This window comes from Anolis sagrei, chromosome 6, assembly GCF_037176765.1.
Source record: "Anolis sagrei isolate rAnoSag1 chromosome 6, rAnoSag1.mat, whole genome shotgun sequence".
Lineage (NCBI taxonomy): Eukaryota > Metazoa > Chordata > Lepidosauria > Squamata > Dactyloidae > Anolis > Anolis sagrei.
Window position 1 is genome coordinate 5,247,702 of NC_090026.1, and position 134,192 is coordinate 5,381,893.

At 45.8% G+C, this 134,192-nt stretch overlaps 2 protein-coding genes across 2 annotated transcripts; one reads left to right on the plus strand and one right to left on the minus strand.

Moving 5' to 3' along the window:
- Nucleotides 1-1,608: 1,608 nt before the first annotated feature.
- On the minus strand, nucleotides 1,609-82,432 carry ZBTB4 (zinc finger and BTB domain containing 4). The gene is made up of 3 exons (XM_060779852.2): nucleotides 82,111-82,432; nucleotides 29,255-29,337; nucleotides 1,609-16,630 (listed from the first exon to the last, which is right to left on the minus strand). The coding sequence occupies exon 3, from the start codon at nucleotides 16,613-16,615 to the stop codon at nucleotides 12,845-12,847; it is 3,771 nt and encodes a 1,256-aa protein (XP_060635835.2). The 5' UTR covers nucleotides 16,616-16,630; nucleotides 29,255-29,337; nucleotides 82,111-82,432; the 3' UTR covers nucleotides 1,609-12,844.
- Nucleotides 82,433-105,847: 23,415 nt separating this feature from the next.
- On the plus strand, nucleotides 105,848-107,002 carry LOC132779292 (solute carrier family 35 member G3-like). The gene has a single exon (XM_060782979.2). The coding sequence runs from the start codon at nucleotides 105,935-105,937 to the stop codon at nucleotides 107,000-107,002; it is 1,068 nt and encodes a 355-aa protein (XP_060638962.2). The 5' UTR covers nucleotides 105,848-105,934.
- Nucleotides 107,003-134,192: the final 27,190 nt, after the last annotated feature.

Genomic DNA, 134,192 nt, shown 5'->3' on the forward strand with positions numbered 1-134,192 from the left:
CACACCTGAGGATTCTTTGCTGAAGAAAACTTGTGGAAGTTGCAGAAAGAAAACAAGAGTCAGAAGGAACCCCAAAGGTAATCTAGTCCACCCACTCACTCCCTGTCCTAGGGCTCGACTTCTAGATTACCCAATCCCATGTTTTAAGAAATCAAACCCCTCACTTCTAATAGAAACCACTTCTGACTTCACAGTATCCTAAAGGCACCTGGACCTTGTGTGAATTATGATGCTAAGCAGGGTCAGCCCTGGCTAGGACTTGGATGGGAGACCGCTACAGAATCAGTTTTGAGTACAGTTTGTCTAAGAAAACTGTAAAAATTCCAATGGCACCTGGACCTTGTGTGAACTGTGATGCTAAGCAGGGTCAGTCCTGGCTAGGACTTGGATGGGAGACCGCTACAGAATCAGTTTTGAGTACTCCTTGTCTAAGAAAACTGTAAAAACTCCAATGGCACCTGGACCTTGTGTGAGCTGTGATGCTAAGCAGGGTCAGCCCTGGCTAGGACTTGGATGGGAGACCGCTACAGAATCAGTTTTGAGTATTCCTTGTCTAAGAAAACTGTAAAAACCCCAATTGCACCTGGACCTTGTGTGAGCTTTGATGCTAAGCAGGGTCAGCCCTGGCTAGGACTTGGATGGGAGACCACCAAAAACCAGTCAGCGCTGTAGGCTCTATTTGAGAGGAAGGAATGACAAAAACCGCACCTGAGGATTCTTTACTTAAGAAAACTTAAGTTGCAGAATTAAAGAGTCAGAAGGGACCCCAAAGGTCATCTAGTCCACCCACTCACTCCCTGTCCCAGGGTTCGACTTCTAGTGCCGCGAACATATCCAAGAGCCCTGCAAATGTCCTCCACAAACACCACACTGCCCACCAGCCAAGTGAAGGCTTTTGGATGGGGACAATTTCATTCTAGGTTTTATGTGTTTCCTCCACCACAGACATCCCAGTGTTTCTGACGCTCTCCATTGCTGTGGAATTTGCACGACCCCACCCACTGCCTCTCCTTGAGGCTCTACTTGAGAGGAAGGAACTAGGAAAACCACAACCTGAGGATTCTTCGCTTAATTAAGAGTCAGAGGGGACCCCAAAGGTCATCTAGTCCACCCACTCACTCCATGTCCCAGGGTTCGACTTCTAGTGCCGTGAACATGTCCAAGAGGCCTGCTAATGTCCTCCACAAACACCACACTGCCCACCAGCCAAGTGAAGGCTTTTGGATGGGGACAATTTCATTCTAGGTTTTATGTGTTTCCTCCACCACAGACATCCCAGTGTTTCTGACGCTCTCCATTGCTGTGGAATTTGCACGACTCCACCCACTGCCACTCCTTGAAGCTCTACTTGAGAGGAAGGAATTAGGAAAACCACAACTGAGGATTCTTCGCTTAATTAAGAGTCAGAGGGGACCCCAAAGGCCATCTAGTCCACCCACTCACTCCGTGTCCTAGGCCTCGACTTCTAGACCATCTAAATCCCACGTCTGAAGTAACAAAACACTGTGCTTCTAATACAAACCACCTCCAAACGTCACAAAGACAGCCGTGTATGTATGTATATATTTGTTTGTTTGTTTTGTTTTCCACTGCTTTTCGAGTTGAGCGTATATTTGCCTTTTTTTTTATTCTGAAGTAGTTACTCGAGTTACACACAAAGATGCAGAAAGATAAATACGGCATTATTATTATTATTGTTTTTCTCGTCTAAACGGACTCTTCACACTGTCACACTTGGAACAAGAGACCGGGAAAAAGCGGCAAACAAATTATTATTATTATTATTATTATTCCTCCTCAGTATTATTATTATTATTATTATTATGAACAGTTTTGTCGATTATTTTGTTTTAAACCCTTGGTATTGTTTTGTATTTTTCTCTCTCCTTTCTCTCTTTCCTCCTTAAAACAGGTTTAAATCTCTAAAGTGCCATAAAAACTAGCTAGAGGTGCTTCTAAAAAAATAATAATAACAACAGAAGAAGAAGACAAAGAGTTACATTCAGTAGCAAACGGTCAACAATCACCGAGAGCGTTGCCCCCAACCCGTCCCCCAAAATCCCCACCCCACCCCACCCGTGACAAAGTGCAAAAGATCGGAGAGATGGACAGCTATGTACAAAGTCAGTGGTGGCCCCTCGGACCCCGAAACCCTCCCTTGGTGACCCCCCAAACCCCCAAGACCTTTGGTGCTCCTTCTCCAACCCTACTCCCTTGGGCTCACCCCACTCCTCACATTCGCACAAACACACAGAGACTCAAGACGCGACACAAGGAAACAGGGGTTCGGTTTTGGGGGAGACAACGTAAGAATGTGGATCTCCTCCTATAACTCTTCTGGACCCCCCCCCCCACTTTGGTCCTCCAGGTGTTTTGGACTTCAACTCCCACAATTCCTAACAGCCGGTAGGCTGTTAGGAATTGTGGGAGTTGGAGTCCAAAATAACTGGAGGGAGGATGCACATTTCCCATGCGCGCCCTAGTATTTCCCATAGGGTTGAACTTGGGAGTATTTGGAATCGTGGCCCCCGTTTACACTGCCTTATAATGAAGTTTCACAATCCAGGTTGGACCTACACTGCCATATATATCATTTCCAAATGAGCTGGATAAACAAGGCCCCATCTACACTGCCATATAGTCCAGTTCAAAGCAGATGATATGGATTCAGAAACTGGATTACACTATGTAACATGGTCGATGATAATAGATAATGGAGTTGGAAGAGACCCCAAAGGTCATCCGGTCCAACCCCATAGATAGATAGATGGAGAGATAGATAGAGAGATGGGGGGGGGGGAGATAGACAGGAATAGATAGATAGATAGATAGATAGATAGATAGATAGATAGATAGATAGATAGATGAATCATGGAGTTGTAAGAGATCCCAAAGGACATCCAGTCCAACCACTAAGATAGTAGGTAGGTCAGTAGGTCAAGAGATAAAGAGAGAGGGAGGGGGGCAGACAGAAATATATGATTGATAGATAGATAGATAGATAGATAGATAGATAGATAGATAGACAGATAGATGAATAATGGAGTTGGAAGAAACCCCAAAGGACATCCAGTCCAACCACTAAGATAGGTAGGTAGCTAGGTAGAGAGATGGGGGGGGGGGGGGAGACAGACAGAAGTAGATAAGAAAGATAGATAGATAGATAGATAGATAGATAGATAGATAGATAGATAGATAGACAGACAGATAGATCATGGAGTTGGAAGAGACCTGATGGCATCCAGACCAATCACTAACATAGGTAGGTAAGTAGGCAGAGAGGTAAGGGGGAGAGACAGACAGACAGAAGTAGATAGATGGATGGATGGATGGATGGATGGATGGATAGATAGATAGATAGATAGATAGATAGATAGATAGATAGATAGATCATGGAGTTGGAAGAGACCCCAAAGGACATCCAGTCCAACCGCTAAGATAGGTAGGTAGGTGGGTAGAGAGATGGGGGACAGACAGACAGAAATAGATAGATAGATAGATAGATAGATAGATAGATAGATAGATAGATAGATAAATCATGGAGTTGGAAGAGACCCAAAATGACATCCAGTTCAACCGCTAAGATAGGTGAGTAGGTAGGTAGAGAGATAAGAGGAGAGACAGACAGACAGAAGTAGATAGATAGATAGATAGATAGATAGATAGATAGATAGCAGAATCATAGAGTTGGAAGAGACCCCAAAGGATATCTAGTCCAACCCCTAAGAGAGAGTCAGTCAGTCAGACAGACATACAGACAGACACAGATAGAAAGATAAGGAGATGGATAGAGAGAGAAAGAGATGGTGGAATCATGATGTTGGAAGGGACCCCAAAGGACATCCAGTCCAACCCCTAAGATAGATAGATAGATAGATAGATAGATAGATAGATAGATAGAGATAGATAGATAGATCATAGTTGGAAGAGGCCCCAAAGGACATCCAGTCCAACCCCTAAGTTAGATGGATGGATAGACTGAAATATCGTAGTTGGAAGAGAATGCAAAGGACATCTGGTCCAACCCCTAAGACAGCTAGATAGATGAATCATGGAGTTGCAAGAGACCCTAAAGAGCATCAGGTCCAACCCCTGAGATAGATAGACAGATAGAGGAATCATGACGTTTGAAAAGACCCCAAAGGACATCCAGCCCAACCCCAAAAGAGACATAGATAGATAGATAGATAGATAGATAGATAGATAGATAGATAGAGGCATCATGAAGCTGGAAGAGACCCCAAAGGATATAAAGTCCAACCCCTAACATAGATATAGATAGATAGATAGATAGATAGATAGATAGATAGAGATAGACAGACAGACAGACAGACAGACAAACAGACACACACAGACAGAAACATGGATTTGGAAGAGACCTCAAAGGGTATCCAGTCGAACCCCTAAGGTAGATAGACAGATGATAGATCAGGCGTGGGCAAACTTCAGCCCTTCCAATGTTTTGGACTTCAAAGAAGTCCAAAACACTTAGAGGGCTGAAGTTTACCCATGCCTGTGATAGATAGATAGATAGACAGACAGACAGGTGATAGATAGATATGCAACACAATGTTTTGTTCCAGAGTTATAAATGTAATTATTTCCTAATTGGTTCCTATCATGCTAACATGGGAAAAGTTTATTAAAGTGCAAAAAACTTTTGTTTTTGCAGGAGGGACATCATGCTACAGCACATTCGGCTTTAGTTTTCATTAGAGTCACTTATTCAACATAGTTTGTGGCCACAAAAGCGAAGTTTTTGGAGTAGAGCAGCTACTTTCAAAGTACAGACCGCACAATTAAACAGGAAACAATACTTTCAAACCAGGAACATGGTGCTAACCAGGAACTTTGCTACATAGTGCTATATGGCAGCGTAGATGGGACCCCAGTTTAACTGCATTGCATGAGTCTGCACTGCCATATAATCCAGCTCAAAGAAGATAATCTGGATTCAGAAACTGGATTATATGGCAATGAAGGATGAGACCCAAGTGCATTGAGCTGCATTATACGAGGCTACAGAGAAATACGAGGGTTGAATGTAAAGTAATGCCTCTACCTTCGTAACTCCTCAACAGATGTCAGTATGCAGCAGGTACTGGCTTGTTCAGTAGACTCTCCTCTACAGTTCCATTTTCGCAGGAAGCCTTAGCATTGAACGGTTGTGTTGTTAAAGTGCGAAGTATGGAATCCTGCACAGACGGTCGGTCAATGCGAGGGCAGAAGGTGTCACCTCAACATTTTTAAACTTATTCACCCAATGACACACAGTACTCACATCAACACAATCACTATAAACAGTTTGCATTCTCTGATGAATCTCTTTTGGGGTGACACCTTCTGCTGTTAAGAATTCAATGACTGCATGTTGCTTAAGTCGCACTGACTGACCGTCCACACAGGGTTCAATACTTCTCACTTTAACAACACAACCGTTCAATGCTAAGTCTTCCCAGAAAAATAGAACTGTAGAGGAGAGTCTACTGAACAAGCCAGTACCTGCTGCATACCAGTGAGGAGTTACAAAGGTGGAGGCATTACGTTTTATTCAACTTTCATATTTCTGTAGTTCAATGCTAAAGCTTCCTACCAAAATGGAAATGTAGAGGAGAGTCTACTGAACAAGCCAGTACCTGCCGCATACCAGTACTTCCATCTGTTGAGGAGCTACGAAGGTGGAGGCATTACTTTTCATTCAACCCTCGTATAATGCAGTTCAATGCATTATATGGCAGTGTAGATGGAGCCATAGCTTTCCACTTTCTGGACATTCCAGGAGTTTTGGACTGCATCTCCCAGAATTCCTAGTCATTGGCCCACACAGCGGAGGCTTCTGGGAGTTGAAGTCCAAACTGCAGGATTGAAAGTCCAACCTAAACATTAGGCAAGGCTTCCTCATAGTTAAGAGCTGTTTGGCAGTGGAATAGGTTTCCTTGGGGGGAGGTATTAAGCAGAAGCTGGATGGCCATCTGTCGGGAGGGCTTGAATTGCGTCTTCCTGTCTAGCAGAAGCGGGTTGGACTGGATGACCCCTTGAACTCTCTCCTCACTATAGGATTCTATTCTCCTGCAAGGCTAGAGTTTGGGAATCATTGATTTGTATGCAGAGTTTTTCCGGGCCCATAACCTATAGGGCTTCAAGACAATGGAATCACTCAATATCCTATTACCGGCTGTTGGAATTGTGGGAGTTGTAGTCCAAAACACCTGGAGGGCCCAAGTTTGCCCATGCCTGATTTAAAGGGTTAATCTAGCCTCCTCCTCAACTCAGGCTCTTCCCACTGACTTGGACCACAAGACCCATAATCCACTATCAATCTGACTGGGGATTATGGGGAGTGTAGTTCGAAGTGGTCGACTCCTTCAGGCACGAGGAACAGACTATCCATATTTTTTAAAAGGGTTGATCTAGCCCCCTTCTCAACCCATGCTCTTCTCATTGACTCCAACTACAAGACCCATAATCCCCCATGACTGGGGATTATGGGGAGTGTAGTTCGAAATGGTCGACTCCTTCAGGCATAAGAAACAGAATATCCATTTTTTTTTAAAAAAGGGTTGATCTAGCTCCCTCCTCAACCCAGGCTTTTCTCATTGACTTGGACTACAAGACCCATAATCCCCCATGACTGGGGATTATGGGGAGTGTAGTTCAAAATGGTCGACTCCTTCAGGCACGAGGAACAGAATATCCATATTTTAGAAAAAGGGTTGATTTAGCCCCCTCCTCAACCCAAGCTCTTCCCATTGACTTGGACTACAAGACCCATAATCCCCATGAATCTGGCTGGGGATTATGGGGAGTGTAGTTCAAAACGGTTGATGCCTTCAGGCATGAGGAACAGAATATCCATATTTTTGAAGGGTTGATCTAGCCCCCTCCTCAACCCAGGCTCTTCACATTGACTTGGACTACAAGACCCATAACCCCCCATGACTGGGGATTATGGGGAGTGTAGTTCAAAACGGTCAACTCCTTCAAGCATAAGGAACAGAATATCCGTACTTTTAAAAAAGGATTGATCTAGCCCCCTCCTCAACCCAAGCTCTTTTCACTGACTCAGACTACAAGACCCATAATCCCCATGAATCTGAATGGGGATTATGGAGAGTGTAGTTCAAAACGGTTGACACCTTCAAGCATAAGGAACAGAATATCCATATTTTGGGTTGATCTAGCCCCCTCCTCAACCCAAGCTCTTCCCATTGACTCGGACTACAAGACCCATAATCCCCATGAATCTGGCTGGAGATTATGAGGAGTGTAGTTCGAAACGGTTGACTCCTTCAAGCATGAGGAATGGAATATCCATATCTTAAAAACTGGAAGAAAATTCCTTAAATTGGGCATTTCCTGGCAGAAAAATGGAAGAATGCCTATTCTATATGGTCTCAAAATATGCATTTGCATAACGAAAGCGAACGCCACTTCTCTTTCCCGTGGAGGCCTCCAAAGACCATTCGAAATGCAAGCAAGGCTTTACACTGAGCATCCCTTCCCTCCCTTTATTTCCAACTTAAGGACTGAGTTCCTACAACACAGAATATATCTATATCTATATATATACTAAAACTTTAGCAAAGTGGCTAATGTGGTCCTTGAACTTTGGAATAATTCATCCAAATGGTCCTTATCCTGAATGCGCTTCACTCTAGGGAAGGGGCTTTTCCATAAGATCCTAGAAATCTGGTTTCAAACCTTTTCTTGGGAAGGGATAGAAGGGGACGAGCATTGCAAAAACTTAAAAACACAGTGGATCCCCGGTCTTGTTTGGCTCAATCCCCACGACCCGAAACCCATAGGATACAACAGGATGGTAGTAGCAAAAATAGGCTCTTCCTTGTATTGTCGAAGGCTTTCGTGGCTGTTGTGAGTTTCCCGGGCTGTATGGTCATGTTCCGGCAGCATTCTCTCCTGACGTTTCGCCTGCATCTATGGCAGGTATCCTCAGAGGTTGTGAGATCTGTTGGAAACTAGGAAAATTGGGTTTATATATCGGTGGAATGATGTCCAGGGTGGGAGAAAGAACTCTTTGTCTGTATGTTGCAATTGGCCACCTTGATTAGTATTTAATGGCCTTGCAGCTTCAAAGCCTGGCTGCTACCTGCATGGAGGTTACAGACAGACATTGCAGTTGCTGTTGCCCATTTTTGGTCAACAGATATTTAGCTACTTGTGCTCCTTCTATTTTTATCAGTTTGATACTAATTTATGAGGAGACCCCGGTGGCGCAGTGCGTTAAACCGCTGAGCTGCTAAACTTGTTGACCGAAAGGTCGCAGGTTCGAATCCAGGGAGCGGCGTGAGCTTCCGCTGTCAGCCCCAGCTTCGGTTAACCTAGCAACCTGAAAACATGACAATGTGAGTAGTTCAATAGGTACTGCTCCGGCGGGAAGGTAAGGGTGCTCCATGCGGTCATGCTGGCCACATGACCTTGGAGGTTTTTGAGCTATGTTAATCCAACAAACGAACATTACTGTTTTATTTATATAGATATTTCGATACTAATATCAAGTCAATACAGAGCTTATGGTATAGTATAGGATGGCGTAGGAGCCCTTGGTGGTGCAGTGGGTTGAAGTGCTAAGCCGCTGATCTTGTTGACCTAAAGGTCACAGGTTCGAATCCAGGGAGCGGCATGAGCTTCCGCTGTCAGCCCCAGCTTCTGCCAACCTAGCAGTTCGAAAACATGCAAATGTGAGTAGATCAATAGGTACCGCTCTGGTGGGAAGGTAAGGGTCATGCTGGCCATATGACCTTGGAGGTGTCTACGGACAACGCTGTCTCTCTGGCTTAGAAATGGAGATGAGCACCAACCCCCAGAGTCGGACACGACTGGTCTTAGTGTCAGGGGGAAACCTTTGCCTTTACCTACTGATTTATGCAATGCTTTTGATAGGAAATAAATAAATAACCTGCCTGGGGGAATCCTTTGTTGGGAGGTGTTCGCTGGCCCTGATTGTTTCTTAACTGGAATTCTCGTTTTTGAGTGTTATTCTTTACTAGCTGTGTCCTGCCACGCGTTGCTGTGGCCCAGTCTGTGTATATGTGTTTTGTGTATGTATATATGTGTGTATATATTTGTGTATATGGGTATTTATGTGGTTATGCGCATGCGTTGTAATGTATTATTTTATTTTTACTTTTTAAGTCTCTTCTGCTGTGTTTTTCAGTGTTTTTATGAGTGATGGTTACTCATTGGCCTGAGAGGTGTCTTGTGTCCAAATTTGGTGTCAATTCGCCCAGTGGTTTTTGAGTTACGTTAATCCCACAAACGAACAGAACATTTTTGTTTATATAGATTTACGGTAATGAGGTTTTTTTAAATACTGGTAGCCAGATTTTCGTGGTTTCATCCTTTTTGTTGAAATGGTCCACATGCCACAGAATTGGGCGAAACTCCACTTGCCTCGTTTCCAACAGACCTCACAACCTCTGAGGGTTTCTGCCATAGATGTGGGCGAAACGTCAGGAGAGAATGCTTCTGGAACTTGGAAAGCTCACAACATCCCAGGCTCTTCCTTCTTTCCAGTCTCCCTTTGTGTGCATCAACTCCACTTGCCTAGTTTCCAACAGACCTCACAACCTCTGAGGGTCCCTGCCATAGATGTGGGCGAAATGTCAGGAGAGAATGCTTCTGGATCGTAGAAAGCTCACAACATCCCAGGCCCTTCCTTCTTTCCATTCTCCCTTTGTGTGCATCAACTCCACTTGCCTAGTTTCCAACAGACCTCACAACCTCTGAGGGTCCCTGCCATAGATGTGGGTGAAACGTCAGGAGAGAATGCTTCTGGAACGTGGAAAGCTCACAACATCCCCAGGCTCTTCCTTCTTTCCATTCTCCCTTTGTGTGCATCAACTCCACTTGCCTAGTTTCCAACAGACCTCACAACCTCTGAGGGTCCCTGCCATAGATGTGGGTGAAACGTCAGGAGAGAATGCTTCTGGAACGTGGAAAGCTCACAACATCCCCAGGCTCTTCCTTCTTTCCATTCTCCCTTTGTGTGCATCAATGGGCTAAGATTCCTGCATCCTGTTTGCTTGTGGATGATGGGATTTGCAATTCTGCACAACTCATCATCGGGGAAAGGACAGAGTAGGTGCATGATGTGCATTCAGGTTTCGGCAGCTTTCAGGGAGGGAGAGGCTGCGCTGCTGCCTTCACGCAACACTGCCCTCTTCTCCTCCTCCTCTCCTCCGCCTGCTTCGCTCTCTCCTTCCCTTCTTCCTCTCCTGCCAAAAGGAAAATGTGATTCATCTCATGGAGGCTGCAAAACAAAACAAGGCCAGAGAGAGGGAAAGAGCAAAGGGAGGAAGGGAGGGAAGCGCTCCAAAGCTCCAAAACTTCTGCCGCAGCAGCTGCTCGGAGCAAAGAAAACAAACAGGAAGGCCGGAAGCTATGGGAACTATAAATCCCTCCTTTGCTAGGGACAGAGTTGGGGGGACTTCCAAAGCCAAGGAAGTCTGTGAGAGCCGTTCAGCAGTGGAACTCTCTGCCCCAGAGTGCGGTGGAGGCTCCTTCTTTGGAAGCTTTTAAACAGAGGCTGGATGGCCATCTGTCAGGGGTGATTTGAATGCAATATTCCTGCTTCTTGGCAGAATGGGGTTGGACTGGATGGCCCATGAGGTCTCTTCCAACTCTAGGATTCTATGATTCTATGATTCTAATAGTTGTGTCAGCAACAATTTCAAGGTGCATCTGCGCCAGGCACAGGCCAACTCTGCCCTTCAGGTGTTTTGGACTTCAACTCCCACCATTCCCAACAGCCTCAGGCCCGTTTCTTTTCAACAAGGGTTATGGGCCCAGTTGTGGACTTCAACTCCCACAATTCCTGACAGCCTCAGGCCTGTTCCTTTTCAACAAGGGTTATGCGCCCAGTTGTGGACTTCAACTCCCACAATTCCTAACAGCCTCAGGTTCTTTTCTTTTCAATAAAGGTTATGGGCCCAGTTGTGGACTTCAACTCCCACAATTCCTAACAGCCTCAGGTTCTTTTCTTTTCAACAAGAGTTATGGGCCCAGTTGTGGACTTCAACTCCCACAATTCCTAACAGCCTCAGGTTCTTTTCTTTTCAACAAGGGTTATGGGCCCAGTTGTGGACTTCAACTCCCACAATTCCTAACAGCGTCAGGTTCTTTTCTTTTCAACAAAGGTAATGGGCCCAGTTGTGGACTTCAACTCCCACAATTCCTAACAGCCTCAGGTTCTTTTCTTTTCAACAAGGGTTATGGGGCCAGTTGTGGACTTCAACTCCCACAATTCCTAACAGCCTCAGGCCTGAGGTTGTTAGGATTTTTGGGAGTTGAAGTCCAAAACACCCAGAAGGCCAAAGTTGGTCCATGCCTTTGTCTTCTTGGAGCCTCCATCAAGGGATCATCTGAATATCCATGTTATGGGACCCCAGTCCAAAACATCTGGAGGGCTGAAGTTGGTCCATGCCTTTGTACTCTTGGAAGCTCCATCAAAGGATCATCTGAATACCCATGTTGTGGGAGCCCAAGTCCAAAACACCTGGAGGGCCAAAGTTGGCCCGTGCCTTTGTACTTTTGGAGCCTTCATCAAGGGATCACCTGCATACCCACGTTGTGGGAGCCCAAGTCCAAGACACTTGGAGAGCCAAAGTTAGTTCATGCCTTTGTCCTCTTGGTACCTCCACCAAGGGATCATCTGCATACCCACATTGTGGGAGCTGAAATCCAAAATACTTGGAGGGCCAAAGTTGACCCATGCCGTTGTACTCTTGGAACCTCCATCAAAGGATCATCCGCATACCCACATTGTGGGAGCTGAAATCCAAAACACTTGGAAGGCCAAAGTTGGCCCGTGCCTTTGTACTCTTGGAGCCTCCATCAAGGGATCATCTGCATACCCACGTTGTGGGAGCCAAAGTTCAAAACACTTGGAGGGCCAAAGTTGGCCCGTGCCTTTGTACTCTTGGAGCCTCCACCAAGGGATCATCTGCATACCCACGTTGTGGGAGCCAAAGTTCAAAACACTTGGAGGGCCAAAGTTGGCCCGTGCCTTTGTACTCTTGGAGCCTCCATCCAAGGATCATCTGCATATCTACGTTGTGGGAGATGAAATCCAAAACATTTGGAGGGCCAAAGTTGGCCCATGCCTTTGTACTTTTGGAGCCTTCACCAAGGGGTCATCTGCATACCCACATTGTGGGAGCTGAAATTCAAAACACTTGGAGGGACAAAGTTGGCCCGTGCTTTTGTACTCTTGGAGCCTTCACCAAGGTATCACCTGCATACCCACGTTGTGGGAGCCCAAATCAAAAATACCCAGTGGACCGAAGTTGGTCCGTGCCTGGCGTAGATGCACCCTCACTACAACTCCCCTTTGTGTACTACGTTTCGAGGCTGGCGGGTGAAAGGAAAGGGCTGCAACGACACCACAGGACAGCGAAGACGTGGCGGGACAACGGGGTTTACGGAGAGAGCAGGGCGGGTTGTGCAAATTCACTAACAGTGTCTACTGAGCAAGAAGACATTCATCTGGAGGGAATGGGGGATTTGGGGGTTCTGGGGAGAAGAGGGGTTACCCTGTACCTATTTTTTGCTATTTATCTATTTTCTTTTTACAGTCTTGTCTATGAGGTGCCCCACTCAAGACACAACGGATGTGAAGCATGGTCAGGTTCAGAGACGCCCACGGATCGGACACACACATCGGAAACAACACGATCCTCTTCCAAATCTGCACGCACACACTCCCAGGCACGCCTCTTTTGCAGAACGGAGGGGATTTACCGTCCTCGCACCTGACCCTCCTTTTCCCCCTTCCCCAAAATATCCCCGGTGCCCCTCTCCCCACAAAGAAACCCTTTTCTGTCTCTCAAAGAAGGGCTCCTTTCTTCAGCCGCTCGGAAGCGCTGGCCGGTTCTCCTCTGCCCTCGCGGAGCACGCCAGCAGCGGTCCCCATTGCCACGGCTGCCCCATTGGTTCCGGCGCCAGCCTCGTGGACCTCACTGCGGCACGGGTTCATGGAGTAGCTGAAGACGCTAGGCAGGAAGGGCAGGGGTTGACCCTTGTCATCGGGGACCACCATGTTCAATGCCACTGGCAACGTGAAATTGTACGGGTAGGCCGCCGCCAAGAGCTGGTGCCCGTACATTAACGGGTAGGGGTCCGGGTAGAAGCCCATCTTGCCGTCCCCATCGCTGCCGCCCGCCTTGTTGAACTGGATGGCGCTAGGGTAGGTCAGGAACGAAGCCTTGTCCTCTAAGTCCTTCCGGGTACGGCAGCTTCCCGGAACCAGTAGCGGCAATGGGTACTCCTGGACTGGGTATCGCTCCTCTTCCAGATCCGGTGGCTGTGGCGCTGGCGGCACTAACACCTCCTTCTGGACCAAGCCGGTGTGTGAGATGACGGGGTCTTGGAGGGAGTGCGGCAAACTCGGGGGCACTTCCACAAGGCCAGGGACAGCCTCCAGAATGGGTGGTTGGGAGGGGATGTGTTCAGAGAAAGGGGAACCGCCTTCCTCTGGCAGAGGGGAGTTTTCCACCGGCAGCATCGGCGCCAGAGTCCGGACGTCATATGGTGTCAGGTCCATGGGCGGAGGATCGTCTTCCGGCGCTTCCTGTTGGATGACAGGGGCTTCTCCGCTGGAGGACGACACCTGCATCTCTTGAGTGGTCTCTTCTTTGACGATGGGCGAGAGGGGGGGTGCCAGGGGCAAGTCGGGGGTCTTCTTGGAATAGGCGATGACGGTGGTGGGAGTCGGCAAGGGAAGAGGTGGCGATGGCGGGGGTTCTGGCTCCTTGTTTTCGTGCCGCTTCATGTGGCGGCTGAGCGCCGCGGCGGTCTTGCAGACCTTTGTGCAGTCGGTGCAGGTGAACCTCGCCAAAGGCTTGCGGCCCACCCGGTGGGGACCGCCTGCGATGGACACCAAGGAATGTTCCTCCTTCCCGAAGCGCCCATGCACCCGCTCATGTTTCCTCAGTTTCTTGAGGGCGGAGAAGAGTTTGCCGCAAATGCTGCACTCGTGCTTCCACTCCGAGCCCCGTCCATTCCCGGTTCTGGGTGCTTGATCTGTTCCTTCACCGTCCGAAGTGCCCCCAGGTGCCTCAGTGGACATTGGCTCACTGGTCCCCATGCTGGCATCGTCTTTGGCCTCCTCTTCTTCCTCCTCCTCTTCCTCCTCCTCCTCAGCCTCCTTACTCTTCTCGGTACGTTTCATCCAGCGCAAAGAGCGCAACTTGCGACGCCACCGTGACTTCTTCACCTTTGGCATGGCGTTGCTGGTACCACCACTGCTGCATGTCTTTCGTTTGGGCTTGTAGCTGTAGTACGGGCGCCAGAGCTGGTCTTCGGCATCTCCCCGGTCACTCTCCTCCTCGCCACTCTCATTAGGGTATGGGCAGTCGCCATGTTTGCCCTGTGGTCCCAGCAGTGGTGGCGGCTGCTTGTCACCGTTCTGGTCCCAACCGAAATCAAAGCGCCTGCCTCCAACACGGCTGCCTTTGTCCAGCATGAGATCCGTCTCCGAAATCCGTCGCTTGACGATTGCTTCTTCACCGATACGCACCGTGATCTGGCAGAGTGGTGCAGCGCGGCTTTCAGAGGCAGTCCCGACATATGCCGGCTTTGCCATGTAAGTCATTGTACGCCCGGCCCGCGGACCCTTCGCTTTGTGCCCGTGTTCGGTCCCATTGTCTTCTGAGCTCTGCTCGTCTGCCTTCTGGGACTGGATGTATTCCTTGAGTACTTGTTTCTTGATGGGTTTGGTCACATCTGTGGAAGGCATAGTCTGTGGCAGGAGAGGAGGAGGTCCTGGATCTAATGATGGATCCGAAGACTTGCTGTTATATGTGATCACCGAAGAGGCCTGTGACTTCACCGAAGTACTGTGGACTATCACAGAAGAAGTTGGCCTCCCAAAGGCGATGACCGTGGGGGCCTCCACCGCAGCCCCCGGCGGCTCGTCTGGTTGGGCTGTGTCATCGATTGGTGGGAGCACAGGCATCTCCCGGATGGTCTCTTGCTGCTGAAAGCTTTCTTCCTCTGGCAGATCCAAGGCGCTGCCATTGGTTGTGAAGACATCGCTGGGACCCAATGAGGAGACCAAGTTCCCATCTAAAGAGTCATTGTCCCCCAACGTCATAGGAATGGGCTGAGTTGGGAGCAAGAGGTTATCTGGGACCAGCCCTTGGCTGTAAGTTTTATAGGGCCTCTTTTGGGAACGCATGGGCAAGAGCCGGTAGAGTTTCAGAGCATTGAGCTTAGGCTTATAGCCACCGTTGGGGGTCTTTTCTGAAGAGATGAGACCAGGATTGATTCCGTGGAAGGCTTTCTGGTGGGTCTTCAGGTTGTAGTAGGTGACAAAGGTCTCCCAGCAGAAGATGCACTGGTACCGCCGTTCCCCCGTGTGCCAGACCTCGTGTTTGGTGCGGTACTCAGCCAGGGCAAAGACCTTGTCGCAGTAACGGCACGGGTATTTCCGCCGCCACGAGTGGACGTTGGAGTGGCGCTTGAGGCTTGAAAGCGTCATGTAGGATCGCTCGCAGACAGTGCAGAAATAGATGATGTGGCCATCCACCACTTTGACAAAGTGGTCTTGGTCGGAGATATAGTCCATGCGCGGCAGGCTACGGTGGCGGAACATCATGCCTTTCTTAGTAGAGGCTGGTGCTGCCGCCGGCTTGGGAGGTAGGGCGGGATCTGATGGTGTGTCGCTGCCTTCCAACGTGTTTTCCTTGGGCTCCTCCACTTCCTTGCATATGACTTCGTGCGTCTGCAGGCGTTTGATGTGAATGAAGCTCTTCCCACAGTGGCGGCAGGACAAGGAACGGCGTGTCCGGTGCAGCTTCATGTGGAGGCTGAGCGCCGAAGACGTGGTGAAGCTGCGGCCACAGGTTCCGCAGCAGAAAGTGCTACTGGCCGGATACGGAGCTCCTGGCGGGGATGAAGGCTCCTGGACCGTGTTGTCATCGTTGGTGACAGAAGCAGAGGGAGAAGTGTCCTGGTCCCAAGCATTACTTCCTTTCAGCGCAAAAGCCAGGTCAGGGGGCGGTGGTGACATTGCGGCGACCGAGCTGAGGTTGTACAGGATCTTGGCCGTTTCTTGTTCAGCGTCAGGCCGGGCGTCTTCCACTGGGTTGAGTGCTTTGGTCGATTCCTCAGAGCAGAAAGGGCTGGAAGGCTCGGCTGAGCGGGGAGCACAGGTGAGGTCGATTGGTGACCCGCATGGCCTGGAGGGGGTGGCCGCGCCGGAGTCGTCCATCTTGGCACCTGCTGAGGAGTCATCCAAGTCCTCCAAGCGCGAGATGCCCAGGCGCCGGCCGACGGCTCCAATTTCCTTCGCGGCTGCCGGGGTGGGCACTGAGAGGTGGGAGTTGTAGATGAAGTTGAGGATGTCGGAGAAGACTTCGGCTTGGATGTCGGGAAGCTCCAGGATCTGGCCTACCTCACGGCACACTGAGTCCTCGGAAAGCACTTCCTTGAAGTAGGGGCTGGAGGCGGCGAGGACGTTCTTATGGGCTTTGAACTTGGTGTCTTCTGCAATGATGGTGATGTCGCAAAACTGGCCGCGCAGGCGCTGCTCGTTCAGCTGGACCAGGAGGGAGCTGGAATGGCTGACATCTGTGACCTCCACAACCGGAGCCATTGTGCTGACTCTGACCTGCGGGAAGAAAGAAAAAACGAGTCAGCAAAAGGATTCCCAACAGTTCTCTACATAAAGCAGGAGTCACTGAAGCTTAGATCTGGAAATTTTTGAAGACCGGGATATCCGTACGGAGACCAAGGTGCTTGTTTATAAAGCTATTGTTCTCCGTACCCTATTATACGCCTGCAAAACGTGGACTGTCTATAGACGTCACACTCAACTCGTGGAACGATTCCATCAGCACTGCCTCTGAAAAATCCTGCAAATCTCTTGAAAAGACAGGCAGACAAATGTCAGTGTGCTGGAATCATAGAATCAGAGAATCAAAGAGTTGGAAGAGACCTTATGGGCAATCCAGTCCAACCCGCTGCCAAGAAGCAGGAATATTGCATTCAAATCACCCCTGACAGATGGCCATCCAGCCTCTGTTTAAAAGCTTCCAGAGAAGGAGTCTCCACCACACTCCGGGGCAGAGAGTTCCACTGCTGAACGGCTCAGAAGAAGCTGTTCAGCAGTGGTGGTCTTTGGAAGAAGAAGCAAAGACCACCAGCACTGAAATGATGCTTCTATGTCACCAACTCTGCTGGACCGGCCACGTGTTGCTTGTTACAGCCTGGGAGAATCCTTTGTTGAGAGGTGACTAGGTGTTCCTGATTGAAACATTCACACCTACCTCCAACAGACAAGAGTTCTTTCTTACTCACTGGACTTTCCACAGATATATAAACCCAATTTTCCTAGCTTCCAACTGACCTCACACCCCATGAGGATGCCTGCCAAAAGTGCAGGTGAAATATCAGGAGAGAATGCTTCGGGAACATGGCCAGACAGCCCGGAAAACTCACAACAACCCAGTGATTCCAGCCATGAAAGTCTTCGACAATAAAGGGGAAGACCTTTGTAAAACTACAACTCCCATATTTCGATAGCATTGAGCCAAGGCAGTCAAGTGTTACCATAGTGTCTCCTCTCTTTTGCACTACACGTATTGTGACCCATCTGCCCCACTTTAGCAATTTCACAGAGATTTTATTTATTTGTTTGTTTGTTTGTTTATTTATCGTGTCAGGAGCAACCAGACAGTTGTATTACATTTTTAACAAAACAAACAAACAGACAGACAAAACACAGAATTTGCAAGCTTGGTAGTTTATTAAATGTCCTTTGACCAGTATCTGGCCACTTGGAGTGCCTCTGGTGTTGCCGCAAGGAGGTCCTCCACTGTGCATGTGGCAGGGCTCAGGTTGCATTGCAGCAAGTGGTCAGTGGTTTGCTCTTCTCCACACTCGCATGTCGTGGATTCCACTTTGTAGCCCCATTTCTGAAGGTTGGCTCTGCATCTCGTGGTGCCAGAGCGCAGGCTGTTCAGCGCGTTCCAAGTCGCCCAGTCTTCTGCGTGCCCAGGAGGGAGTTCCTCATTGGGTATCAGCCATGGATTGAGGTTCTGGGTTTGAGCCTGCCACTTCTGGACTCTTGCTTGCTGGGGCGGTTCCAGCGAGTGTCTCTGTAGATCTTAGAAAACCATTTCTTGATTTAAGTCGTTGACATGCTGGCTGATACCCAAACAAGGGATGAGCTGGAGATGTCACTGCCTTGAGATATAAACCCCATTTTCCTAGTTTCCAACAGACCACACAACCTCTGAGTATGCTTGCCATAGATGCAGGCAAAACTTCAGGAGAGAATGCTTCTAGAACATGGCTATACTGCCCGAAAAACCTACAACAACCTTTACTAGGTGGGTAACCTGGCATGGTATTCCCTGTAGTAACCTACGGATGTGAGAGTTGGACCTTAGGGAAAGCTGAGCAAAGGAAGTTAGATGCTTTTGAACTGTGGTGCTGGAGGAAAGTTCTGAGAGTGCCAGCTGGTAAAATGACTGGGATTTCTGGTAGTTGTAGACCAAAACCATCTGGGGATCCCAGGTTGAGAACCACTAAACTCTTGCTCCTTGCCACTGCCACAAGTCCATCCCGATCGGGACCACAAACTGTGAGTGAGGGAAATATATCCCAACGTGCCTTCTCTTTGGATAGCTCTGTTCCTTTCCCTGTTCTTCCCCCTATTGCACCCCCTTTTTACACATGCCTTCCTCCCCTCTTTTGGGAGCCATTTTGCTCAAGGAGTTCCCCCAGCTGGCAGCCTAAAATGGCTGAAGGAAACGGAGCCGGGTGCCAGCTCGGATTAGCGACAGCAGCCAACGTTGAGCTAGCCCAGCCCACTTGGACTCGGTGCAGGGCTCCAAGGCTGGCCGGTTCGAGGAGCAGATTGCCCCGTTTTGCCTCCGACGCCGCGCGGCCCGCCGGCTCCTTCCTTCGGCTTGGCATCCATCTGCAGCCAGGGCTGGCACCGTGCCCGGAGCGTGGCCCCGCAAGGCATGCTCCCGGGGCCCCTGGGATGAGAGATATGTGAAGTGGGGTGTGTGCATATATAGGCAACAGTGGTTTCCATGGATCCTCTTTGATCTGTTTTCCCAGTCCCGTAAACACACAAAAGCACGTTTCCCATCTCGCTCTCCGAACCAGGTACGGGGACGTCAAGCTAAGGTCAAACCGAAGGACTGGGAGGATGTGGGTTGTGTTGTGCAAATGTCCCTTTGCCAAGTGTGCAAGGGTGAGCGAGAAAGAGAGGGGTGTGTGCGCACAAGGCAATGACAACAATACCTTGAGGGGATCGTTGCGCACGCTCTCTCTTTCTCCCTCTCACGCACACAAGTGTATATACAGATGCATGCATGCTAACACATACACACACACACTCGCATACACAATCCCTTCCTGGCGGTGACGACGGGAGTATCCAAACGGAAAGGGAGTTTCTATGGAAACGGGTCCGGATGACGAAGAAATAATAAAGGGTTCGTGGGGGAAGGGGAAGGGGAAGGAGAGGCGGCGGGCCCGGCTTGTTGCTGGGATTTGGCACAAATGGGGATGATGGGATATAGAATCGTGGAGTTGGGAGGGGCACCCAAAGGTCATGCATTCCAACCCTTTAAAGCAATTGTTCTCAAACTTCTTAATGCCGCGACCCCTTAATACAGTTCCTGATGTTGTGGTGGACCCAAACGTAAAATTATTTTCGTTGCTGTAATTTTGCTACTGTTATGGATCGCAAAAATATCTGATATGCACTTCCCTAATGCCGCGACCCCTTAACATAGTTCCTCATGTTGTGGTGACCCCCAACCATAACATTACTTTCGTTGCTACTTCGTAACTGTAATTTTGCTACTGTTATGGATCGCAAAAATATCTGATATGCAGTGACCCCTTAATACCATTCCCCATGTTGTGGTGACCCCCAACCATAACATTACTTTCGTTGCTACTTCGTAACTGCAATTTTGCTACTGTAATGAATTGCAAAACTATCTGATATGCCGTGACCCCTTAATACAGTCCCTCATGTTGTGGTGACCCCCAACCATAATATTATTTTCGTTGCTACTTCGTAACTGTAACTTTGCTACTGTTATGAATCGCAAAAATATCCGATATGCCGCTGTGACCCCTGAATACCATTCCTCATGTTGTGGTGACCCCCAACCATAACATTATTTTCGTTGCTACTACGTAACTGTAATTTTGCTACTGTAATGAATTGCAAAACTATCTGATATGCCGCCGTGACCCCTTAATACCATTCCTCGTGTTGGGGTGACCCCTAACCATAACATTATTTTTGTTGCTACTTCAAAACTGTAACTTTGCTACTGTTATGAATTGCAAAACTATCTGATATGCCGCGACCCCTTAATACAGTCCCTCATGTTGTGGTGACCCCCAACCATAACATTATTTTCGTTGCTACTTCGTAACTGAAATTTTGCTACTGTAATGAATTGCAAAAAATATCTGATATGCCGCCGTGACCCCTGAATACCATTCCCCATATTCTGGTGACCCCCAACCATAACATGATATGCACCTCCCTAATGCCGCGACCTCTTAACATAATTCCTCATGTTGTGGTGACCCCCAACCATAACATTATTTACGTTGCTACTTCGTAACTGTAATTTTGCTACTGTTATGGATCGCAAAAATATCTGATATGCCGCCGTGACCCCTAAATACCATTCCTCATGTTGTGGTGACCCCCAACCATAACATGTTATGCACTTCCCTAATGCCACGACCTCTTAACATAGTTCCTCATGTTGTGGTGACCCCCAGCCATAACATTATTTTTGTTGCTACTTCACAACTGTAATTTTGCTACTGTTATGAATCGTAACGTAAATATCTGATTTGCAGGATGTGTTTTCATTCACTGGACCAAATTTGGCACAAATACCCAATACGCCAAATCTGAATACCCGTGGGGTTGGGAGGGGATTGATTTTGTCATTTGGGAGTTGTAGTTGCTGGGATTTATAGTTCACCTACAATCAAAGAGCATTCTGAACTCCACCAATGATGGAAAGGAACCAAACTTGGCACACAGAACTCCCATGACGAACAGAAAATACTGGAAGGGTTTGGTGGGCATTGGCCTTGAGTTTGGGAGTTGTAGTTCACCTATATCCAAAGAGCACTGTGGACTCAAACAATGATGGATCTGGACCAAACTTGGCACGAATACTCAATATGCCCAAATGTGAACACTAGTGGAGTTTGGGGAAAATAGACGACCTTTGAGAGTTGTAGTTGCTGGGATTTATAGCTCACCTACAATCAAATAGCGTTCTGAGAACTCCCATAACCAACAGAAAACGCTGGAAGGGTTTGGTGGGCATTTACCTTGAGTTTGGGAGTTGTAATTCACCTACATCCAGAGAGCACTGTGTACTCAAACAATTATGGATCTGGACCAAACTTGGCACATATACTCGATATGTCCAAATGTGAACACTGGTGGAGTTTGGGGAAAATAGACCTTGACAATTGGGAAAAGTAGTTGCTGGGATTTATAGTTCACCTACAATCAAAGAGCATTCCGATCCCCACCAACGATAGAATTGGGCCAAACTTCCCACACAGAACCCCTATGACCAACAGAAAATACTGTGTTTTGTGATGATCTTTGGTGACCCCTCTGACACCCCCTCGTGACCCCCCCACCAGGTTTTTCCAACCCCCAAGGATGAGAAACGCTGTTCTAAAAAAAGGGGTGCAAAGTGAAGGGAGAGGTGTTAGGGTGGCTTGTTGCTGGGATTTGGCAAAAATGGGGATGATTGGATATTGCATTATTTGCTCTAACAACAACAATAATAGAGACTAGGACAGAATGGCTGGATGGCCATCTGTCAGGGGTGATTTGAATGCAATATTCCTGCTTCTTGGCAGGGGGTTGGACTGGATGGCCCATGAGGTCTCTTCCAACTCTTTAATTCTATGATTCTATGATATAGAATCATGGAGTTGAAAGGGAAACCCAAAGATATTCAGTCCAACCTCCCAAAGAGAAAGAGAGAGAATGAATCATGGTTTTGGAAGAGACCCTTAAATGCCATCTAGTCCAACCCCATTCTGCCATGCAGGGCACAATCAAAACCCTCCTAACAGATGGCCATCCAGCTTGGCTTAATGGAGTCTCCATTGAAGGAGACTAAAAGGCACCTTCTTCCCAGCTTTGGACAATCAGGAGCTTCTTCCTAACACTTAGGTGGAATCTCCTCCTGTGCAATTTCGATCCATGGCACCATTCTGTCCTAGTCTCTATTATTGTTGTTGTTAGAGCAAATAGTATTTCACAATCCCACCCCGCACTAGGCACGCTTTACCCAATCTTCATTTTAAATGCAGGCATGCAAAAAAGAAACAATCCGGGAATTAGGAAAATGGATTTTTCCTCCTTTTTGGTGGCAAGGAATAAACACAAGGAGAGGGACATTTGGATTCTGGTGGCTTTCTCTCTCTGCATATATTTTTCTCCTGCAGTTTCAAAAAGAGCAGAACTGGGCTCTGGGTGTTTTTTCGAGCAGGGCTGGGCGAGGGAGACATGGAAGCCGGGCGTAAACAAGGGGAGGCGAAGGATGGATTTCTGCGGCCTCTCGATGGGTGCGTGCGTGAGTCACGGAGGCTGAGGTCAGCAGATTGGCTCGGGAGCGGCAGAGCGGCACGACCGGGTCCCAGCAGCAGAACAAACAGGGAGGCGGAGGGAGAAGGAGAGGGAGAGAGGCGTACCTGGCCAGGCAGGAAGGCCCCATTGGCCTCCATACGGAGTCATGTTCCGTAGAAGCATAGAAGAATTGGAAGGGACCCCCAAGGGCCATCTACTCTGACCCTAATCTGCCATCATCGCCATCACCATAATAGGATCCAAAAGTTAGAAGGGAACCCTGAGGGTCATCTAGTCTGACCCCAATCTGCCATCATCGCCATCACCATTATAGAATACTAGTTAGAAGGACCCCAAAGGGACATCTAGTCTGACTCCAATCTGCCATCATCATCACTATAATAGAATCCTACAGTTAGAAGGGAACCCTAAGGGCCATCTAGTCTGACCCCAATCTGCCATCATCGCCATCCCCATCATAGAATACTAGTTGGAAGGACCCCAAAGGGCCATCTAGTCTGACCTCAATCTGCCATCATCACCACCACAGAATCCTAGAGTTGGAAGGGACCCCAAAGGTTATCTAGTCTGACCCCAATCTGCCATCATCATCATCATCATCACCATCATCACTGTCATAAAATAATAGACTTAGAGTTGGGACCACCAAGGGCCACATAATCTGCCATCATCACCATGGAATCCTAGAGTTGGAAGGGACCCCCAAAGGACATCTAGTCTGACCCCAATCTGCCATCATCACCACCACAGAATCCTAGAGTTGGAAGGGACCCCAAAGGTTCATCTAGTCTGACCCCAATCTGCCATCATCATCATCACCACCATCATCACTGTCATAGAATAATAGACTTAGAGTTGGGACCACCAAGGGCCACATAGTCTGCCATCATCACCATGGAATCCTAGAGTTGGAAGGGACCCCCAAAGGACATCTAGTCTGACCCCAATCTGCCATCATCATCATCACCACCACCACCACCACCACCATCATAAAGTCCTAGAGTTGAAAGGGATCACCAAGGGTCATCTAGTCTGACCCCAAACTGCTGTCATCATCATCATCACCATAGAATCCTAGAGTTGGAAGGGATCCCTAAGGGCCATGTTGTCTGATCCCAATCTGCCATCATCATCATCATCATCATCATCATCATCATCATCATCATCACTATCATAGAATACTAGTTAGAAGGACCCCAAAGGGCCTTCTAGTCTGACCACAATCTGCCATCACCATCACCATCATAGAATCCTAGAGTTGAAAGGGATCACCAAGGGTCATCTAGTCTGACCCCAATCTGCCATCCTCATCACCACCATAAAATCCTACAGTTGGAAGGGACCTCCAAGGGCCATCTAGTCTGACCCCAATCTATCATCATCATCATCATCATCATAGAATAATAGACTCTTATAGTTGGGACCACCAAAGGCCACATAGTCTGACCCCAATCTGCCATCATCACCATCATGGAATATTAAGAGTTGGAAGGGACCCCCAAAGGACATCTAGTCTGACCCCAATCTGCCATCATCATCATCATCATCATCATCATCATCATCAAATCCTAGAGTTGGAAGGGATCACCAAGGGTCATCTAGTCTGACACCAAACTGCTGTCATCACCACCATCATAGAATCCTAGAGTTGGAAGGGACCCCCATGGGCCATCTAGTCTGACCCCAATCTGCCATCCTCATAATCACCATCATACTGGAGGTCTTTGGAGGGATTTATGGGAGTTGTAGTTCACCTACATCCAGAGCACACTATGAACCCAAGTAACAATGGATATGGACCAAACTTGGCATGCATACCTGATATGCCTAAATTTGAATACTGGTGTGTTTTGAGGGGAATAGGCCTAGCAGACATTTTGAAGTTGTAGGTGCTGGGATTTATAGTTCACCTGAAATCCATAAGCACTCTGAACTCCACCAAAGATAGAATTGGACCAAACTTGGCACACAGAGCCCCAATGACCTGCAAAAGATATTGGAGGTCCTTGGGTGAAATTCACCTTGATTTGAGGAAGTTGTAGTTCACCTACATCCAGAGACCACTGTGAATCCAAACAGTGATGGATCTGGACCAAACTTGGCACGCATACCTGATATGCTGAAAATTGATTACTGGAGGAGTTTGGGGAGAACTGACCTTCCATTCTGGGAGTTGTAGTTCACCCACAACCAAGGAAACTGTGCCCTCCAACAATGATGGACCTGGACCAAATTTGGCACACACAACCCCCATGACTAACTCAACCTACTGGAGGGCTTTGAGGGGACTGACTCACCATAGTGGAAGTTGTAGTTTGCCCTGCAGCCAGAGAGGACACTGAACCCCACCAAAGATGCATCTGGAGTAAACTTGGCGAACATCACAAACTTTAAGTACGGATGGAGTTTCTCAGGGTTAGCCTGGCATGATGGGAGTTGTAGTTCACCCACAACCATATGCATTTTGTACAATTAAAGAACTGACCTTTACTAATGGGGTACTCAAGGTAGTATATAATGAAGCACACTCTGCATGATGGCATCGCTAGGGAAAATTGTATGTTTTGATGATTTCAATGCAGTTGTGAGTCCCAAACAAACAGTTAACCCCTCCTGATGGCATTACGCAGAGTGTGTTGAATTTAAAAGCCTGCAAGACGGCAGAGATTTCCACCACCGAAGAGCTCTTCTTACAGCCAGGAAGTTCTTCCTAATCTTCAGGTGGCATCTCCTTTCCTTCCTGTAATGTGAACCCTCGGCTCCATTGAGTCCCAGTCTCCGGGGCAGCAGAAAACAAGCCTCTTCCTTTCAAAACAAACAAAGCCAAAGAGGCTGTTACGAGGCAGGCAGGCGGGTGACCCATAATAGTCCACGTGAAAGGGATCAAGGAGTCTGAGCAGAACACAAGGCTCAACGTGAGCCGAGAGGCGGCTGCGGCTGCGGAAAAAGCCAATGTGATTCTAGGCCGCGTCAAGATCGAGGGGAGGAATAGTCAGGTTTTGTTCTGCTTGGGTCAGACCTCACCTGGAATATTATTACAATGTCCAGGCAAAGAAATTCAAGAAGGAGATGGACACGACGGAAAGTGACCAAAATGGTCCAAGGTCTGGAAACTATGAATCCCTTTGAGAAAGGGCTTAGGGCGCAAAGTATGTTTAACTTTCAGGCTTTCATGGGGGATAATTTGAGGACCATTTCATCCTAAATTTCATGCGTTTCCTCCACCACAGGCATCCCAGTGTTCCTTACTCTCTCCGTTGGTGTGGAATTTGCATGACCCCCACCCACTGCTTCTCCCTTAACCCTTTCCTATTTTTTTCCATGGTGTACAGCCACACACACACACACACACAATAAAAGTCAAAATATGTGTGTGTGTGGAGTGTCGACTTACTGATAAGCTCATACCTCCACAAACAGGTATAGGTCCCACTACTTAGGAGACACCAATGGCCCTCCAATGACATTACCGGTTATGGTGAGTGCCATGAACATATACAAAAGCCCTGCCAATGTCCTCCACAAACACCATACTGCCCATCACCCAAGTGCAGGCTTTCATAGGGGACGATTTCATCCTAGGTTTCATGTGTTTCCTCCACCACAGATATCCCAGTGTTCCTTACTCTCTCCATTGGTGTAGAATTTGCATTACCCCCGCCCCACCCAAATTAAGGCTTTCATTTGAGGACCATTTCATCCTAGATTTCATGTGTTTCCTCCACCACAGGCATCCCAGTGTTCCTTACTCTCTCCATTGGTGTAGAATTTGCATTTCCCCCCCCCCCCCCGCCCCACACAAATTAAGGCTTTTATTTGAGGACCATTTCATCCTAGATTTCATGTGTTTCCTTCACTACAGATATCCCAGTGTTCCTTAATCTCTCCATTGGTGTAGAATTTGCATGACCCTCTACCCCCACCCCACTCAAATTATGGCTTCACAAACACCATACTGCCCACCACCCAAGTGAAGGCTTTCACAGGGGACGATTTCATCCTAGGTTTCATGTGCTTCTTGCACCACAGACATCCCAGTGTTCCTTAATGTCTTCATTGGTGTAGAATTTGCATGACCCACCCCACCCAAATTAAGGCTTTCATGTGAGGACCATTTCATCCTAGATTTCATGTGCTTCCTCCACATAGACATCCCAGTGTTCCTTACTCTCTCCATTGGTGTAGAATTTGCATGACCTCCCACCCCACCCAAATTATGGCTTTCATTTGAGGACCATTTCATCCTAAATTTCATGTGTTTCCTCCACCACAGGCATCCCAGTGTTCCTTACTCTCTCCGTTGGTGTGGAATTTGCATGACCCCCACCCACTGCTTCTCCCTTAACCCTTTCCTATTTTTTTCCATGGTGTACAGCCACACACACACACACAATAAAAGTCAAAATATGTGTGTGTGTGGAGTGTCGACTTACTGATAAGCTCATACCTCCACAAACAGCTATAGGTCCCACTACTTAGGAGACACCAATGGCCCTCCAATGACATTACCGGTTATGGTGAGTGCCATGAACATATACAAAAGCCCTGGCAATGTCCTCCACAAACACCATACTACCCATCACCCAAGTGCAGGCTTTCATAGGGGACGATTTCATCCTAGGTTTCATGTGTTCCCTCCACCACAGACATCCCAGTGTTCCTTATTCTCTCCATTGGTGTAGAATTTGCATGACCCCCCAACTCACCCAAATTATGGCTTTCAATTTTAGGACCATTTCATCCTAGATTTCATGTGTTTCCTCCACCATAGACATCCCAGTGTTCCTTACTCTCTCCATTGGTGTAGAATTTACATTACCCCCGCCCCACCCAAATTAAGGCTTTCATTTGAGGACCATTTTATCCTAGGTTTCATGTGTTTCCTCCACCACAGGCATCCCAGTGTTCCTTACTCTCTCCGTTGGTGTAGAATTTGCATGCCCCCCCCGCCCCACCCAAATTAAGGCATTCATTAGAGGACCATTTCATCCTAGATTTCATGTGTTTCCTCCACCACGGACACCCCAGTGTCCCTTATTCTCTCCATTGGTTTAGAATTTGCATGACCCCCAACTCACCCAAATTATGGCTTTCATTTGAGGACCATTTCATCCTAGATTTCATGTGTTTCCTCCACCACAGACATCCCAGTGTCTCTTAATCTCTCCATTGGTGCGGAATTTGCATCCCCCCCCCCCACACTCCAACTCTACTCCAACTCTAGGTTTCAGATTGCAGCAACATCTCCTTCTATGGAGGTCTAAGAGAGACTGGATGGCCATCTGTTGGGAGGGCTTTGATGGTGCCTCCCCACCTGGCAGAAGCGGATTGGACTGGACGGCTCTTGGGGTCACTTCCGACTATGAGTCTATGATTCCCCCCCCCCCACTCCAACTCTACTCCAACTCTAGGTTTCAGATTGCACCAACGTCTCCTTCTATGGAGGTCTAAGAGAGACAGGATGGCCATCTGTTGGGAGGGCTTTGATGGTGCCTCCGCACCTGGCAGAAGCGGATTGGACTGGACGGCCCTTGGGGTCATTTCCGACTCTATGAGTTTATGATTCCACACCCACCCACTCCAACTCTACTCCAACTCTAGGTTTCAGATTGCAGCAACCTCTCCTTCTATGGAGGTCTAAGAGAAACTGGATGGACATCTGTTGGGAGGGCTTTGATGGTGCCTCCCCACCTGGCAGAAGCGGATTGGATTGGATAGCCCTTGGGGTCACTTCTGACTCTATGAGTCTATGATTCCACACCCACCCACTCCAACTCTACTCCAACTCTAGGTTTCAGATTGCACCAACCTCTCCTTCTATGGAGGTCTAAGAGAGACAGGATGGCCATCTGTTGGGAGGGCTTTGATGGTGCCTCCGCACCTGGCAGAAGCGGATTGGACTGGACGGCCCTTGGGGTCATTTCCGACTCTATGAGTCTATGATTCCACACCCACCCACTCCAACTCTACTCCAACTCTAGGTTTCAGATTGCAGCAACCTCTCCTTCTATGGAGGTCTAAGAGAGACTGGATGGCCATCTGTTGGGAGAGTTTTGATGGTGCCTTCCCACTTGGAAGAAGCGGATTGGACTGGACGGCCCTTGGGGTCACTTCCGACTCTATGAGTCTATGATTCCACACCCACCCACTCCAACTCTACTCCAACTCTAGGTTTCAGATTCGGCAACATCTCCTTCTATGGAGGGCTAAGAGAGACTGGATGGACATCTGTTGGGAGAGCTTTGATGGTGCCTTCCCACTTGGCAGAAGCAGATTGGACTGGACGGCCCTTGGGGTCACTTCCGACTCTATGATTCCAGGCGCGGCCATATAGCCAAATGGGGTTTTGACCAGAAATAGGGAGCCAGCCTCGATCCCGGCACCGTCGTCGTTGTTGTCGCTGCTGCGGAGACATAGCGACTGGCCTAGATACAGCCACAGTTGCTATGGAGACTGGAACAGGATAACCTGGCGGGTCCGGATGCAGGCGGCATTTCCATAGAGACCCATTGAGGGGGGACCGGACCCTTGAGAGAGCCCCCCCCCTCTTTTGCAACCGAGAAAAGTTCAGGTGCCATTCAAAGGAGACGGAGACGGAGACGTGGAGCGCCTTACCTGGGCAAGGTGACCACATCTACTGGGCGTCTGGGCGGCTCTCCTTCAAGCTGCTGCCTCCAAATTCGCCGGAGCAAGAACCGCTGAGGATGGAAAAGGAAAAATATATATTGTTGTTGTTGTTGTTTACTTTAACACAGTGTTTCCCAACATTCCTGACGCCATGACACTTAATACAATTCCTTATGTTGTGGTGACCCCCCAAACACAACATTATTTTCGTTGCTACTTCACAACTGTAATTTTGCTACTGATATGAATCGTAATGTAAATATCTGATATGCAGGAGGTATTTTCATTGACTGGACTAAATTTGGCATAAATACTCATACTGATTAGGTCTTGTCATTTGGGAGTTGTAGTTGCTGGGATTTATAGTTCACCTGCAATCAAAGAGCCTTTTGAACTCCACCTGTGTTGGAAATGAACCAAACTTGGCACAAAGAAGAGTTTGGAGAAAAAACACCTTGACATTTGGGAGTTGTAGTTGCTGGGATTTATAGTTCACCTGCAATCAAAGAGCATTGTGAACTCCACCTGTGTTGGAATTGAACCAAACTTGGCACAAAGAAGAGTTTGGAGAAAAAACACCTCGACATTTGGGAGTTGTAGTTGCTGGGATTTATAGTTCACCTACAATCAAAGAGCATTTTGAACTCCACCTGTGTTGGAATTGAACCAAACTTGCCACAAAGAAGAGTTTGGAGAAAAAACACCTCGACATTTGGGAGTTGTAGTTGCTGGGATTTATAGTTCACCTACAATCAAAGAGCATTTTGAACTCCACCTGTGTTGGAATTGAACCAAACTTGCCACAAAGAAGAGTTTGGAGAAAAAACACCTCGACATTTGGGAATTGTAGTTGCTGGGATTAATAGTTCACCTACAATCAAAGAGTATTGTGAGCACCATCAACAACGGAATTGAACCAAACTTGGCACACAGAACTCCCAGGACCAACAAAAAATACTGGAAGGGTTTGCTGGGCACCGACCTTGAGTTTGGGAGTTGTAGTTCACCTACATCCAGAGAGCACTGTGGATGCAAACAATGATGGATCTGGATCAAACTTGGCACGAATACTCAATAGGCCCAAATGTGAACACTGGTGGAGTTTGGGGAAAATAGACCTTGACATATGGGAGTTGTAGTTGCTGGGATTTATAGTTCACCTACAATCAAAGAGCATTCTGAACCCCACCAAGGAGAGAATTGGGCCAAACTTCCCACATAGAACCCCCATGACTAACAGAAAATACTGTGTTGTCTGATGCTCTTTGGCGACCCCTCTGACACCCCTTCATGACCCCCCAGGGGTCCTGACCCCCAGGCTGAGAAACAGGTAACACAAATTTTTCGGAACACTTACGCAAATAGCAAAAAATATCAAATAAATAATAATAATAATTGTTAGCTGCCATTTAACTCAAAGTACCCTTCCTCTTCCCTTCTTTCCTTCCTTCCTCCTTCCCTTACTCCCTCTTCCCTTCCCTTCCTTTACTTCTTCCTTCCCTCCTTACCCTCCTCCCTTTCCTTCCTGCCTTCCTTCCCTCTTTCCCTTCCTCCCTACCTTTCTTTTCTTTCCTTCCCATCCTTCTCCTTCCTTTTCTTCTTCCCTTCCCTCCTTCCCTGCCCACCTTCCCTCCTTCCACTTCCCTCTTTTTTCTTCCTTCCTTCCTCCTTCCCTCCCTCCCTCTTTCCTTCCCTTCTTTGAACTTCTTCCTTTCCCCCCTACCCTCCTTCCTTTCCCTTCCCTTCCTGTCTTTCTTCCTCCCTTTCTTTCCTTTCCTTCCCGTCCTTCTCCTTCCTTTACTTCTTCTCTTCTCTTCCCTTCCCTCATTCCCTGCCCGCCTTCCTTTTTTTCCTTCCTCCTTCCTTCCTCCTTCCCTTCTTCCCTCTTTCTTTCCCTTCTTTGACTTCTTCCTTTCCCCCACTACCCTCCTTCCTTTCCCTTCCCTTCCTGTCTTCCTTCCTCCCTCTTTCCCTTTTTTCCTCCCTTTCTTTCCTTTCCTTCCTTCTCTTTCCTTTACTTCCCCTCTTTCCCTGCCCACCTTCCCTCCCTCTCCTTCCCTCTTTTTTCCTTCCTTCCTTCCTTCCTTCCTTCCTTCCTTCCTTCCTTCCTTCCTTCCTCCCTCCCTCCCTCCCTCCCTCCCTCCCTCCCTCCTCATTCCCTTCCTCCCTTTCTTTCCCTTCTTTGACTTCTTCCTTTCCCCTGTACCCTCCTTCCTTTCCCTTCCCTTCCTGCCTTCCTTCCCTCTTTCCCTTCTTTCCTCCCTTTCTTTCCTTTCCTTCCCTTCCTTCTCCTTCGTTTACTTCTTCCCTTCCCTTCCCTCCTTCCCCTTCCTCTCTTTTTCCTTCCTTCCTTCCTTCCTTCCTTCCTTCCTTCCTTCCTTCCTCCTTCCCTCCCTCCCTCTTTCTTTCCCTTCTTTGACTTCTTCCTTTCCCCTGTACCCTCCTTCCTTTCTCTTCCCTTCTTGTCTTCCTACCCTCTTTCCCTTCCTTCCTTCCTCCCTTTCTTTCCTGTCCTTCCCTTCCTTCTCCTTCATTTACTTCTTCCCTTCCCTACCCTCCTTCCCCTTCCCTCTCTTTTTTCCTTCCATCCATCCATCCTTCCTTCCTTTCCTTCCTTCCCGGTTTCATGTCTGGAATTCCTCTGTTTTCTGAAGGCCACAGCAGCGCATGGCCGGGTACACCTAGTTTAATATAAACTACAAAGACGGATTCAAATGAGGACTAGAAACATGTTTTTATAAAATTAATTTAAAAATAAAGATTTCCAGGAATTCAAATAGCTTATGTTCAGTTTCCAGGCAACGGATTTCCTCCATGAAAAGCTTTTCAGAAGGTTGCGACTCTGCGACTCGCAGTTTTCCGGTCGTCAGAAAATGCATTAACTAGGAGATATATATATATATATATATATATATATATATATATACACACACACACACACACACACACACACACACATACATATGCACATACATATATATCCATGCCATTATTCCTTTGCTAAGGGTGGGCGAGGAAGAAGAACGAAAGCCATTCCCCTTGCGCTCTTTTGTAAACAGACCAAAACAATGGTGATATCCTTCTTTGGCGGCACTCAATCCGAGGCGGGGAAAGCATTGCTTTCAAGATCTGTCCCTGAAAACGTCCTGCCGAAATGCCATTTCGAGAACAGAAAGAAGACGCTGCGCCCAGGAAAGTCACGAACCATCCGCACGGTGATTTCTTCTCGATCATGAGTGCTGAAAATAGCCAGCTTCGGATGCATTCAGATTAGAATTGCAAGGTTATTTATTTGTCGTGTCAGGGCAACCAGGCAATTGTATTACATTTCGAACAGAACAAAACAAACAAACAAACAAAACACAAAATTTGCAAGTTTGGTAGTTGATTAAATGTCCTTTGACCAGTATCTGGCCACTTGGAGTGCCTCTGGTGTTGCCGCAAGAAGGTCCTCCATTGTGCATGTGGCAGGGCTCAGGGTGCATTGCAGCAGGTGGTTTGTGGTTTGCTCTTCTCCACACTCGCATGTCATGGAGTCCACTTTGTAGCCCCATTTCTGAAGGTTGGATCTGCATCTCGTGGTGCCAGAGTGCAGTCTGCTTAGTGCCTTCCAAGTTTGTGTGCCCAGGGGGGGAGTCTCTCATTTGGTATCAGCCATTGGTTGAGGTTCTGGGTTTGAGCCTGCCACTTTTGGACTCTCGCTTGCTGAGGTGTTCCAGCAAGTGTCTCTGTAGATCTTAGAAAACTATTTATTGATTTAAGTTGTTGACGTGCTGGCTGATACCCAAACAGGGGATGAGCTGGAGACGTCACTGCCTTGGTCCTTTCACTATTGGCTGCTACTTCCCGGCGGATGTCAGGTGGTGCAATACCGGCTAGACAGTGTAGTTCCTCCAGTGGTGTAGGGCGCAGACACCCCGTGATAATGCGGCATGTCTCATTAAGAGCCACATCCACTGTTTTAGCGTGGTGAGATGTGTTCCACACTGGGCATGCGTACTCAGCAGCAGAGTAGCATAGCGCAAGGGCAGATGTCTTCACTGTGTCTGGTTGTGATCCCCAGGTTGTGCCAGTCAGCTTTCGTATGATATTGTTTCTAGCGCCCACTTTTTGCTTGATGTTCAGGCAGTGCTTCTTGTAGGTCAGAGCACGGTCCAGGGTGACTCCCAGGTATTTGGGTGCGTTGCAGTGCTCCAGTGGGATTCCTTCCCAGGTGATCCTCAGAGCTCAAGATGCTTGTGTGTTCTTGAGATGGAAAGCACATGTCTGTGTTTTAGATAGATTGGGGATCAGCTGGTTTTCCCTGTAATAGGCAGTAAGAGCACCTAGATCTTCGGAGAGCTTCTGCTCTACCACCTCAATTGCAAGGTGCTTTTGCACAACTAAATGGGTCCAAATCCAGCTTCCTTGTCTAGGCCTTCCGATTAAGTCCAGACGCAACAAAGCCTCCGTCTGTAACTGCTAGACATTATTCCCTGATACTGCAATATCTTCATAGAGTCATACCATTGGAAGAGAAAATTCCAAATGCCATCCAGCCCAACTCCATTCATTCAGACACCATCAAAGCCCTCCCGACAGATGGCCATCAAACCTCTGCTTAAAAACCTGATCCATAAAACTATAAAATAATAGAGTTAAAACCTGATCCACAGAAGGACAGAGTTGTAAAAGACCTCTGAAGGCCATCACGTCCAACTTCATTCTGACAAGGGGAAATAGACCACCGAAGCCCTCCCAACAGATGGCCATCCACCCTCTGCTTAAAAACCTGACGCACTGAAACATAAAATCACAGGAATTAAAACCCAATCCATAGAATTATAGCGTTGGAAGAGACCTCCAAGGGCCACCCAGTCCAACCCCATTCTGCCATGCAAAAATGCACAATCAAAGCCCTTCTGGAAGATGGCCATCTAGCTTCTGCTTAAAACCCTGATTCATATAATTATGAAATATAGAGATAAAACCTGATCCATAGACATATGGAGTTGGAAGAGACCCCCAAGGGCTACCCGGTCCAACCCAATTCTGCCATACAAAAATGCACAATCAAAGCCCTCTTGGCAGATGGCCATCTAGCTTCTGCTTACAAACCTGATCCATAGAATTATAAAATATGGAGTTAAAACCTGATCCACAGAAGTATGGAGTTGGAAGAGACCTCCAAAGGTTATCTAATCCAACCTCATTCTGACAAGGAGAAAGAGACAATCAAAGCCCTCCCAACAGATGGCCATCAAGACTCTGCTTTAAAGCCTGATCCATAGAATCATAAAATCATATGAATTAAAACCAGATTCATAGAATTATAGAGTTGGAAGAGACCTCCAAAGACCATCTAGTCCAACCTTATTCTGACAAGGCGAAAGAGACCATCAAAGCCCTCCCAACAGATGGCCATCAAGACTCTGCTTAAAAGCCTGATCCAAAGAACCATAAAATCATAAGAATTAAAACCGGATTCATAGAATTATAGAGTTGGAAGAGACCTCTAAGGGTCATCCAATCCATCCCCATTCTGACAAGGGGAAAGAGACCATCAAAGCCCTCCCAACAGATGGCCATCAAGACTCTGCTTAAAAGCCTGATCCAAAGAACCATAAAATCATAAGAATTAAAACCAGATCCATGGAATTATAGAGTTGGAAGAGACCTCTAAGGGTCATCCAATCCATCCCCATTCTGACAAGGGGAAAGAGACCATCAAAGCCCTCCCAACAGATGATCTTCCAGACTCTGCTTAAAAACCTGATCCATAGAATTATACAATATAGAGTTAAAATCTGATCCACAGAAGTATGGAGTTAGAAGAGCCCTCCAAAGGCTATCTAATCCAACGTCATTCTGACAAGGAGAAAGAGACAATCAAAGCCCTCCCAACAGATGGCCATCAAGACTCTGCTTTAAAGCCTGATCATAAAATCATATGAATTAAAACCAGATTCATAGAATTATAGAGTTGGAAGAGACCTCCAAAGACCATCTAGTCCAACCTCATTCTGACAAGGGGAAAGAGACCATCAAAGCCCTCCCGACAGATGGCCTACTGGACTTTGCCTTAAAACCTGATCCATAGAATTATAAAATAAGAGAGTTAAAACCTGATCCACAGAAGTACAGAGTTGGAAGAGACTTCCAAAAGCCATCTAGTCCAACCTTATTCTGACAAGAGGAAAGAGACCATCAAAGCCCTCCCGATAGATGACCATCCAGACTCTTCTTAAAAGCCTGATTCACAGATCATAAGAATTAAAACCAGATCCATACGTAGAATTATAGAGTTGGAAGAGACCTCCGAGGGCCATCCACTCCAACCCCATTCTGCCATGCAATAGGGCACAATCAAAGCTCTCTTGACAGATGTCCATCCATTCCCTATTTAACTGGATTCAAAGGCAGCATTTTCCACCATCAAACAGCTTTTACGCTCAGTACGTCCTTCCTAATGTTTCAGGGGAATCTCTTTCCCGCAAATTGGGAGCCAAAGAGCCAGATCTGGCTCCCGTCCTGCAAAAACATCTCCGCCGTTACTTAAACGAGAACCCGGACGTCTGGCCTTGGGATGGTCACCTACCCTGCCTTTCATAATAATAGACTTATGAGGGGCTAAGCCCTCCACCAAAGACGCAATCGCTGGCCCTGTGGGCTTTGGCTGATGCTGTCGTACGGCAAACCCAATCTCCTTCCATTTCCGGACAGCCTGGGATCTCAGCAAAAGCCGGCGCAGTTGCGTTCGCATCCGCCTCCCCGAGGCTTAGCTCTGGAAGAATGCAGCAAGGCAGAAAAGAAAAGGAGAAAGAAAGGGGAGAGGCTTTTGAGCTGCCAACGGAAAAGAGGCCACAATGGCCTTCGAGAGTCACCGCCGGCCCTTTCCTGCAGCAGACATTCCCTGCAGGATGGAAGAACCCTGTGTCCAGTCGTCAGTAGTAGCCTGTGTCCAGTAGTATAATAATGTTTAGTAGTAATAGTAATAATAATACTCCTGACCTCATGATTGTGGAAAAAAACAAAGTATGGTTCGTCGATGTTGCAATCCCAGGCGACAGCAGAATTGACGAGAAACAACTGGAAAAGTGGACACAATACGAGGATTTAGAGACCGAACTCTTTGTGGTGTGCTAATCTTGATGTGTTTATAATAATAATAATAATAATAATAATAATTAGAAGAAAAAGAAGAAGAAGAACAACAACAACAACAACAACAACAAGCAACTGCAAAGACTCCGGCACAAGACAGTCAAGGTGGTCCCAGCGGTGATCGGCACACTGGGTGCAGTGCCTCAGGACCTTGGCCTGCACTTAAAAACAATCAGCACTGACAAAATTACCACCTGTCAGCTGCAAAAGGCCACCCTACTTGGATTTGTGTTAATAATAATAATAATAATAATAAGAAGAAGAAGAAGAAGAAGAAGAAGAAGAAGGAGAAGGAGAAGAAGAAGGAGAAGAAGAACAACAACAACAACGACATCAATCAGCACTGACAAAATTACCACCTGTCACCTGCAAAAGGCCACCCTACTTGGATTTGTGTTTAGAAGAAGAAGAAGAAGAAGAAGAACAACAACAACAACAACAACAAGTGTCCTAGACACTTGGGAAAGGTCAGACATGTGATCCAATACAAAAGTAAGCAGAGTGATCTTATTTGCTGTGTACTAATCTTGTTGTGTATCAAACAACAACAACAAGCAACTGCAAAGACTCCGGCAAAAGACTGTCAAGGTGGTTCCAGTGGTGATCGGCACACTGGGTGCAGTGCCTCAGGACCTTGGCCTGCACTTAAAAACAATCAGCACTGACAAAATTACCACCTGTCAGCTGCAAAAGGCCACCCTACTTGGATTTGTGTTTAGAAGAAGAAGAAGAAGAAGAAGAAGAAGAACAACAACAACAACAACAACAACAACAACATCAATCAGCACTGACAAAATTACCACCTGTCAGCTGCAAAAGGCCACCCTACTTGGATTTGTGTTTATAAGAAAATGAAGAAAAAGAAGAAGAAGAAGAACAACAACAACAACAACAAGTGTCCTAGACACTTGGGAAAGATCAGACATGTGATCCAATACAAAAGTCAGCAGAGTGATCTTATTTGCTGTGTACTAATCGTGTTGTGTATCAAACAACAACAACAAGCAACTGCAAAGACTCCGGCACAAGACTGTCAAGGTGGTCCCAGTGGTGATCGGCACACTGGGTGCAGTGCCTCAGGACCTTGGCCTGCACTTAAAAACAATCAGCGCTGACAAAATTACCACCTGTCAGCTGCAAAAGGCCACCCTACTTGGATTTGTGTTTATAATAATAATAATAAGAAGAAGAAGAAGAAGAAGAACAACAACAACAACAACAACATCAATCAGCGCTGACATAATTACCATCTCTCAGCTGCAAAAGGCCACCCTACTTGTTTCTGCATGCATTATTCGCCGATACCTCACACAGTCCTAGACACTTGGGAAAAACCGACATACACAATCTTGTTGTGTATCAAACAACAATAACAACAAGCAACTGCAAAGACTCCGGCACAAGGCAGTCAAGGTGGCCCCAGTGGTAATTGGCACACAGGGTGCAGTGCCTAAAGACCTTGGCCTGCACTTAAAAACAATCAGCGCTGACATAATTACCATCTCTCAGCTGCAAAAGGCCACCCTACTTGTTTCTGCACGCATTATTCGCTGATACATCACACAGTCCTAGACACTTGGGGAAAACCGACATACACAATCTTGTTGTGTATCAACAACAACAATAACAACAAGCAACTGCAAAGACTCCGGCACAAGGCAGTCAAGGTGGTTCCAATGGTGATTGGCACACTGGGTGCAGTACCTAAAGACCTTGGCCTGCACTTAAAAACACTGGGTTTTTTTCTTTGTGGTGTGCTAATCTTGTTGTGTTTATAATAATAATAATAGTAATAATAATAATAATAATAATAATAATTAGAAGAAGAAGAAGAAGAAGAAGAAGAAGAAGAGCAACTGCAAAGACTATGGCACAAGGTAGTCAAGGTGGCCCCTGTGGTCATTGGCACACAGGGTGCAGTGCCTAAAGGCCTTGGCCTGCACTTAATAACAATCAGCGCTGACAAAATTACCATCTGCCAGGTGCAAAAGGCCACCCTACTCAGATCTGCACGCATTATTCACCGATACATCACACAGTCCTAGACACTTGGGAAAGGTCCGACATATGATCCAATACAAAAGTCAGCAGAGTGACTCTGCTTGCTGTGTACTAATCTTGTTGTGTATCAAACAACAACAAGCAACTGCAAAGACTCTGGCACAAGACAGTCAAGGTGGTCCCAGTGGTGATTGGCACACTGTGTGCAGCGCCTAAAGACCTTGACCTGCACTTGAAAATAATCAACGCTGCCAAAATTACCACCTGTCAGCTGCAAAAGGCCACTCTACTCAGATCTGCACACATTATTTGCTGATACACCACACAGTTCTAGACACTTTTGAAGTGTCCGAAGTGTGATCCAATACAACAGCAAGCATAGGGATCTTGTTTGTGGTGTGCTAATCTTGTTGTGTTGAAGAAGAACAACAACAACAACAACAAGCAACTGCAAAGACTCTGGCACAAGACAAACAAGATGGCCCCAGTGGTGATCGGCACACTGGGTGCAGTGCCTAAAGACCTTGGCCTGCACTTAAGAACAATCAGCGCTGACAAAATTACCACCTACTGGGAACTGCACACATTATTTGCCGATACATCACACGGTCCTAGACACTTGGGAAAGGTCCGACATGTGATCCAATACAACAGCCAGCAGAGTGATCTTGCTTGCTGTGTACTAATCTTGTTGTGTATCAAATAACAACAACAGCAACATGCAACTGCAAAGACTCTGGCACAAGACAGTCAAGGTGATCCCAGTGGTGATCGGCACACTGGGTGCAGTGCCTAAAGACCTTGGCCGGCACTTAAAAACAATCAACGCTGACAAAATTACCATCTGTCAGCTGCAAAAGGTCACTCTAGTCTGACCTGCACACATTATTTGCCGATGCATCGCAGTCCTGGACACTTGGGAAGGGTCCCCCATGTGATCCAATACAACAGCCATAATAGTGATCTCCTTTGTGGTGTGCTAATCTTGTTGTGTTTATAATAATAATAATAATAAGAAGAAGAAGAAGAAGAAGAAGAAGAAGGGGAAGAAGAAGAAGAAGAAGAACAACAACAACAACAACAACAAGCAACTGCAAAGACTTTGACACAAGACAGTCAAGGTGGTTCCCAGTGGTGATCGGCACACTGGGTGCAGTGCCTAAAGACCTTGGCCTGCACTTAAAAACAATTGGCGCTGACAAAATTTCTACCCGTGAGCTGCAAAAGGCCACTCTACTTGGATTTGCATGCATTATTTGCTGATACATCGCACAGTTCTAGACACTTGTGAAGTGTCCGACGTGTGATCCAATACAACAGCAAGCATAGGGATCTTGTTGTGGTGTGTTAATCTTGTTGTGTTTATAATAATGATAATAACAACAACTACAAATTACCACCCATCAGCTGCAAAAGGCCACCCTATTCAGATCTGCATGCATTATCGCCAATACATCACACAGTCCTAGACACTTGGGAAGGATCCAATGTGTGATCCAATACAACAGCCAACAGGGTGATCTTTCTTGCTGTGTGCTAATCTTGTTGTGTATCAAATAACGACAACATGCAACTGCAAAGACTCTGGCACAAGCAGTCAAGGTGGTCCCAATGGTGATCGGCACACTTTTAAAAGCCTGTCTGAATAAAAAGGTTGAAGAGGTTGGATGGCCATCTGTTGGGAGGGATTGAATTGTGTCTTCTGGCACGGTCCTTGGAGTGTGTTCCAGTTCTAGGATTTGGATTGTGGAGAAGAGAAGTCTTCTTCTACGAGGGACTAAGAAAGGCTGGATGGCCACCTGTTAGGAGGGTTTGGATTGTGTCTTCCTGCCTGGCAGAAGGTTGGACTAGATGGCCTTTGGGTGCCCCTTCCAACTCTATAGATCAGGTCACAAGGCTCGTAGTTGTTTGTTAGACACTGGCAATTTGGTTAGACCACACCTGGAATATTGTGTCCAATTCTGGGCACCACAATTCAAGAGAGATATTGACAAGCTGGAATGTGTCCAGAGGAGGGCGACTAAAATGATCAAGGGTCTGGAGAACAAGCCCTATGAGGAGCGGCTTAAGGAGCTGGGCATGTTTAGCCTGAAGAAGAGAAGGCTGAGAGGAGATATGATAGCCATGTATCAATATGTGAGAGGAAGCCACGGGGAGGAGGGAGCAAGCTTGTTTTCTGCTTCCCTGGAGACTAGGACGCGAAACTACAAGAAAGGAGATTCCATCTGAACATGAGGAAGAACTTCCTGACTGTGAGAGCCGTTCAGCAGTGGAACTCTCTGCCCCGGAGTGTGGTAGAGGCTCCTTCTTTGGAAAGCCATCTGTCAGGGGTGATTTGAATGCAATATTCCTGCTTCTTGGCAGAATGGGGTTGGACTGGATGGCCCAGGAGGTCTCTTCCAACTTTTTGATTCTATGATTCTAATTTCTTTGCACTGCTTGGATGGCCATCTGTTGGGAGGGATTGAATTGTGTCTTCCGGCACGGTCCTTGGAGTGTGTTCCAGTTCTAGGATTCGGATTGTGGAGAAGTCTTCTTCTATGGGAGACTAAGAGAGCCTGGATGGCCACCTGCTAGGAGGGTTTGGATTGTGTCTTCCTGACTGGCAGAAGGTTGGACTAGATGGCCTTTGGGTGCCCCTTCCAACTCTATAGATCAGGTCACAAGGCTCGTAGTTGTTTTGTTAGACACCAGCAATTTCTTTGCACTGCTTGGATGGCCATCTGTTGGGAGGGATTGGATTGTGTCTTCCTTCCTGGCAGAAGGTTGGACTAGATGGCCTTTGGGTGCCCCTTCCAACTCTATAGATCAGGTCACAAGGCTCATAGTTGTTTGTTAGACACCAGCAATTTCTTTGCACTGCTTGGATGGCCATCTGTTGGGAGGGATTGGATTGTGTCTTCCGGCACGGTCCTTGGAGTGTGTTCCAGTTCTGGGATTCTGGTTGTGGAGAAGTCTACTTCTATGGGAGACTAAGAGAGTCTGGATGGCCACCTGTTAGGAGGGTTTGGATTGTGTCTTCCTTCCTGGCAGAAGGTTGGACTAGATGGCCTTTGGGTGCCCCTTCCAACTCTATAGATCAGGTCACAAGGCTCATAGTTGTTTGTTAGACACCAGCAATTTCTTTGCACTGCTTGGATGGCCATCTGTTGGGAGGGATTGGATTGTGTCTTCCGGCACGGTCCTTGGAGTGTGTTCCAGTTCTGGGATTCTGGTTGTGGAGAAGTCTTCTTCTATGGGAGACTAAGAGAGTCTGGATGGCCACCTGTTAGGAGGGTTTGGATTGTGTCTTCCTTCCTGGCAGAAGGTTGGACTAGATGGCCTTTGGGTGCCCCTTCCAACTCTATAGATCAGGTCATAAGGGCGGCGATTTCTTTGCACTGCTTCGAGTAGCTGAAAACAACCCTCATTCGTCATGCTAGCAATTGGGATTTTCTAATTTTTGCACAACCTGAAAAAAATCCCAAATACCTTCCCCTTCCGGGCAGAAAAATAGACGAGGGTTGCACACAGCTGTAGGAAACAGTCCAATGCAGTTTGAGGATGTGAGTCAGATCTCAGCTCGCAACCTTCGACAATAATGTGTCTCCCCATGCATGCGCATGAGACAATAATGGGATGAGCAATGCGGCCGAGAAATGGAATAACGGGAGGTGCAACGAGGCACGACGGGCCCCGATCGGTCAGGGTTCGTCCCTGCGTTTCCTTTGCCGGAAAGGCGAATGCAATTGCGTTAAGTGCATCGGTAGATCCGGATGTAACCAGACCGTTCCAACGCCTCTTTGGCAGCGTATTTCCATGCAGCCGAAAGAGACCGGAGATCACACAAGGTGCTTTTCCTTTTGGACAAAAAACTGGGAGCTGTTGGAATGCAAACATACTACTTTAAATAAAAATTAAAATCAATTTTAATTGTTGTTTAACTAAAATTGCACAATACATTCACAAAGCTGGTTTTATAATGCAGTCAAACTGTGTTGCATAAAGTTAAGTTTGTCTTTCTCGGTCTTAATCGGCTTCTAATCTTCTTTTCTAAGATCTACGGAGACACTCGCAGGAACACCTCAGCAAGCAAGAGTCCAAAAGTGGCAGGCTCAAACCCAGAACCTCAATTAATGGCTGATACCAAATGAGAAGGAGCCCCCGGTGGCACAGTGGGTTAAAGCACTGAGCTGCTGAGCTTGTTGATCGAAAGGTCGCAGGTTCGATTCCGGGGAGCGGCGTGAGCTTCCGCTGTCAGCCCTAGCTTCTGCCAACCTAGCAGTTCGAAAGCATGCAAATGTGAGTAGATCAATAGGTACCGCTCCAGCGGGAAGGTAACGGCGCTCCATGCAGTCATGATGGCCACATGACCTTGGAGGTGTCTACGGACAACGCCGGCTCTTCGGCTTAGAAATGGAGAGTCAGACATGACTGGACTTAATGTCAGGGGACTACCTTTACCAAATGAGAGACTCCTCACTGGGGACACAGAAGACTGGGCGACTTGGAAGGCGCTGAACAGACTGCGCTCTGGCACCACGAGACATTAAGTCCAGTCATGTCCGACTCTGGGGTGTGGTGCTCATCTCCATTTCTAAGCCGAAGAGCAGGCGTTGTCCTTAGACACCTCCAAGGTCATGTGGCCAGCATAACTGCATGGAGTGCCGTTGCCTTCCCGCCAGAGCGGTACCTATTGATCTACTCACATTTGCATGTTTTCGAACTGCAAGATTGGCGGAAGCTGGGGCTGACAGTGGAAGCTCACACCGCCCCCCGGATTTGAACCTGCAGCCTTTCGGTCTACAGGTTTAGCAGCTCAGCGGTCTAACCCACTGCACCGCCGGGGGCTCCTCATAACTTAGTATCAAACTGATAAAAATAGAAGGAGCACAAGCGGCTAAATATCTTTTGACCAAAAACGGGCAACAGCAACCGCATTGTCTGTAACCTCCAGGCAGGTAGGAGCCAGGTTTTGAAGCTGCAAGGCCATTAAATGCCAATCAAGGCATGTTTTCGAACTGCAAGGTTGGCAGAAGCTGGGGCTGACAGTGGAAGCTCATGCCACTCCCCAGATTTGAACCTGTGACCTTTCAGTCAACAAGCTCAGCAGCTCAGCACCTTAACCCACTGCGCCACTGTATAGTGAAGTCTATTTCAAATGGCAACTCTCAAGCAACCAGAAATGACATTGATCCAGCATCTATAGTTGCTGGTTAACTGAGAGTCTTACTATAAACTGGTTCCATCAATTTTGCAAGGACATTCCCAATTAATCCTCTGTCATCCCACTTTTTCTGCTGCGTTGAAAACGTCCCGGTTTCTCGCTCCTCCTCCTGCCTTTCCCCACTTTACCATTTGCTTATTTCTATTGCTGCAAACTGAGTTCAAAGCGCAAATGTTGTTTGCACTCAGGCCCCTTCTACGCTTCGATATAAAATCCAGATTGCCTGCTTTGAACTGGATTATATGAGTCTACACTGCCATATAATCCAGTTCATGTCAGTTAAAGAGGAATCACAATGCATTAATTCTGCACAGCAAGTTGGATCAGGAATGCAAAAGCGCATCAATGGTTTGTGCTGTCACCATCCGGGCCTCAAACAGTTTCCAGGATTTCCTTTCAAACCACAAGGGTTGAATGAAAAGTAATGCCTCCACCTTCGTAACTCCTCAACAGATGGCAGTACTGGTATGTGGCAGGTACTGGCTTGTTCAGTAGACTCTCCTCTACAGTTCCATTTTGGTGGGAAGCTTTAGCATTGAACAGTTGTGTTGTTAAAGTGTGAAGTATGGAACCCTGCGCAGACGGTCGGTAAATGCGACTTAAGCAACATGCAGACATTGAATTCTTGACAGCAGAAAGTGTCACCCCAAAGGAGATTCCTCAGAGAATGCAAGCTGTTTATGGTGGATGTGTGGATGTGAGTACTGTGCGTTGTAGGTGAGTAAATTTAAAGATGTTGAGGTGGGAATATCTGATTTGCGTGACAAACAAAGAGTTGGACAAACAAAGAGTTGGACGTCTTGTGACAGCAACCACCAAGTTTCACAAGCAAACGGTTGACAGATTGATTCAGGACGATCGTCGTATCACTCAGAGAGAAATCTCAAGCATAATTGGCATTTCATAAGAACATGTGGGTCACATTATTGCTTTGCTTGGCTTCGGAAGATCTGTGCACGATGGGTACCCAGGATGCTGATGCCTGAAATGAAAGCGCACAGACTTGAAACTTCAGAGACTGGATCTCACCACTGTATGACATCCTCTACCGTCTGACTTCCACCTGTTCCCAATAATGAAAGAAGATCTCCGGGGACATCATTATGCTCCAGATGAAGATGTTCCGAGAACTGTGAGACGCTGGTTGCGGAAACAGAGTGTTGACTTCTTCCGTGACGGCTTCAGAAAACTTGTTCATGTCAAGTTGGCAGAAATGTATCCAATTATCTGGTGGTTATGTGTGGATCACATTATTGCTTTGCTTCGCATTATTGCTTTGCTTTGCATTATTGCTTTGCTTCGGAAGATCTGTGCACGATGGGTACCTAGGATGCTGACGCCTGAGATGAAAGCGCACAGACTTGAAACTTCAGAGACTGGATCTCACCACCGTATGGTATCCTCCATACTGTCCAGATTTAGCACCGTCTGACTTCCATCTGTTCCCGATAATGAAAGAAGATCTGCGAGGACATCATTATGCTTCTGATGAAGACGTTGAGAGAACTGTGAGACGCTGGTGGCGGAAACAGAGTGTCGACTTCTTCCATGACGGCTTCAGAAAACTTGTTCATCGTTGGCAAAAATGTATCCAATTGTCTGGTGATTGTGTGGGAAATAGTGGTAGTTAAAGAGCACATTCTACATTAAAATATTCCCATCCAAACCCAAGTAACGAAGCTGGAGGCATTACTTTTCATTCAAGCCTTGTACTTTCTTCTGTATCAGTTTGAAACTGCATTAAATGGGCAATGTAGATGGCTTCCAGATGAACGAGAGACGGAGAACAACATGCAGGCAACAGGTCAGAGGAATGAGTCATTTGCTGCACGGGATAGGAACTGACGTAACTTGCGAGTCAGGTGATGTCATCCCGAAAGCTAATAAATAACCCCAATTAATTATATATATTTTTTCTCTCCCTTTCAAGACAGGCAAGAAAATTCCTTTGAAGCCGAGAGAAGTAGCCAAGCGCTCACAAATAATTAACCAGGAGAAAGAAAAATAAAAGCCACCCAAACCGCCAAACGGATCCTGGTTGTCACCATAGAAACACCAAAATACTTGACCTTTTTTTAATGCTCTCCTTTCTTTTTCTTCCCTGCAAAAACAAAAGCGTAAGCAGCAAAGGGAGTCTCTCCCTAACAGCTGGAATATCCTGTTGCCCAAGAGGCATCTTGCGTCTCAAGGCTAGGAAAGGAAAGAAAGGTTCGGGGTTGGGATGGAAGGTTCAAGGTTTTTATCCTCGGAAGGGCTCAAAGGCACCAAGGAGATGAGAAGGACGATTGGACCCATCGCCTACGATGACATACAGGCAGCCGGCCTTCTCCGGTGACTAAAAAAAGCCAAGGGAAAGAATAAACACATTCGGCGCTCTCCGTACATAGACACGCCAGCAAGAGGCACGTTTGGTTCGCAAGCGCACCTTCGCAGACAACCGCACATCTCCAGGACATGAACATCTCCACCCATTCCCAAGCACTAGCCATCCAGAGGTTTGGGATTTCAACTCCCAGCATCCCCAGATGCCTTGAGACGATCCAGGATGCTGGGATCCAAAGTGTCCAGTTCATAAGCTGACACACAATGTGAAAACAGACCCCTGTCATCCAACTCTACGATTCTAGGTATATGATAGGTATATTGTCTGGGAGGGCTTTCGCATAACTGAGACTCATGCGCCAACTACGACCGTACCTCGCGAAGGCGGATCTGGCCGGAGTGGTCCATGCCTTCGTCACCTCCAGATTGGACTACTGCAATGCGCTCTACGTGGGGCTGCCCTTGAAGACGGCTCGGAAGCTCCAACTGGTCCAACGATCAGCAGCCAGGATGCTAACTGGGGCCCCTTACAGAGAGAGGTCAACCCTCCTGTTCAAGGAGCTCCACTGGCTGCTGTTTATTTTCCGAGCCCAATTTAAGGTGCAGGTGCTCACCTACAAAGCCCTAAACGATTTGGGACCTGCCTACCTGTGTGACCACATTTCCATCTACGAACCCACACGTTCACTTCGGTCATCTGGAGAGGCCCTGCTCGTGATCCCACCAGCGTCGCAAGCGTGCTTGGTGGGGACGCGGGACAGGGCCTTTTCCGTGGTGGTCCCCTGACTCTGGAACACCCTCCCCAAAGACCTTAGACAAGCCCCTACATTGGCTGTCTTCAGAAAGAACTGGAAGACCTGGCTTTTCCGATGTGCCTTCCCAGATTAGGAAATCTCCACTACCAAGTCCCATAAGCACTTTATCAGAACCAATGATTGCTGCACATCGCACATCGCACTTGCCCTAGAAGCCCTATATACACCTCCTGTCACATCAGCACTTTTAATCTTGTACCCATTGCTCTGGCCCGGCCCAGTTTTATTGTGTTTAGTGTATTGTGCCTGTTGTTTATTTTGCTTTATTCTGTTTTTAATTGTTTGGTTTGCTTAGATTGTATTGTTGTGTTGTGTTGTTGAGGCCTCGGCCTGTGTAAGCCACATCGAATCCTTCGGGAGATGCTAGCAGGGTACAAATAAAGTTTAATAATAATAATAATAATAATAATAATAATAATAATATATTATAGAAGATCCCTATATCCGCACCAAAAGAAGAGCAAGTTCAGTGAATTTCAGCATGCTTTTATGTTAAGCCACTTCAAGTCTCCTTTGGGAGAGATAAAGCGAGGTATAATAAATAATAATAATAATAATAATAATAATAATAATTGAAACAAACAGTAGAAGAAGAGAAACTGGCAGATCATGTGAAACAGTCAAGAACCAACATTGAGGGTAGTCAATAGTAGAAAACTACTTAAAGTGCAAAAGGCAAGCTGGAATGTGTCCAGAGGAGGGCGACTAAAATGATCAAGGGTCTGGAGAACAAGCCCTATGAGGAGCGGCTTAGGGAACTGGGCATGTTTAGCCTGAAGAAGAAGAGAAGGCTGAGAGGAGATATGATAGCCATGTATAAATATGTGAGAGGAAGCCACAGGGAGGAGGGAGCAAGCTTGTTTTCTGCTTCCATGGAGACTAGGACGCGGAACAATGGCTTCAAACTACAAGAGAGGAGATTCCATCTGAACATGAGGAAGAACTTCCTGACTGTGAGAGCCGTTCAGCAGTGGAACTCTCTGCCCCGGAGTGTGGTGGAGGCTCCTTCTTTGGAAGCTTTTAAGCAGAGGCTGGATGGCCATTTGTCAGGGGTGATTTGAATGCAATATTCCTGCTTCTTGGCAGAATGGGGTTGGACTGGATGGCCCAGGAGGTCTCTTCCAACTCTTTGATTCTATGATTCTATGAGTGAATACCCTAAAAATACAATGCAGAGCAGAAGAGAAAACGGGCAAAAGAAGGCTCTCCATGGACAGTTCCTGGGAAAACTGAGAGCCAAATGGACAAGGAAAAAAGCGTGGATGTGGCTCACAAATAGAACTTTGAAAAAGGAGACAAAGGAGGGCCGATTCTGGCAGCCCAAGAACAACCCATTCGTACCAATGCCATCAAAGCCAGAATTGAAAAGTTGATGACAGATCCCAAGTGTAGACTCTGCAAAGAAGCAGATGAAAAAATAGATCCCATCCTCAGCTGCTGTAAGAAGATCGCGCAGACAAACTACAAGCAGAGGCACAACACCGTTGCTTAGATGATTCTTTGGAACTTGTGCCACAAACACCATCTCCCTGTGACAAAGAACTGGTGGGATCACAAGCCAGAAAAAGTTACAGAGAATGAACATGTCAAGCTACTCTGGGACTTTCGGATTCAGACTGACAGAGTTTTGGAGCACAATACTCCTGACTTCACGATCGTGTTAAAAAACAAAGTATGGATTGTCAATGTCGCAATCCCAGGTGGTAGCAGGATTGAAGAGAATCAACTGGAAAAGCTAACACGATATGAGGATTCAAAGATCGAATTGCAAAGACTGTGGAACAAGCCAGTAAAGGTGGTCCCGGTGTGGATTGGCACACTGGGTGCAGCGCCTCAACATCTTGGCCTACACTTAAATACAATCGGCGCTGACAAGATTACCATCTGCCAGCTGCAAAAGGCCATCTTACTGGGATCTGCACACATTATTCGCTGATACATCACACAGTCCTAGACACTTGGGAAGTGTCTGATGTGTGATCCAATTCAATAGCCAGCAGAGTGTCTGCTGTGGACTCATCTTGTGGTGTTTCTAATAATAATAATAATAATAATAATAATAATAATAACAACAGCAACAACAACAACAATATGCAGCAGCAATTACTCTGGTACAAGCTAGTCAAGGGTGGTCCCAGGGGTGATCGGTACAGTGGGTACAGTGCCTAAAGACCTTGGTCTGCACTTAAAAACAATCAGCGCTGACAAAATTACCACCTGTCAACTGCAAAAGGCCACCTGATTCGGATCTGCATGCATTATTTGCCGATATATCGCACAGTCCTAGACACTTGGGAAGTGTCTGACGTGGGATCAAATACAACAGCCAGCCTAGTGATCTTGTTTACTGTGTACTAATCTTGTTGTGTATCGAATAACAACAACAACAACAACATTTGGGAAGTGCCCAATGTGTGAATCTAAAATCCAAAATAATGATCTTGTTTGCTGTGTACTAATTTTATTATGTATCAAATAACAACAACAGCAACAACAACACCACTTGGGAAGTGTCCAATAATCTTGTTATGTATCAAACAACAACAGCAGCAGCAACAACAACAACACTTGGGAAGTTCCCAATGTGTGAATCTAAAATCCAAAATAATGATCTTGTTTGCTATGTATGTACTAATCTTGTTCTGTATAAAATAATAATAATAAAAACAACAACAACACTTGGGAAGTGTCCGATAACCTTGTTATGTATCAAACAACAACAGCAGCAGCAACAGCAACAGCAACAGCAACAACACTTGGGAAGTGCCCAATGTGTGAATCTAAAATCCAAAATAATGATCTTGTTTGCTATGTACTAATCTTGTTATGTATCAAATAACAATAACAAAAACAACACCACTTGGGAAGTGTCCGATAATCTTGTTATGTATCAAACAACAACAGCCGCAGCAGCAACAACAACAACACCAACAACAACACTTGGGAAGTGCCCAATGTGTGAATCTAAAATCCAAAATAATAATCTTGTTTGCCATGTACTAATCTTGTTATGTATCAAATAGCAACAACAACCACAGCAACAACAACCCCACTTGGGAAGTGTCCGATAATCTTGTTATGTATCAAACAACAACAACAGCCGCAGCAGCAACAACAACAACACCAACACCAACACTTGGGAAGTGCCCAATGTGTGAATCTAAAATCCAAAATAATGATCTTGTTTGCTGTGTACTAATCTTGTTATGTATCAAACAACAACAACAACCACAGCAGCAACAACCCCACTTGGGAATTGTCCGATAACTTGTTATGTGTCAAACAACAGCAGCAGCAGCAGCAACAACAACAGCAACAACAACAACAACAACACTTGGGAAGTGCCCAATGTGTGAATCTAAAATCCAAAATAATGATCTTGTTTGCTATGTACTAATCTTGTTGTGTATCAAACAAGAACAACAACAGCAACACTTGGGAAGTGTCCGAAGTGCGAATACAAAAGCCTGCATAGTGATCTTGTTTATTGTGTACTAATGTGGCTGTGTATCAAATAATAATAATAATAATAATAATAATAATAATAATAATAATGATGATGTTCCTAACTTGGGAAGTGTCTGAAATTCGAATACCAAAGCCAGCATAGTGATCTTGTTTATTGTGTACTAATGTGGCTGTGTATCAAATAATAATAATAATAATAATAATAATAATAATAATAATGATGATGTTCCTAACTTGGGAAGTGTCTGAAATTCGAATACCAAAGCCAGCATAGTGATCTTGTTTAGACCGACAGGTCGCAGGTTCAAATCCGGGGAGAGGCGGATGAGCTCCCTCTATCAGCTCCAGCTCCTCATGCAGGGATATGTGAGAAGCCTCCCACAAGGATGATAAAATATCAAATCATCCAGGCGTCCCCCGGGCAACGTCCTTGCAGACGGCCAATTCTCTCACACCAGAAGCGACTTGCAGTTCTCAGGTCACTCCTGACACGACCAAAAGGGGGTTGGACTGGATGGCCCTTGGGGTCTCTTCCAACTCTTGGATTTGATGAGTCTATTACAGTGTTTCTAATCTTGGTGTGTATCAAATAATAATAATAACAACAATAATGTTCCTATCCATTGCAGTTGGGAGTAATATAAGTATCTTGAAAGCAATTGCAAAGCAAGAGAGATGGAAGCGTCTCTGCCTACATCCAGTTCTCATCCTGTGCAAACTTCAGGGGGATTTTGGCAATGCAACGCAAAGGTTAACGCGCTGAACGGCCCCTGTGAAAAAAGCACGCAGAGCCTCCTCTTTCTTTGCAAAAAGCCTGTTTTGACGTTCCGCTGGGACGCTTTCCATGGAAGGATGACCTTTTCCATCCAGCACGCAGGCAGCTCGGTCCTGTTAGCAGCAAATAATAATATATTTTTGTTTCTAAAAGGCATCCTGGCTGACGGGGGAGCGAAGGGATAAAAAACAGAAAGGCAGGGAAGACAACGAGAGAGAGAAGCCAAGGCAAACAACGGTTAGTTCGAGGGACTCCAGGGAAAACTCAACCCCAATCTGGAGACTGACCATCCCTTGGAAAAGCCCTGAGCCGGGATTGGCATCGGAACGAGATGGCCGCTGGCCGGGCACAAGAGCGACGTCAGCGGGCACTCGGGTGGACATGTGCTCCGGCCAGCGACACGGACACCATGCTGGGAGATTATTTGTACATGCAAAATAAGAAAGGCTATTACATAGAAAGAGAAAGAGAGAGAGAGAAACATGGAGAAAGGAGTCAAATTCTCTGTCGCATTTGGGGATCTGTACCCGTCTTGCGCACCAAAGTAAATAATGCAAGAATATGGCGCTACTCTCTCTCAGCCTCGCTGACTCCGGCCATTGCGATGCGTTGAGGAAAGTAAAAATGGTGCTTTATCTCCAAGTCTGGGGAAAATATTACCGTGAAGTAACTAAGTTCTTGTGGGTTTTTTTGGCCCTGTTCTAGAGGCATTCTCTCCTGACATTTCGCCTGCATCTATGGCAGTGTTTCTCAACCTGGGGGTTGGAACCCCTAAGGGGGTCGCGAGGGGATGTCAGAGGAGTCGCAAAAAACCACCAGAAAACACAGTATTTTCTGATGGTCATGGGGATTCCATGTGGGAGGTTTGAGCCAATTCTATCATTGGTGGAGTTCGGAATGTTCTTTGATTGTAGTGAACTATAAATCCCAGCAACTACAACTCCCAAAAGTCAAGGTCTATTTTCCCCAGGCTCCACCAGTGTTCACATTTGCACATATTGAGTATCCATGCCAAGTTTGGTCCAGATCAATCATTGTTTGAGTCCACAGTGCTATCTGGATCCAGATGAACTACAACTCCAAAATTCAAGGTCAATGCCTACCAAATACTTTCAGTATTTTCTCTTGGTCATGGGAGTTCTGGGCGCCAAGTTTCGTTCAGTTCCATCGTTGGTGGGGTTCAGAATGCTCATTGATTGTAGGTGAACTATAAATCCCAGGAACTACAACTCCCAAATGACAAAATCAATTCTCCCTCCAACCCCACCAGTATTGAAATTTGGCATATAGGGTAAAGTAAAGTAAAAGTTTCCCTCTGACATTAAGTCCAGTCGTGTCCAAGTCTGGGGGTTGGTGCTCAATTTCTAGGCCAAAGAGCTGGTGTTGTCCACAGACACCTCCAAGGCCAACATGACTGCATGGAGCTCCGTTATTGGGTATTTGTGCCAAATTTGGTCCAGTGAATGAAAATACAACCTGCATTTCAGATATTTTCATTATGATTCATAACAGTAACACAATTACCATTAGGAAGTAGCAATGATAATAATTTTATGGTTGGGGGTCACCACAACATGAGGCGCTGTATTAAGGGGTCGCGGCACTAGGAAGGTTGAGAAACACTGTTCTAGAGGCATTTCTCCTGACGTTTCGCCTGCATCTATGGCAAGCATCATCAGAGATGAGAGATGCTTGCCATAGATGCAGGCGAAACGTCAGGAGAAATGCCTCTAGAACATGGCCATATAGCCCGGAAAAAACCCACAAGAACTTAGTGATTCCAGCCATGAAAGCCTTCGACATTACCGTGAAGTACTGCAGACAGAACGCAGACCTTTTGTTGTTGTGGCTTTGGAGAACGGGAAGGTTGAGAAGGGACACAATAGCCACGTTTAAATATTTGATAGGATGCCCTATGCAAGATGGAGCCAGCTGTTTTCCTCCTGCTCGGAAGACTCGTAATGGATTCAAGTTGCAGGAAAAGTGATCCCATTAGGAAGAACTTCCTGATAGCAAGAGCCGATTTGCTTCCCAGGAGTCCAGCAGACTCTCCTTCTCTGGAGGTTTTGAAGCAAAGGCTGGGTGGCCATCTGTCGGGAGTGCTTTGGTGGTATATTCCTACATGGCAGAGGGTTAAACCCCTGTGCCGGCAGGACTGAAGACCGACAGGTCGCAGGTTCAAATCCGGGGAGAGGCGGATGAGCTCCCTCTATCAGCTCCAGCTCCTCATGCAGGGATATGTGAGAAGCCTCGCACAAGGATGATAAAATATCAAATCATCCAGGCGTCCCCCGGGCAACGTCATTGCAGACGGCCAATTCTCTCACACCAGAAGCGACTTGCAGTTCTCAGGTCACTCCTGACACGACCAAAAGGGGGTTGGACTGGATGGCCCTTGGGGTCTCTTCCAACTCTTGGATTTGATGAGTCTATTACAGTGTTTCTCAACCTGGGGGTCGGGACCCCTGAGGGGGTCGTGAGGGGGTGTCAAAGGGGTCACCAAAGACCATCAGAATGCATAGTATTTCCTGGTGGTCATTGGGATTCTGTGTGGGAAGTTTGACCCAATTCTATTGTTGGTCGAGTTCAGAATGCTCTTTGATTGTAGGTGAACTATGAATCCCAGCAACTACAAGTCCCAAATGTCAAGGTCTATTTTCCCCAGACTCTACCAGTGTTCACATTTGGGCATACTGAGTATTTGTGCCAAGTTTGGTCCAGATCCATCCTTGTTTGAGTCCACAGTGCTCCTCTGGATATAGGTGAACTACAACTCCCAAACTCAAGGTCAATGCCCACAAAACCCTTCCAGTGTTTTCTGTTGGTCATGGGAGTTCTTTGTGCCAAGTTCGGTTTAAATCCATCGCTGGTGGAGTTCAGAATGCTTTTTGATTATAGGTGAACTATAAATCCCAGCAACTACAACTCCCAAATTACAAAATCAATCCTTCCCCCCTCCCCCCAACCCCACTAGCATTCACATTTGGGCATATTGGGTATTTGTGCTCAATTTAGTCCAGTGAATGAAAATATATCCTGCATATCGGATATTTACATTACGATTTATAACCGTACTAAAATGGCAGGTATCAAGTAGCAACGAAAACAATATTATGGTTGAGGGTCACCACAACCTATGGAACGGCATTAAGGGGTCACGGCATTAGCAAGGTTGAGAACCACTGGTCTATTATCTATCTATCTAAGACTCTCTATCTAAGTCTCTCTATCTATCTATCTATCTATCTTGGGGGGTTGGACCGGATGGCCTTTGGGGTGTCTTCAAATACTAAGATTCAATGTGCACCTGGCTAAGAATATCCTAAATCCTGGATTTTGGGGGATGTTTGGGGATGTAGTAGCCAGCATAGCATTATTATTATTATTATTATTATTATTAGAAACACAACAAGATGAGTTCACAGCAGACACTCTGCTGGCTGTTGTATTGGATCACACGTCATATTATTATTATTATTATTATTATTATTATTATTATTATTTTACTGACACAAAAACACAGTATGTCACAGCAAACGAGATATATATGCTGGATTTCGAATCACAAAATCACAAGTTGAACGCTTCCCAAGCATCTAGGACCTATTATTATTATTATTATTATTATTATTATTATTATTATTATTATTATCTGATACACAACAATATTGGTACATAGCAAACAAGGTCACTCTGCTGGCTTTTGTATTGGATCACACAATGGACCTTTCCCAAGTGTCTAGGACTGTGTGCAGCTGACAGATGGTAATTTTGTCAGCGCTGATTGTTTTTAAGTGCAGTCCAAGGTCTTTAGGTACTGCACCCAGTGTGCCGATCACCACTGGGACCACCTTGACTGGCTTGAGCCAGAATTTTTGCAGTTCGATCGTTAAATCCCCCTATTATTATTATTATTAATATTATTTGATAAACAACAATATTGGTACACAGCAAACAAGATCACCATGCTGACTTTTGTATTGGATCATATGTCGGACCTTTCCCAAATGTCTAGGACTGTGTGATGTATTGGTGAATAATGCACGCAGATCCAAGTAGGGTGGCCCTTTGCAGCTGACAGGTGGTCATTTTGCCAGCGCCGATTGTTTTTAAGTGCAGGCCAAGGGCTTTAGGTACTGCACCCAGTATGCCGATCACCACTGGGACCACCTTGACAGGCTTGTGCCAAAATCTTTGCAGTTTGATCGTTAAATCCTCCTCCTATTGTTGGTATTATTATTATTACTACTATTCATCTTTGCAGCTCAATTGTTAAATCCTCCTCCTATTATTATTATTGTTGTTGTTGTTTTAATGATTGTTTTATTGCTTATGAATGCACTGTTTTTAGCTTGATTTATGTCTAATTGTAGTGTATAATTGCAATTGTACTGGCATTGAATTTTTGTTGTTGTTGTTTTAATGATTGTTTTATTGCTTATGGATGCACTGTTTTTAACTTATTTATGTCTAATTGTAGTGTATAATTGTAATTATTTGTACTGGCATTGAATTTTGCCATTACTTATGTGTAAACCGCTTTGAGTCCCCCTCAGGGTGAGAAAAGCAGTATACAAATACTGTAAATAAATACATACATACATACATACATTGTTCCGCTTTCTCTCTCCCGAAGGAGAATCCAAGCGGCTCAACATAAAATCATTAGCACACATTTTTAAATATATGTACATATGCAAACATACAAACGTATTAGCATACAATTGAAAATATATGCAAATATGCAAACATATAAACATATTAGCATACAATTTAAAATATATGCAAATATGCAAACATATAAACATATTAGCATACAATTTAAAGCATACGCAAATATGCAAACATATAAACATATTAGCATACTATTTGAAATATATGCAAATATGCAAACATATAAACATATTAGCATACAATTTAAAATATATGCAAATATGCAAACATATAAACATGTTAGCATACAATTTAAAGCATACGCAAATATGCAAACATATAAACATATTAGCATACAATTTAAAATATATGCAAATATGCAAACATATAAACATGTTAGCATACAATTTAAAGCATACGCAAATATGCAAACATATAAACATATTAGCATACTATTTGAAATATATGCAAATATGCAAACATATAAACATATTGGCATACAGTTTAAAATATATGCAAATATGCAAACATATAAACATATTAGCATACAATTTAAAGCATACGCAAATATGCAAACATATAAACATATTAGCATACAATTTAAAGTATATGCAAATATGCATATACATATATGTTTGACACTGAATTATGACTTTGTAGACTAGGGTTTAAATCCCCACTTGGTCATGGAAACCCTTGGCCAAGTTGCAGGAGATTCCCCTGACATGAGGAAGAACTTCCTGACTGTGAGAGCCGTTCAGCAGTGGAACTCTCTGCCCCGGAGTGTGGTGGAGGCTCCTTCTTTGGAAGCTTTTAAGCAGGGGCTGGATGGCCATTTGTCAGGAGTGATTTGAAAGCAATATTCTTGCTTCTTGGCAGGATGGGGTTGGACTGGATGGCGCATGAGGTCTCTTCCAACTCTTTGATTCTATGATTCTATGATTCTCAGTCTCAACTGGATTAAATTGTGCAAACTACTTTTGAACTCCACTTGCAGCAAGGACAAAAAGTAAATGGAGGAGGAAAGAGAAACTGGGACATTTTAAGAGGAGCGTGGAAGAGTGGGAAGGTAGAATCCCGCAAGAAAGCTTTGGAAAGAATTCCAAACGAGAGCCTTGCCCCGAATAAGAATTTTCTCTCCCCAAATTCCCAGCGTTGCCGAGAAATGCTAAAATCACAATGCAAACCCTTCTTATCTGCTGTGTCTGCATTCCCTTGACCACTGGGCCTGCCTTTCTTTTTTTACTCTGAATGCCCAAAACATGTCTAAACACTAGTTTTAAGTTACTGCAACGGTAGGGATTTGGGGACGGGAGAAAAAGGAAATTTATTAATATTATTATTGGGAACGGCAATGTCCTGATTTTGCCCCGCTCCACCCCTGCGGACGTTGCGAGAAAAGGCTGCAATTACAAAACGGACAGAGCGGATCAACAAGAGACGAGGGTTCAGGGCAGAAGCGAAGGGACTGGACATCGTTCAACGAGTCCTTAATTCAAACCTCGTGTCTGCAAACATAAAACTCACAAAGTCTTTTCGGCACAGCGGACTCCCGATCCATCCCAGTCATTGCTATGGGGCGTATTTTCCCTTCTGTTCCCACACAAGACAACTTATTTATTTATTTATGTATTTATTTGTCGTGTCAGAGCAACCAGTTCATTATATTACATTTCTAACAGAACAAAGCAAACAAACAGAAAAATACAAAACTTGTGAGTTTGGTAGTTGGTTAAATGTCCTTTGACCAGTATCTGGCCACTTGGAGTGCCTGTGGTGTTGCCGCAAGGAGATCCTCCATGGTGCATGTAGCAGGGCTCAGGTTGCATTGCAGCAGGTGGTCAGTGGTTTGCTCTTCTCCGCACTCGCATGTCGAGGATTCCACTTTGTGGCCCCATTTCTGAAGGTTGGCTCTGCATCTCATGGTGCCAGAGCGCAGTCTGTTCAGTGCCTTTCAAGTCGCCCAGCCTTCTGTGTGCCCAGGAGGGAGTTTCTCATTTGGTATCAGCCATTGGTTGAGGTGCTGGGTTTGAGCCTGCCACTTTTGGACTCTCGCTTGCTGAGGTGTTCCAGTGAGTGTCTTAGAAAACTATGTCTAGATTTAAGTCGTTGACGTGCTGGCTGATACCCAAACAAGGGATGAGCTGGAGATGTCACTGCCTTGGTCCTTTCACTATTGAGTCGCCTGTCAAGGGCTGAAATATGCGGTATAAAAGTGAAGCAAATAAATAAATAAATAAATATTGGTTGCTACTTCCCAGCGGATGTCAGGTGGTGCAATACCGGCTAAGCAGTGTAATTTCTCCAGTGGTGTCGGGCGCAGACACCCCGTGATAATGCGGCATGTCTCATTAAGAGCCACATCCACTGTTTTAGTGTGGTGAGATGTGTTCCACACTGGGCATGCATACTCAGCAGCAGAGTAGCACAGCGCAAGGGCAGATGTCTTCACTGTATCTGGTTGTGATCCCCAGGTTGTGCCAGTCAGCTTTCGTCTGATATTGTTTCTAGCACCCACTTTTTGCTTGATGTTCAGGCAGTGCTAAAAATATAATTATTTTTGAAGGCTTTCGTGGCTGGAATCACTTCGTTGTTGTGAGATTTCCAGGTTGTATGGCCATGTTCCAGAAGCATTCTCTCCTGACGTTTTGCCTGCATCTATGGCAGGCATCCCCAGAGGTTGTGAGGTCTCTGGAAACGGAAAATGGGGTTTGTATATCTGTGGAATAATGTCCAGGATGGAAGGAAAAACTCTTGTCTGTTGGAGCTAGATGTGAATATTGCCATTGTCTACCTTGATTAGCATTTAATGGCCTAGCAGTTTCAAAGTCTGGCTTCTTAATGCCTGGGGGAATCCTTTGTTGGGAGGAACAATCAGGACCAGAAACAATCAGGAACAAGTAATCACTTCCCAACAAAGGAGTTAGCATTTAATGGCCTAGCAGTTTCAAGGTCTGGCTTCTTAATGCCTGGGGGAATCCTTTGTTGGGAGGAACAATCAGGGCCAGAAACAACCAGGAACAACTAATAACTTCCCAACAAAGGAGTTAGCATTTAATAGCCTAGCAGTTTCAACGTCTGGCTTCTTAATGCCTGGGGGAATCCTTTGTTGGGAGGAACAATCAGGGCCAGAAACAACCAGGTACAACTAATCACCTCCCAACAAAGGAGTTAGCATTTAATGGCCGAGCAGTTTAAAGGTCTGGCTTCTTAATGCCTGGGGGAATCCTTTGTTGGGAGGAACAATCAGGGCCAGAAACAATTTCAACGGAAAGGAGGAAACCATGAAAATGAACAAAATCTGGCTACCAGTATTAAAAAACTCTAAAATTACAACAGAAAAACAGCAGAGAGGAAACAACCAGGCACATCTTAACACCTCTCAACAAAAGATTGCTCCAGGCACTGCCGGGCAATCAAATGCTAATCAAGGTGGTCAGTTGAAACATTCACACCTAGCTCCAGCAGACAAGAGTCCTTTGTCCCACCCTGGTCATTCCACAGATATATAAACCCCTTTTTCCTAGTTCCAACAGACCTCACTACCTCTGAGGATGCTTGCCATAGATGCAGGTGAAACGTCAGGAGAAATGCCTCTAGAACATGGCCATATAGCCAGAAAAAAAGCTACAACAACCCAATCAGGAACAACTAATCACCTCCCAACAAAGGATTCCACCCAGACAGGAAGCAGCCAGGCTTTGAAGATGCAAGGCCATTCAATGCTAATTGAGTTGGCTAATTGCAACATTCAAACTTGCCTCAAACAGAGAAAGGTTTGTTCTCCCACCCTGGACATTATTCCTCAGGCATATAAACAGGCAGTAAGCAGCCAGACCTTGAAGCTACAAGGTCATTCAATGCTAACCAAGTCGCTTCTTAATGTCTGAGGGAATCCTTTGTTGGGAGGAACAATCAGACCAGAAACAACCAGGAACAACTAATCACCTCCCAACAAAGGATTCCCCCCCCCAGGCAGGAAGCAGCCAGGCTTTGAAGATGCAAGGCCATTCAATGCTAATTGAGTTGGCGAACTGCAACATTTACACTTGCCTCAAACAAAGAAGGGTTTGTTCTCTCACCCTGGACATTATTCCTCAGGCATATAAACAGGCAGTAAGCAGCCAGACCTTGAAGCTACAAGGTCATTCAATGCTAACCAAGTCGCTTCTAAATGTCTAGGGGAATCCTTTGTTGGGAGGAACAATCAGGGCCAGAAACAATCAGGAACAACTAATCACCTCCCAACAAAGGATTCCCCCCAGGCAGGAAGCAGCCAGACTTTGAAGGTGCAAGGCCATTCAATGCTAATGAAGTTGGCTAATTGCAACATTCACACTTGCCTCAAACAGAGAAGGGTTCGTTCTCCCACCCTGGACATTATTCCTCAGGCATATAAACAGGCAGTAAGCAGCCAGACCTTGAAGCTGCAAGGCCATTCAATGCTAATCAAGTGGCTTCTTAATGCCCGGGGGAATCCTTTGTTGGGAGGAACAATCAGGGCCAGGAACAACTAATCACCTCCCAACAAAGGATTCCCCCCCAGACAGGAAGCAGCCAGGCTTTGAAGATGCAAGGCCATTAAATGCTAATCGAGTTGGCTAATTGCAACATTCACACTTGCCTCAGAGAAGGGTTTGTTCTTCCACCCTGGACATTATTCCTCAGGCATATAAACAGGCAGTAAGCAGCCAGACCTTGAAGCTACAAGGTCATTCAATGCTAACCAAGTCGCTTCTTAATGCCTGGGGGAATCCTTTGTTGGGAGGTGATTAGCTAGCCCTGACGGTTTCTTGTCTGGAATTCCCTTGTTTTTGAGTGTTGTTCTTTATTTACTGTTAACTTCCACAATGCCAATCGAGACTGCCATATAAGTCTGAACATACAACCGAAAATGCAAATGTATTCAAAGCAGAGTAAAACAAAACAAAAACTCCCCAGCATACCCCATTACAAAATCCATCTGCCCCAACAAGTTGCCTATTTAAATAGTTTTTCTTGCTGGCAGAAAGGGATTGCAATGCAGACGACTGAGGATGCATCTACACTGTGGAATTAATGCAGTTTTGATACCACTTGAACTGCCATGGCTGAATGTTACAGAATCTTGGGAGTTGCAGTTTTGCAAAGTGCAAGCCTTCCCCAGGATTCCACATCACTGAGCAACAAAGTTGAAGTGGTATCAAACTGCATTAATTCTACAATGCAGATCAGATATGGGCAAACTTGGGCCTTCCAGGTGTTTGGACTCCCAGCCTCAGGCCTTTTCCTTTGGGAGTTGTAGTTCACCTCCATCAAGAGAGCACTGTGGATTCAAACAATGATGGATCTGGACCAAACTTGGAATGAATACCCAATATGCACATATGTGAACTTTGGTGGAGTATGGGGGAAATGGACCTTGGTATTTAGGAGTTGTAGTTGCTGGGATTTATAGTTCACCTACACTCAAAGAGCATTCTGATCCCCACCAATGATAGAACTGGGACAAACTTTCCATACAGAACTCCCATGACCAACAGAAAATACTGGAAGGGTTTGGTGGGCACTGGCCTTGAGTTTTGGAGTTATAGTTCACCTCCATCCAGAGAGCACTGTGGACTCAAACAATGATGGATCTGGACCAAACTTGGCATGGATAGCCAATATGCCCAAATGTGAACTCTGGTTGAGTATGGGGGAAATGGACCTTGGCATTTGGGAGTTGTAGTTGCTGGGATTTATAGTTCACCTACGCAACCCCACGCTCCATCACTCCCCCCACCGCCGCACACACACACACAACCTCACACTCCATCACTCCCCCCGCCGCCGCCGCACACACACACACACACTAAGGACGACGTTTACCTTTATATATATATATAGATGTTGCATGTAATATAAAACATATAATTATAAGAGTAGTAGTAGTAGTATATTGTATTACATTATTGTTCTATTCTCTCTCTCTCTCTCTCTCTATATATATATATATATAAATGCTCGGTGCATAATGACTTCCTTTAAAAACAACAACCAATGAACAACATCACACCAAATTTGGCAACAAAACGTTGCTGGGATTTATAGTTCGCCTATAATCAAAGAGCATTCTGAACTCCACCAACGATGGAATTGAACCAAACTTGGCACACAGGACTCCCATAACCAACAGAAAAACTCTAGAAGGGTTTAGTGGGCATTGACCTTGAGTTTTGGAGTTGTAGTTCACCTACATCCAGAGAGCACTGTGGACTCAAACAATGATGGATCTGGACCAAGCTTAACACAAATACTCGATATGCCCAAATATGAACACGTATGGAGTATGGTGGAAATGGACCTTGGCATTTGGGAATTGTAATTACTGGGATTTATAGTTCACCTACAATCAAGGAGCATTCTGTACCCCACCAACGATGGAATTGGGCCAAACATCCCACACAGAACCCCCATGACCAACAGAAAATACAGTGTTTTCCGGTGGTCTTTGGTGACCCTTCTGACACCCCCCTGGTGACCCCCCCCCTCCCGGGTCTTGACTTCTCATGTTGAGAAATGCTGTCTTAAGTCCATCCAGTCCAACGCCCTTCACCAGAGCAAGAAAACATAATCAAAGCTCTCCTGACAAAGGGCCGTAAGCCATTCACACGCGCGCACAAACACACACACATATGTATATGGCAGATGCAGTATCACACATTTGAAAGGAACCCCTAAAGAAGGACAATGATATGTTGCATATTCCAGAGTAGGCAAACCAGACACTCTCCACATCAACACTGACAAAGAAACAGCAAGAAATACTGTTTAACCACAAGCAGAAAGACATTACATATATTAGAAACCAACACTTTCTCATTACTTTATTTTCCAGATCACCAGACTGGGCCACAGCAACACCTGGCAGAGGATGGCTAGTGTAATATGGATGCTTATTTCTGATCCCATATCTCTATCTATCTGTCTGTCTATCTATCTATCTAATCTATACACGTAATAAAAGTACCGAACAAGAGTGAAAATGTGTATCGTAGAATCATAGAATCAAAGAGTTGGAAGAGACTTCATGGGCCATCCAGTCCAACCCCATTCTGTCAAGAAGCAGGAAAATTGCATTCAAAGCACCCCCAACAGACGGCCATCCAGACTCTGTTTAAAAGCTTCCAAAGAAGGAGCCTCCACCACACTCCGGGGCAGAGAGTTCCCCTGCTGAACAGCTCTCACAGTCAGGAAGTTCTTCCTCATGTTCAAATGGAATCTCCTTTCCTGTAGTTTGAAGCCATTGTTCCATTGCGTCCTAGTCTCCAGGGAAGAAGAAAACAAGCTTGCTCCCTCCTCCCTGTGGCTTTCTCTCACATATTTATACATGGCTATCATATATCCTCTCAGCCTTCTCTTCTTCAGGCTAAACATGCCCAGCTCTTTAAGGCGCTCCTCATAGGGCTTGTTCTCCAGACCCTTGATCATTTTAGTCGCCCTCCTCTGGACACATTCCAGCTTAGAGTCAACATCTCCCTTCAATTGTGGTGCCCAGAATTGGACACAATATAACAGGTGTATTTGTCTATGTGGCTGGGGTGCCCACTTTCACAGACAAGCTCCCACTTCCACAAACAGCTATAGCTTCCACTAGGCAAGTTATGGCGAGCACCGTGGACATGTCCAAGAGTCCTGCCAATGTCCTCCACAAACACCATAATGCCCACCACACAAGGGAAGGCTTTCATTTGGGGACCATTTCATCCTAGATTTCATGTGTTTCTTCTACTACAGACATCCCTGTGTTCCTTTCTCTCTCCATTGGTGTGGAATTTGCATGACCCCCCACCCACTGCCTCTCCCTTAACCCTTTCCTATGGCGCACAGCAAACAGAGAGGAATTGATCAGAAATTGGATGTACTGGAGGGGTTTTGGGGGACTGACTCAATAGGATGGAAGTTGCAGTTCACCTACATTCGGCAACATCATGACCACCACTGACAACAGACCAGGACCAAACTTGGCACACAGAGCCTCCATGACCAACTGAACATATTGGAGGGGTTTGGGGGGAACTGACCTTCATTTCTGGGAGTTGTAGTTCACCCACATCTGGAGACATTGTGACCACCATCGACAATAGACAGGGACTAAACTTGGGTTGGGGGGGAATGACCTGAAGCAGTGGATACTGAATCCATGGATAATGGATCTGTACTGCACACTGAATATAATTAGAAATAGAGGGCGGACAGGCAGATAATAATAATAATAAGAAGAAGAAGAAGAAGAAGAAGAAATTGAAAAGTCAACGACAGATCCCAAGTATAGACTCTGCAAGGAAGCAGGAAAAATGATGGATCCCATCCTCAGCTGCTGCAAGAAGATGGCGCAGACAGACTACAAGCAGAGGCACAACACCGTTGCTCAGATGATTCATTGGAACTTGTGCCACAAAGACTATCTGCCTGCGACAAAAAACTGGTGGGATCACATGCCGGAAAAAGTTACACGAAATGAACATGTCAAACTACTCTGGGACTTCTGAATTCAGACAGACAGAGTTTTGGAGCACAAGACTCCAGAACTTACAATCATGTTAAAAAACAAAGTATGGATTGTCGATGTTGCAATCCCAAGCGACAGCAGGAAAAGCTGACACAATATGAGGATTTAAAGATTGAACTGCAAAGACTTTGGCACAAACCAGTAAAGGGGGTCCCAGTGGTGATCGACACACTGGGTTTTGTATATTTTGTCATGTCAGGAGTTGCTCCTGTAGTGAGAGAATTGGCCATCTGTAAGGACGTTGCCCAGGGGACGCCCGGATGATTTGATGTTTTATCATCCTTGTGGGAGGCTTCTCTCATGTCCCCGCATTAGGAGCTGGAGCTGATAGAGGGAGCTCATCCGCCTCTCCCCGGATTCGAACCTGCGACCTGTTGGTCTTCAATCCTGCCGGCACAGGGCTTTAACCCACTGCGCCACCGGGGGCTCCGGCACACTGGTGGCCTTCTGCAGCGCCAATTGTGTTTAAGTGCAGGCCAAGGTACTTAGGCACTGCATCCAGGCATGGCACACTGGGTGCAGTGTCTAAAGACCTTGGCCTGCACTTAAACACAACTGGCGTTGCAGAAGGCCACCTTACAGGGATCTGCACGCATTATTCACCAATACATCACACAGTCCTAGACACTTGGGAAGTGTCCGACATGTGATCCGATACAACAGCCAGCAGAGTGTCTGCTGTAGACTCATCTTGTTGTGTTTCTAATAATAATAATAATAATAATAATAATAATAATAATAATAATTCCTTATTTATATCCTGCTTTTCTCCCTTACGGAACTCAAAACGGCTTACAACATATTAACGCCACACAAACAAGAACATCCTAGCTGACGGGTGCATGGATATATCTTTTTTGAGATCCAAAATACGAGGAAAGAATGCATGGATAAGAACGGTTGTTGTCTCAGTACAGAAGCCTGCCTTGAAAACACGTTGTTGTCATTTCGCAACGTTGGGACGTTGTTTCTCTCTACCTTTACCGCATTGCCCAACACTGGCCATTCATCTAGTCTGCAAACTGGACGACGCGAAGATTGCAAGGTCTATTAGGTGTGTATTACGTCAGAGCTGTGCATCTACACGCCTAGTATCTATCTATCTGTATCTAACTATTGTCTCCTTCTGTGCCACAAGCCTTAGAGCGAATGGAAGGCTTGCGTTCAGCAATATTCCAGAAGTTAATGCATTTTTTTAATACGTAGGGAAAGAACTGGGTTTTTCTTCGGCACAGGAAAACCTTGGTTCGCAAAGCCGTTTCCCTTTTCTTTCTTAACCAAGTCTTTTTATGTCTCTGCCGCTTCCCTGGATTAATGGGTTTTTTAATTCCGTTGGGAGAAGAGCGAAGGAGAGATGGAGAAACGCAGACTTTCGGTGCGGAACTGGAGCAACGTGTCTGCAATAAACAGCGCAATAAGTAAAAGAATGGGACTCGGCTCCAACCGATGCTTTTGCCGCCGTGTCTCATTGCCTACAATCCACAAAGTAAAGCGCAGTTGCCTCCAGAATCATTTATAGCTGACAAAAGGACAGTACCAATAAGACTTAGTATTGATTAATATTAATATTATTATATTGGTTGTCAAAGCCTGGAATCAATATACTTTATTTATATTAATTAATATAATAAAGATAAAGTAAAGGTTTCCCCTGAAATTAAGTCTAATCGTGTCCGACTCTGGGGGTTGGTGCTCATCTCCATTTCTAAGCCAAAGAGCCGGCGTTGTCCATAGACACCTCCAAGGTCATGTGGCCAGCATGACTGCATAGAGCGCTGTTACCTTCCCACCGGAGTGGTACCTATTGATCTACTCATATTTGGTTGTTTTCAAACTGCTAGGTTGGCAGAAGCTGGGGCTAACAGCAGGAGCTCATGAATACGGTTGACCACGAATACGGTCAACAAGTTTAGCAACTCAGCAGTTTAACTTATTGCGCCACCGGGGGCTCCCCCACTAACAGCAGTACCTATTTATCTACTCACATTACTGTTTTCAATCTGTAGGGGGGCAGAAGCTGGGCTGGCGGTGGGAGCTCACCCCAACCCGGGCTTGTACTGCCAACTTTTTGATTGGCAGGATTTTGTACAGCTGGTGGTTTAACCCGCTGTGCAAAAGCCCATCCCAAACTGGGTCGCTGTGAGTTTTCCAGGCTGTATGGCCATGTTCCAGAAGCATTCTGGAGATAATGTTTCTGGAGTGTGGCCATATAGCCCGGAAAACTCACAGCAACCCATTATTACATTTATGTGCACCGAACTTTCCTCTCCTAAATGAGACTCAAAGTGGGAAACTCACCAATATGTTAAAAAAGATCATAGAACTACATTTATATGTTTGGAGAAATAAAATCCTCCCTGGATGCATTTCGGAAGACTTCCAAGTCGTCTCCGAAATGTTTTTTTTCTCAACTTATGCAAAGCTTTGCCGACCTGGTTGTTTCATTTCATGTGTGCTATTGTTAGTTCTGAATAAACAGTTGGCGGAGACATGTCCAACGGCTCTCCTTTCTTTGTTGATGTAGGAACTTAGCCCTTGTCTTTTCGTGTTATTTCTGCCTCTGGTGCACACATCGTGCCCTGGAACGCATCGACTTTGCAAAGTGAGCTATACCTGCTCAATCACAGGTTAAAATAAATGAATAATAATGATAACGCCCGGTCTTTAAGACCTTTGAGAAAGAGCTGTCCCTCCATCCCATAATGGTTACACATGCGTTTGATGGAGACGTAAAACAGGGACTTCTTTGTGACTGCTCCCAAATGGTTTGATTCCTAACAGCCTCAGGCCCTTTCCTTTCCCCCCTCAGTTGCTTAAGTGGTTATGGGCACAGTTTTGGACTTCAACAAGGGTTACGGGCCCAGTTTTGGTCTTCAACAAGGGTTATGGGCCCAGTTTTGGTCTTCAACAAGGGTTATGGGCCCAGTTTTGGTCTTCAACAAGGGTTATGGGCCCAGTTTTGGTCTTCAACAAGGGTTATGAGCCTGGTTTTGGACTTCAACAAGAGTTATAGGCCCAGTTTTAGACTTCAACAAGGGTTATGGGCCTGGTTTTGGACTTCAACAAGGATTATGGGCCCAGTTTTGGACTTCAACAAGGGTTATGGGCCCGGTTTTGGACTTCAACAAGGATTATGGGCCCAGTTTTGGACTTCAACAAGAATTATAGGCCCTGTTTTAGACTTCAACAAGGGTTATGGGCCCGGTTTTGGACTTCAACAAGGGTTATGATCCCAGTTTTGGTCCTCAACAAGGGTTATAGGCCCAGTTTTGGTCTTCAACAAGGGTTATGGGCCCAGTTTTGGTCTTAAACAAGGATTATGGGCCCAGTTTTGGACTTCAACAAGGGTTATGGACCCAGTTTTGGACTTTAACAAGGGTTATGGGCCCAGTTTTGGTCTTCAACAAGGGTTATGGGCCCGGTTTTGGACTTCAACAAGGGTTATAGGTCTGGTTTTGGACTTCAACAAGGGTTATGGGTCCAGTTTTGGTCTTCAACAAGGGTTATGGGCCCAGTTTTGGTCTTCAACAAGGGTTATGGGCCCAGTTTTGGTCTTAAACAAGGGTTACGGGCCCAGTTTTGGTCTTAAACAAGGGTTATGGGCCCAGTTTTGGTCTTCAAGAAGGGTTATGGGCCTGGTTTTGGACTTCAACAAGGGTTATGGGCCCGGTTTTGGACTTCAACAAGGGTTATGGGCCCGGTTTTGGATTTCAACAAGGGTTATGGGCCCAGTTTTGGTCTTTTGGTCATGGGAGTTCTGTGTGGGAATTTTGGCCCAATTCTATTGTTGGTGGGGTTCAGAATGCTCTTTGATTATAGGTGAACTATAAATCCCTGCAACTACAACTCCCAAATGTCAAGGTCTATTTTTCCCAAACTACACCAGTGTTCACATTTGGGCATACTGAGGATTCATGCCAAGTTTGGTCCAGATCCATCATTGTTTCCTATAGTGCTCTCTGGATATAGGTGAACTACAACTCCTAAACTCAAGGTCAATGCCCACCAAACCCTTCCAGTTTTTTCTGTTGGTCCTAGTAGTTTTGGGTGCCAAGTTTGGTTCAATTCCATTGTTGGTGGAGTTCGGAATGCTCTTTGATTGTAGGTGAACTATAAATCCCAGCAACTACAACTCCCAAATGACAAAATCAGTCCGTCCCTGAACCCCACCAGTGTTCAAATTTGGGCTTGTCAGGTATTAGTGCCAAATTTGGTCCGCTGAATGAAAATCCATCCTGCATATCAGATAGTTACACAACGATTCCTAACTGTAGCAAAATGACAGTTATGAAGTAGCAACGAAAATATTGTTATGGTTGGGGGTCACCACAACGTGAGGAACTGGATTGAGGGGTCGCGGCATTTGGAAGATGGAGAAACACTGACTTAGACTCTTAAATATTCCAGGAAAAGAGGCAGATGTTTATCCAACTTTGTGTACACATCACCTGTTGAATCTGTTGACTAGGGACATGTCTACACTGCAGAATTAATGCAGTTTGGCATCACTTTTAACTGCTGCAGCTGGGTGTGATAGACTCCAAGGAGTCATATTTTGATGAGGGACTGACTAAAGTGATTTGGAGAGAAGGATAAAGATCCTAAAAAAATTCCAGGATTCTATAGCAGTTAAAGTAGTGTCAAACCGCATTATTTCTACAGTGTAGATGCACCCTAGGCCTTGTTTCTGCCACAACGTTAGCTCCATCTAGATAGACAAACACACCCCCAGGGATACACATGAGTTTGCACAAACGCCTCACCAGATGACCACATTACATTGCACGGCCGCATATAAAACGCCCACACTTCTTTCTAAGCATGTGCATAACACAGAGCATTACGCACACAAAACGCCTCTCTCTCTCTCTCTCCGCAACACAATCAATTTGTTGTCTCGACTCGCGATTGCGTTTCCTCGCTGCCCGAATGCAGAGGTGGCTGCTATTCGAGGCTTGTTACTACACACAAGCTCTCCCCATCTTATCTGCATCGCGCATAAGCACACATCCCGTGGCTAGAACCTCAAGAGGTGTCGACGTTTTGGACGCCTCCGGCTCTGCGCATCCGTCTGAACGCGTAAAACCACGTCGGCGCAAAAGCAGGAGAAAAGAAGCCGTCGGGGAGGTTTCAGGGGCGTTTGAAGGGTACGCAAAGAGAAACGGCGAAGCCAAAAAGTCTGGGTCGAAAGGCAGAAAGGCGTCTACGAAGAACAAGGGCTGCCTGGGTATGGCAAGAGGTGCGAACAAAATGGGAAACAATTGAGGGTGTCAAAAAAGGGCCCGTGTATGAGACAAGGAGGCTACAACATGCCTTCTGCGTCATGTGAGAAAGAGAAGAGACACACAGGAAGCGTGAAGAAATTTGTCCTGCTTGGGGCGAGGCACAGTTTAGGGAAAAATACAGACAGAAGATTGGAAACTAAATCCGTGCGAGGAAGAAGCCCAAATAATTGCACTGGTGTGTCTAAACAGCTTTCTCAGCTTGGGGGTCAGGACCTCTGGAGGGGTCACAAGGGGGTGTCCGAGGGGTCACCACAGACCATCAGGAAACACAATATTTTCTGTTGATAATGGGAGTTTGGCCCAATTCTCCCTTTGGCAGGGTTCAGAATGCTCTTTGATTGTAGATGAACTATGAATTCCAGCAATTACAACTTCCAAATGTCAATGTCTGTTTCTCAACCTGTGGGTTAAGACCCTTGGGGGGGATGGGGTCACCAAAGACCATCAGGAAACACAGTATTTTCTGTTGGCCATGGGGGTTCTGTGTAGGAAAGTTTGCCCAATTTTATCATTGGTGGGGTTCAGAATGCTCTTGGACTGTAGGTGAACTATAAATCCCAGCAACTACAACTCCCAAATGTAAAGGCCTATTTTCCACAAACTCCACCAGTATTCACATTTGGGTATACTGAGTATTCGTGCCAACTTTAGTCCAGATCCATCATTGTTTGAGTCCACAGTGCTCTCTGATGTAGGTGGACTACAACTCCAAAACTCAAGGTCAATGTTCACCAAACTCTTCCATTATTTTCTGTTGGCCATGGAAGTTCTGTGTGCCAAGTTTGATTCAATTCTATTGTTGGTGGAGTTGATAACACACTTTGATTGTAGGTGAACTATAAATCCCAGCAACTACAACTCCCAAATGTAAAGGCCTATTTTCCACAAATTCCACCAGTGTTCACATTTGGGCATATTGAGTATTCATGCCAATTTTCGTCCAGATCCATTATTGTTTGAGTCCAGAGTGGTCTCTGGTTGTAGGTGAGCTACAACTCCAAAACTCAAGGTCAATGCCCACCAAACAGTATTTTCTGTTGATCATGGGAGTTCTGTGTGCCAAGTTTGGTTCAATTCCATCGTTGGTGGAGTTCGAAATGCTCTTTGATTGTAGGGGAACTGTAAATCCCAGCAACTACAACTTCCAAATGACAAAATCAATCCGCCCCCCAACCCCACCAATGTTCAAATTTGGGCGTATCGGATATTTGTGCCAAATGTGTTCCAGTGAATGAAAATACATCCTGCATATCAGATATTTAGATGACGATTCATAACAGGAGCAAAATGATACTTACGAAGTGGCAACGAAAATAATGTTATGATTGGGGGTCACCACAACATGAGGAATTATATTAAGGGGTCACAGCATTAGGAAGATGGAAACCACTGGTCTAAAGTGACAGAATACAAGCACAGCTAAAGGGCATCAAAAAGTAGTGTGGAGTAGAAGATGCTATGAGGAGATATGAGGGTAGACAGAACCAGATGCCAAAGCAAAACAATCATAGAATCATAAAATCAAAGAGTTGGAAGAGACCTCATGGGCCATCCAGTCCAACCAAGAAGCAGGAATATTGCATTCAAATCACCCCTGACAGATGACCATCCAGCCTCTATTTAAAAGCTTCCAAAGAAGGAGCCTCTACACTATTCTCCTATTGATGCAGGCCAAAATCCCATTGGCTTTTTGCCGCCACATCACATTGTTGGCTCATGTTTAACTTGTTGTCCACGAGGACTCCAAGACTCTCCAGGGCAGAGAGTTCCACTGCTGAACGGCTCTCACAGTCAGGAAGTTCTTCCTCATGTTCAGATGGAATCTCCTCTCTTGTAGTTTGAAGCCATTGTTCCATTGCATCCTAGTCTCCAGGGAAGCAGAAAACAAGCTTGCTCCCTCCTCCTCCCTGTGGCTTCCTCTCACATATTTATACATGGCTATCATATCCCCTCTCAGCCTCCTCTTCTTCAGGCTAAACATGCCCAGCTCCTTAAGCCGCTCCTCATAGGGCTTGTTCTCCAGACCCTTGGTCATTTTAGTCGCCCTCCTCTGGACACATTCCCGCTTGTCAATATCTCTGTTGAACTGTGGCGCCCAGAATTGGACACAATATTCCAGGTGTGGTCTAACCAAAGCGGAATAGACTTCCTTAGATCTAGGACCAAACTTGGCATGAATACTCAATAAGTGCAAATGTAAACACTGGTGGAGTTTGGGGAAAATAGACCTTGACATTTGGGAGTTGTAGTTGCTGGAATTTATAGTTCACCTGTTTCTATAAATAGTTTCTCCTCTAGAACATGGCCATATAGCCCGAAAAAACCCACAAGAACCTAGTGATTCCAGCCAAAGAGCATTCTGGAGTCCACCAATGATACAATTCGGCCAAACTTCCCACACAGAACCCCCATGGCCAACGGAATATGGTCTTTGGCGACCCCCCCCTGACGCCCCCACATGACCCCCCCCCAAGGGGTCCTGACCCCCAGGTGGAGAAACACTGATCTAGACACTATTCTCCTATTGATGCAGGCCAAAATCCCATTGGCTTTTTGCCGCCACATCACATTGTTGGCTCATGTTTAACTTGTTGTCCACGAGGACTCCAAGATCTAGGTTCTTGTGGGTTTTTTCGGGCTATATGGTCATGTTCTAGAGGCATTTTCTCCTCTAGAACATGGCCATATAGCCCGAAAAAACCCACAAGAACCTAGTGATTCCAGCCATGAAAGCCTTCGACAATACTCCAAGATCTTTTTCACACGTACTGCTCTCAAGCCAGGCAATCGCTCTCCAAAACCAAGTAAGAGAGGAAAACAAACAATGAGCGCCCTTAAAAATGGCTCCCTAGTATCTGGACAAGGTTGCAGTTCCAATTCCATGGTAGGTAGCAGAGGAAGGTGTGAGGTTTCCAGGTATCTGGTTGCAGAGAAACAACCAGCTGAGATGGCCTTGTGCCGTCAGCAGGACAAAACTCTTCCGAAGCTCCGGTTTCGTCTTAACATGGCTTCCGCAGGAAAAGTTGCTGCTGGCTTGTGCAACTAGCTGTGTTGCTCTTCCGTGGGGATTTTCTGCCTCGGGCGTGAAGACGTCTTAGGCGGGATCCCGACAAACTGTGGTTCGGAGGAGTGCTGCGGAGGAGAGGCACTGGGCCTGCCAAGGCGGCAAGTCTGCACCCGTGTGCCCCCCCCCCCAGCATGGGCATGCGCCCGTGACAGATGTGGGATGCAGCGAAGAGAATGAAAGCAGAAAAGGGAAAACAGCAGAGGAAATCTGAGGCAGAGGCGTGCGGGTCATGGTGGCTTACGCAGGGAACCGACGACGACGACGATGGAGAATTGCGAATTAACACAAAAGGCCCTGTTTATCCTGTGTGGAAACAGGCTATGCGCAGAGAGAGCAACGCAATAGCTATTTATGGGAGTGCTCGAGACGGCGAGGGAAGATAGGACGGCAGAGGAGAGCTTGGAGGAAATTATCGGAAGGAGGGCATCTGCGCCACTAATGAAGACTTCCCACCCCCCACCCCCCCAGAGTTGAAAAGCATGCGAAAATAAGATGCTGAGCATGTACAAACAGGGAAGCTGGCAATCCGGGTTGCGCAGAGTGTTTATCTGGATGCCACGCACAAGTATTGCCTGTTGATCCGTGTTTCTCAACCTTCCTAATGCCGTGACCTCTTAATGCAGTTCCTCATGTTGTGGTGACCCCCGACCAGAACATTGTTGTGGTGACCCCCAATCTAGAACATGGCCCTATAGCCCGAAAAAACCCATAAGAACCTAGTGATTCCAGCCATGAAAGCCTTCGACAAAGATAGAACATTATTTTGTTGCTACTTCATAACTGTTATGAATTGTAATGTAAACATCTGATATGCAAGATGTATTTTCATTCACTGGACCACATTTGGCACAAATACCTGATACGCCCAAAGCTGAATGCTGGTGAGGTTGGGGGGGGGGGGATTGATTTTGCCATTTGGAACTTGTAGTTGCTGGGATTTATAGTTCACTTACAATCAATGAGCATTTTGAACTCCGTCAATGATGGAATTGAACCAATCTTGGCACACAGAACTCCCATGACCAACAAAAAATACTAGAAGGGTTTGGAGGGCATTGACCTTGAGTTTTGGAGTTGTAGTTCACCTACATCCAGAAAGCACTGTGGACTCAAACAGTGATGGATCTGGGACAAACTTGGCATGAATCCTCAATATCCCAAACCCCACCAATGATGGAATTGAACCAATCTAGGCACACCAAACTCCCATGACCAACAGAAAATACTGGAAGGGTTTGAAGGGCGTCGACCTTGAATTTTGGAGTTGTAGTTCACCTACATCCAGAGAGCACTGTGGACTCAAACAATGATGGATCTGGACCAAACTTGGCACGAATACTCAATATGCCCAAATGTGAACACTGGTGGAGTTTGGAGAAAATAGGCCTTGATGTTTGGGAGTTGTAGTTCCTGGGATATATAGTTCACCTACAATCAAAGAGCGTCCTGAACCCAACCAATGATGGAATTGAACCAAACTTGGCACACAGAACTCCCACAACCAAGAGAAAATACTGGAAGGGTTTGGAGGGCATCGACCTTGAGTGTGGGAGTTGTAGTTCACCTAAATCCAGAAAGCACTGTAGATTCAAACAATGATGGATCTGAACCAAACTTGGCACAAATACTCAATATGCCCAAATGTGAACACTGGTGGAGTTTGGAGAAAATATACCTTGACATTTGGGAGTTGTAGTTGCTGGGATTTATAGTTCACCTACAATGAAAGAGCGTCCTGAACCCAACCAATGATGGAATTGAACCAAACTTGGCACACACAACCCCCATGACCAACAGAAAATACTGGAAGGGTTTGGAAGGCATAGACCTTGAGTTTTGGAGTTGTAGTTCACCTACATACAGAGAGCACTGTGGATTCAACAATGATGGATCTGGAACAAACTTGGCATGAATACTCAATATCCCCAAATGTGAACACTGGTGGAGTTTGGAGAAAATAGACCTTGACATTTGGGAGTTGTAGTTGCTGGAATTTATAGTTCACCTGCAATCAAAGAGCACCCTGAATCCCACCAATGAATGAATTGAACCAATCTTGGCACACAGAACTGCCATGAGCAAGAGAAAATAATTGAAAGTTTTGGTGGGCATCAACCTTGAGTGTGGGAGTTGTAGTTCACCTACATCCAGAGAGCACTGTGGACTCAAACAATGATGGATCTGGAGCAAACTTGGAAGGGTTCGGAGGGCATCGACCTTGAGTTTTGGAGTTGTAGTTCACCTACATCGAGAGCACTGTGGATTCAAACAATGATGGATCTGGACCAAACTTGGCACAAATACTCAGTATGCCCAAATGTGAACACTGCTAGAGTTTGGAGAAAATAGACCTTGACATTTGGGAGTTGTAATTGCTGGGATTTATAGTTCACCTACAATCAAAGAGCATTCTGAATGCCACCAATGATAGAATTGGGCCAAACTTCTCACACAGAACCACCATGACCAACAGAAAATACTGTCCCTTTTGATGGTCTTTAGCAACCCCCCTGACACCCCCTTGCGACCCCCTCAGGGGTCCCAACCTCCAAGTTTGAGAAAGGATGTCAAGGGAAGGGAGAGGTGGCGGGGTGGCTTGTTGATGGGATTTGGCAGAAATGTGGATGATGGAATATAGAATCATGGGGTCCCGACACCCAGGTTAGAAACATTGCTGTAGAAGACCAACTCCGGAAATGTGCCAGAGCCATATTGTCTGGCGTGAAGGGTATCTACCATGTTTATTCCCCCCCCCCCCCCAAAAAACAGACCTGGATAAGTCTGGCACAGAAAGCGAAATGCACAAAGGTAGCTCTCCGTCAAACGAGGTCACCCCCACAGGCTCCTGAGGTCCCTACTTCTACCTTTTGGCCTCGTTTTGTGGTGCTCCTCCCCATCAACTAAAATAAACCTACCTGGCCCCTCAAAAAGATACTACCTTTCCTTTGGGGAGCTCTTCTCCCACATTACCAAGAGATCCCAAGAACTGCAAATTATTTTTCTAACCACAGATATCCAGATCATCCCAACATATACAGAACTCCTTCCTAAAATAGCCGTGTCCCCGCTGCCCTGCCATTTTAGTCTTTGGTCCTACAACCATGTTGTTTTCCCTTCCGGCTTCGTGGAGGGAAACGCTCTTTGGTCTCCTGTTTCCATTTTGGGAAAAGAGCAGCTTTGATATGAAATAGTCCAGGGAGGAAAGGCTGCAACCTATTTTTTTTTTTAAAGGTAAGCAGTTGCCACTAAAGCAGCATTTCTCAACCTGGGGGTTGGGAACTCTAGATGGGTTAGGTTGTTGTAGGTTTTTTCGGGCTATATGGCCATGGTCTAGAGGCATTCTCTCCTGACGTTTCGCCTGCATCTATGGCAAGCATCCTCAGAGGATGCTTGCCATAGATGCAGGCAAAACGTCAGGAGAGAATGCCTCTAGACCATGGCCATATAGCCCGAAAAAACCTACAACAACCCAGTGATTCCAGCCGTGAAAGCCTTCGACAATACATCTAGATGGGTTGCAAGGGGGGTGTCAGAGGGGTCACCAAAGACCATCAGAAAACATAGTATTTTCTGTTGGTCATGGGTCTTCTGTGTGGGAAGTTCGGCCCAATTCTATCGTTGGTGGGGTTCAGAATGCTCTTTGATTGTAAGTGAACTATATAGCCCAAATGTCAAGGTCTATTTTCCCCAAACTCCACCAGTGTTTACATGTTGGCATATTGAGTATCCGTGCCAATTTTGGTCCAGATCCATCATTGTTTGAGTCCACAGTGCTCTCTGGATGTAGGTGAACTACAATTCCAAAACTCAAGGTCAATGCCCACCAAACCATTCCAGTGTTTTCTGTTGGTCATGGGAGTTCTCAGAATGCTATTTGATTGTAGGTGAGCTATAAATCCCAGCAACTAGAACTCCCAAATCTCAAGGTCTGTTTCCCCGCAAAGTCTACCAGTGTTCAGATTTGGACATATTGAGTATCCTGGTCCAGATCCATCATTGTTTGAATTCACAGTGCTCTCTGGATGTAGGAGAACTACAACTCCCAAACTCAAGGTCAATGCCCACCAAACCCTTCCAGTATTTTCTGTTGGTCATGAAAGTTCTGTATGGAAAGTTTGGCCCAGTTCGATTGGGGATCAGAATGCTCTTTGAGTGTAGGTGAACTATAAATCCCAGCAACTACAACTCCCAAATGCCAAGGACCATTTCCCCCATACTCCACCAGAGTTCACCTTTGGGTATATTGGGTATCCATGCCAAGTTTGGTCCAGATCCATCATTGTTTGAACTCACAGTGCTCTCTGGATGTAGGTGAACGACAACTCCCAAACTCAAGGTCAATGCCCATCAAACCCTAACGGTATTTTCTCTTGGTCATGGGAGTTCTGCGTGCCGAGTTTGGTTCAATTCGATCATTGGTGGAGTTCAGAATGCTCTTTGATTTTAGGTGAACTATAAATCCCAGCAACAACAACTCCTAAATGACAAAATCAATCCCCTTCCAATCCCACCAGTATTCAAATATTGAGTATTTATGCCAAATTCGGTCCAGTGAATGAAAATACATCCTGCATATCGGATGTTTACATTACGATTCAAAACAGGAGCAAAATTACAGTTGTGAAGTAGCAATGAAAATAATGTTATGGTTGGGGGTCACCACAACATGAGGAACTGTATTAAGGGGTCGCGGCATTAGGAAGGTTGAGAAACACTGCACTAAAGTCCCCAGGAAGGAGGCTTAAGCGGCTGAGGGGGAAAAGGAAGGGGCCTGAGGCTGTTAGGAATGGTGGGAGTTGGAGTTCAAAACACCTGGAGGGCCCAAGTTTGCCCAGGCCTGGCTCAACCCCATTCCTGAGAATCCCTGATCCAACCCTTGGTGCCAAAAGGACTTTGTGATCCTACCTTTTGGGATTGCGTATGAATACATCCAGAGCCTGTAGGTCAAAAGAAAGCCAACCCGGGATGCCCCAGGCTTTGATCCTGGAGGGGTCAAGCTCTGCCCCTCAAACCTCTTGCCATAAACATTTTAGAGGGGGATTCCTTCCAGGTAAGACGGAATCCAGAGAACTACATCACTCAGGGCTCGGTTCTTGGACTTCATGCCATCTATTTCAGAGATGACCAATTTCCTGCCTTGGGACCCTCAGGGGCCACATAGGACAACATCTGAAACTGTTCGAAGGAGTTTAAAATATCGAATTGATGAACTGTTTCATCTGGGTTGTTGTAGGTTTTTTTCGGGCTATATGGCCATGGTCTAGAGGCATTCTCTCCTGACATTTCGCCTGCATCTATGGCAAGCATCCTCAGAGGTAGCGAGGTCTGTTGGAACTAGGAAAAAGGCTTTATATATCTGTGGAAGGACCAGGGTGGGACAAAGGACTCTTGACTGCTGGAGCTAGGTGTGAATGTTTCAACTGACCACCTTGATTAGCATTTGATGGCCTGACAGTGCCTGGAGCAAACTTTTTGTTGAGAGTTGATTAGATGTCCTTGTTTGTTTTCTCTCTGTTGTTGTGCTGTTGTAATTTTTGAGTTTTTTTACTGTTTCATTTACTATAACGTTTTTAAAAACCACTGTTACAATTTAGTGTTTTTGGGTCGCTGTGAGTTTTCCAAGCTGTCTGGCCATGTTCCAGAAGCATTCTCTCCTGACGTTTCGCCTGCATCTATGGCAGGCATCCTCAGAGCTTGTGAGGTCTGTTGGAAACTAGGAAAATGGGATTTATATACCTATGCAATAATGTCCAAGGTGGGAGAAAGAACTCTTGTCCGTTTGAGGTAGGTGTGAATGTTGCAATTGGTCACCTTGATTGGCATTTAATGGCCTAGCAGTTTCAAAGTCTGGCTTCTTACTGCCTAGGGGAATCCTTGGTTGGGAGGAGATTATCTGGCCATGATTATTTGTTGTCTGGAAACAAGAAATAAACAAACTATCTCTGAGGATGCTTGCCATAGATGCAGGCAAAACGTCAGGAGAGAATGCCTCTAAACCATGGCCATACAGCTCGAAAAAACCTACAACAACCCAATAGACAAAGAGTTTCTTAGTTTCCAATTTTCCTAGTTTCCAACAGACCTCACAACCTCTGAGGATGCCTGCCATAGATGTGGGTGAAACGTCAGGAGAGAATGCGTCTGGAACACGGCCATACAGCCCGGAAAATGCACAACAACTCAGTGATTCCGGCCATTAAAGCCTTCGACAATATATTTTCAATTAATCACCTTGATTAGCATTGAAAAGCCTTGCAGTTTGAAGGCCTGACTGCTTCCTGCCTGGGGGACTCATTTTTTGGGAGGTGTTAGCTGGCCCTGATTGTTTCCTGTCTGGATTTCCCCTGTTTTCAGAGTGTTATTGTTTATTTGCTGTCCTAATTTTACAGATTTTTTAATGCTGGTAGCCAGATTTTGTTAACTTTCATGGTTCCCTCCTTGCCTAGTTTCCAACAGACCTCAGAACGTATTGTTGAAGACTTTCTTGGCTGGAATCACTGGGTTGTTGTGAGTTTTCCGGGCTGTCTGACCATGTTCCAGAAGTATTCTCTTCTGACGTTTCACCCAAATCTATGTCAGGCATCCTCAGAGGTTGTGAGGTTCTCAAAACCTCTGAGGATGCCTGACATAGGTGCAGATGAAGTGTCAGGAGAGAATGCTTCTGGAACATGGCCATAAAGCATGGAAAGCTTACAACAAGCCAGACCTCACAACCTCTGAGGATGCCTGCCATAGATGTAGGTGAAACGTCAGGAGAGAATGCTTCTGGAACATGGCCATAAAGCATGGAAAGCTTACAACAACCCAGCCCTCACAACCTCTGAGGATGCCTGGCACAGATGTGGGTGAAACGACAGGAGAGAATGCTTCTGGAACATGGCCATAAAGCATGGAAAACTTACAACAACCTAGACCTCATGACCTCTGAGGATGCATGCCATAGATGTAGGTGAAACATCAGGAGAGAATGCTTCTGGAACATGGCCATAAAGCATGGAAAGCTTACAACAACCCAGACCTCACAACCTCTGAGGATGCCTGGCACAGATGTGGGTGAAACGTCAGGAGAGAATGCTTCTGGAACATGGCCATAAAGCATGGAAAACGTACAACAACCCAGACCTCATGACCTCTGAGGATGCATGCCATAGATGTGGGTGAAACGTCAGGAGAGAATGCTTCTGGAACATAGCCATACAGCCCAGAAAACTCACAGCAACCCAGTTTTTTTTTGTCTTGAGAAACTGCAAGTCGCTTCTGGTGTGAGAGAATTGGCCGTCTGCAAGGACGTTGCCCAGGGGACACCCAGATGATTTGATGTTTTTATCATCCTTGTGGAGCCCCCGGTGGCACAGTGGGTTAAACCCTGTGCCGGCAGGACTGAAGACCGACAGGTCGCAGGTTTGAATTCGGGAGAGGTGGATGAGCTCCCTCTGTCAGCTCCAGCTCCTCATGCGGGGACATGAGAGAAGCCTCCCACAAGGATGGTAAAACATCAAAACATCCGGGCAACGTCCTTGCAGACGGCCAATTCTCTCACACCAGAAGCGACTTGCAGTTTCCCAAGTTGCTCCTGACACGACAAAAATCATCCTTGTGGGAGGCTTCTCTCATGTCCCCACAAATGATAAAGGGTCTGGAGAACAAGCCCTATGAGGAGCGGCTTAAGGAGCTGGGCATGTTTAGCCTGAAGAAGAGAAGGCTGAGAGGAGATATGATAGCCATGTATAAATATGTGAGATGAAGCCACAAGGAAGAGGGAGCAAGCTTGTTTTCTGCTTCCTTGGAGACTAGGACGCAATGGAACAATGGCTTCGAACTACAAGAAAGGAGATTCCATCTGAACATGAGGAAGAAATTCCTGACTGTGAGAGCCGTTCAGCAGTGGAACTCTCTGCCCCGGAGTGTGGTAGAGGCTCCTTCTTTGGAAGCTTTTAAAGAGAGGCTGGATGGCCATCTGTCAGGGGTGATTTGAATGCAATATTCCTGCTTCTTGGCAGAATGGGGTTGGACTGGATGGCCCAGGAGGTCTCTTCCAACTCTTTGATTCTATGATTCTATGATTCTAAGGGTTGTGTCAGCAACAATTTGGGTGCATCTGCGCCAGGCACAGGCCAACTCTGCCCTTCAGGTGTATTGGACTTCAACTCCCACAATTCCTAACAGCCTCAGTCCCTTTTCTTTTCAACAAGGGTTATGGGCCCAGTTGTGGAGTTCAACTCCCACAATTCCTAACAGCCTCAGGTCTGTTCCTTTTCAACAAAGGTTATGCACCCAATCACTGCTTCTTGGCAGAATGGGGTGGGAATGGATGGCCCAGGAGGTCTCTTCCAACTCTTTGATTCTATGATTCTATGAGGAGCTGGAGCTGACAGAGGGAGCTCATCCACCTCTCCCCGGATTTAAACCTTTGATCTGTCGGTCTTCAGGGGTTTAGGATGGTCCGGGAGGTCTCTTCCAACTCTTTGATTCTATGATTCTATATGAGGAGCTGGAGCTGACAGAGGGAGCTCATCCGCCTCTCCCCAGATTTGAACCTGCGATCTGTCGGTCTTCAGGGGTTTAACTCACTGCGCAACCCAGTGATTCCAGTCACGAACGCCTTCGACAACACCATTTAGTGTTTTTGAGTGCAGACTGTTTGGAAGAGCATGTTCACCAACACACAAAACAAAACCAAAAAGTAATCCAAGGATCTCGTCCTGGTTTTGAGAAATACTATGTTTTTGGGAAAGGAATGAGCGAGGGAAAGGGGATGTTTGAAAAAGTGATTAATCATCAGTCCTGCCTTCCAGGAGAGGAGGAGGAGGAGGGAGCTCTCCAAGAGCGAGCATCCAAAGGCAGGCAGGCGCAGGAGGGAATGCGTTGCAAGGGCCACAAACACAGAGACAACACACACAGGCTCTGGGGCCCCTTGGGATGAACTCTAGTAACCCCAACTCGCCCCACAGGAAGGAGGCTTGGCTTACCTTCCTGGATCCCAGGAGAGATCCTTTCCCAAGACCCCAGAGATTTCCAGATCCGCTCCCCAAATGCCCCACCCTTGGCGCCTTCCTTCCTTCCTTCCTTCCTTCCTTCCTTCTTTCCAAAGAGGAGAGGGACTTCTGCTCCCGGTGGGGCTGCCCCATACTTTCCCTTTCCGTGGGTCGTGGTCTCTCTCTCTCCGCCCTTGGCCCCACTTCCCTTGGGCTTCACCTTAAGCGCTTCTCCTGGCTCCGGGGGCCACTGGGCCCCAAATACGCAGCTGCATTTCCAAGCTGCCATAAGAAGCAGCAGCAGGAAGAGGAGGAGGAGGAGGAGGGCGGTGCGCGTTTGGCACCGAGAAGGGGGGACCTTGTTTCCCTTCCTCTCCTTCCTCCGGGACGCCTCTTTGGGGGTCGGGAGGGAAAGGGGCACGCAGAGGGGACCCCAAAGAAGGGGGAGGCAAGGGTTTGGTGGGGGACAGAGCCAAAGGGGGGCGCCCAGGCCGCGCGCAAAAAGGGGGCACGCAGGCAAAAGCGCCGTGCGTCAAAGCAAGCGCCCTGTTTTGGAGAGCGCGTTTGGAGGCTTTTTGGGGAGGCGTGGGGGGCTCCTTACCTGTGGGGTTCGGTCAGGGGGCGGCCCAAGATGGAGGCTCCTTCCTGCCCGGCCATTCATGCTCGCAGCCGGCTTGGCACGGGCCGTTTCTGCCTCTGCTCCACGATGGCGCTTCCTCAGCCCAGCCTCGCCGCCTTGGCTTCTGCTGCTTCTGCTGCTGCTTTGGCTGCCTTGGCGGCGGCTCTGGGCTTTGCCTCTGCTGCTGCTGCCGCTGCTCCTCTCGCCGCCTTCGCTTCGGCTGCCTCCCCCTCTGACATCATCGCTCGCCCCGTTCGCACGCAAGCCTGGCGCCCCAGGACCCACCGCCTGCCTGCCTGCCCTCCTGCCCCTTGGCCCTTCCAAGCCCCCAAAGACCTCTCCCTTCCTCCTTGCCCTTCTTTGCAAACGCCAGCCCTTTGGCACTGGGATAGAGTATTATTATAATACAGTCTTAGTTTGGAAAAAGCCAGGCGTAAACATGGTAGGCATGCAATGGGACCCGAGCATCCGCGGGTTTCGGTATCCGCGAATCCCTCTGCAATGCCAGAAATACAGCTTAATGGTGTGACATTGTTTGTTTATTTGTTTGTCCCCAGAGTATATTTCCCCACCTGTATATTTATGACCCCATTCCTTTAGAATCATAGAATCAGAGTTGGAAGAGACCTCCTGGGCCATCCAGTCCAACCCCATTCTGCCAAGAAGCAGGAATATTGCATTCAAATCACCCCTGACAGATGGCCATCCAGCCTCTGTTTCTCAACCTGAGAAGTCAAGACCCCGTGGGGAGGGGGTCACCAGGGGGGTGTCAGAAGGGTCACCAAAGACCACCGGAAAAAAACAGTATTTTCTGTTGGTCATGGGGGTTCTGTGTGGGATGTTTGGCCCAATTCCATCGTTGGTGGGGTACGAAATTCTCCATGATTGTAGGTGAACTATAAATCCCAGCAACTACAATTCCCTCATGGGCCATCCAGTCCAACCCCATTCTGCCAAGAAGCAGGAATATTGCATTCAAATCACCCCTGACAGATGGCCATCCAGCCTCTGTTTCAAAGCTTCCAAAGAAGGAGCCTCCACCACACTCTGGGGCAGAGAGTTCCACTGCTGAACGGCTCTCACAGTCAGGAAGTTCTTCCTCGTGTTCAGATGGAATCTCCTCTTTACGAGATTCTCCCCCACAAACAATCTGCTCCATCCCTATCTCATCCTGATTTTAGTATTTTTAGTATCTTGAGTTTTTATCTTGCACATGCTTCAGACTCATGACCTCTTGGTAGTGATTTCATGCAGCAGCTACTAACTATTATTATTATTATTATTATTAAGATATTGTCGAAGGCTTTCATGGCTGGAATCACCAGGTTCTTGTAGGTTTTTTCGGGCTATAGGGCCATGTTCTAGAGGCATTTCTCCTGACGTTTCGCCTGCATCTATGGCAAGCATCCTCAGAGGTAGTGAGGTCTGTTGGAAATAGGACAATGGGTTTATATATCTGTGGAATGACTGGGGTGGGGCAAAGAGCCCTTCTCTGCTGGAGCTAGGTGTGAATGTTTCAGCTGACCACCTTCATTAGCATTTGAAGGCCTGGCTGAGCCTGGGAAAATGTTTTGTTGAGAGGTGTTAAGATGTGCCTGGTGGTTTCCTCTCTGTTGTTGTGCTGTTCTAATTTTAGAGTTTTTTAATACTGGTAGCCAGATTTTGTTCATTTTCATGGTCTCTTCCTTTCTGTTGAAATTGTCCACATGCTTCTTGTGAATTTCAATGGCTTCTCTGTGTAGTCTGACATGGTGGTTGTTGGTGTGGTCCAGCATTTCTGTGTTCTCAAATAATATGTTCATCAGGTGCTCTGCTATGGCTGACTTCTCTGGCTGAAGTAGTCTGCAGTGCCTTTCATGTCCTTGATTCGTGTTTGGGCGCTGCGTTTGGTGGTCCCTATGTAGACTTGTCCACAGCTGCATGGTACACGGTAGACTCCTGCTGAGGTGTCCAGCCTCTATTTAAAAGCTTCCAAAGAAGGAGCCTCCACCACACTCCCTCCAGGGCAGAGAGTTCCACTGCTGAACGGCTCTCACAGTCAGGAAGTTCTTCCTCGTGTTCAGATGGAATCTCCTCTTTACGAGATTCTCCCCCACAAACAATCTGCTCCATCCCTATCTCATCCTGATTTTAGTATTTTTACTATCTTAAGTTTTTATCTTGCACATGCTTCAGACTCATGACCTCTTGGTAGTGATTTCATGCAGCAGCTACTAACTATTATTATTATTATTAACTTTATTTGTACCCAGCTAGCATCTCCCGAAGGACTCGATGCGGCTTACAAAGGCCAAGGCCTCAACACACATATAACAATACAAAACCTAAAGCAAATTAAAAATAATTAAAGCAATATAAACGATAAACAATACACTAAGACACAATAAAACTGGGCCGGGCCAGAGTAATGGGTACAAGATTAAAAGTGCTGATGTGACAGGAGGTATGTAGGATTATAGGGCAAGTGCAGAGTGCGATGTGCAGCAATCTTAGTTCTAATAAAGTGCTTCTGGGACTTGGTATTGGAGATTTCCTATTCTGGGAAGGCACATCAGAACAGCCAGGTCTTCAAGTTCTTTCTGAAGACTGCCAGTGTAGGGGCCTGTCTAAGATCTTTGGGGAGAGTGTTCCAGAGTCGGGGGGCCACCACAGAAAAGGCCCTGTCTCGTGTCCCCACCAAACACGCTTGCGACGCAGGCGGGATCCCGAGCAGGGCTTCTCCGGATGACTGAAGTGAACGCGTGGGTTCGTAGACGGAGATGCGGTCATGCAGGTAGGCTGGTCCCAAACCGTTCAGGGCTTTGTAGGTAAGTACCTGCACCTTGAATTGGGCTCGGAAAATAAACGGCAGCCAGTGGAGCTCCCTGAACAGGAGGGTTGACCTCCCTCTGTAAGGGGCCCCAGTTAACATCCTGGCCGCTGCCCGTTGGACCAGTTGGAACTTCCGAGCCGTTTTCAAGGGCAGCCCCACGTAGAGCGCATTACAGTAGTCCAATCTGGAGGTGACCAAGGCATGGATTTATTTATTTGTCCCCAGAGTATATTCCCCACCTGTATATTTATGACGAGATTCCCCCCCACAAACAATCTGCTCCATCCCTATCTCATCCTGATTTTAGTATTTTTAGTATCTTAAGTTTTTATCTTGCACATGCTTCAGACTCATGACCTCTTGGTAGTGATTTCATGCAGCGGCTACTAACTAGCTGCGCCACAGCCCGGTCTAGTTAGAAAATATTGACAATTTCCGCTCCCTTGGCAGCCATCTCTCCACAAGAGTCAAAATTGGCACTGAAACACAACACCGCCTGAGCTCTGCGAGTACAGCATTCTTCCGAATGAAGCAGAGAGTGTTTGAGGATTGGGACAACTGTAGAGATACCAAGGTGCTTGTTTATAAACCCACTACCTAGCTGTACCTGGCCGCAGGTTGCTGTGGCCCTCAGAAAACAGAGGTATTTCAGGCATGAAACAGGGAAGAAAAATAAAGGGAGGAAGGGAGGGAAGGGAGGAAGGAAGCAACAGTGTTAAGCGGTATTAAACAGTGTTATTTTAATATCGAGATAAATGCTTTTAATGTTTATGTATGCATATAATTAATTCATTATATGAAGAAGAGAAGGCTAAGAGGAGAGGAATATGTGAGATGAAATATGTGAGAGGAAGTCATAGTATTGTTACGGTATTCCCTCTTTGTCTTTTGCACTTGAAGCAGTTTTCAAGTGCACTGCCTGAATATCAAGCAAAAGGTGGGTGCTAGAAATAATATCATACGAAAGCTGACTGGCACAACCTGGGGATCACAACCAGACACAGTGAAGACATCCGCCCTTGCGCTATGCTACTCTGCTGCTGAGTATGCATGCCCCGTGTGGAACACATCTCACCACACTAAAACAGTAGATCTGGCTCTTAATGAGACATGCCGCATTATCACGGAGTGCCTGCGCTCTACACCACTGGAGAAATTACACTGCTTAGCTGGTATTGCACCATCTGATATCCGCCGGGAAGTAGCAGCCAATAGTGAAAGGACCAAGGCAGAGCCATCTCCAGCTCATCCCCTGTTTGGGTTTCAGCCAGGACGTCAACAACTTACATCTAGAAATAGTTTTCTAAGATCTACAGAGACACTAGCTGGGACACCTCAGCAAGCGAGAGTCCAAAAGTGGCAGGCTCAAACCCAAAACCTCAATCAATGGCTGATACCAAATGAGAGACTCCCCCCTGGGCACACAGAAGACTGAGCGATTTGGAAGACGCTGAACAGACTGCGTTCGGACACCATGAGATGCAAAGCCAATCTTAAGAAATGAGGCCACAAAGTGGAATCCACGACATGTGAGTGTGGAGAAGAGCAAACTACAGACCATCTTCTGTGATGCAACCTGAGCCCTGCCACATGCACCATGGAGGACCTCCTTGCAGCAACACCAGAGGCACTCCAAGTGGCCAGATCCTGCTCAAAGGACATTTAATCAACTACCAAGCTTGCAAACTCTGTGTTTTCTTTGTTTGTTAAAAATGTAATACAAATGTCTGGTTGCTCCTGACACGATAAATAAATAAGTAAAGCAGTTTTCAAGTATTGACTTCCCTCAATGTTGGTTCTTGACTGCCTTTCCCATCATCTGCCAGGGCATGTTTCTCTTCTTCTGCCATTTCTTCCACTTGCAGAAGCCCTCTCTCTGCCTCCTGATTTCCTGGGCAGGTAAAGTCTGTCGACATCACTACACGGGTGTCATGAGTAGTGGATTGTCCCCAGTTGCCTTGTTTTTCTGTCCAGATCCTCCAGCTTTGCTTGCGTCCACTTCACAATTCCAGCCGTGTATCTGATGACGGGGATGGCCCAGGTGCTGATAGGCTCGATCATATTTCCGCCATTTAATTTGCTCTTCAGAATTTTTCTGACCCTTTGGACATATTCTTTTTCACATGTCCGTGCTTGATATTGTCCAGCTGTGGTATGCTCAGATGTTGTTGTTGTTCTTTATTCCTGCCCCACTTTTTCTCTCCATGAGGAAACTCAAAGCAACTTCGAAAGCATTTCAGTAATTTAAAAATATGCAAAAATGAGAGGTTTAAGTCATCAGTAATAATGGAAAGGATCCCAAACATCCTTCTCTTTGGAGAGTGAGGGCTATTATTAATTATCTCACACCAGAAGCGACTTGCAATTTCACAAGTCGCTCCTGACACGACCAAAAAAAAAAAAAAACCCAAATCTGGAGTTTTTGGAAATATAAACAAGATTTATTTTATTATTTTATTTGCTTTTATTTACAGTATTTATATTCCACCCTTCTGACCCCGCAGGAGACCCGGGGCAAATTACAATGCACATATACATGGCAAACATTCAATGCCATTTAGACATACAACACATATAGACAGACACAGAGGCAATTTAACATTCCCGCTTTTTCTGGCTTCATGAGGGTATGCTTGGTTCCGGCCACAGGGAGAGCTGCCGCTTCACTGTCCACTTGTGACACCGGATTTTTTGATGGAGTGCTTCCTCATTCTTCTGCATGCTGCTAGAAGTTTTTATGGTGTCATAAATTAGCTAAATTAGCCTCCCCTGCATAAAGCGGTACCTAAATTTCCTACTTGACAGATTTCTTTTTTAATGTCAGGAGTGACTTGAGAAACTGCAAGTTGCTTCTGGTGTGAGAGAATTGGCTGTCTGCAGGGATGTTGCCCAGGGGATGCCTGGATGTTTTGATATTTTACCATCCTTGTGGGAGGCTTCTGTCATGTCCCCACATTTTATTTATTTATTTACTTTGCTTGTATACCACAATTTCTCAGCCTTGTAGGCGACTCAACGCGGTTTACAACAAGAGCAAAAGTCAATCCAACAGCATACAAAATTTAAAAATCATTAACAGCATAATATACAAAATGACACATCAATAACAACACATTAACGTCTCGTAACTAGAATCGTGATCCAATTCGTCTTCCATAATTCCGTTTCCTATATTCATCATGTACATTGCATTGTTCAACCAAACGCCTGTTCGAACAGCCAGGTTTTTAGTTTTCTTCGAAACACCATTAACAAAGGGGCTGATCTAATGTCCATGGGAAGGGCGTTCCACAGCCGAGGGGCCACCACAGAAAAGGCCCTGTCCCTCATCCCCGCCAGCCGTGCCTGTGATGCAGGCGGGATCGAGAGCAGGGCCTCCCCAGAAGATCTTAGAATCCTGGTGGGTTCATAAGCAGAGATACGTTCGGATAGGTAGCTTGGGCCAGAACCGTTTAGGGCTTTAAAGGCCAACGCCAGCACTTTGAAATGGGCCCGGTAGCAAATCGGCAGCCAGTGGAGCTGGTGCAGCAGAGGAGTTGTATGCTCCCTGCGCATGAGAAGCTGGAGCTGACAGAGGGAGCTCATCTGCGCTCTCCCCAGATTCGAACCTGTGACCTGTCGGTTTTCAGTCCTGCCAGCACAAGGGTTTAACCCACTGCGCCATTGGGGTCTCCTTACTTGACAGATGCAACTGTCTTTTGGGCTGCATAGGTCAACAGTAAGCTAGACTATTAATGGTTGGGAGCTTACTCTGACCCGGGCTGGCTTTGAACTCACGACCTCTTGGTCAGTAGTGATTTAATGCAGCTGACTACTAACTAGCTGTGCCACAGCCCGGTCCTTGGAAGTAAACATCCCCCACAAAGTGCTGTGTTGCAATTCATGATAACCCAGAAGCAATGCTCACTGAATTCTCGTGGTTCTCAGTCCTAGAAACCCCATAATGGGGTTTGCCATAAGTGAGAAAAGACTTGAAGGAACACATCAGCAACAACAACACGGGTTGCATCTAAAACGGCACACACAGATTTGATCAACAAGTCTTCTCCTCCATAGATTCAATTAACAAGTCTTCTCATCCATCCCAAATTCTACTACTTCATTCCAGATGCAAGGCAGCTGTGGTTAGATATCATCATCATCATCATCGTCATCATCATCATCGTCATCATACCACTTTAATCTCTTTATTAAGTGCAGGTGAAAGGCTGTGACTCAGGATAGCTTTGATATTCTTGACAGTAGATCTAGCAGCACAGATTCCAGGTCTTCTGCCCGAAGAGCATTTCCAAAACGCACAAACGACTGCGCCAGCCTCGTCTCGAAAGCGATTTCCTGCAGAAAGCCGAGCAAAATTGAAACTCGCAGCTCTGGTAAGCGCGCAAATGTGCCAGCCACAATGGAAAACGAAATATAGGCCGGCAGCAGTGCGTTATTGTCTCGGCCCTGCTGCGCATAAAGAGCGTGCCTCGCTGCCAGTCCTCAAACTGGGTTCGGTGCCACGGCCAAACCTCTCCTCTTTTCCAAATCACAAGACTTCCGCAGGAGATGTGCCAAAGCCTGCGCCTGCCCGTTTCCGCTGCCTTTCCTTAGCTGGCGTTTTCAGATGATCTATTATGCACAAGGAATCATTCAGATCCAGGCAGCTTTGCAGCTCCGCTGTCTAATGACAGAAGCACAGGATGGCAGCGCTTTGGAGACAAGGGAGGCTCCTGGATTTGAACAGACAACTTAGCAGCTTTTGTCAAGCGCAGGAATGGGGCAAGTCTGGCCCTGGAGCCATAAGTGGTCCTTGAACCTTCCACAATGTCTCTGTTCTGCCCTTTTGCTGGCCAAGAAAATTAATTGCCTGTCTTGGTGTGCATCTACACTGTAGATTTATTGCAGTTTGGTAAAACAACAGCACTCTTTGGCAGAGAAGACTAAAGACCTCTCCAAATTATAGCTCCCATGTGTTGTCGAAGGCTTTCATGGCCTGAATCACTGAGTTACTGTGAGTTTTCCAGGCTGTATAGTCATGTTCCAGAAGCATTGTCTTCTGACTGGGTTGTTGTAGGTTTTTCGGGTTATCTGGCCATATTCTAGAACAGTGTTTCTCAACCTTCCTAATGCCGCAACCTTTTAATATAGTTCCTCATGCTGTGGTGACTCCCAACCATAAAATTATGTTCGTTGCTACTTCATAACTCTAATTTTGCTACTGTTACGAATCGTAATGTAAATATCTGATATGCAGGATGTATTTTCATTCACTGGATCAAATTTGGCACAAATACCCGATACGTCCAAATTTGTATACTGGTATGTGTTTCGCGGGAGATTGATTTTGTCATTTGGGAGTTGTAGTTGCTAAGATTTATAGTTCACCTACAATCAAAGAGTATTCTGAACACCACCAATGATGGAATTGAACCAAACTTGGCACACAGAACTCCCATGACAAACAGAAAATACTGGAAGGTTTAGTGGGCATTGACCTTGAGTTTTGAAGTTGTAGTTCACCTACATCCAGAGATCTGGACCAAACTCAATATGCCCAAATATGAACACTGGAGGAAATAGGCAATAAATGAGCATTCTGTACCCCACCAATGATAGAATTAGTCCAAACTTCCCACACAGAACCCCCATGACCAACAGAAAACACTATTTCCTGATGGTCTTTAGTGACCCCTGTTGCATCCCAGTTCAAGAAACGAGACCATAAGATTAAATCCACCACACTGGACTGTAGGAAAAGCAATCCTTGTTTATTGATGAAAAATTGGTTACAAAAGAAAGGTAAATGCAAAGTCAAAAAGCCACAGAAAAACACAGCAGTCAGTAGAATCTCTGAACTTGAGCAAAATTTCAAAAGCCACAATACAAGAACCAGGAACCTGTTAGTATTTTACTAACCATGAACTTGATAACTAAGCCTCTGGGATTACCGGCCATGAAACACAGGAATTCTGCCAAGGCACAGCCACAGTCCCAAACGTTGCTTGATCTAAAGAGGCACCGGCAGGAGGCCTCTTAAACCAAAGAAGCTATTCTTTGAAACGCCCCTTGACTTTGACGTCTGGGGCTATTTCTCCTGTAAACGATGTGACCTTCGTAGAAACTAGGAAACATTTCTGTCTCTAACTATCTGTTCTCTTTGGTCCTCATTAAAAACCCCAGGTGGAGAGATATCACGGCTAGTGATATCACGGCTAACTTCCAAAACATTTTCCTCCAGCTGTTGAGTTTCATTTTCATCCCCGCTGACCTCTGCATCAACAACAGATTCCACACTGTCAGGGTCAGGGAGAGCTTGCTCAGTTGGAAAAATTATCAGAGAATCATGTTCACACAGATTAGGATCAGGCTGAACCCCAACAACCCCTCAACCCCAGGTTGAGAAACACTGTTCTAGAAGCATTCTCTCCTGACATTTTGCCTGCATCTGGGTCAAGCCATTGGGTGAGATTATCCAGAGTTTTGGAGTTTGATGCCATCTGTATGCAGATGACATCCAGCTCTATTATTCCTTTCCACCAGATGCTCAGGAGGCTGTCCAGGTCATGAACCACTGCCTGACCACTGTGACAATCTGGATGAGGGCGAACAAACTGAAGTCGAATCCTGACAAGACAGAGGTCCTCCTGGTCAGTCGCAAGGCCGAACAGGGTATAGGGTTACAGCCTGTGCTGGATGAGGTTACACTCCCCTTGAAGGCACAGGTTCACAGCTTGGGAGTCCTCTTGGACTCATCGCTGAGCCTGGATCCTCAGGTTGCAGCAGTGGCCAGGGCTGCGTTTGCACAATCAAAACTTGTGCACCAGCTGTGCCCATACCTTGGGAAGTCAGACTTGGCCACGGTGGTCCATGCTCTCGTTACATCCAGGATAGATTACTGCAATGTGCTCTATGTGGGGTTGCCTTTGAAGATGGTTCGGAAGCTTCAAATAGTCCAATGAGAGGCAGCCAGGTTAATAACCGGAGCAGCATACAGGGAGCACACAACTCCCATGTTACGTCAGCTCCATTGGCTGCCTGTTTGCTACCGGACACAATTCAAAGTGCTGGCTTTGGCCTATAAAGCCCTAAATGGCCCCGGGCCAGTTGACCTGTCTGAACGCATCTCCCTTTATGAACCACTGCGGAAACTAAGATCTTCTGGGGAGGCCCTACTCTTGGTCCTGCCACCATCACAGGCACGTTTGGTGGGGTTGAGAGACAGGGCCTTCTCAGTGATTGCCCCCTGGTTATGGAACTCCCTTCCTGACAATATTAGACCAGCCCCCTCCCTCCTGTCCTTCAGAAGGATGGTGAAGACCTGACTGTGGGACCAAGCCTTTGGGGCAGTGCAATGAGGCAAAATGGTGTCCTGAGAGTGTTTCTAAGCAACTTTTAATGTGAGTATAAGTGATTTTAATGTTTATATATATTTATGGTTTTATGTACCGGCATTGAATGTTTGCCGTATATATGTTGTGCTCTGCCCTGAGTCCCCTGCGGGCTGAGAAGGGCAGAATGTAAATGTTTGAAACAAACAAATAAATAAATAAGCATCCTCAGAGGTTGTGAGGATGCTTGCCACAGATGTAGGCGAAACGTCAGGAGAGAATGCTTCTAGAACATGGCCATGCAATTTGAAAAACCTACAACAACCCAGTGATTCTGGCCATGAAAAACTTCAACAATTATCTTCTGACATTTCTCCCACATCTATGGCAGGCATCCATATGACTCTATATCCCATGACTCTATATCAGGCATGGTCAAACTTCGGCCCTCCAGGTATTTTGGACTTCAAAAATAAAACAAATATCCGGCCTCAGTCATTGATTGAGATTCTGGGTTTTAGCCTGCCACTTTTGGACTCTTGCTTGCTGAAGTGTTCCTGCGAGTCTCTCTGTAGATCTTAGGAAGCTGTTTCTTGATTTAAGGCATTGGCATGATGGTTGATACACAAACAGAGGATGCAACATGCACCCAAATTTAGTTGTTAGTTTGTTGGATGGGGAAAATGATGGGGGGGGGGGGGGGAATAGTATGAGGTTATTGTTTCTTATTTTAGCACCTGCGTTTTGTTCTGTTTCATTTCTTGTGAAGATAAAATATATAAAACAAAATAAATAAAAATAAAACAAATATCCGCCTTGAGTCATTGATTGAGGTTCCGGTTTTTATCCTGCCACTTTTGGACTCTTGCTTGCTGAAGTGTTCCTGCAAGCCTCTCTGTAGATCTTAGGAAGCTGTTTCTTGATTTAAGGCATTGGCATGATGGTTGATACACAAACAGAGGATGCAACATGCACCCAAATTTAGTTGTTAGTTTGTTGGATGGGGAAAATGATGGGGGGGGGGGGGGGAATAGTATGAGGTTATTGTTTCTTATTTTAGCACCTGCGTTTTGTTCTGTTTCATTTCTTGTGAAGATAAAATATATAAAACAAAATAAATAAAAATAAAACAAATATCCGCCTTGAGTCATTGATTGAGGTTCCGGTTTTTATCCTGCCACTTTTGGACTCTTGCTTGCTGAAGTGTTCCTGCAAGCCTCTCTGTAGATCTTAGGAAGCTATTTCTGGATTTAAGGCATTGGCATGCTGGCTGATACACAAACAGAGGATGCAACATGCATCCAAATTTAGTTGTTAGTTTGTTGGATGGGGAAAATGATGGGGGGGGGGAATAGTATGAGGTTATTGTTTCTTATTTCAGCACCTGCGTTTTGTTTTGTTTCATTTCTTGTAAAAATAAAATATATAAAACAAAATAAATAAAAATAAAACAACTATCCGCCCTGAGTCATTGATTGAAATTCCGGTTTTTATCCTGCCACTTTTGGACTCTTGCTTGCTGAAGTGTTCCTGTGAGTCTCTCTGTAGATCTTAGGAAGCTATTTCTTGATTTAAGGCATTGGCATGCTGGCTGATTCACAAACAGAGAATGCAGCATGCACCCAAATTTAGTTGTTAGTTTGTGGGATGGGGAAAATGATGGGGTGGGAATAGTACGAGGTTATTGTTTCTTATTTTAGCGCCTGCGTTTTGTTCTGTTTCATTTCTTGTAAAAACAAAATATATAAAACAAAATTAATAAAAATAAAACAAATATCCGGCCTGAGTCATTGATTGAGGTCCCGGGTTTTGGCCTGCCACTATTGGACTCTTGCTTGCTGAAGTGTTCCTGTGAGTCTCTCTGTAGATCTTAGGAGGCTATTTCTTGATTTAAGGCATTGGCATGCTGGCTGATACACAAACAGAGGATGCAACATACACCCAAATTTAGTTGTTAGTTTGTGGGATGGGGAAAATGATGGGGTGGGAATAGTACGAGGTTATTGTTTCTTATTTTAGCACCTGTGTTTTGTTCTGTTTCATTTCTTGTAAAAATAAAATATATAAAACAAAATAAATAAAAATAAAACAAATATCCAGCCTCTGTCATTGATTGAGGTTCCGGGTTTTAGCCTGCCACTTTTGGACTCTTGCTTGCTGAAGTGTTCCTGCAAGCCTCTCTGTAGATCTTAGGAAGCTATTTCTGGATTTAAGGCATTGACATGCTGGCTGATACACAAACAGAGGGTGCAACATGCACCCAAATTTAGTTGTTAGTTTGTGGGATGGGGAAAATGATGGGGTGGGAATAGTACGAGGTTATTGTTTCTTATTTTAGCACCTGTGTTTTGTTCTGTTTCATTTCTTGTGAAGATAAAATATATAAAACAAAATAAATAAAAATAAAATAAATTAACATTAATTAAAAAAAATTTGAGAATCAGCAATGGGGAGGAAGAGAAGCATTTGCCTGGAGAGGTAGGCAGCCTGGATTACTTCCTGTCTGCAGGAGATGCTCAAGGAAGTGACATCACTTCCGAGGTCTGATGTCACAGAGATGCCAGGAGGAAGGATGACATCACAATTGGGGGAAAAGGTTGTGTTTTATGGTGGCTGTGGAAGTCTATGAGTTTGTGGCAAGCAAGGATCTCGAGTAAGTATTCCTCCAGACCTTTCATCTCCTCTCCAGGTCAGAGCCCGTCTAGACGCCTTTGTGTCTGCTATTCATAAGGCAAATGGCTCTTCCTTCCCTTCTAGAACCAGATCACAGAACATAAAGGGTCCTTGACCATCAACAAATGGTGGGGATCTTCTAAGACAGTGTTTGTCAACCTTCTGAATGCCAGAACCTTCATACAGTTCCTTATGTTGTGGTGACCCCCAACCATAACATTATTTTCATTGCTACTTCATAACCGTAATTTTGCTACTGTTATGAATCGTAATGTAAACATCTGATATGCAGGATGTATTTTCAATCACTGGGCACAAATGCCCAAATCTGAATACTGGTGGGGTTGGGGGGGGGGGATTGATTTTGTCATTTGGGAGTTGTAGTTGCTGGGATTTATAGTTCACCTTCAACCAAAGAGCATTCTGAGTTCCACCAATGATGGAATTGAACCAAACTTGGCACACAAAACTGCCATGATCAATACTGGAAGGATTTTGTGTGTACTGACCTTGAGTTTTGGAGTTGTAGTTCACCTACATTCAGAGAGCTCTGTTGATTCAATATGATACTCAATATGCCCAGATGTGAACACTGGTGGAGTTTGGGGAAAATAGACCTTGACATTTGGGAGATGTCGTTGCATGGATTTATAGTTCACCTTCAACCAAAGAGCAATGATAGATCTGAACCAACTTGGCATGAACACTCATATGCCCAAATATGAACACTGGTGGAGTTTGGGAAAAATAGACCTTGACATTTTGGAGTTGTAGTTCACCTACATCCAGAGAGCACTGTTGAGTCAAACAATGATAGATCCGAACCAAATTTGGCATGAATACTCATATGCCCTGATGTGAACACTGGTAGGGTTTGGGGAAAATAGACCTTGACATTTGGGAGTTGTAGATGAAAGGATTTATAGTTCACCTTCAACCAAAGTGCATTCTGAGTTCCAGCAATGGTGGAATTGAACCAAACTCGGCACACAGAACTCCCATGATCAATACTGGAAGGGTTTTGTGTGTACTGACCTTGAGTTTTGAGTTGTAGTTCACCTACATCCAGAGAGCACTGTTGAGCCAAACAGTGATAGATCTGAACCAAACTTGGCATGAATACTCATATGCTCAAATGTGAACACTGGTAGGGTTTGGGGAAAATAGACCTTGACATTTGGGAGTTGTAGTTGAAAGGATTTATAGTTCACCTTCAACCAAAGTGCATTCTGAGTTCCAGCAATGGTGGAATTGAACCAAACTCGGCACACAGAACTCCCATGATCAATACTGGAAGGGTTTTGTGTGTACTGACCTTGAGTTTTGGAGTTGCAGTTCACCTACATCCAGAGAGCACTGTTGATTCAAACAATGCTAGATCTGGACCAAACTTGTCATGAATACTCAATATGCCCAAATATGAACATTGGTAAAGTTTAGGGAAAATAGACCTTGACATTTGGGAGTAGTAGTCCACCTACATCCAGAGAGCACGGTTGAGTCAAACAATGATAGATCTGGGCCAAACTTGGCATGAACACTCATATGCCCAAATGTGAACACTGGTGGAGTTTGGGGAAAACAGACCTTGATATTTGGGAGTTGTAGTTGAAATGATTTATAGTTCACCTTCAACCAAAGAGCATTCTGAGTTCCACCAATGATGGAATTGTACTAAACCCAGTACACAGGACTCCCATGATCAATACTGGAAGGGTTTTGTGTGTACTGACCTTGAGTTTTGAGTTGTAGTTCACCTACATCCAGAGAGCACGGTTGAGCCAAACAATGATAGATCTGGACCAAACTTGGTATGAATACTCAATATGCCCAGATGTGAACAATGGTGGAGTTTGGGGGAAATAGACCTTGACATTTGGGAGTTGTAGTTGCAGGGATTTATAGTTCACGTATAATCAAATAGCATTCTGATCCTCCCCAACAAAAGGATTGGGCCAAACTTCCCACACAGAACTCCCATGCCTTGAAGGAACATGCTGGTGTGAGCCTCCCTCCAGCCTCACACGCTCTCCCTCGCTTGTACATGTGCACCATGCTGCCATGTTTTTTTAATGTAATTTTGATTATGTAGCTTGTTGTTTATGTTTTGGTTTTATTTTGGTGTAATATGTTGTCCGGGCTTGGCCCCATGTAAGCCGCTCCGAGTCCCCATTGGGGAGATGGTGACGGGGTATAAATAAAGATGATGATGATGATGATTATTATTATTACTAGTCATCCCCTGCCATGTGTTGCTGTGGCCCACATGGGGGTTCTGTGTGGGAGGTTTGGCCCAATTCTATCATTGGTGGGGTTCAGAATGCTCTGTGATTGTAGGTGAACTATAAATCCCAGCAACTACAACTCCCAAATGTCAAGATTCTATTTTCCCCAAACTCCTCAAAATCTTCCCCAAAATCTTTATCAGGTCTTGGCAGACACTTTGTGAAACCCAACATCTGTTTGATTATATAACATATTCCACCATTCACCATTTATTCTTAGATGGCTCTTAAAGTTCAATTCCTTAAATCTCCTAACTGCTCCTACACTTTGATTGTAGGTGAACTATAAACCCCAGCAACTACAACTCCCAAAGGTCCAGGTCTATTTTCCCCAAACTCCACCAGTGTTCACATCTGGGCATATTAAGTATTTTCTGTTGGTCATGGGAGTTCTGTGTGGGAATTTTGGCCCAATTCTATTGTTGGTGGTGTTCAGAATGCTCTTTGATTATAGGTGAACTATAAATCCCTGCAACTACAACTCCCAAATGTCAAGGTCTCTTTTCCCCAAACTCCACCAGTGTTCACATTTGGGCATATTGAGTATCAGTGCCAAATTTGGTCCAGATTCATCATTGTTCGAGTCCATAGGGCTATCTGGATGTGGGTGAACTACAACTCCAAAACTCAAGGTCAATGCCCACCAAACCCTTCCAGTATTTTGTGTTGGTCATGGGAGAACTGTGTGCCAAGTTTGGTTCAATTCCATCGTTGGTGGGGTTCAGAATGTTCTTTGATTGTAGGTGAACTATAAATCCCAGCAACTACAGCTCCCAAATGACAAAATCAATTTTTTGGAGCAAAGGACATACATTGGGTTGTTAGGTGTCTTGTGTCCAAATTTGGTGTCAATTCGTCCAGGGGTTTTTGAGTTCTGTGAATATCACAAACGAATATTACATTTTTATTTATATAGATGTGCTGAGCACACCTGCTCTCCCCTCTCCACTTGGAGACACTGATGGTCTTTGGTGATCCTGACTGTGAAAGCCGTTCAGCAGTGGAACTCTCTGCCCCAGAGTGTGGTGGAGGCTCCTTCTTTGGAAGCTTTTAAACAGAGGCTGGATGGCCATCTGTCAGGGGTGATTTGAATGCAATATTCCTGCTTCCTGGCAGGGGGTTGGACTGGATGGCCCATGAGGTCTCTTCCAAATCTTTGATTCTATGATTCTATGATTCTGGAACCCCCTCACAACCACCCAGGGGTCCCAAACCCAGGTTGAGAAATGCTATTCTAAGAAAACAATGCTGTTGGGAACTGTCTCCATTGAAATCTATGGTTCCTGGGAACAAAACCCAGCCTTGGGTGGCCTTGTGAAAACCACGTCTCCTTCTCTCCCTCCCTCTTCGCCCGCTTCCGCCTCTTTAATCCCATTTTCCATCTGTAGTGTGGAAATAGAACTATTGCGGAGATTAAAAAACTGGCACGCACGTTTAGGGGGAAAAAAAAGACGTAAGAATTGCTAGATGCTTAATAAAAGCCATTCTCCGCCTAATCCGTAATAATAGGAATCACACCCAAAGTGTAAGAGAGAACGGAAAAAGGAGAGGAGGGAAAGGGATAGGACCGAGAGGAGGGAGGGATGAAAAATGAGGGCAAACGGATGCAAGGCAGACACAGAGATGGGCCAGAAACGTTGGGTTTCATTCAGTCTTTGTGAAAAGGATTCAGTCTGGGTGACAGAATTCACGTGTGGTCCTGCCACCGCTCCATTAGTCCAAGACGGATGGGAGCCGTAGTCCAATCACACACTCTCAAGTTTCTAGTCCTTAAGATGCAGGGATAGGCTTCAAAATGGAGACACAACTGCTGCAGGAGAAGCTCCAAGAAAGCAAGAAGAAACAATCATAGAATCATAGAATCAAAGAGTTGGAAGAGACCTCATGGGCCAGCCAGTCCAAACCTGTTCTGCCAAGAAGCAGGAATATTGCATTCAAATCACACCTGACAGATGGCCATCCAGTCCCTGTTTAAAAGCTTCCAAAGAAGGAGCCTCCACCGGGGCAGAGAGTTCCACTGCTGAACGGCTCTCACAGTCAGGAAGTTCTTCCTCGTGTTCAGATGGAATCCCCTCTCTTGTTGTTTGAAGCCATTGTTCCGCGTCCTAGTCTCCAAGGAAGCAGAAAACAAGCTTGCTCCCTCCTCCCTGTGGCTTCCTCTCACATATTTATACATGGCTCTCATCATATCTCCTCTCAGCCTTCTCTTCTTCAGGCTAAACATGCCCAGCTCCTTAAGCCGCTCCTCATAGGGCTCGTTCTCCAGACCCTTGATCATTTTAGTCGCCCTCCTCTGGACACATTCATCTTGTCAATATCTCTCTTGAATTGTGGTGCCCAGAATTGGACACAATATTCCAGGTGTGGTCTAACCAAGGCGGAATAGAGCATGGGGAGCATGACTTCCCTAGATCTAGACACTATGCTCCTATTAATGCAGGCCAAAATCCCATTGGCTTTTTTTGCCGCCACATCACATTGTTGGCTCATGTTTAACTTGTTGTCCACGAGGACTCCAAGATCTCTTTCACACGTACTGCTCTCGAGCCAGGCCTCCCCCATTCTATATCTTTGCATTTTCTTTTCTTTCTCTGTCTCTCTGATTGTTTTCCATTTGCTGTTTTGATTTTAGAGTTTCTTTTTAATACTGGTAGCCAGATTTTGTTCATTTTCATGGTTTCCTCCTTTCTATTGAAATTGTCCACATGCTTGTGGCTTCTCTGTGTAGCCCAAACATGAATCAAGGAACATGAAAGGCACTGCAGACTACTTCAACCAGAGAAGTCAGCCATAGCATAGCAGAGCACCGGATGAACCAACCTGGACACAGCATATTATTTGAGAACACAGAAGTGCTGGACCACTTGCACAACCACCATGTCAGACTACACAGAGAAGCCACTGGAATCCACAAGCATGTGGACAATTTCAACAGAAAGGAGGAAACCATGAATATGAACAAAATCTGGCTACCAGTATTAAAAAACTATAACATTAAAACAGCAAAACAGCAAAGGGAAAACAATCAGGGATATCTAATCATCTCTCAACAAAAGATTGCTCCAGGCACTGCCAGGCTATCAAATGCTAATCAAGGTGATTAGTTGAAACATTCACACCTAGCTCCAGCAGAAAAGAGTTCTTGTCCCACCCTGATCTTCCCACAGATATATAAACCCATTGTCCTATTTCCAACAGACCTCACTACCTCCGAGGATGCTTGCCATAGATGCAGGCGAAACGTCAGGAGAGAATGCCTCCAGAACATGGCCATATAGCCCGAAAAAAACTATAACAACCCAAGAAGAAATAGTTCAATTTGCACTTAATGTCACTGTTTACTTCTGCTGTTGTGTTGTTGCATGCCTTTGTTTCCGACTTATAGTGATTCTTAACTAGGCATGGACCAACTTTGCCCTTCCAGGTGTTTTGGACTTCAACTCCCATAATTCCTAACAGCCTACAATTCCAGAGGATATATTGACAATTTGGAAGGTGTCGAGAGAAGGGCCACCAAAATGGCAAAGGCCTAAAAACTATGAATTGTTGGCCTGTGGGGTTATTTAAAAAATATTCTCTCCATAAATATATAGCAGAGTAACTTATCAGCAGCAGCGTGACTCAGCACCAGTAGTCCAAAGTGAAAAACGAACACAAACACACAGACCAATGTTATCTCTTCCATAGGAGGCTTTTCTTTATAGCAAAATAATATGGTTGCACTATTTACAAGAACAAGGTTTCCCTAACACAAAGTTCTTTACACTTCCTTCTTTGCTTCCATGTTGGGCTTCTTTCTCATGCAGATAAACAGCTTCGCTCTCACAGAGCCTCTTCTCACACTGAAGTTACACAGGAGCTTCACACAGTAGCTTTTTATTTTATTATTGTATTGTCGAAGGCTTTCATGGCTGGAATCACCCAGTTCTTGTGGGTTTTTTCGGGCTATATGGCCATGTTCTAGAGGCATTTCTCCTGACGTTTCGCCTGCATCTATGGCAAGCATCCTCAGAGGTAGTGAGGTCTGCTGGAACTGGGTAAAAAGGGGTTTATACATCTGTGGAAAGACCAGGGTGGGACAAGGAGCTCTTGTCTGCTGGAGCTAGGTGTGAATGTTTCAAGTGACCACCTTGATTAGCATTTGATAGCCTGGCAGTGCCTGGAGCAATCTTTTGTTGAGAGGTGATTAGATGTTTCAAGAAGAGTTTGCTCCAGGCACAGTCAGCCCATTGTATGCTAATCAAGGTGGTCAGTTGAAAGATTCACACCTAGCCCAACTTACAAAAGCCCTTTGTCTCACCCTGGTCATTCCACAGATATATAAACCCCTTTTTACCCAGTTCCAGCAGACCTCACCTCTGAGGATGCTTGCTATTTTATTATTATTTATTATTTATACCATTTCTACCCCACCCTTCTCACCCCCGAGGAGGGGGACTCAGGGCGGCTAACACAGGCAGCAATTCGATGCCACAATATCAGTAACACAATATAAAATCATAATACATAGCAGGTTAAAAACAGTAACATTAATTATAATCACATAGTCATATAATCATATAGTCACATAGCTGTTTCCAATTGTCGTAACAGTGCTGTGGTCCGGGTTCAGTGCCTAAAGTGCTGCTGTGCCCACTAGCCAAAGGCCTGGCTCCAAAACCACGATTTTAGTTTTTTCCTAGAAGAAAGGAGGGAGGACGCTGATCTAATCTCGCTGGGGAGCGAATTCCACAAGCGGGGGGCCACCACTGAGAAGGCCCTGTCCCTCATCCCCACCAGACGCGTTTGCGAAGCTGGTGGGACCAAGAGCAGGGCCTCCCCAGTAGATCTTAAATTATGAGGTGGAACATAGAGGGAGATACGTTCGGACAAGTAAGTTGGGCCGGAGCCATATAGGGCAGTGTTTCTCAACCTGGGGGTCGGGACCCCTGAGGGGGTCGCGAGGGGGTGTCAGAGGGGTCACTGAAAACCATCAGAAAACACAGCAACTACAACTCCCAAATGTCAAGGTCTATTTCTCCCAAACTCTACCAGTGTCCACATTTGGACATGTTGAGTATTCGTGCCAAGTTTGGTCCAGATCCATCATTGTTTGAATCCACAGTGCTCTCTGGATGTCGGTGAACTACAACTCCCAAACTCAAGGTCAATGCCCACCAAACCCTTCCAGTATTTTCTGTTGGCAGTAGGAGTTCTGTGTGCCAAGTTTGGCTGAATTCCATTGTCGGTGGAGTTCAGAATGCTCTTTGATTGTAGGTGAACTATAAATCCTAGTAACTACAACTCCCAAATTACAAAATCAATCCCCTTCCAAGCCCACCAATATTAAAATGTGGGCGTATTGGGTATTTGTGCCAAATTTGGTCCAGTGAATGAAAATACATCCTGCATTTCAGCAACAAAAATAATTTTATGGTTGGGGGTCACCACAACCTGAGGAACTGTATTAAGGGGTCGCGGGCTTGGAAAGGTTGAGGACCACTGATATAGGGTTTTATATACAGCAGCCTTCACACTGGAGCTTCACACACGATGGCCTTCAAAGTGGGGCTTCTCTCACCAAAGCCTACTCACACTGAGGCCTACCTCACACTGAGGTCTTTCTCCTACTGAGGCCTACGAACACACTTAGGCCCTTCTCCCACAGAGACCTATCACACAGACTGAGGGCTACTAAGCTACAGGCACACCTACTTATATTGAACTGCAGTTTTTGCTAAGTCAGTGGTTCTCAACCTTCCTAATGCCGCGACCCCTTAATACAGTTCCTTATGTTGTGGTGACCCCCAACCATTACATTATTTTCTTTGCTACTTCACAACTGTAATTTTCCTCCTGTTATGAATCATCTTGTAAATATCCGATATGCAGGATGTATTTTCATTCATTTGGAACAAATACTCGATACACCCAAATTTGAATACTGGTGGGGTTGAAGGGAGGATTGATTTTGTCATTTGGGAGTTGTAGTTGCTGGGATTTATAGTTTACCTACAATATCAAAGGGCATTCTGAACTCCACCAAGGATGGAATTGAACCAAAATTGGGACACAGAGCTCCCATGACTAACAGAAAATACTAGAAGGGCTTGGTGGGCATTGATTGACCTTGGGTTTTGGAGTTGTAGTTCACCTACATCCAGATGCATCTGGACCAAACTTGGCATGAATACTCAACATGCCCAAATGTGGACACTGGTGGGGTTTGGGGAAGATAGACCTTGATATTTGGGAGTTGTAGTTGCTGGGATTTATAGTTCACTTATAATCAAAGAGCATTCTGAACTCCACCAATGACAGAATTGGGTCAAACTTCCCACACGGAACACCCACGGCCATCAGAAAATACTGTTTTCTAATTGTCTTTGGTGACTCCCCTGACGCCCCCTCGCGACCCCCCCCCCCCAGGGGTCCCGACCCCCAGGTTGAGAAACACTGTGCTAAGTCATTTTATCCATTTAACCCTTTCAGTACTTGACTGAGAGTTAATATTTAATATTTCTGACAATATCCTAATTGAATTTCAAAGTTAGTTCTGATGAGTCATTAGAAGCATTTGGGCAAGAACTTATGCCACTCTCCCTTGACCAATTGAGTTTGAAGGCTGAGTGAACAGTGTACATAACTGATAGGACTGTTCTATTATGCACTAGCCATCCCCTGCCAGGTGTTGCTGTGGCCCAGTCTGGTGATCTGAAAACTAAAGTAACGAGAAAGTGTTGGTTTCTAATGTACGTAATTTCTTTCTGCTTGTGGGTAAACACTATTTCTTGCTGTTTCTTTGTCAGTGTTGATGTGGAGATTGTCTGGTTTGCCTAATCTGGAACATGCAACATATCATTGTCCTTCTTTGGGGGTCCCATTCAAATCTAGGATACTATATCTGTCATATACATGTGTCTGTGTGTGTAAATCATATCTACCTATCTACCTATCTACCTATCTACCTATCTATCTATCTATCTATCTATCTATCTATCTATCTATCTGTATCTATGGCTGGATGGCTCTTTTTCAGAAGGGCTTTGATTATGTTTTCTTGCCCTGGTGAAGGGAGTTAGACTGGATGGCCTTAAGGCAGCATTTCTCAGCCTGGGGGTCAGGACGCCGGGGGGGGGGGGGGTCGCAAGGGGGTGTCAAAGACTACCAAAAGGCACAATATTTTCTGTTGGTCATGAGGGTACTGTGTGAGAAGTTTGGCCCAATTCTATCATTGGTGGCGTTCAGAATGCTCTTTGATTGTAGGTGAACTATCTATCCCAGTAACTACATCTCCTAAATGTCAGGGTCTATTTCCCCCAAACTCCATCATGTTCACATTTGGGCATATGGAGTATTCGTGCCAAGTTTGGCCTAAATCCTTCATTGTTTTGAGTCCACAGTGATCTCTGGATGTAGGTGAACTACAACTCTCAAACTCAAGGTCAGTGCCCACCAAACCCTTCCAGTATTTTCTGTTGGTCATGGGAGTCCTGTGTGCCAAGTTTGGGTCAGTTCCATCATTGGTGGAGTTCAGAATGCTCTTTGATTGTAGGTGAACTATTAATCCCAGCAACTACAACTCCCAAATGAGAAAATCAATGTTTGGAGTAATGGTCACTCATTGGGTTGTTAGGTATAGTGTGTCCAAATTTGGTGTGAATTGGTCTAGTGGTTTTTGAGTTAAGTTCATCCCACAAATGAACATTACATTTTTATTTATATAGACTAGCCATCCCCTGCCGCGTGTTGCTGTGGCCCAGTCTGTGTTTATGTGTTTTGTGTGTGTATATATGTGTGTTTATGTATATCTGTGGTTTTTTGCATGCGTGCAATGTGTTTTTTTGTTCTTTGGCTTTTAAAGTCTGTTTTTCAGTGTTTTTATGAGTAATGGTCACTCGTTGGCCTGATAGGTGTCTTGCGTCCAAATTTGGTGTCAATTAATGCAGTGGTTTTTGAGTTATGTTAATCCCACAAACAAACATTACATTTTTATTTATATGGATTGGTTAGAGCTCACCTGGAGTCGTCCTGGTCACCACAATTGAAGAAAGAGATAGAAAAGCTGAAAGGTGTGAAGAGAAGGGAAGCCAAAATGGTCAAAGGTCTGGAAACCATGAATCTCTATAAAGAGCAACGCAGGGAGATGGGAGTGTTTAGCTTGGAAAGAAGAAGACTGAAAGGAGACCCAAGGGACATGTTTACATATTTGAAGGGGTGTCCCATTGAGGAGGGAGCAAGCCTGTGTTCTGCTGCTCTGGAGAGTAGGGCTCAATGGATTCAAATGGCAGGAAAAGACATTCCACCAAAATATTAGGAAAACCTTCATAAGAGTTAGAGCGGTTACTATCTGAAGTTTCTTCTAATTTTCAGATGGAATCTCTTTTCTTGCCATTTGAATCCACTGCTTCATTGTGTCCTAGTTTCTAGAGAAGCAGAGAAAGCGAGCTTGCCCCTTTCTTAATGTGACATCATTTCAGATATGTAAACACGGCACTCATGTCCCTTCTCAGACGCCTTTCCTCCAAGCTAAACATCCCCAGCTCCCTCTGCTGCTTCTCATTGCATTTGATCATTTTGGTCACCTTTCTCTGGACACATTCCAGTTTGTCCACATCCTTCTTGAATTGTGTCCTTCTGGCAACCCTAGTCATCTCTTCCTTCCTCTTCCCCCAGGTTGACGCTTGATTCTGCTCTGTGCCTGTGACTCTTTTGCATTGGACTCCAAGCTTTCGCTCTGCTCCAAGATGGAGTGCGACAACAACACACCTCCTGCCCGAGCGGTCTGGACCGTGGCGGACCTGCTACGCTTCTCCCCGCCCTGCTCTCCGCCACCACCTCCCCGCCGCCCGGCCTGGAGCCGCTACCGCCTGTCGGAGAGCATGAAGGGGCTCCTGGTGGCTCTGGTGGGAGGTGGGGTGCCGGCCGGTTTCGTGGCCCCTTTCACCCGCATGGCCAACGAAGCTTCGGGGATCCCTTCCTTGGAGATCCTCTTATTCCGCTGCATCCTGCACCTGCTCTTCTCCTTCTACCTGTGCTGCCGGAATGCCTCGTGCTTCGCGCCTCCGGAGGCCCGCCTGCGCAGTTTTCTCCATGCCTTCATCAACGTCATCTCCATCGGCTGCGCCTACAGCTCCTTCATGGTGGTGCCCAGTGGGAATGCCGCCACAGTACGCAAGGGCTCCTCCACTATCTTCTCCGTCCTGCTGGCCATTTGCATCGGGAACACAAGCCTGACTGGGTACGACTGGTTCGGGTTGGTGGGCAGCACCCTGGGCTTGATCATCATGGTGGTGCCAGATGTGCTGAACCTGGACAAGAGCACGCAACTCTACGACACCTTCGGTTACATCTTGGCCTGCCTGGGTGGGATAGCCTTGGCCTTGGGCCTGGTCATCTTCCGAGCCCTGGACTTCCCCACCAAGCTGGTGACGGTGGCCTTCCTGTTTGGTGTGGTGGGCAGCCTGCTGTGCTCTCCAGTGATGTTCCTCCTGCAGGATCCAGTGATGCCTGTGGACCTGCTGACCTGGATTTACGTCGGGTCCATCACCATCCTGGCCTTGGTCTCCTTCTTGTGTGCCAGCTATGCGGTGACCAAAGCCCACCCGGCTCTGGTCTGCGCCGTGTTGCACTCCGAGGTGGTGGTCACCCTAGCCGTCCAGTACTACGTCCTGCGCGAGGCTGTCACGCCCTTCGACATCATGGGGGCCGGGGTCATCCTGGGCAGCATTGCAATCATCACAGCCCAGAATATCAGCTGCGACACCACAGAGGAGGACGATGGGTCCATCTTGCACCTTAAGGGGATTGAATAGCGGAGGAAGGAAGCATAGGCGGTTGGAGCACGATCTTGACAAGGCAGTGCCTCACGGAATGGGGTATGTCCAGAATTACCACCTGGAGAACAGCATGGGAGCTGTTAAGGTCCTTCATCCCATGGTCATATTTGGGGCTGGGAAGCAGTAGAGACTTTGAGCCAACTTGAAGATGGTAGGAAACATCTGAGCGTTGAATGTTAACACTGAATTTCCCAATCGATCCCTTGATGTTGGGATTAAAATGGCAACAGATCTCAGATATTTACCTGGCATAACTACTTCTCCTGGCAAGTCTCCTCTGTGGATCATGGAAATGGAAAAGATGGAGAACTCCCTAAGCTTCAGTCTTGAGGCCCACGTTATGAGCACATCTGCTTCTCCTGGCAAACTCCTCTGTGGATCATGGAAATGGAAAAGATGGAGAACTCCCTAAGCTTCAGTCTTGAAGCCCACATTATGAGCAGAAGGCGGACATTTTCCCAAAGGAGAAAACCCTTCCAACCATTAACAAAAAAATCACCTGGAAACTTGCATCATGTAACTGATCCGCCTCGGTGGAATCTCCTCCATGGCAGGAGACGTTCTTCTTCCTCTTATGAGCCACAGAGGAAAAGAGACAGATCCTCAGTGTTGTTTCCTTATTGGAGGTGGAAGCACTTGTGACACAGAAGGTCAAGATGGATGGAATGAGGAGCACCTCCAGCTCAAGTGGCCCAAATTTTCAGATCAAGATACGAGGAGGAGGAGGTGGCAGCCACTGGGGAAACTCCATGAGGCGACTCAAGGGGAACGCACTCAAATGCAACTCCAAATCAAGTGAGAAGCAAAGCCACGTTTTGAAGACGAACCTTAAGGAGACTTCTGTAAATGTATGGGTTGCTCTTTGTGTCGAAGGAGCTGAAGAAGACTTCTGTACATAGAACTGGCATTTGGGTTCTCTCAATGTTTTCTTTCCAATGGTTTATAATAAAGATGACGACTTTTTAAAAAAGCCGAGCTGGAATGTGAAAGGGGTGAACACATGCTGAGTCAGAGCCAAGATTGTGGGAAATGTAGTCCAGGAAAGGCACAGTCCCGAGCTCTGGCGTCATAAGAAGCAATAATATCCAAACATCTGAACTTTTAGAGACAAAGGATAAGATAGAGAGGCTATTTTGCTCCCTGCTGAATCCCCAGGACAAGGATCTCGTTTGTGGAATGAACTGACCACTGGGCCGCTTAGTCACATGGCTGACCAGTTCTAGGAAGGAAGTCTGAAGAAACTTAGACCCCTTAAAAGGGAATGCAATGGGTCTTGGAGGGAGGAAGTGTGTTTGTGGGGAGAACTGGAGTACAGGGAGGAAGCTAGGCAAAACAGGACACAATCTAGAACCAAAACTATACTGTATATCAGTGTTTCTCAACCATCCTAATACCGTGACCCCTTAATACAGTCCCTCATGATGAGGTGACCCCCAACCATAACATTATTTTTGTTGCTACTTCATAACTGTCATTTTGCTACTGTTATGAATCGTAATGTAAATATCCAATATCCAGGATGTATTGTCATTCACTGGACCAAATTTGGCACGAATACCCGATATACCCAAATTTGAATACTGGGAGGGGATTGATTTTGTCATTTGGGAGTTGTAGTTGCTGGGATTTATAGTTCACCTGCAATCAAAGAGCATTCTGAACTCCACCAACTTTGAATTGAATTGAACCAAACTTGGCACACAGAGGTCCCATGCCTTGAAAGGACTCTGTTCTGTCGCACGCTGGGCCTGTAAAGAATTGTCTTTAAATCAGGACGTGCTACCTTTGCCCAGCGGGAAGCCAGGGCCCCCCAAAAAGAAGTTCTCAGGGGTTTTCCACCACAAATGATCTTTAGATGGCTTGCGAAGTATAACAAAGTCCTTTATTAATGAACAATCAGACAGAAACTTCTCTTGTCTTCAGTAAAGTTAAACAAATGATTCCAGGCTTTTATGCAACTGGTGGCTTCCTAATCTTGTCCACGAAGGACAGGCAATTGTCTTCATTAACTGTTTCTTTACTTTAAAGGGAAATCCCCTTTTTAACTTCTCCCAGGCTGACTGTAATCTAATCCTTACTGATATGGGCTCCGCTACCGGGTCGAACTGCATCTTGAGCACCGAGTGGACCTACCAGTAAAGCCAGTAGATTCTCCAGCTGGAGTTCTTTGGTCTTCCAAACTGTTTACCCTCCGAAATTCCTCAAAGCTTTAGGGCTGTTTCCCTGGAAATCTTTGGAGATCTTTGGATGCTCTTAAGACGGTTCTCCCCCAGAAAGTCTTAAGGTAAGGGTTGAAGCTTTTTACAGGAAAAGCTTGCACACATCCTCCAAATTAGTTTTCCTTACTGAGACTAACTAAAAATGCCTCCCTTCCCTTCCCAATTGCCCTGAGCAAGGGGTGGAACCAAAGCTTAATGATGATGGACAGGTGACTTGCCCTTCGACTGCAACCAAAAGAAGCCACCTTTCTGCAAAATCCCTGAAACCTTGGACTGCAAGCAAACATTTAATACAAAGCAAATAAAGTTGGAGCTCCTGGTATAGCCGTACCAGCACAGACTCACTGGTGTGAGCCTCCCTTCAGCCTCGCACGCTCTCCCTCATCCACACATGCGCACCATGCGCCAAGCACGCCTGCTCTCCCTTCTCTGTTTGGAGTCTCAAAAACAGCCCTCCTCTTGGCTAAGAGGCAAGCCAATCACAGCAGAGGAGGGCTTTTGGTGGGAGGATTTGCCATCTGTTTCCAAAAAGGAAAAGAAGGAGAGGCGGAGAGATCTTCAGCCTTCTCTGCCCAAGGGGTACCTAAGAGCATCAGAAATATATGTTTTCTGATTTATTTGTCGTGTCAGGGCAACCAGTCAATTGTATTACATTTCTAACAGACAAAACACAAAATTTGCAAGCTTGATAGTTGATTAAATGTCCTTTGACCAGTAGCTGGCCTCTTGGAGTGCCTCTGGTGTTGCCGCAAGAAGGTCCTCCATTGTGCATGTGTCAGGGCTCAGGCTGCATTGCAGCAGGTGGTCAGTGGTTTGCTCCTCTCCACACTCGCATGTCGTGGATTCCACTTTGTGGCCCCATTTCTCAAGGTTGGCTCTGCATCTCGTGGTGCCAGAGCGCAGCCTGTTCAGCGCCTTTCAAGTCACCTAGTTTTCTATGTGCCCAGGAGGGAGTCTCTCATTTGGTATCTGCCATTGATTGAGGCTCTGGGTTTGAGCCTGCCACTTTTGGACTCCCGCTTGCTCAGATGTTCCAGCAAGTGTATCTGTAGATCTTAGAAAACTATTTCTAGATTTAAGTCGTTGACATGCTGGCTGATACCCAAACAGGGGATGAGCTGGAGATGTCTTTGACTTGGTCCTTTCACTATTGGCTGCTACTTCCCAGCGGATGTCAGGTGGTGCAATACCAGCTAAGCAGTGTAATTTTTCCAGTGGTGTAGGTGCGCAGACACCCCGTGATGATGTGGCATGTCTCATTAAGAGCCACATCCACTGTTTTAGCGTGGTGAGATGTGTCCCACACTGGGCATGCATACTCAGCAGCAGAGTAGCATAGCGCAAGGGCAGATGTCTTCACTGTGTCTGGTTGTGATCCCCAGGTTGTGGCAGTCAGCTTTCGTATGATACTGTTTCTAGCACCCACTTTTTGCTTGATGTTCAGGCAGTGCTTCTTGTAGGTCAGAGCATGGTCCAGAGTGACTCCCAGATATTTGGGTTCGCTGATGGTCTTTGGCAACCCCTCTTAAACTCCCTCGCAACCCCGCAGGGGTCCCAACCCCCAGGTTGAGAAACACTGCTCAATATAACGTATTTCTAAATGCTGTTGTACTGATTGCAGCTCTCCTCGTTCTTCACCACTGGCTTTGTCTGGTAAGGACCGATGGGAATCTCAGGCCGAAATCCTTGGGAATGCTGTATGTTCTGTACACTAAAAGCACACAGAAAGCAGAACTGAGGCCTCCAGGTATTGTTAGACAGAAGCTCCTAGCATCCCTAACCCACATGAGTGAATCATGCTGCATTCTAGCAAGGTCTAAAGAGATACACAAATGCTGTTTGCACATTTCATAGAATCCTAGAGTTGGAAGAGACCACGTGGGCCATCCGGTCCAACCCCAGTCTGCCAAGAAGCAGGAAAATCGCATTCAAATCTCCCCCAACAGATTGTCATCCAGCTTCTGCTTAAAATCCTCCAAATGAGCCTACATCACACTCCAGGGGCAGAGAGAGTTCCAGCTCTATCAGGAAGTTCTTCCTAATGTTCAGGTAGAGTTGGAAGAGACCTCCTGGGCCATCCAGTCCAACCCCATTCTGCCAAGAAGCAGGAATATTGCATTCAAAGCACCCCTGACAGATGGCCATCCAGCCTCTGTTTAAAAGCTTCCAAAGAAGGAGCCTCCACCACTCTCCGGGGCAGAGAGTTCCACTGCTGAACAGTTCTCACAGTCAGGAAGTTTTTCCTAATGTTCAGATGGAATCTCCTTTCTTGTAGTTTGAAGCCATTGTTCCATTGTGTCCTAGTCTCCAGGGCAGCGCAAAACAAGCTTGCTCCCTCCTCTCTATGATTTCTCCTTACATATTTATACATGGCCATCATGTTTCCTCTCAGCCTTCTCTTCTTCAGGCTAACCATGCCCAACTCTTTAAGCCGCTCCTCATAGGGTTTGCTCTCCAGACCCTTGATCATTTTAGTCGCCCACCTCTGGACACATTCCAGCTTGTCAACAGTAAAGATGTTTGGATATCGTTGCCTGTTAAGATGCCAGAGCTTGGGACTGTGCCTTTGTTGCACTACATTTCCCACAATGTAGTGCAACAAAGGTAGAGTCGCAAGCTCCGGCATCATAACAGGCAAGCCTGTTCTAGAAGCATTCTCTCCTGACATTTCACCTGCATCTATGGCAGGCATCCTCAGAGGTGGTGAGATCTGTTGGAAATAGGAAAATTGGGTTTATGTATCTGTGGAGTCCCCAGTGGAGCAGTGGATTAAAGCATTGAGCTGCCAAACTTGTTGACCGCAGGTCGCGGGTTTGAATCCAGGGAGCGGCGTGAGCTCCCGCTGTTAGTCCCAGCTTCTGCCAACCTCGCAGTTCATAAACATACAAATATGAGTAGATTAATAGGTACCCCTGCGTGGGAAGGTAATGGTGCTCCATGCAGTCATGCCAGCCACATTACCTTGGAGGTGTCTACGGACAATGCCGGCTCTTCAGCTTAGAAATGGAGATGAGCACAGCCCCCAAAGTCGGACACAATAGGACTTAATGTCAGGGGAAAACCTTTACCTTTACCTATCTATGGAAAGTCCAGGGTGGGAGAAAGAACTCTTGTCTGTTGGAGCTAGGTATGAATGTTTCAGTTGGCCACCTTGATTAGCTTTGACGGCCTTTCTCCCACCCTGGACTTTCTACAGATATATAAACCCAATTTTCCTAGTTTCCAAAAGACCTCACAACCTCTGAGGATGCCTGCCATAGATGCAGGCAAAACGTCAAGAGAGAATGCTTCTAGAACAGTGTTTCCCAACCTTCCTAATGCCGCGATCCCTTAATACAGTTCCACATGTTGTGGGGACCCCCAACCATAAAATTATTTTTGTTGTCACTTCACAACTGTTATTTTGCTACTGTTATGAATTGTCATGTAAATATCATATGCAGGATGTATTTTCATTCAATGGATCCAATATGCCCAAATTTGTGTACTAGCAGGGTTGAGGGGTTGATTTAGTGATTTGGAATTTGTAGTTGCTGGGATTTATAGTTCACCTACAATCAAAGAGCATTCTGAACTCCACCAACGATGGAATTGAACCAAACTTGGCACACAGAACTCCCATGACCAACAGAAAATACTGGGTTTGGTGGTCATTGACCTTGAGTTTGGGAGTTGTAGTTCACCTATATCCTGAGAGTACTGTGGACTCAAACAATGATGGATCTGGACCAAAATTGGCACGGATACTCAATATGCCCTAATGTGAACACCGGTGGAGTTTTGGGAAAAGAGACCTTGACATTTTGGAGTTGTGGTTGCTGGGATTTATAGTTCACCTACAGTCAAAGAGCATTCTGAACTCCACCAATGATGGAATTGAACCAAACTTGGCACATAGAACTCCCATGACCAACAGAAAATACTGGAAGGGTTTGGTGGGCATTGAGCTTGAGTTTGGGAGTTGTAGTTCACCTATATCCTGAGAGCACTGTGGACTCAAACAATGATGGATATAGACCAAACTTGGCATGAATACTCAATATGCCCAAATGTGAACACTGGTGGAGTTTTGGGGAAAGAGACCTTGACATTTGGGAGTTGTGGTTGCTGGGATTTATAGTTCACCTACAATCAAAGAGCAATGATGGAATTGAACCAAACTTGGCACACAGAACTCCCGTGACCCACAGAAAATACTAGAAGGGTTTGGTGGGCATTGACCTTGAGTTTGGGAGTTGTAGTTCACCTATATCCTGAGAGCACTGTGGACTCACACAATGATGGATCTAGACCAAACTTGGCATGAATACTTAATATGCCCAAATGTGAACATTGGTGGAGTTTTTGGAAAATAGACCTTGACATTTGGGAGTTGTGGTTGCTGGGATTGGGAGTTGCAGTTCACCTATATCCTGAGAGCACTGTGGACTCACACAATGATGGATCTAGACCAAACTTGGCATGAATACTCAATATGCCCAAATGTGAACATTGGTGGAGTTTTTGGAAAATAGACCTTGACATTTGGGAGTTGTCGTTACTGGGATTTATAGTTCACCTACAATCAAGGAGCATTCTGAACCTCACCAATGATAGAACTGGGTCAAACTTCCCACATAGAACCCCCATGACCAAGACAAAATATTGTATTTTCTGGTGGTCTTTAGCGACCCCTCTGACATCCCTTCGCGACCCTCACAGGGGTCCTGACCCCCCGGTTCTAGAACATGGCCATACAGCCTGAAATACCTACAACAACCCTTTGTCTGCTGCTTATCTGAGAAACCTTGGAAGCAAACAGTCGGGCCTAAGAATGCAGGAAGCGAAAACTCTTGCCAAGATGGCTGGCTAAACAAATAAAAGACGTCTGCTGTGGAACAATCCCAAAGATAGTTTTGGTTCCCCGGTGGCAGATGTTCCCCCGCCCTCAAGCATCCCAGAGAAGTCAAAGCGTCACCTGTGTCCCATAACAGGGCCCACACACTGACAGCTGATCCAGAAAGTGCATAAAGCAGTGCGCAAAAGGGAGGGCCTGCCACCATTCTGCCCTCTGGCGGCTCGCTGGCTACGGGACTTACCAGACAGGAAGGGCTCCTTGCTTGCGCAGCCAAGGCAGCGGCCTAGAAAGTTCACAACAAGCGCTCTCTCGTTTGTGTGTGCGCATTGCGCTTGCTGCTTACATTTCCGCCTCTTGTCTTCGGTGTCCTGCAAAACATTCAGTTACTAGGAGGAGTATGGTCTACTAAACACTTTCGCAGAAGCATACGAGAAGCTCAGCCTGTCATTGAACATCGAGAAAACCAAAGTGCTGTTCTAGCAGATACCCGCCAATCCCTTTTCAGTGCCAGCAATACAGCTTAATGGTATAACATTAGAAAATGTTGATCATTTCTGCTCCCTTGGCAGCCACCTCTCCACCAAAGTCAACATCGACACTGAAATACAACACCGCCTGAGCTCTGCGAGTGCAGCATTTTTCCGAATGAAGCAGAGAGTGTTTGAGGACCAGGACATCCGTAGGGATACCAAGGTGCTTGTCTATAAAGCTACTGTCCTCCCAACCCTGCTATATGCCTGCGAAATGTGGACTGTCTACAGACGTCACATGCAACTCCTAAAACGATTCCTTCAGCGCTGCCTCCGGAAAATCCTGCAAATCTCTTGGAAAGACAGGTGGACAAACGTCAGCGTGCTGGAAGAAGCAAAGACCACCAGCATTGAAGCGATGCTCCTCCGCCATCAACACCGCTGGACCGGCCCCATTGTCATGATGCCCGACCACCGTCTCCCAAATATTGAAGTGGAATCTCTACTCTGAACTCAAGAACGGAAAATGGAACGTTGGTGGACAGGAAAAGAGATTTAAAGATGAGCTCAAAGCAACCTCAAAAACTCTGGCATAGACACTGAGAACTGGGAAGCACTGGCCCTTGAGCACTCCAGCTGCTGGCCAGCTGTGACCAGCAGTGCTGCAGAATTTGAAGAGGCATAGAGGGTGAAAGAGAGAAAAGTGCCAAGAGGATGGCGCGTCAAGCCAACCCCGACTGAGACTGCCTCCCACCTGGAAACCAATGCCCTCACTATGGGAGAAGATGCAGGTCAAGAATAGGGTCCACAGCCACCTACGAACCCACCCCAGGACACTGAACCAAGTTATGTCCAGATATATCATTGTTTGAGTCTCTGGATGTAGGTGAACTACAACTCCAAAACTCAAGATCAATGCCCACCAAACCCTTCCAATATTTTCTGTTGGTCATGGGAGTTCTGTGTGCCAAGTTTGGTTCAATTCCACTGTTGGTGGAGTCGAGAATGCTCTTTGACTGTAGGTGAACTATAAATCCCAGCAAATACAACTCCCAAATGTTGTATTCAAATCACCCCTGACAGATGGCCATCCAGCCTCTGTTTAAAAGCTTCCAAAGAAGGAGCCTCCACCACACTCCAGGGCAGAGAGTTCCACTGCTGAACGGTTCTCACAGTCAGGAAGTTCTTCCTCGTGTTCAGATGGAATCTCCTCTCTTGTAGTTTGAAGCCATTGTTCCGCGTCCTAGTCTCCAAGGAAGCAGAAAACAAGCTTGCTCCCTCCTCCCTGTGGCTTCCTCTCACATATTTATACATGGCTATCATATCTCCTCTTAGCCTTCTCTTCTTCAGGCTAAACATGCCCAGCTCCTTAAGCCACTCCTCATAGGGCTTGTTCTCCAGACCCTTGATCATTTTAGTCGCCCTCCTCTGGACACATTCCAGCTTGTCAATATCTCTCTTGAATTGTGGTGCCCAGAATTGGACACAATATTCCAGGTGTGGTCTAACCAAAGCGGAATAGAGAGGTAGCATTACTTCCTTAGATCTAGACACTGTGCTCCTATTGATGCAGGCCAAAATCCCATTGGCTTTTTTTGCCGCCATATCACATTGTTGGCTCATGTTTAACTTGTTGTCCACAAGGACTCCAAGATCTTTTTCACACGTACTGCTCTCGAGCCAGGCATTGTGCCCCATTCTGTATCTTTGCATTTCGTTTTTCCTGCCAAAGTGGAGTATCTTGCATTTGTCACTGTTGAACTTCATTTTTTTAGTTTTGGCCCATCTCTCTAATCTGTCAAGATTGTTTTGAATTCTGCTCCTGTCCTCTGGACTATTGGCTCTCCCTCCCAATTTGGTGTCGTCTGCAGACTTGATGATCCTGCCTTCTAGCCCTTCATCTAAGTCATTAATAAAGATGTAGAACCCTGCGGCACTCCACTTGTCACTTCTTTCCAAGATGAAGAGGAAGCATTTAGTGAGTCTTGTTGTATTGAGCCCACCATATTAAGTCCCTCTTGGTTGCTTGAGAGCTTGTGTTTCCAGCAAGGCAAGGCCTTGCAAGAGAACACCACGCACCCTAAACCTTTTGTGGTTTTTCCTGTTTTGAGAGACAATTCCTGGCAGGATGCACCGTGCAAAGATCCCCCCTTTTCACCAGCTGAGCTGACCACAAGTGCTGATATTTCTAAATTCCAGAGCCATGACTTGGCAGCCCAGATTTGGAAAACAACAAACGCAGACAATCCAACGCTTTCTTGCGGCCTCCCATTCTCTCAAAGCCCTTTAAACAAACCACTGTGAATCCGCTCCTGCCCCCTTCATGAGGACTAGAAACCTCGAGGGCTTATTTTTAAAAAATAGCTGCCAACTCGAACAGCATCTTGAGAGAGGAGAGCGTCATCTGGTAAGCTCCCACCCCTTGAAGCAAAAAATGCGGCAAGACACTTACGTCAGTGTGGAAAGAGCTTTTTTATTCACAGTATTTGGTTATAAAACGAACTTCGACTTATGGGGAGAGCGAGGGGGGTGGAGGAGAGGAACGGGAAGCGGTGTTGCCGCCGTGGGAGCCCCGGAAAAGAGGCTCTTGTGCTCCAAGCACCTCATTAAAATGCAAATGTAATCAGAGGCACTTTAAGGCATCAGACGTCCGTGACAAGCAGATGGCATTGGTATTTATGAACGCACATCAGACGTGTGCTCCCCGGAGAATGGAAGATTTCACACAACAAGGCTTGCCGGAGGAGCAGGGAAAGCGGGTCAAAGAGAGGGACGCGGCCTGAGCTGACCCTTCACGTTTGGGGCGTAGCCTCACAAAACCACATTACAGGGATTTCCCTCAAAGAAAGGACCCAAGGGTGGGTGCACCTGAATTCCGCTTCCAGATATTCACAGTCACATATTGATTCCTTGCCCCTCTCCCCATAAAGACAAATCAGACCTAACCAGGCTTGATTTGAATGGAGACATTTTTAGCCACAGTTCACTCCACAAGTCCCTTCGCATCCTCTTTGTCTTTCCTCCTATGATCAAAACCTGCAGGTTCGCAGTTTGGGTGTGATCCTGGACTCATCGCTGAGCCTGGAACCCCAGGTTTCGGCGGTGACCAGGGGAACATTTGCACAGTTAAAGCTCGTGCGCCAGCTGCACCCGTACCTTGGGAAGTCTGACTTGGCCACGGTAGTCCACGCTCTGGTTACATCCCGTTTAGACTACTGCAACGCTCTCTACGTGGGGTTGCCTTTGAAGACGGCTCGGAAGCTCCAATTAGTCCAACGGTCGGCAGCCATGATATTAACAGGAGCGGAGCGCAGGGAGCATACAACTCCTTTGCTGCACTAGCTCCACTGGCTGCTGATTTGCTACCGGGATCAATTCAAAGTGCTGGCGTTGGCCTTTAAAGCCCTAAATGGTTCTGGCCCAAGCTACCTATCCGAACGTATCTCTGCTTATGAACCCACCAGGACTCTAAGATCTTCTGGGGAGGCCCTGCTCTCGATCCCGCCTGCATCACAGGCACGGCTGGCGGGGACGAGGGACAGGGCCTTTTCTGTGGTGGCCCCTCGGCTGTGGAACGCCCTTCCCATGGACATTAGATCAGCCCCTTCGTTAATGGTGTTTCGAAGAAAACTAAAAGCCTGGCTGTTCGAACAGGCGTTCGGTTAAACAATTGCAATGTACACGATGAATATAGGAAACGGAATTATGGAAGACGAATTGGATCACGATTCTAGTTACGAGACTTTAATGTGTTGTTATTGATGTGTCATTTTGTATATTATGCTGTTAATGGTTTTTAAATTTTGTATGCTGTTGGATTGACTTTTGCTCTTGTTGGAAACCGCGTTGAGTCGCCTACAAGGCTGAGAAATCGCGGTATACAGGCAAAGTAAGTAAGTAAGTAAATAAATAACACTCTGACCAAAAGGTCATGAGTTCGAAGCCAGCCCGGGTTGGAGTGGGTTTCCAACCAATTGTGTGTAGCCTGTTGTTGACCTTTGCAACCCGAAAGACAGTTGCATCTGTCAAGTACGAAAATTAGGTACTACCTTAAAAGTGTGAGGAGGCTAAATTAACTAATTTATGAGGCCATAAAGAAGACTCCAGCAAAGCATTCCAGCACGGAAGCATGCGGGGAATGCGGAAGTACTTCATCAGCGTCACAGATGGACGAGGAAAGCGACAGCTCCCCTGGCGGCCAGAAAAAATTTAATAGCCTCTGTGTATGTCTGTATATGTTTGTATTTATTTATTTATTTACTTTATTTCTATACCGCTTTTCTCAGCCCTCAGGCGATTCAAAGCTGTGAACAACATCAGTACAAAACATCACAAAACAAGTATAGGGCAATTAAAAACAATTATCACATAAGTCATTAACATCAGTATAACAATCATTAGTTCCTCAACAGTAAAATCAGAATCCAGTCTCGTCATCCATTATTCCGTATTCCTATGTTCAATTACACTGTTAAATCAAATGCTTGTTCGAACAGCCAGGTCTTCACTTTCCTCCGAAACGCCAGCAGGGAGGGGGCCAATCTGATATCTGCAGGCGGGGCGTTCCATAGTTGAGGGGCCACCACTGAGAAGGCCCTGTCTCTCGTCCCCGCCAAGCGCGCCTGTGATGCAGGCAGGACAGAGAGCAGGGCCTCCCCAGATGATCTTAGTGTCCTAGTTGGTTCATAGGAGATGCGTTCGGAGAGGTAAGTAGGGCCAGAACCGTTTAGGGCAGTGGTTCTCAACCTTCCTAATGCTGTGACCCCTTAATACAATCCCTCATGTTGTGTTGACCCCCAACCATAATATTGTTTTGTTGCTACTTCATAACAGTTATTTTACTGCTGTTATAAATCATAATGTAAATATCTGATATGCAGGATGCATTTTCATTCACTGGACCAAACTGGGCACAAATAACCAAAACACCCAAATGTGAATGCTAGTGGGGTTGGGGGAGGATTGATTTTGTAATTTCGGAGTTGTAGTTACTGGGATTTATAGTTCACTTATAATCAAAGAGCATTCTGAACTCCACCAGCGATGGATTTGAACCAAACTTGGCTCCCATGACCAATGGAAAACACTGGAAGGGTTTGATGGGCATTGATCTTGAGTTTGGGAGTTGTAGTTCACCAATATCCAGAGAGCACTGTGGACTCATGCAATGTTGGATCTGGACCAAACTTGGCACAAATACTCAATATGCCCAAATGTGAACACTGGTGGAGTCTGGGGAAAATAGATCTTGACATTTGGGAGTTGTAGTTGCTGGGATTTATAGTTCATTACAATCAAAGAACATTCTGAACCCCGCCAACAATAGAATTGGCTCAAACTTCCCACATGGAATCCCTATGACCATCAGAAAATACTGTGTTTTCTTATGGTCTTTGGCGACCCCCTCAGGGGTCCCAACCCCCAGGTTGAGAAACACTGGTTTAGGGCTTTATAGGCTAAAGCCAGCACTTTGAATTGTGCCCAGTAGCAAACTGGTAGCCAGTGGAGCTGGCGCAACAGAGGAGTAGTATGCTCCCTGAGTGCCACTCCTCTTAACAACCTGGCTGCCGAGCGCTGGATCATTTGAAGCTTCTGAGCAGTCTTCAAAGGCAACCCCACATAGAGAGCGTTGCAGTAGTCTATGCAGGATGTAACCAGAGCGTGGACTACTGTGGCCATGTCAGACTTCCCAAGGTACGGGCGCAGCTGGCACACAAGTTTTAACTGTATGTCAAAAACTGGCATTGAAGGTCCTGTTCAACATCTTTATTAATGACTTAGATGAAGGGTTAGAAGGCAGGATCATCAAGTTTGCAGACGACACCAAATTGGGAGGGATAGCCAATACTCCAGAGGATAGGAGCAGGATTCAAAACGATCTTGACAGATTAGAGAGATTAGAGAGATGGGCCAAAACTACTAACAAAATGAAGTTCAACAGTGACAAATGCAAGATACTCCACTTTGGCACGAAAAACGAAATGCAAAGATACAGAATGGGGGACGATGATGCCTGGCTCGAGAGCAGTACGTGTGAAAAAGATCTTGGAGTCCTTGTGGACAACAAGTTAAACATGAGCCAACAATGTGATGTGGCAGCAAAAAAAGCCAATGGGATTTTGGCATGCATCAATAGGAGCATAGTGTCTAGATCTAAGGAAGTAATGCTACCCCTCTATTCTGCTTTGGTTAGACCACATCTGGAATATTGTCTCCAATTCTGGGCACCACAATTCAAGAGAGATATTGACAAGCTGGAATGTGTCCAGAGGAGAGCGACTAAAATGATAAAAGGTCTGGAGAACAAGCCCTATGAGGAGCGGCTTAAGGAGCTGGGCATGTTTAGCCTGAAGAAGAGAAGGCTGAGAGGGGATATGATAGCCATGTATTAATATGTGAGAGGAAGCCACAGGGAGGAGGGAGCAAGCTTGTTTTCTGCTTCCCTGGAGACTAGGACGCAATGGAACAATGGCTTCAAACTACAAGAAAGGAGATTCCATCTGAACATGAGGAAGAACTTCCTGACTGTGAGAGCCGTTCAGCAGTGGAACTCTCTGCCCCGGAGTGTGGTGGAGGCTCCTTCTTTGGAAGCTTTTAAACAGAGGCTGGATGGCCATCTGTCAGGGGTGATTTGAATGCAATATTCCTGCTTCTTGGCAGAATGGGGTTGGACTGGGTGGCCCAGGAGGTCTCTTCCAACTCTTTGATTCTATGATTCTATGTTTGCCATATATGTGTACACTGTAATCCGCCCTGAGTCCCCTGCGGGGTGAGAAGGGCGGAATATAAAAGCTGTAAATAAATAATAATAAATAAATAAATATAGGGACTCAAGGTGGCCAACTTCTGCCCAAGGTGCCTCCTATTTCTGAGTTCCACAACACCTTGCTAAGCCTAGAATACATTGCCCAGCACAGTCAAAAGGCCACCAATAGCCCAGACGAGAGCAAAAGCAGCTTGAAAGAAAATGGGACATATATACAGAGAAAGGAAGCCAGGCTCTGTTTTGCTGAGGCAAACCCAAGGCCTCGCAGCCATTTTCAGCCTCGGCTTTGCTGGCTGGAATCCCGGATTGGATGGGATGGCCGAAAGTGCCTTCTGGGGGTTAAGCGGTGTGCCTGCGCCATCTGCCGGGAGGACGCAAATACAAAGAGCAGGCAAGAAAGGAAAAGCATGTCCAGCACCCTTCCCTACTGCTACAACAGAGATCTCCATTTCCACCCACTATCTCTCTCTCCAACTTGTTTTTAAAATCCCTTCCTTTATTCAGAACTACAATCTCTTCCTCACAGTTAAAGCACAGCCGCAACCGGTAAAACCTAGGTCGCATATTCCACAAAATATAATATTTATTCATATATAATGCTCACTTTTTGGGGCTAAATTAACAAAATTAGGACGTGCATTAAATTTGCGCAATACGGTATCTTAAGTGGTGAGCCAAAACAAAAGGGGAAGCAGCATCAGGAGCTGCACCTCTAATTTAATAATAATATAATAATAATACAAATTTATTTATAGAATCATAGAATCAAAGAGTTGGAAGAGACCTCCTGGGCCATCCAGTCCAACCCCATTCTGCCAAGAAGTAGGAATATTGCATTCAAATCACCCTTGACAGATGGCCATCCAGCCTCTGTTTAAAGAAGGAGCCTCCACCACACTCCGGGGCAGAGAGTTCCACTGCTGAACGGCTCTCACAGTCAGGAAGTTCTTCCTCATGTTCAGATGGAATCTCCTCTCTTGTAGTTTGAAGCCATTGTTCCGCGTCCTAGTCTCCAAGGAAGCAGAAAACAAGTTTGCTCCCTCCTCCCTGTGGCTTCCTCTCACATATTTATACATGGCTATCATATCTCCTCTCAGCCTTCTCTTCTTCAGGCTAAACATGCCCAGCTCCTTAAGCCGCTCCTCATAGGGCTTGTTCTCCAGACCCTTGATCATTTGAGTCGCCCTCCTCTGGACACATTCCAGCTTGTCAATATCTCTCTTGAATTGTGGTGCCCAGAATTGGACACAATATTCCAGGTGTGGTCTAACCAAAGCGGAATAGAGCATGGGGAGCATGACTTCCCTAGATCTAGACACTAGGCTCCTATTGATGCAGGCCAACATCCCATTGGCTTTTTTTTTTGCCGCTACATCACATTGTTGGCTCATGTTTAACTTGTTGTCCACGAGGACTCCAAGATCTTTTTCACACATACTGCTCTCAAGTTAGGCATTGTCCCCCATTCTGTATCTTTGCTTTTCATTTTTCCTGCCAAAGTGGAGTATCTTGCATTTGTCACTGTTGAACTTCATTTTGTTAGTTTTGGCCTATCTCTCTAGTCTGTCAATATCATTTTGAATTTCGCTCCTGTCCTCTGGAGTATTGGCTATCCCTCCCAATATATACCGCTCTATCTCCCCGAGGGGACTCAGAGCGGTTCCCAGGTAAAAAAACACAGAACATACAAAGTAAAAACAACATAACCACGAGATTAACAAAACAAAATATGCATAAAAATTGTCGCCATAACACACACATATTAAAAGTAATCCTGTGTGTTCAAGGCAATTTAAAAAATTTAGAAGGCCGGGCCAAGATTTGTGCAAGCCCAAAAATTCTAGGGGGACTGGGAATTAAATGCAATGTTATGGCAGGCAACGATAATATTAGGTACAGTTCTGTGGTGGTTCATTCCAGGGCCAACTAGAGGAAATGATCTGGGTAATTGGTAGTAAGAATAAGGCTGTATTTGACAATGTATAGGGCTGAGTTAGAACTGGCCATTTTCAAAGGCTTGTTGAAACCACCAGGTCTTCAAGCTCTTACAAAAAGAGGGGAGGGATGGAGCATGTCCTATTTCTTTTGGAAGGGTGTTCCAGAGGTGGGGGGGCCACCACTGAGAAGGCCCTCTCTGTCGTCCCCACCAACCACGCTTGAGACGGTAGTGAGACCGAGAGGAGGGCCTCCCCGGAAGATCTTAAGAGTTTGCGCTAGTTCATAGAAGGAGATGCGATCGTGGAGATAGGTGGGGCCCAAACCGTGTCCATGGTTCAATGGTACGAGATCCTGGGATTTGTAGTTTGTGAGGCACTCGCATTCTTTGGCAGAGAAAGCTCAAGACCTTGTAAAACTACAATTGCATAGCACTGAACCAGGGAAATTAAAATGGATTCATTATACAGTATAGATGCACCCCAAGGTTTCCTTTCCATTGCTGGAAATTTTGGTGTTCAAACACTTTTGTTTTGCAAGGAATTCTAAGATGGCAGCAACTGTAATGTGCACCTTTTTGGCCAAATTACAAAGGGTCTGCTTTTTGTCACTGTGCATCACATTCACTAGCAATACTTTTTTGGTTTCAAGGTATAGAAAATGGAGATGCACATTACATTCAATTGCACATTAGACTCAGGTCAATGCGGTAACATCCAAAGCTTAGGCGTCAGTGTTTACTTCAGTTCTCAGGAATCCCACTAAATGACTGCCATGGGAATCTGGGGGTTGTAGTTCAAAATAGTTCATAATCCAGAGTCATACTCAGAATATCTGCAGGACAGCTGCTTCAAAAACAAAATCTTATAGTGCCTAACTATGGATATTTTTTACCATCGCCACATTCTCCAAAATTTCCTCCTCCCTTTTGTTTCCTTACAACCTCAATTTCAAACATTTGCACCTGCATGAAGTCCCCCAGATGTGGTTGGACTACCACTTCCAGCATTCCTCATCATTGTCTATGCTACTAATGTCACTGGGACTTTCAGGTTATTATTATTTCATATTTCGTATCAAAAGCATTGCATAAATTAGTATAAAACTGATAAAAATAGCACAGTCGGCTAAATATCTTTTGAACAAAAACAGGCAACGGCAATGGCATTGTCTGTAGCCTCCAACAATTCTTCCTCTGTACATGAGGCACGGCATGGTGGACAAGGATACAGATGCAGAGTTGTTTGTTCTGCTCTACCGTCACATAAGGTGTGGGATTCTTTTAGGTAGTGCCATTTTGCCAGGTTGTCTTTTGATCTGCCTACTCCCCTTCTGAGTCTGTTCAGGGACTTCCAGGTTGTCCATTCTTGGTTTGCCCTTAGAGGAAGACCCTAGTGGGGGGGCATCCAGTTGGGATTTCCTGGTTTAGCTGTCCAGAGGGATACCCTAGCTGTTGCTGGGGGGATGTCAAGAGGAGTGGTGGTTCTCGTAAAGCTTTTCCTTGATTTGAGTCTACTGGGAGGAGGCTGGTAGCCATGTAGTGGGTGGCTTTCAGTGTTCAACCTTCTCTCTCACATTTAGCAGCAACTTCCCTTCGCACATCAGGGGGGCAAGGCCACACAAGGATTGTTCCACAGCAAAAAAAAGAAGGAAGTATTATGTCTACAACTGACACCAGAAGATGGAGGTGCTTTCTCAGTTCTGTACAGAATCTATTACTCCATGAATTTATTTATTTATTTATTAACTTTATTTATACCCCGCTAACATCTCCCGAAGGACTCGATGCAGCTTACAAAGGCCAAGGCCACCAACAAAACAACAGCACACAAATACAACAGTTAAACTCATAAAGCAAATAATAAACATCAAGCAAAACAACAAAACACTAAAAACAATGACACCATGACGCATTTAAAACCTAAGGCCGGGCCAAATAAATGGACAAATTTAAAAGTGCTGGATATGATAGGTGAAATGTAGAGTTTTTTGGAGGTAGGTGCAATGTGCAGACAATCCTAAATCTCTAACAAAGTGCATTTGGGACATGATGCTAGGAGTTTCCTATTCTGGAAAGGCACACTGGAACAGCCAGGTCTTCAGGCTCTTCCTAAAGACTGCCAACGTTGGGGCTTGTCTGATGTCCTTGGGGAGAGAGTTCCAGAGTCGGGGGGCCGCTACAGAGAAGGCACTGTCCCTCATTCCCACCAAACGCGCTTGCGAAGCAGGTGGGATTGTGAGCAGGGCCTCTCCAGATGATCGAAGGGATCGTGTGGGTTCATATATGGAGATGCAGTCACACAGGTAGGCATTTCATTTGGGAAAATTGAGACATCCAAAAGAACATCTGCTAGTTTTAGCTACTTTTCAGGTGTCCTAGCCACTAGAATTAAGGAAACACCAAGGAGGAGAAGGCATTTTTTTTCTTTCCTGGAATGTCCTTTTTTGAGAAATCCCCTCCTCAGACATCTACCTGCAAACCGAATACTTAAATTATCAAACACATTGATGTTACTCACCCCTCTGAAATGGTGAGCCTTCAGATAGAAGTAGTTCAAAAATACTCAAACAAAAACATAATAAATACATTATTACCTTCCCAAGCTTTTAAGTATACTTTTAACTTCTTGTTACATTCTATTTGTGTTTGCCCAACTATCTATAAACCGCTCTGGAAGCCAGATTGAAGAGTTGTGGTATATAAATCTCTGAGATACATTCAAGGCATCTGATGCTTAAAATGTGATTTTTTTCCCACCCAATTTTACCAAGATCATCCTTCCTAATTAAAAACCTGTAATTATTTTCTCACAGACATTCCTTCTTCAAATACAATTTTTCAACCCAAGACTCCTCTTCTTGGAGATAAGAATTATGGTGTTTTTTGTATGTTTTCAGCCCTTTTCATCCTTGATTATGCCGAGTAAAGCTGCTGGGAAATGGAGTTCAACCTTATCTGGAAGGACTTGTTGATTCTCACCTTCTATGTTCAAGGAAACTTCCATTTAACACCATCAATTAGTGCCATTCTTCCTTGTCTCACCAACCAGGAAGTATCAAACCACTCATAGCTTGATTCCTGAAGCTAGAGCTCAAACTGGATTCCAATCCACAAACCCGTCTCTCTTGAGTTCTATTTATTACAACTGAAACTTGACATTTCACAATATTTCCCCAAAGACAGACCCATTCCACCCTCCCCCATTCCTCCTGATTTGCTTCCTGTCTCTGTAAGAACAACTAAACCTTTCTTAGTACAGGCTGCCCCAAAATTACTGCAGGTTTGTTCTTCAGTTGAATTTGTAAGTAAATCAGAACAAGTAGATTTTTAAAAAAGTGTAACCCCAGCCATATAGCTTTGGATAGCATAAGGAAGGGTTAACACACCTGTGGTGTTTGTTTTGCTGTCTATGTCCCTGTTGGGAAAATTTCCCCTCACTTTCTGTTCCTGTGATAATTGAATTTTGAACAATTTGGCTTGTTGTGTTCTAGTTTATTCAATCTTAGACCTCAGGTCTCTCACATATAGAACAAACAAATACTGTATATACTCGAGTATAAGCCTAGTTTTTCAGCCCCTTTTTTAGGCTAAAAAAGTTCTCCTAGGCTTATACTCGAGTCAAGGTTATTTATTATTTTACTCTGGTATTAGTATTATTTTTATAACATTTATTATTTTACTCTATTTATTATTATTATTATTTGTTGTTGTTGTTGTTCATTCGTTCAGTCGTCTCCGACTCTTCGTGACCTCACGGACCAGCCCACGCCAGAGCTCCCTGTTGGCCGTCACCACCCCCAGCTCCTTCAAGGTCAGTCCAGTCACTTCAAGGATGCCATCCATCCATCTTGCCCTTGGTCGGCCCCTCTTCCTTTTGCCTTCCACTTTCCCCAGCATCATTGTCTTCTCTAGGCTTTCCTGTCTCCTCATGATGTGGCCAAAGTACTTCAACTTTGTCTCTAGTATCCTTCGTTCCTCCAGTGAGCAGCCGGGCTTTATTTCCTGGAGGATGGACTGGTTGGATCTTCTCGCAGTCCAAGGCACTCTCAGAACTTCACCTTTACATTATTTTACTGTACTATTATTTTATTACATTTATTATTTTACTCTATGTATTATTATTACATTTATTATTTTACCCTGTTACTGTTATTACATTCCCATTATTTACTCTATTATTATTATTACATTATTATTATTGGAAGGATACGTAAGCACATTGACATTGAAGAAGATTAGAATAATGGTTTCATCAGAGTAGGATAGTCTTATCTTAAATTACAGTTTTATGTAAATACACAAAAATGTTTAACCTACTGATGATTTTCAGTAGAAGCTGCATTTTTCACCCTTGACTTATATTCAAGTCAATACACTTCCCAAGTTTCTTGTCGTAAAATTAGGTGCCTCGGCTTATATTCGGGTCAGCTTATATTCCGAGTATATACAGTACATAAAAACCAGATTATTAAATACAATATGAAATACACCATTAAAATACTACATAACTCAATGGCAAGATGCACCCTTAAAATACTACATAAAATACTATATGAACTAGCTCAGGGGTCCTCAAACTTAGGCCCAGGGGCCAGATACGGCCCTCCAAGGTAATTTACCCGGCCCTCACTCAGGGTCAACCTGAGTCTGAAACGACTTGAAAGCACAGAACAACAACAACCCTATCTCATCAGCCAAAAAGAGGCCCAAACTTCTCATTGAAATACTATTAAGTTTATATTTGTTAAAATTGTTCATTTTAATTATTGTATTTTTAAGTGTATTTTGCACTACAAATAAGATATGTGCAATTCGCATAGGAATTCATTCATGGTTTTTTCCCCCCTTCAAATTATAATCCGGCCCTCCCAACAGTTTGAGGGACTGTGACCTGGCCCTCTGTTTTAAAAGTTTGTGGACCCCTGGTGTAGATGCACCCTAACTTTTTGTGATGCCATTGCTGATTGCTCTCGGAAAATGCCCCTCAAAAGAACGAATTCATTCATGATTTTTTTCTTTCAAATTATAATCCGGCCCTCCAACAGTTTGAGGGACTGTGACCTGGCCCTCTGTTTAAAAAGTTTGAAGATCCCTGAACTACCTTGTTGTGGATACAAGGACCGGTGGAGACACCTTTTCCCCAGGAAAATAACTCTTCCAAGAGTGAATTTCCCTTCTGAGGGGTAAATTTCCGTCACTTCCTGTTGTCTCAGCCCCATTCTTAACTAGTTGTTTGTAGGGTTTTTCAGGCTATATGGCCATGTTCTAGAGGCATTCTTTCCTGACGTTTCAGGAGAGAATGCCTCTAGAACATGGCCATATAGCCCCCCCAAAAAAACCCTACAACAACCCATTGATTCCAGCCATGAAAGCCTTCGACAATATAGTTGTTTGTAACTTGGGGGGTGCCTGTACGATAACCTCCTCACAGAGCTTCGCTAGGCATTTCTGAGTACCCTTATGGCTACCTCAAATATTTCTTTCATGACTCACTTTCTTGCCTCTATTTAAACCCTTCTACTTTGCAACCCACTCACATATCTCCCTCCCCAGTTAGCTCTCTCTGGGCCCAGATGGTAGTCCACCATTGAAAACCAAACACTCAGCCCTCACATAATAGTTACAATGATCATTATAATTAACTTTATTCTTGGAACCCAGGGGGTGGGGGAAAGGCAGGCCACATGTGACCCCCGGGCCAGTTTTCTGTGTTCCTTAGGGCCCTCCAAGGATTACAAAACATTAGATCTTAAACCCAATACATTCAGTGCTACCAACCTCCCCAAAAGACCTGTTACATCCCCTCACCACAATTTCCTGAATGTCTCATCTCAGGGTACGTCTACATCGCAGAATTAATACAGTTTGACACCACTATGCTTGCAATGGCTCAAAGCTCCATAATTATGGGATTTGTAGATGTAAAATGCCTTTAAACTTTCTCTACTAAAGAGTCCAGGGGCTTCTCCAAATGACAACATCCAGGATTCGCCCTCAGATTTCGTGAAGAGAAGCAAGTAACATACAAATTATTATTATTATTATTACGACTATTACTACCGATCGAGCTTCTTTTATCTAAAACGCCAAAACGCTCTGTTACAAAATGGACTCCACACAAACAGTGTGACTTCTTTGCTTTCTGACGGTTCACTCAGATCTGTTTTCTCTATACACAAAATGATTTTAAAATACAGAGAATTACATTAGCATCAGGCTGATTACAAGTTACATAAATACACTTCCGCGTTCAGGCTTGGGGCCCACCTACAAAATATCTCCTTATGTGTAAGAAAATATTCCAAAATCCAAATAATAACAATAATAATCCAAATTTCTAAACACTTCTGGCTCCAAACATTTAGGGAAAAGTGACATTTTAAACATATATATATGTGTGTGTGTAAGAAAATATTCCAAATAATAATAATAATAATAATCCAAATTTCTAAACACTTCTGGCTCCAAACATTTTGAGAAAAGTGACATTTTAAACATATATATATGTGTGTGTGTGTGTACTTTAAACATATATATTTATATGTGTGTGTGTGTGTAAGAAAATATTCCAAAATCCAAATAATAACAATAATCCAAATTTCTAAACACTTCTGGCTCCAAGCATTTAGGGAAAAGTGACATTTTAAACATATATAACATATTAAATATATTAAAAACAAAAATAAACAAAGAAGACACCCCAACAGCGAATGTAAACCTTTCATAATAATAATATAATGCAATAATATTTTATTTATCACCTCCCCAACTAAATCCTCCATCTTTCCCTCAGACACAAAGACCCAGCAGCCTTCCAAACCCTCTGCGACGCAAATCCCGCCCGAGACCGCTTTTCCTGTCTTCCCGCCAAGGCCAAACCCAGTTCCGGAGGTAGGCCCCAAAGCCGCGGTGTTTCCTAAGTACGGCGCCCGACCCGCTGTGCGTCCCCTTCGGCGACGTCAACTACGCGAGCGCGAGGCTTTCAAGGCCGCTTCCGGGAACGTTCCAACCCTCTCGACCTCGTTCTCGACAAAAGCGAGCTGGGAGATGAATCCCTCTCCGCCCTCGGCCCCCCTTCGGACATTATCGGCAAACTTCGGAAGGTGGCCACGCCTCCCGGCCTTTCTTTTCCCGCCCAGCTCGGCTTATGAATATTCAAAGAGGCGGGTTGAATTTCTCCCGAAACTTGGGAGGAGGGCCCGCCTTCTTCGCCCGGACTGTACCATTAGCCGAAAAGGGGGGAGCAAGAAAGTACCTATCTATGTAATCTTTTTGACTGCCAAAATAGATGATTTTGAGCTATGTTAAGATTTTCCTATTGGGACCAGAAACATTTTAAAGTTGGGATGATGTTTTGATTTCATTCTGGAAAGAAATCAAGCTTGAGAAACCATATTTGCCTATTAAGTTCCAAAAGTTTGCATGCTGCATTTTCAATTTAATTGCACAAAATTAGTTTTTGAATTTAATTGCACAAAACTTAGTTAATTGTCTGTGATAGATAAAAACAATATTAATGGCATGTTTTGGGGTTGCAAGGAACAATTTAAGTGATAATAAAATAAAATTTTAACCTGGTTGCGATTATAGTGAATCAGAGGAATTGTTATTCTTTCAATAATAATAGAGTATATCATTATAAATTATTATATATTATTTGTATTTAATATATTAGTATTATTATATTACAATATTATTACTACACATTTTTATATTGTATTATATTATATTATGTGGTATTATATATTCTGAAGCAAGCTGGCTTCAGGAAAGGCAAAAGCTGCACATCGCAAGTGCTGAACCTGACTCAGCACATCGAAGATGGCTTTGAAAGGCAGCAGATCACAGGAGCCGTCTTCATAGACCTGTCAGCAGCCTATGATACTGTGAACCACCGCTGCCTCCTCCTGAGGAAAATGTATAATATCACCAAGGACGACCACCTCACCCGCCTCATAGGAAACCTGCTACAAAACAGGAGCTTTTTTGTTGAGTTTCAGGGCCAGAAAAGCAGATGGCGGAAACAGAAGAACGGCCTGCCTCAGGGGAGCGTGCTTGCTCCATCCATGTTCAGTATCTACACAAATGACCAGCCACTGCCAGAAGGGACAGTTGCATTTCTAACAGAACAAAGCAAACAAACAGACAAATACAAAACTTGTGAGTTTGGTAGTTGGTCCTTTGACTAGGGACAAGGAGCAGGGCCTTCTCAGTGGTGGCTCCCCACCTGTGGAACTCACTCCCCGGGGAGATTAGATCGGCGACCTCCCTTCTGGCATTCAGGAAAAAACTGAAGACCTGGGTTTGGGATCAAGCCTTTGGACACACTGGCAACTAAATTAAGGATCTAACAATAGACAAGGACAAATGGAATGGAATGGATATATGGACTCTGAACCCGAGCATGAGATTGTTTTTAATATTTTATTATGCACTGATGTTTTAATTTAATTGTTGAATTGCTTTTTTGTATTTTATATTGCTGTCAATTGATTTAGGCATCTAATTGTGCCTCCTCTGTAAGCCGCCCTGAGTCCCCCTCGGGGTGAGAAGGACGGGGTATAAGTAAATGAAATAAATAAATAAATAAATAGTATCTGACCACTTGGAGTGCTTCTGGTGTTGCCACAAGAAGGTCCTCCCTTGTGCCTGTGGCAGGGCTCAGGGTGCATTGCAGCAGGTGGTCAGTGGTTTGCTCTTCTCCACACTCACATGTCGAGGATTCCACTTTGTGGCCCCATTTCTTGAGGTTGGCTCTGCATCTCGTGGTGCCAGAGCGCAGTCTGTTCAGCGCCTTCCAAGTCGCCCAGTCTTCCATGTGCCCAGTGGGGAGTCTCTCATTTGGTATCAGCCATTGGTTGAGGTGCTGGGTTTGAGCCTGCCACTTTTGGACTCTCGCTTGCTGTGGTGTTCCAGCGAGTGTCTCTGTAGATGTTAGAAAACTATTTCTAGCTTTAAGTTGTTTACGTGCTGCCTGATACCCAAACAGGGGATGAGCTGGGGATGTCTCTGCCTTGGTCCTTTCACTATTGGCTGCTACTTCCTGGCGGATGTCAGGTGGTGCGATACCGGCTAAGCAGTGTAATTTGTCCAGTGGTGTAGGGCGCAGACACCCCGTGAGAATGCGGCATGTCATTTGGGAGATTATTAAGGAGATATTTATTTATCGTGTCATCAGCAACCATACCATTGTATTACATTTCAACAGAACAAAAGAAACAAACAGATTAAAAAACAAACACAGATTTTGCAAACTTGGTAGTTGATTAAATGTCCTTTGACCAGTATCTGGCCTCTTGGAGTGCCTCTGGTGTTGCCGCAAGAAGGTCCTCCCTTGTGCATGTGGCAGGGCTCAGGTTGCATTGCAGCAGGTGGTCAGTGGTTTGCTCTTCTCCGCACCCGCATGCTGAGGATTCCACCCTGTAGCCCCATTTCTTAAGATTGGCTCTGCATCTCGTGGTGCCAGAGCGCAGTCTGTTCAGCACCTTCCAAGTTGCCCAGTCTTCTGTGTGCCCTGTGATAATGCGGCATGTCTCATTAAGGGCCACATCTACTGTTTTAGTGTGGTGAGATGTGTTCCACACTGGGCATGCATACTCAGCAGCAGAGTAGCCATCAAGGGCAGATGTCTTCACTGTATCTGGTTGTGAACCCCAGGTTGTGCCAGTCAGGTTTCGTATGATATTGTTTCTAGCGCCCACTTTTTGCTTGATATTCAGGCAGTGCTTCTTGTACATCAGAGCACCGAAGCGACCAGCATATATATAGTTTATTGTACTATATAATATAGTTTATTACAGTACTATCTATCTCTCTATTATACTGTAGTATATTATTATACCACAATATATATAATACTATATTTGATATAATGCTGCGCCCATACCTTGGGAAGTCTGACTTGGCCACGGTAGTCCACGCTCTGGTTACATCCCGTTTAGACTACTGCAACGCTCTCTACGTGGGGTTGCCTTTGAAGACAGCTCGGAAGCTCCAACTAGTCCAACGCTCGGCAGCCATGATTTTAACAGGAGCGGAGCGCAGGGAGCATACAACCCCCCTGTTGCGCCAACTCCACTGGCTACCGATCTGCTACCGGGCTGAATTCAAAGTGCTGGCGTTGGCCTTTAAAGCCCTAAACGGTTCCGGCCCAAGCTACCTATCTGACCGCATCTCTGCCTATGAACCCACCAGGACTTTGAGATCTTCCGGGGGGACCCTGCTCTCGATCCCACCTGCTTCTCAAGCTCGGCTGGCGGGGACGAGAGATAGGGCCTTCTCGGTGGTGGCTCCTCGGCTGTGGAACGCCCTTCCTACGGACATTAGACTAGCACCATCTCTAATGGTATTCCGCAAAAAGGTGAAGACCTGGCTGTTTGTGCAGGCGTTTGAGTAATTTAGTGCAATCTGGTAATGGAACCTAGGAATGGAACAATGGACGACGAACCTGGACTACGCTTGGATGATGAGAAGATTGGGTACGGTTGTTTTTTGTAATAATTGTGCATTGTAATTGCTTACTGGTAATTTATGGATAATGTGTTAAGTCAATTGTTATATGTTGAATAGAACCACTGCTGTTTCTACTGTTTTTACTGTTTGTGAACCGCTGTGAGTCGCCTTCGGGCTTGAGATACAGCGGTATAGAAGCAAAGTAAATAAATAAATAAATAAATAAATAATGTCTCTGCCTTGGTCCTTTCACTATTGGCTGCTACTTCCTGGCGGATGTCAGGTGGTGCAATACCAGCTAAGCAGTGTAATTTCTCCAGTGGTGTAGGGCGCAGACACCCCGTGAGAATGCGGCATGTCTCATTGAGAGCCACATCCACTGTTTTAGTGTGGTGAGATGTGCTCCACACTGGGCATGCATACTCAGCAGCAGAGTAGCCATCAAGGGCAGATGTCTTCACTGTATCTGGTTGTGATCCCCAGGTT

Bases quoted from the DNA above. Each gene is read 5' to 3' on its own strand.
- ZBTB4 (XM_060779852.2), bottom strand. From the start codon at position 16,615: ATGGCTCCGGTTGTGGAGGTCACAGATGTCAGCCATTCCAGCTCCCTC.
- LOC132779292 (XM_060782979.2), top strand. From the start codon at position 105,935: ATGGAGTGCGACAACAACACACCTCCTGCCCGAGCGGTCTGGACCGTG.